Source organism: Phyllostomus hastatus, unplaced genomic scaffold (genome assembly GCF_019186645.2).
Source record: "Phyllostomus hastatus isolate PE091 unplaced genomic scaffold, TTU_PhHast_1.1 phas_contig_137, whole genome shotgun sequence".
In the NCBI taxonomy this organism is placed as follows: domain Eukaryota; kingdom Metazoa; phylum Chordata; class Mammalia; order Chiroptera; family Phyllostomidae; genus Phyllostomus; species Phyllostomus hastatus.
The window spans coordinates 10,235,167-10,342,922 of NW_025333583.1; the positions used below are offsets into that span (position 1 = coordinate 10,235,167).

Here is a 107,756-nt window from a genome sequence, read left to right on the forward strand (position 1 = left end):
GTCTATCTCCCCATTTAGTCTGTGAAGATAGAAAATATTCTTCGGTGAGCTTCCTATCCCTGATGCGTAACCTGGGACCAGACACATGGTGATTGCTCAGTGTCTGTTGAATGAATGGATGAATTGAAGTCAATTGCTCAGGAGCCACATGCTAATCAGTGATGCTGTGAGGGCTACAGCCCAGGGTTAGACATCCCCAAGAGGCCTTTAAATCTTCCAGTCCTGCTGTTCCAGCAGCAGTCATTTTTCTCCCATTCTTTTGGAGGTGAATGGAATTTCCTTTGTTGCCAAAAGGAGGTCAGAAGTGTGGGATGGAAACTCACTCCTTCTCACCCCAAAGAATCCCAGTGTGACACAGTGACTGCTAGCCAGGTCCCTACCTGGGAGGGGGTGAGGGCAGGAAGGGGGCACACCACCTGGAAGCCGTGAGGTGGGGACCACGCAGAAGCGTCGCAGCTGGGCGGCGATGGAGAGGCCCCAGCGACCCCCAGACAGAAACACCCTCGGTGTTGGAAGGCAGGGCAGCTGCGCCCAGATGCCAGCAGGCTCCCACTGGTCCTCCTTCTCCAAACATGGCCCTTGAACTCACGGGCTTGTCCCCTGCCTCCGCAGCTCCGGTGAAGTCTGGCAAGGAGACGCCGTGTCAGGGCAACTGCCCCCGGTTCCCTGTCAACACTCCCAGCCAACCGATGTCTCTCTGCGCGATCTCACACCACACTCCTTTCTCCCCCACCTCGCGGGTTTGCCCCAGCCTCTCCGTCCCAGGTGTAGCCAGCTCGCTTAGGGCTGCTCCTTCAGGAAGAAAAGAAGCAGTCTGCTGAAGTCTTCCACTCTGTTCGCGTGGGACACGTTTTATTCTAGCTCTTTCTGTGTGCCAGGCACTGTCTGGGTTCCTCTGTGAGTCACTGAGTTGAAGAGGACCTGGACCCCACCCTGACCATCGAGATGGGAAGACAGGACAAACACACACACTTTCCTCACCCCTTGCCAGGCCCTCACTCAGGGGACAGGTTCAGGTCTCACCTTCTCTTGCCCGAACAACGTCAACACTTTGATGTCTCTTCGCAGATGCTGCTTCGTGGGTGGTGCTGTGTTAGCGCTCACAGGGGCCTACGTGACGAACAGCACCTGAGCTCCAGTGGTGGCCTGCCTAGTCCAGTGCCGCGGAATCCCGGTCTCCCCACAAAGGCCCCCTGCCCAGGAATCTAGAAACAGCATCACCGTTCCCACCTCGCTCTCCTGCCCTGCCTCTGCAGTCTCTCCAGTTCCCTTGTCCCGCCTCTGACTCGCACTTGACCGTATGCCCAAGTTCTCACTCATCTGGAAGCCTCTGTGATGCCAGTGCAGGGGTGTTGCAGGTAAGAATGCTACTACCTCTCACCCACTCCCCCACGAAATCTCCAGGGATCGAGGGAACTGGTGAATCCCAGGACGCCGGGACACCAAACACCCTGTGGCCTGCTTAGCAGCGTTCTGTCCTCAGTCCACGGATGCTTGTGATTGTTTATTTGTTTGTTTGCTGAAATGCATTCACTGAAGACAAAAGGGAAGACACTGTACCTCAGGGGTAAGATGAAAACCTGGGCATGGAGCTGACATGATTCAGGGACACGAATTATTGCCCCCGGGCCCTGAGCTCTCTCTCTTCATCACTCAGCTGTGCTAGCTCGGACTGGCTCTGTCTGGGACCTGTCTCCCCTGAGCCGGCAAGCTGCCCGCAGCAGTCCAGGCTCCCCCCTCACCTGCATTCCGTTCCCAGCGGAAGTGCCAGGACCGGTCTCATCAGCTCAGCCTGCTCTGCATTAGGTCCTATGAGGACCCCTGAACCTGCTACTGTTACCAGGAAGATGTGACTGACTAGTGGCCAGACCCGAGCTTCCTGTTACTCCCTCTTGGGGATGGAGTCCCCTCCACCAGGACTGTACCGATGGGGAGGAAAACAGGAGCAGAGAGAATGAACGCTGATATCCAAAAATAGCACATGTCTATGACAACTAGCATTGTGTGAACTGTAAACAGTTTATGTGCATTACTCTATTTATGTCTATATTTAATGATAAGAATACCCACTCTTCCCCCAGACGGTGAAGAAGGGGTGACAACCCAGGTCTCCCTGATTTCAGAGCCATTCCCGTCCCATTTGACCTCTAAACCGCTCCACCCTGCAAACAGCTCAGCCGTGAAACAGCTTTCTTCCACCTCTCTTTGCCCCCCGGCCCCGCATCCCGTTGTCACCAGATCCAGAGTCCTGCCCCACCCTCGCCCACACACAGCCTTGGCTCCTTTTGTCCTTGCCCTGCCACCCCGCTGCCCCCGTCCTAGGTGGCCTCCATTCTTCTCTCCCAAACACAATCAGCAGCTGTCTGAGGGATCCTGGGGTCCTTTCCGCAGGACCCCGCACGGAGGGCCCCCGACCGGACACAGCTCACAGATCGGCTTCATTTCACATGGTGGGGGGGGGGGGGACGGGGGGAGCCAACATTTTAACATTGTTAGAGTCCTCCAACATGTTCTTATTCCCAGCGTCTCCTATAACATGGAAAGACCTGATGATGTTAAACTGGCACGCCCCCACGCTGATGGTGGATACAGCTGCAAGGCTGCTGCTGGCCTGGGGAAGGGCACCGCGCTTCGGCGGCCCCTGCTCCCGCCTCCCCCGGCTGTCTTTGCTTAAAGTGAAGTGGAAATATTGGAGGAAGTTCTGTGTCCCCACGTTGGAAAGAAAGTCAGAAGCTACAAAAGGGGATACAAGGAACAGTCTCCGGTCAATGCTGTCCCACAGCCAACCAGTTCCTCTCTCCAGTAGTCTTCCGAGGTGTTTGTGCAGGGACTACCAGAACACACACGCTCACACTCTTTCTTTTTCTTTTTCTTTTTCTTTTTTAATGAAAATGGTAACACACAAGGTAAAAAGCTTCCTGCTGTTTACCTTGCTGTTTTCTCTTAACTATGTGTCTTGGGCATTAGCTCCCATCTGTACAAAAAGGGCTTCCCTTGTTTTGTTTTGTTCTCTAACAGCTGGATAGAATTCCATTGTATGGCTCTACCATGGCGCATTTAATCAACACCCTCGTGATGGACTTCTGGGACACAGTAGTCCCCCCTTATCCGAGACCCCCAGGGGAGGCCTGGCACCTTAAGTAGTATCGAATCCTACACATACAATCCTATGTTTTTCCCTATGCATACATACCTATGAACGTTTAATTTATAAATTAGAAGTAGTAAGAGATTAACAGCAGCAACTAACAGTAAAGGAGGACAATTATAACAATACACTGTGATAAACGTCAGGTGAGTGTGGCATTACTAAGCGAAATAAGGGTTACCTGAACATAAGCACCGTGATGCCATGACAGTCAATCTGACAACTGAGCCAGTGCCCAAAGGACTGATGGGCTGGGAGCATGCACAGTGTGGACACACTGGACAAAGGGACGGTCCACATCCCAGAACAAGAGCTCAACGCACTATGCAGAATGGCATGCAATTTAACATGCATGGTGTTTATTTCTGGAAATACAGACTATGGTACCATATTTCTAATCACTTACTGTTATAAATATCACTATAACAAGTGATTGTATACAGGTGCTATTTCACACATAAATAAGAGAAAATTCTGGATGTAGAATTACAAGGTCAAAGAGTAGACACTAAAATAAAGCTTTTAATTACAAAGGAAAAAACACAGTAGCAGCAAGATTAAAAAGGACTCTTGTTACACTACCCCAACTGACCCATACTGATGTCTTGAATCTATCTCTTCCACCAGGAAATAAATTCCAGCAAGGCAAGAATGTGTCTTATTCATCACTGCACCCTTGGCATGTAGTACCATGCCTAGAACATAGTGTCGATAATTAGTTGCTAAAGGAAGGAAGGGTTAGTTTAAACAGAGGCCAGTGCTTGGGTACCCTGACCCCAGAGAGGTCCTGCTCACCCAGAGGCCCTGATTCTACAACTAAGAGAATAAAAAATCATCAGGCCCTCTAAAAAGTCTCCAAAGTACACCAGAGGAACAAAGAAGAGACCTCAACACCAAGGTCAGGCCATAGGAGAGCGAGCATGCTTCGTTCTAAGACAGAGAGCTGTGTTAGATGCTACTCTCCTAGCTGGTCTGCGTGAGAACACAACTGTGGACGCCAGCCTCTCTCTATTCGGGGAAGGAGAAGTTGAGCTGGAGACAGGAAGGTGATCCATCAGGGGAAGAGATCATCAACCCTCCAGCCTCGCGTTAGTTTTAACTAGATCCACATTTGCTCTCTAGCTTGGCAGCATGACGTCGACAAATGCATTTCCTTTTCCATCAGACATCCTCTGATGGCTTCAGGAGTCCCTCAACAGTATGTTTTGGCACAAATTCACCCACAGGAACTTCAAGAGGTCTTACCCTTAAGCAGATTCAATAAAACAGCTGTTTTTCTCCAAATCTAACACGGAGGCCTGGTGCACTTTTCAAAGATGGAAACCCCCTGCAGGCCCCCGGTAAAACTGGCTGGATCCACACATGCATGAAGACCAAGTGCTGGAGGTGTAGGGAGATCATACTAAGGGTTTCAGAACTTCTTCCCTCCCAACTCAATAAAACCAAGTCTGGGTGGAGGAAGAAGAACTAAGGGGAGAAAGGTAGGAGAGCGCTGCTCCTGACTGGAAAGAGGAGGGTAACCCTGGGCCGAGGTGGAAGCCTTCTACACTCTGGGCCAAAGACATACAGAGAGATGGGAGGGGAGGGGTGAGGAGAAGGGGGGAGGAGATGGGGGCAGGGAGGGGAGAGGGGAGGGGAACTGGGGACACCTGAAGACCTACAAGGCTCCTGGGGCATTTCCTCTCCAAATTGGGAAGGAGGGAAGTACCCCCGCCCAGTGTTTTCTCGGAAAAGGCAGGTCGTCCCAGAGGAAGCCCACGAGAGCCCAGGAGGCGCTGCCTCCCGGGAAGCTGTGGACACAGGGGCCGCAGGCAGGCCGGCTGGAGAGGCACTCCAGCCACGGTTCACCCTGGTATGCGAAACATGTCTCCTGCTTGGAGAGCTGGCAAACCTGTGGGAGGCAAAATGGAATTTATTAAGAGAAAATATTTGTCAGGGACTGTTGCCTCCCCTCTCCCTTGTGTGCTTTTCTTCCTTGTCTTTCTTCTCATTCTCTCTCTCTCTTTTTTTTTTTTTGTCTTCCTTTTCCCAGGGTGGAGGACTTCATCAGGCTCCTTTCATCTTCCTCTGTGGTTTGGATCTTCGGGCCTGGCTCGACAGGAGAGGGAGAGGGCTTTAGGGGAAACGCTCGGCCCTCTGCCCACAGGGTGGCTTTCTTCTCCACACGCAGGTGTCAGCTTTCTGTCCCGGGAAGAAGCCTGGACTGATGTGCAGTTGTCTTTCCTGGAGAATTCCTTCTGTTCGCCCTGGCATGGGCCTGGAGCCCCCACAGCCCTGGGTCTGAATCCATCATTACTGTAGGACTTTCATCTTTTTGAGCCTCTGTTTCCTTAGGAGTCACGTGAGGTGGGAATAGTACCTATCTCTTGCCAATGTTGTTCGGTGAAATAAAAAAAATTATATGTTAAGTGTCTAGTACAAAGTCTGGCCCAGAGTAAAGCCTCAGTGAGTGTCCGCTCTGCTTCTGCTGACACAGGATGGAGAGCCTGGTGGTGACCGGCTCACGGGGCTACTGAATCAAGGCTCAGTGTGGCGGCTTTGGGTATCGGCAGATAGAGGAGAGATAAGACCCAGCCTTCATGAAACCTTCACTTAACCAGAGACAGCAGGAACTCTCTTATGGAGAGTTTACTACGGACCAAGTGTTGTACACACTTTACTGCTGTCATTCAACCCACACAACCATCCTACTATTATTCCAAGGCTAATAGTCATAGAGGGGTTGAACCAGCATTTGAACCCAACCATCTGGTTTCCCAGGGTACTTTCTCAACCACGATACATGTTCCATCGCTGCGGCAGTGAAAGGGAAACACAGTCATATTTTAGAAATTGAATGGGCTTGAGGGCTCAGCTTTCCCAGGCTTCAGTTTGCAAAAGAGGAAAAGGAAGCCCAGAGAGGGGGAACTCTCGTTCAAGACCATGTAGCTGGTCCTGGTGCGGCCAGGACTACAGGCCAGGCTCCAGGAACTTTGGGTCAGCGTCTGGTCACCAGAAAAGAGAGGAATGCTCAGATCTGCTGGGGAAAGAACTTGCTGGTCAACCATACTGCCCTTGAGAACCACAGGACTTGATTTAAACTCACGAATGGGAATTTAAACCAACCCTCCCACCCCCAATCAAAATTGTATTGTAACCACCTTTGATTGGGTATTGGCCATGAGGAAGGCATCCAAGAGGGCATACGCCACGGGGGGTACTGAAGGCGGAGTACCCCTAACTTGTGGAAGTGGGGACAGGCTTTTGGTCATGTTAAGCTCGTCTCTGATGGGCTGGAGTGCGGCAACTACAGAGACTTGACTCCAGAAACCATTGGTAGGTGCCGCACGGAGATGCAAGGAAGAGGGACCCGTGGCGTGTCTCTTGAGGAGCCAGGGAAGACTCATTTGCAAGGACCCTGAGGACCCTGAGGACCCATGGCCAGGGCTTCATGTTCTCCCATCCACACAGGACCCGGCCATACCTGTACATGTGGGTACAGCCATACCAATTCTCAGACTGTTGAAAAACACCTGCACCGCTTGGTAAATAGCCACTACCCTGAGCCTCAGTCCTGCCCCTGGTGCCTTCAGGCCTCCCCCAGTCCAGCAACTACAGAGTTAACACATTCCCCAGCAGAGGGCCTTTGCAAGCCTGCTCTTGCCTTCTGAGTTGGCTATCTGTTCAGATTGGTCTAGGACTAAAGTCATTCTTACTGTTTTTAAATAGTTTGAATGTCACCCTCAGATGAAGCTATCCAAATGGAATGAGGCATCTAAACAGAACCACATGGGGTCCATCTGGGATGCCCCCCACCCTGGAGAAATCTCGCAAAGGAAATCTGAAGGAATAACAGATGCAATTTAGTGGCCGGGAGAGTGAGGGTTTGGACCAAAGCTCTGATTAAGGGGTAATCTCCTTGCAGCATGCTGGGTTTTAAACACAGGGCTCGGAGCCCCGTGCATCCTCCTGCCCTTGGCTGCCCTCGGGGTCCCTCCCCAGACAGACTCCGAGGGCAGGCCTCGCAGCCAGAGGCCTCATTATTAATACCCTTCACGGGCTCGACTCTCTGCGGCTTCTCTGCCAGCAGGCCCTCCCCCCCTCATTGTACACACTTGGGGCTTATGCTCCTAGACAACATGTGCTGGAAGAATGCAGGTCAGAGAAGCCACAGGAGGCTCCCCAGCAGCCCACGAAACCCTCTGCCCGCCGGGGTCCTCCGAAGGTCATCCAGGCAGGGCTGAGGGAAGGCAGCTTTCACCGGGATCCGGGCATTTGCAGGGAACGCGGTTCAGTAACTTCTGGGGGATAATGCCGTCTCTTATGACAGTTGGAAAAGGGACTTCCTTAGTCTCCATCTCAGTCCCTCCTGTTCAAAGGGAGAGGAAGCAAACTGGGGCAGGGAGGCAGTGTGTGTGTGTGTGGGGGGGGGAACAACGCCCACTCCCGTTCCCTGTATTGCTGTGCAGACGCTGGCCCAGAGGGCTGCTCATTTCACGGGCTCTGGAGCCGGGCTGTCCAGGGTCCCCTCCAGGCTCTGCTCCTTACCAGCTGCCTCACTCCGGAGAGGTAGCTGACCTCGCCAGCCCAGTTTCCCCGTCTACAAAGTAAGAATAACAATAGTTCTGGGTCCTTGTAAGGATTAAGCGAGGTCATGGATGGAAGGTTTCTACCTGTTGCTAGTTCCCTCTCTCCTTCATCATATTAAAAGTTGGGCAAGAAAACAAAAACTATCTCCCTAGCCATTCAAATACCCAGGGAGGAGTAAGTTGCTCCATTCTTTCTGCCACAGCTTCGCCTGGACTTTTCCTCCCTTGCTTTCCTCCTCCCAGGTCCTCCCCTGAGAGTGGAGGAGTGAGCGACACCAGGTCAGAGATGTTCCTGAAGCCAAGCGGACAGTTCGGAAGCGGTGGTTTCTGCGGCTTTGTGCTCCAGCAGAAGCCTCCCGAGTGTCCAGTGTTTAACCCGGCACTTTGGCTCCTAGGGATCAAAGTGAAAACATTCAAATATTCAAAGACTTATGTGCACGGATATGAGATATGTACACACACATACGTGTCTGACACATATTTGACAATTAGCTTATTTGACAATTAGCTTGTGATATATATAATGTGTCAAATAAATTATGATGAATTATACAAATAACTAAGCAAATTATTTATTCTAGAACACTATGAAGCCATTAAAAATTAGGTTTGGGGCAATATTGACAGAGACTCTTAAAATATAAAATACAGTGAAAAGTTAAGACAGACCATGTCTGTGGCATGATCTCAAATATCCACTAGGATGTGAATTCTGGTCCGTTCTGAGTGTTGGAATTGGAAGTGAGTTTTATTTTCTTCATTACAAAAGTAATCCATGTTCACTGTAAAAAATGTGAAAAATGCAGAATGGTGTAACCAGAAAAGGCTGATTTTAATTTTAAAATCTCTTAAAAGAAGAACGGTTGGTTTCCAATCAACTCACCAAAAACATCAGCAGTCAAAACCATCAGCTCTTCTCCTTACTGCCTGCTGCCCATGTCCAATATTTACAGCTCTATCCTCTGCACACACCCACACACACACTCACATGTGCATGCACATGAACATACATGCACACACACACGTGCACACAGAGCGCACCACCAGATTTCACCAGGCCGTGTGGTCAAGTCCCTGGAGGAGTCGCAGGAGGCTGAGATGAGAAGAAGGAGTGGGGGAGGGGCATTGTGAGGGAGATGTGAAGCGAGGAGGGGGAATGACTGGCCCTCTAGGAATAAAATTCCTACTAATTGTCATCTTCACTCAGAGAGATGAGCCGGGAGTCTTTTCAGAGGAAGGAAAGTCTTCAGGGTGGTTGGAGCTGCTGTTTTCAGAAAAGGCTAAGCTTTTCCAACAGGACTGGAGGGCCTTGGTCCCAGCAACGGTGGGGGAGGAGGGGGGGCAGGAATTGCCAGTTTTCTATTGTCCGATAACAAACAGCCTCAGAGTTCCGTCACTTAGAACAGCAACGAGCATGAATTTACTTGTGTTCCTGCACCCTGGGCGGGGCACGGTGCGGCAGGCCGTCTCCACTCCACATGCATCCGCCAGGGAGGCTGGACCGAGGGCAGATGGTGGGTTGCTCACAGGGCAGGCATGCTGGCGCTGGGTGCTCACCAGGGCCCCGGGACCAGCACGTCCATCCCTCTCCACGCGGGCTTCTGCTCCCCATGGACTGCTCTGGCTTCCTCTCGGAGCCGTGGCTGGGTTCCAACAGCGAGCATACCCAGAGACAAGAAGAGGAAGTGCCAGTTTGCGAGGGCCCCGGCCCAGGCATTGGCACAAAGATGCATCTACTGTGTTCATTTGTTAAACAGTCGCAAGGCAGCCAGTCACAAGTGGAGGGGAGACAGGTCCCACCTGTCAGGGGGTGAGGGTCAGAGAACTTGTGGGCCATGACTTAAAACTGCCACGGAGGGCTACAGACAACACCACTCCCCTGGGGCTCCTCCAGGCCAAGCTGGTCACGGCACCGAGGCACTCGTGCGGCTGGATGGGATGAGAACTCAGTCAGCGAGCATCACGCCCTCCCTGTCCAGCTCCGGTCTGGGACAGGACAGGCCACTTTCTCTCCCTGGTCCCCCTCCCCAGTCCCCAGAGCACGGGTCATCCTGTCTCTGGGCTCTCTCCTCCACCCTGTGCCCAGACATATCCCTGCAGGCAGCAGGGACCCTGTGTGCCCCATCCTTCTGCAGTGTCAAGCAGAACCCACTCTCCCCGTATTTCTGGTTTACAGTCATCTAACAAAACATATTTCTTGAATACAGACTGCAGCCAGCCCTCTGTATCCGTGGGTTCTGCACCCATGGATTCAACCAAACTCAGATTGAAAATATTCAAGGAAAGAACATTACGTGGTTGCTAGCATGTACCATGTGGTTAGGCCTGTGATGGTGACATCTGGACTGAACGTGTACAGACTTCTTTTCTTGTCATTATTCCACAAAAAACACATTGTAACAACTATTTACATAGCATTTACACCGTATCAGGTATAAGTAATCTGGCATGAGTAAAGAATGCAGGAGGACATGCATAGGTTATATGCAAACACAGCGCCGTTTTACAGAAAGGATTTGAGCCTCTGCAGACTTTGGTACCCACAGGGGGTCCTGGGACCGATCTTCTGCAGACACCAAGGGATAACTGTGCAGTAAGTGCCTGGAACTGTCCCAGACACTGGAAATAAAGCGGGAAATCAGGCAAATGAAACCCCTGTCCGTGGAGCTGATGATCCCCGGAGGAGACAGTGTCATGTCCGGGGTGGCGAGTGCTACACTGCCAAGGCCGGTAAGTGGAGGGGGGACGGAGCCTGGCCCGGAACGCTCTCGGAGGAGGTGATGTCCGAGCAGGGACCGGAATGGAGAAAGGAGCCACGAGGAGGCCTGGCGGCAGCAAGACAAGCCAAAGAGGCACCAAGCATCAGTGCCCGGAGCGGGAGGGTCTTGGTGTTTCAGTGAAAGGGCAGAGGTAGGAAATGGATCTGGAGATGTGAGGGGGGCTCCTTGCTCTCTCTGCACGGGGGCGGAACCTGAAAGGCGAGTCCGGCACTTGATTCGGGACAACCACGCATCTGTGTCAGGTGTCTGTCGCATCAATCCTCCAGACCACCCAGGGTTTACACAGTGGACTCAGAGAAGCTCCCGGCTCCACTGTTCATTCAGCAGCGAAACTGGGGCTGGAACCCAGGAACACGTGCTGTCACAGCCCGTTTTGTCTCCACTGCGGTGTGTTGCCCTCTGCAAAACAGACCCCCCCCACCCCCGCAGAGAACGAGGCGCTGTTCCGTCAGCAGTCACTGCGCGGGACGCACTGCACCGTGGTCTGAGCACCCTGAGAACCCTGGCGAGTGCCTGCCCTGGGGGCTTCAACCCTGACAAGTGCAGCAGCAGCTCCGCTCTCCCCCGGGAGTGAATGATCCCTGCTCGCCTCTGCCTGCTTCCCAAGGCTCGGCAAGGGCCGTGGTCTGTGTGCGTGTGCGATCCCCAGAGGCCAGGGCAGAGGGGAGCGGGGCTGCTCGACTGGTGCACAGCCTCACCCCGGCCAGGTCCCCGGGCCTCTCTGAGCCCTCTGGCTTGGAACCGAAGGAAGGCTGAGAGGGCAAATGGAGAGACGGATACGCAGCGGCAGAGCCAGAGGAGCAGAGAGCAGGTGTCGCTTTTAGAAGCGCAGAGAGCTCTGAGTTCATCCTGTGGTGATGCCCCAGAAAACTTTGTTTTGTTTTTTGTTTGTTTCTTAAATTTTTAAAAATACGTTTATTGATCTTAGAGAGAGAAAGACAAACATCGCCTGGTTGCCTGACATACGCACCCCGACCAGGGATGGACCCCACAACCTAGATGTGTGCCCGGATGGAGGAAGAATCAAATCTCCAGCCTTTTGGTCTACGGGAGGATGCTCCAACCAGGTGAGCCACACCGGCCAGGGTGTGTGTTTTTCTAGCGTGAGGGTCCTTGAGAGTCAAGGTTATGAAACCACCCAGTGACTGAGAGGAAATCTTCACCCGTATCCTCTCTCCTCCCCACCGTGGAAAGACCAAGGGACAGGCCAGACAGCACGGGGCCTGCCAGGTAGAGCCAGGCCATGACTCGTCCAGCCAGAAAGTTCCAGAGCGGGGGTCAGCAAGGACAGGTGGAAGCCAACCTGCTTTAACTCAGCCCAAATCTCAAGCCACCAGGCCTTGTCGTTGTGCTGTTGGGACATGAGGAGCGATTTGGGGAGGGTTGTCGTTTCAGACAAAACAGCTTCCTTTCCAGTTCCGAAGATTCAAGATGTATTTTTCCATCCATTTAACAGAGAAAACATTCTATAAGCTTCTACTTCACAGGGAAAACATTCTATAAGCTTCCTCTTCATTTTTCTCAATTCCTCTTTTTCTGTCTCATTTTCTGCCCAATCTGTGTTTGAGCTCTCACGCTCTCACATTCTCCCTGCCCCCCTCTCTTCTTCACAACCCCGTGCAAATGAATAGTATTCTTTGGGGCTCATGAGGGAATTTCTGGGTGCGGGAGCCTGGCTGAGGTGTATGTATCTGTAATACCTGAGCTCCATCTCAGGACTTTGCTTACCACCCTGTTCCTGTGATTCCCATCCAATCACATGTGAGGGCAGAAGTGCCTTCTGCTGTGGCACCAGCCGTGGGAGAGATGCTACCAGCTACCACAGCCTCCTCCCGGTCATTCAGCGGTGACATCTAACATCCTCGGGCCCAGGCAAAAATTTTAGAACCGTGCTTCCAGAAAAATCAATAGGACTTTTTAAATGGACCTCAGTCATAAAACTTGCTCATAGCTTCTTTGAAAAAAATATGAGTATCAAAGGGATTCGAGCTTTTAGGGTGGGACTAAAAGAAACACAGGAGTCCGATGCTAGCAATGACTCAATGCCCATCAGCTTCATGCGTCCACTTGCTTTTCTGATTCAGTGCATTTCTGAGCACCCACGCCCTACCTTGGAGTGGCATCAAGCAGTAAGAGGGGCTTTACTATCAAGCGACCCTGGTTTGGAATCCTGACTCAGCCACTTACCAGCTGTGGATGTAAAAACATTTCTCTGAGATTCAGTTTCCTCGTCTACAAAACAGAGACAAAAATATCCAGCTCTTAGGGTTGAAAGGACTTGAGATCATGCCTTAAATCCCCTGAGCAATGTTAGTTTTCCTATTTCCACATCGTTGCCTTGGGTGCAGCAGAGGGGTGATTCAAACAGGTATTACCACCCCCATCAGGAAGACTACAGCCTTGCTGAAAAGACACCACTCAGTAATACATAATACACTGCCAAATGAGGGCCAAGGTGGAAATAGTCAACACACAAATAGTAAGGACTTAAGCGGGGTGGCCTAGCTGGGTTTACTTCCCAGAGGAGATGGGCTTTGCAGGGCTGGTGGCTTGGACAGAGCGGAGGCTGGAGTTTCAGGTGCAGGTGTGGAAAGAGGGGTCAAACTGACACGCCTGTGGGACAGTCAGATGACAGGGTGGGACTGACAAGAGGAGAGAAACTGTGAAGGCAGCCCCCCAGAATGGCATGGTGGGGGGGGGGCGGGGGGCTGCAGGGGCTTGGTGCAGAGACAAAGGGAAGCTTGGGAGAAGCCGGTGGGCATGAGTTCATGGGAAATGAGGCTAATTGTAGGTTCTGATATCGTGCGATCAGAGTTCTATGGAAAGAAATGCAGGAGGAGTGGGCGGAGAGTCCGTGAAGAAGGGAATGAGGAGGTTCACCAATGACTTGGATGTGTGGGATCGAAGGGAGGAGAAATCAGGGGTGACCCCTGGTGTGCGTGGGGGGGGAGGGGAGTATATTGTCAGCATCGGAGACTGACAAGTCAGAGGGGGCGTTGCCCAAAGAAGAAGGCCGTCTGGTCAGTTCTGCACAAGTTTACATGAGATGGTGAACAGGAGCCCCCTGTGTAAATGTCTCCAGGGAGTGCACGCCTCTGGAGGGCAGGGCCCGGTTCTGCTTCTGTTTCATTCTACTCCTCCCCTCACATTGTTCCAGCCTCTTGTTCCCTGAAGCCTCCACTGAGGTAGCCAGGTCTGCCTGTAGGCAGGAAGCCATGCAGGTTGCGCAGCGGCCGCCAGAGGCAGGCTTCACACCTGTGTTTCCTAAGTCTTAGTTGGGTCCCTGAAATAGCTCATGGTCCCCCAAATATCATGCTCAGACTCCCTCACCTTTTTGCAAAAGAAATAGAAGAGTTTCTGGAAAGAATACGATTCCATATCAGGCAAAGTCTCATGCCATAGGGATGGTCAATGCCGTAGAGAATCTTAGAATCTCAAGGTCATTTGGGGATGTTCTTTCTGTGTCTCTTGAGAAATATCCTTCCTTGATTATGCATGTGCTGAATATCTCCTCCCAATTGGTAATTTGCCTTGTGTTTTTCTTTAAGGTACCGTCTGATGAATGCTCCGAGGCACTTGGGATGGATCCTCTTGCCTGTGCACTCTGCCTCCGGGGAGCCCACCCCTCCTTATCTGCGGCGGTCTACCACGGCTTCAGCTGGCAGGGCCCCGTGGGATTCCGGGCACCAGAACAGCCAGCAGGCCTGGAGGCAGCCAGCATCAGGAATTGAGGAAGGGAGTTCCAGTTGGAAGCAGCAGAGTGTGAAGATGCTTGACTGCAGGCCAGCCCTGGGGTGGGGGGAGAGGGGCGGGGGCGTGGAATGCCCTGAAAAGTTCCAGACCAGTGGAAAAAGGCTGCTGGGAAGGCTAAGGGCATCCGCACGCAGACCCAAAGGGACAGCTGATACTATCGGCACCTGTGTGAATAAGAGGTGGGGAATTACAGACTCCCCAGGATTGAAATTCCCTCACCCTAAAATTTCCCATGTCCACCCTTCAGCTTCCTGCCAAGATGAGCAAAGCAGCGTTTCTTAAACAGAGGGGGAAGTCTGTCACGGCTCTTACGGGTCATTTATTCAAGACCCCCTAACACCTCTATTGCCTTCATGCAATGTTGAGAACGTTAGGAAATCCAACTGCAGATTTTTCTAGGCATCTAGAAAGAAAAAGATGAATGCAGAGGCAATGATTTACATCAGAGAAGTGGATGGAAGTTAGAGAACAGAAAGAGCTCTGGAACCTGAGAGGATGTGAGATATGGACTGTACTCTCGAAAGTGAGACTCGGTGTCCTTGTGTGCAAAAGACAGCCACACTGGGCCTCAGGTTCCTCGTCTATAACATGGGGAAGCTATTCTCTGCCTTGCCTTATGGGGATCGCAGAGAGTGAAGTCCATATGAGACGCTGAAGACCTCGACATGTAAGAAGGACCTTCCTCCCCTAGGTCATCTTCCAGAACCACCTACCAGAGGCGTGAACGAGCCAGAGCCGCCTGCAGGGTGCGACCAGACCCCTTCGTCTGCACAAGCACCACCCCCTGACTTCCCTTCTCCACGCAAGTCAGCCTCCTCCGCAGTTTCTTCCTTCTCCTGGGTTACAGAGGGCAAGTGCTGCAGATTCTCCTGAAGGGGGAAGCTGGGCAGACATACTTGGGAACATTTGAAAAACTCAGTTGGAGAGGAAACAGCCAATATATTTAGCTGCCTATGGCACGCCAAGGCCTTATTGAGACAGAAATAAGCACAGTAGGAGGAATCTCAATGAAATATTTTTCTAAGCAGCCAGTTCTGGGCTCTGCCTGAACGCGGATACAGCGCTGGGTGAGGCATGGGACAGAGAGCCGCAACGACTCTGAGTGGGGTTTCTGACGCGTCTGGGGGCTCGGCTGCTTGCGACATCGAGCTGGTGACGCCAGGGCCAGGGGCTGGCCTACCTTCCATGGCCCAGAGTGCAGGACGCCCTCCCTCCTTTCAGGCACTTTCCAGGACCCCCTGCATTGGAGGGACCCGTCCACACCTAGTCTTAAGTGCCACCGTGTACCTGGAATGTTCTTCCCGTGAGCTTCACCCAAACATTTCCACTGGTCCACACTCCCTAAGAGTCCTGCCTCATGGAGAAAGTGTTCCTGGAACGACCCGAGGGGAAACAATGACATTTTGGGCGTGGAACTCTGCCAGTCATCCCGCTTATCTTTGTTAAAACACACAGCACTTCATTCAACCTGGAGGCAGTCGCTGAACTGACTGGGGTGTGTGGACGGGCTCTCGTGCAAGGCAGGGGAGGGCGACCGGGGCACCTGGGGGTGGCAGAGCCAGTCCGCCACGGGAGCCAGGCCTGCCTGCCAACGCACACACATGTGCATTATAACACAGATCTTTCTTTTTTCGTACTTGAAATTGTATCGTTCTGAGAACAGCTTTTCTCACTTAAAAAGGTATTATCAGCATTCTCTCATGTCATTGAGTATTCTCCTACAATGTGATTTTTAACATCTCTATAGCATGTTCTCCTTTAGAAGGCAGACTTTATTTATCCAGCCTCCAGCTGTTAAGCATTTGGATTGCTTCCTGTTATTATCACGCTAAAACGCACACCCTCCGGGTGCAGCCCTGTGCTCACTTCTAATCTCTTCAGCAGGCGCGGCGGCCCCACAGTCAAGAACAAGGTCAGGAGCACCTTGCAGCTGTTCTCACGAAATCTCAGTCCCAGTGTCATGACGTTTTAGTCATTAGATCTTGCTCAAGTGCTACAGCCTCTTCAGGCCTTATTTTATTTATGTGTAAAATAAAAATGTACTTGTAAACAGTATTAATAGTGCTGTCCTTACAGGGCTTTCCTGAGCGTTAAATAAATTATTAAGTATAAAGTGCTTTAAAAAATGCCGTCCTTGACGCCATCCTTGGCTGAGAAAGCGCTCAGCAAACTTTAGTTATTGTCTTTGGTGGGACTATATTCCTTGAAGAGAAATTTCTGGATTAGTAATTTATACATTTTTAAAGCCTTTGGAACACATTGCCCAGCTGACCTTCTGAAGGCTTATGCCCATGTAGGTTCCCAGGAGCAGTTTGTAAAGACGTTGGGGTGCCCACAGTCTCCCTGGTCTCTTCCTTAGAACACCTGAGATGCTTGCTTTCCCCGACCCAGCTTTCTCTGCAGCGGCCGCATCGAGCACTGTTGGCCCCTTTTCCTTGGACCCTCAAAGCCCGTGGCCTCTGCGCAGGGAGGAGATGCTCGTGAGCTTTTTTTGTCGGTGGCCTCCAAGTTCCTCCAAACAAGACTTTCAGAGTCCCCTCCTGTCCTGCTGTCTGCCCGATTGCAACACTGGCTCCCGGGCTGTCCATGTCCAGGGGGCTTGTCACCAGCACGGGCACCGTGTCAGCACAGTCACAGCACCTCTGGGTCTGTGGGGCCACTTCCTTTCCCTTCCTGTCACTTCCTTTCACGTCCATCCTGGCTCCTCCGAGGTTTCCCCCGCAATGCCCCCCTCCCCCACCCCAGCCCATGGTCCCCAGGCCTCTGTGGCCTCTCACTTTCCTGTCTCCTGCCAAAATTCCTGGCTCCCTGAGCCAGGTAGAAAAATGGTTTATTTCGACCCAATCTGGCACTTTTTCCGAACCTCCCCTGCCTCTGGCACATTTTTGTGTTTGGGCAAGACCCAGAGAGCTAGAGAATTCCTCTCCCTCCTTAGCGTGGGTCTCCGTGTTGGCATGCCAACAGCCCCAAATATTTAAAGCAATCATGAAAATGAGCTCAGAGCCTCATGCCAGAGCCTTGAAAGGAATTAGGCTAAAAGCAGGGCAAAGGAAGAGGTGAGGCTGAATGAAAAATGCCATGAAAGGCGCTGCCCGGCACCGCGGTCCAGAGCCCTCCTCAGGGCTTCATTCATTCGGAGCCAGGCCCGGGGCTGGGTGCCGGGGTGCACAGTCAGATGGCTCATCGTGCCTGCCTGCCCTCGAGGGGCTCCCAGTCTAGCTGGGAAAGCCACACAAAGAAACACAGTGCCGTGTGGTGAGTATGGAGAAGGTGCAAGGGAGCCACCAGGGAGGGGTCATCAGCTCAACCTGGGGAGGTCAGCAATGCACCGAGCAGGGTCCGTGCCCAGCCCTGACTTAGGACAGGCGCCCACCAGGGGGTAAGGCAGAGGACCTGCTTCCAGGCGGGGAGGAAACAGCAGACACAAAAGCATAGGAGCATCAGACAGGGTGGAGGAGAGGGGGAAGTGCTCATGCGTAACTGCTTTGTACGGCGTAAAGGCCCAGCCTCTCCTCTGGGCATGTTTATGCAGAAGTAACGCACAGGACAGAGAATGGAATTAGACCCAGGCTTACAATTTAACGTTTAAAAAAAAGTGCTGACAGAGATGGACACTTGGATGCATGTAGACAGAAAGTCTTGAGCAGAAAGCCTTTATCAGAAGGGGACTGTGAGTGTGAGCCAAGTGGTGTGTGTGCGGGGGAGGGTGGTGGGGCTGTGGGTCCACACGGCAGCACCTTTTCTGTGGTTACAACCCAGAGAGGGGAGATGGGGTTTCCCGTACCACTTGCATGATGGAAGAGAATCATCTTGGCAGGCTGGGAGAGCTGGCAGTCCCCCCAGGCACCCGGCACAGTGCAGGGGAAGGTGCCGAGGTCAAGAGCAGGTCCTGAGTGAGTGAGCTGTGGTTAAGGAGCCCTTAGGGCCTCCTTGGTTACCAGGAGGAGATAGAAGAGGTGGGGCGGGCTCAGCACCTCCTCCTGCCAGAGCACTTCCCATTCCCCACAGGAGGGGTGAAGACTAGTTTTGGCCCAAATCTTGGGTGGTGGGCAGCCACAGGGAAGCCTTTTTTAGAAAGAAATGAGCAAAATGAAAGTGACATGAGCAACAATGATCATCAGGTGCTATAAAAAAGGAACTCTGTTGTGATCAAGACATCTGCTAATAACTATGGTGTTATCATCATCATCTTTATCTATTCACATGGCTTTAACATTTACTAAGCATATCTACTGTGAGCAAGGCTCTCCTAAGCCTCCTAGGCACTTAATCATCACCACAACCTCAACAGATCCGCATCCTTACTGATCCCATTTTCCAGAGAAGGAAATGTCTTCCAAATGGAGGTCCAGGAGACCCTAAAACGGAGCATTGTAAAAAGTGGAAAGTGTCAGGAGCTGAACCGTGTCCTCCCAAGATTAGTATGTTGAAGTCCTAACCCCTAGTTTCTCAGAATGTGACTACTGGAGTTAGTCTTTAAAGAAGTGATTCAGTTAACACGAGGTCATTAGGGTGGCCCCAATCCAGTATGACTGATGTCCTGATAAGAAGAAAATCTGGACACTGACAGGTACAGGGGGAGGTCCATGTGAGGACGCAGGAAGCAGCCCAGGAGCGAGACCTCAGAAGGAACCAACCCTGTCAACACTTTGATCTTGGACTTCTGGGCTCCAAAACTGTGAGACGATCACTTTCTGTTGTTTGAGCCGCCCAGTCTATGGTCTGTAAAGGCAGCTCACACTGACTCAGACAGGGCGCAGGGGCCCAGGAGTGCCTTGGAGGAACCGGGAGATTCAAGTCTGCAGGGAGCACGGGGTGCCGGTGCAGGGGGAGCAGACCACCGTGTGCCTTCACCTTGGCCTTGGCTACAGGGACTCTGAGGGCACCATAGCATTCCCAGCTGAGCTCAGAGGATGACAAGTCCCCCCCTCTGCCCCACCCACACACACCGTAGAGCAGTGCAGCAACAGTGCAGTTGATGGTTTCACCCTTGATTGGACCAGGGCTTGAAATCAATGGGAGGGAAAAACTGGGGTTTAAGGAGATTAAAACCCAAGACCTAAAACAAAGCAAAGCCATCACACTCCTTCTACTCTACAGACCTTTATACAGCAGACCTCCATGAGAGCTGGGGTCCAAGGGGCAGGTCAGTGGACCCACCTGGCTTGAGAAGCGTGAGAATGTGTGAGTCCGCATTCACACATGCAGTGGACCGGAGCCCTGAGGGTGGCCCTCGTGAGAGACATCATTATGATGGGTCACTAACTAGGTCAGTAGCCACTCTGTCTGGGCTCTTGGATTCCTGGAAGCAAGTTCATTATTAAAGGCTAGAAGCAAAACAACAGTCTTAGGTTTGGTGAAACTAAAACTGGTCTAGTTGGAGTGGGGTGGGGAAGAGGGTTTCAGAAACCCCAGTCAGCCCCCAGTGGAGGAGCTGTGAAGACCCAAGAAGCCCTGGAATCTGCAATCAATGTGGAAATCACCGGAAGTGCAGAAGGAAGAAGGGTTTCAGGTTTACAGGATGGTGAGGCCTGGAAATGGGGGCAGATAGGTGGGGCATCCTGAAACTTTAAGAAAGCAGGATTTCTGCTGGCTGGCGTAGCTCAGTGGATTGAGTGCGGGCTGTGATCCAAAGTGTCGCAGGTTCAATTCCCAGTCAGGGCACATGCCTGGGTTGCAGGCCATGACCCCCAGCAACTGCACATTGATATTTCTCTCTATCTCCCTCCCTTCCCTCTCTAAAAATAAATAAAATAAAATCTTAAAAAAAAAAAAAGAAAGCAGGATCTCTGTTTGAGAGCAGACTTTAAAATAGGCACAGGCTACCAGGACAAAGAGAAGGCGAGCCAAAGGTCGGGATCTGAAACCAGGAGCACGTTCTGCAGGGGGTGCTCTGCCGGCCGGCCGGGCTCCAAAGGAGGAAGGAGATGGAGCTCTCAGAACAGAAGAAGATGCTTTTCTCCATGGAAAGTGTGAGGGAGAAACTCAAGAAGGTTCGGTGGACAGCAGGCAGGAAGTTGCCAATGAAGAGTTTACAGCCCGAACAGGAGCCTCGGGCAGCACCCGAGAGGGAGGTGTGTCTGTACGTGCACATGCGCGCAGGCCGAGGGACTGTGACGGGGAGAAAGGCCTGGTCAGACACCCCTGGGAGAAGTTGGCTAACAGAGCAGACTAACGACAGTGACAGCGAGACTTGGAGGGGGCTGGGGAGCGCAGCCGCTGCTTCAGCGGTGGAGGAGGAGCAGGGACAAAGGGTCTTGAAAGAGACCTGCTGGATTTTCAGTCACACCCATAGCGTCAGGATGCAGTTCCAGTGTCGTCCACATGTCTCGTGTTTCTATTTTATCGTTTCCACACTTACTTCCAGTGAGCAGAGCACACCATCTGCAATGTTGGGCCAACGAAATAAAAACCGAGAAGAAATTGCACTACGGAGCAACACAATTAGTTCGGTACGCCTGACGTACTAGCTGAGACACGTGCGTCCTCACTTATCCAAGTCATAACGTCCTGACTGTCCCAAAGCACGACGATCCCCCTCTGGTCTGGCTGACAGGCAGCCCCACGCGAACCACGGAGGGGCAGACTTCCATTCCCACCGAGCTGCTCTCACCGCACCTCAGTCACATGGCTCCCATCCCCTGCAACTGTTTCTCGTGTGCTGACAGGTTGGTTATACGGGTCAAGACAAGACGCCAGCAGGGGCCCGGGTTTGAACAAGAACAAAACAGTGCAGCAGGGGCATGATGCGAGATGGATGTTAAGTGACAAGGGTGGGAGGTGACCTTCCTGCTATTCCCAGCAGTTTCCCTTCTTGGGCCTGCTGGCCTGCCCTCCACTGCCTGTGAGGTCAGTGGCCCTTATCAGACAGGTCAGGTACACTCTTCAGACCTTAGTTTCATCCTATATGAAAAGCGGGCTTAGTAAAGCCTCCCTTGCAGGGCCGTGGGGCAGGAGGAGCTCTTGCACGGGAGAAGCTCCACTGCTACGCCTGGCACGCGGCATCCCCTCAAGAAGTGCTTTACGTGCTGATGCTAACAGTGAAAACTTTCATCGCGCTTTGCTCTGTGCCGCGGATGGTTTTAAGCACTTATTGTACGTGACCAGTTTCATCCTTCCAAACCCTGTCGGGCAAATTCCATTATTATCTGACTTTCCAGAGGAAAACACTAAGGCACAGGGAGGTTCTGACACTTGCCCACGGTCCCAGAGCTGGTAGATCTGGGATTTAAACTCAGGCGGTCTGGCCCCAAAGGACAGGTGTGAATAAATAATGAGCTGACTGACATGCTGACGTGTTTGGTGGGTAAATGGACAAAGGACGTGGACCCCCACGCACCTCAGGAAGGGGCGGGTTATCTAAGCAGCATGTTGACAACTGGAAGGCGGGAAGTTCTGATCCAGCCTCCAGGCTTCACCCCTCCCACCCCCCATCCCCGCCCCTCAATGATCTAAGGTTCTCCGCAGTGGCCTCACCTGCTCTGAGCTAGAGGCCAAGGCTGCCTCCTTATGGGAACAGGAACGGCACACCATCCTTCGAAGGTTAGAGCTGGAAAGGACCCAGAGTTCACCTAACCCCTAATTTCACGTGCGAGGGAACTGAAGCAGGAGAGGGGAAGCGGCCAGCCTGCTGAGACACCCCGCACCCGCACCCAGCCCTGTTTTCAGTGCGCCCCGTGGCCTCTTCTTCACACCAGGGAAGTCACACCTGCCAGTCGGGAGAAAAATTATGGACAGACAAAAAAGCAAGCTCTAAGAACGGAACACACTGCATGGCAGATTGTTTTACAATGAGCTCTTTCTTTGTTGCAAGGAAGTTCCTATTTATTTCAGGGCAGTGAGGTAATCAGGCCGTGCCTCTCCCCGTCCCTGCCTGAAGGCACAGGGAGATCCCGGAGGGGACAGGACATTTGTACAGAACGCACCTTCCCTGGGCCGAAGGGGCCAGTTGCTGTTCCCCAAACATGCCCAGAACATCCCACATCCCACCCACGGACATTTGCTCACGTCTCTCCCTCTGCCAGAATCCTCCCAACTTCTACTCCTGCTCCCCCATCGATGGCTGGAGAAACCCTCTCCAGCTTCAAGGGGGCAGCTCAAAAGCCACCCTCCCTGTGACATGTCCCCCACCATCACAGCTGAAAGGGACTTTCTAAACTCCAGAGCCACCTCAGATCAGCAGGTACAGCTTTGTCTCCCACGTGGGCCAGACGGGGCTGTGACTCTCCGTTCTCTGTTCACTCGGGTGTGACCAGTCTCTCTGTCTCCACTTCCCCACTTATTAAACGGGGATAATAATAAGCCTCGCTTTGTGGGTTTATGCATATGAGATTAACATATGAACACATAGCACGGGGCCTGGCGCTCGATGAACGGCAAACATGATTGCCTCCCTAGGAAGTCTTATTCCACATGCTGTTCTGATCTGTGGTTGTTGGATTCGTGTCTTCCCTCTCCTCCCAAGGAGACACCTGTCTTGTCAGGAACCAGGCCATGTGCTCCATCTCCCACTCCTTCCGCACCCCGAGCTCTGCACAGAGTCCGGGCTCCAGGCAAGCGTTCAGCTGACCCGGACACAGACGGGATGAGTTCACTGGAGCTGAGAGCAAGGGGTCATGACTTTTGTAAAAAGCCTACGGCGACTGCCTCTTCTAAACAGGCAGAGGTTCTGGGTAGACATGGAGAGTGGGACACTACTCTCAGCTCTCATTGCTGGTTTCCTTGTGGATGACAGAAGCAACAATAAAAACCTCCACCTAGTGAGGACTTCACACAGTTCCTGTCAGGCTCTTTGCCTGACCTCATTTGATGTTTACTACAGCCCTATGAGGTAGACATGATTACCCCTATTTACAGCTGGGGGATTGAGGATCAGAGGGGTTATGTCACCTGACAAAGGTCAGAAGCCAAACACACAGCTGAGCTGGGGTTTGAACCCAAGGCTGCCTGACTCCCAAGTGCATGATGCCAAGTCCAGGGATCTGAAAACTCCCTCCCACCATCTGTCCCTGTTCCTATGAGGCTGTCAAGTTAAGAAGGGTTTTAAATAGTTGGAGGGGAAAATCAAAAGGAGACTAATTGTTTTGTGACATGCAAAAATTATATGACAGTCAAGTTGCAGCGTCCATAAACAAAGTTTTATTCGAACACAGCTATGTCTGTTCATTGATGTATTGTCTGACTATTTTGTGCTATAAGAGAAGAGTGGGAATATTTGCAGGAGAGGCTGCATGGCCCAAAAGACCTAAGATATTTACTATCTGGCTCGTTACAGAAAAGGTTTGCCGACCACTGCTCAGTGCCATGCTGCCTCTTACAGATAAACTTCCCTTCAGAAAAGCTATGCTATAAAAGCGCATCCATCCCTGCAATGATCAATCCTGGTCTCAGACTCTGACTTTCCCTTTGCATGCTGTGCCAGCCCTGGGCAACCCGGCTGTCACCGGGCTCCCAGAGAGATTTGAAAGGCAGAGCTGTGGGCAGTCTCCAGACTCTGCCAGGCAGGGACAGGCCGGAGCAAGCCTGCAAGGAGAGGGAAAGGGATTTAGACCCAGAAGTCAGCCCAACTGCTTGAACAGCTTCACCCCTTGATTCATGGTTTCTTGCCACATCTTGTTCAGCCAAGGACGTGCCTGGGCCCCTAGCAGGGACAGGCAGGCTGGAACTGATGAAAGCACAGGGGCCTCAAACCCTTTATCCAGCCCCCACCCCAGCTGGCCTGCAGAGGCCTGGCTCCACAGAGCCCTCTCTTGGGGCTGCTTCAGGCAATTCCCTCCCCATCCAAGCCTCGGTCTTTTCAGGGGTGGTAAAATGAGAGGCTGGCCTGGCTGTTCCAGTCCCCACCTGCCCCACCCTCCTGCAGAAGGCAGGCCTTACCCTGCAGATTGCACACACACTCCATGTTCTACAATAGCCTTTGCCCTGACCGTGGGGTGAGTTCCAAAGAGCAGATTTTGCTCTCTGTGGCATTCCTTCGTTTAGAAAAAAATTTTGAGCACCAGCCATGTGTGCAGCTCTGTAGAGATACACAGGAAGTAAAAGCAACAGTGGGAGCTTTCAGTTTGCTTCAGGATACAAGGTGTACCAGATGGGAAGTTACAGAACAATCCAAGCAAATCCAGATCCCTAGGACAATGCCGGGTGCTGGCTGTCTACCTGGCATGCTCCCGGTGCGCTCACATCCATGCTTACGGAAGCCACAACACGTTCCTGTGGCCCGGGCACACTCAGACGTATCTACAGAAGGGGACACTGAGACTCTGAGAGGTTGTTTGAGATCAAAAGGCTCTTCAGAGATGAAGCTAGGCTTTCACTGCAGGTCTTACTATTTGTAACATCCGTGCATGTTGAAAAAATGACCGCCCTCCCCAAGTAGAGTGCAGTTGGCTGCCTGAGTAGGTGCAGGATGGGGGTGTTAACTTCTTAGAGAAGAAAAGTTTTAATTAAGCCCTTGCACAGCAGCAGAAAGAGCACTGGACTGGCAATCAAAAATTCTTCTAGATCCAGCTCTGCCTTTTATTAAGCCCTACAGCCCTGGGTGAGATTTTTCCTCCCTGGGTCCCAGCTTCCCCATCAGTAAAACTACGGTGAAGGAGCTGGACAGAGTGGTTGCAAAGCGCCACCCCACTCACTGTTTCTCTCTGTTCTTGCTTCAAGGGTGCTGCGTTTGGGCACAGGATTCATTGTCCAGCTCTGGCCCTGAATTGCAAAGTTTAACCGAGGTGCCTGTATCAGAACCTTAAAAGACAGAGAGGCACTAATAAAACTCTGTGTCGAGCCATGTGGGTTCAAAGCACAGAACCGGTAAAGTGGGCAGTTAGACAAGCATGAGCCTAGTAGGAACGACAGGCCAGGTACAAAAGGTTATCAGGGCAGGGGGCCTGGGTGCCTAGCAACAAGCAAAACCGGGAAAGCAAAGCATTGTAGGGTGAGACCTCACCCCCAGGGTGGCCTTTCCTCCCCTAGCATATCTCTGCTCCTGCAGTTTAGACCTTCCCTGACCTTCCCCCTCCTTGTCACTAGTCATGCGGTAGAGCCCCTAAGAGGAGAAGCAAGGGGGCCAGGGAAAAGTCTCAGAGGACTCCCATATAAGCCTTTGTACAACCACTTCCTTAAGCATTAAGCCCTCAAGACAATGAGGTTCTAACCTGCATCAAATAATCTTGGGAACAAAGCCTCAAGTCTGTTGACCACGGAGACACAGTTTTGGTCAAACTAGAGATAGCATCTAGGCCTCGGTTGTGTTTCACCTCCAGCCCAAGAAAAGCTGCAAAACCAGACAAAAAGATGCCACAGGTGACATCAGGACGGGCCACAGGACTAGTGATCCCCTGTCCTAGTGCCGACCAATCAGTGGAAACCAGGACCTTGAGGAGACACACCTGCAAAGCTGATGAATATTCTATTGAGATGCTCCCCTGAGATCTCTGATAAAAGTCTTTAAGCAGAAGGACCCAGCAGGGCCCTCTCTCTCTCTCTCATTCTCTCTCTCTCCCCCTCCCTCTCACACCCAGGTCTTTCTGTCCCCATTTCTGAAGGCATGTACCTTTGCTCTCTTTCTCGTAAGCTCGAAGGGCCCTTCTTTGGCCTCTGTAACTTGTTTCTTCTACCTCTGTGACTTTCTTAATAAACTGTTGCTTACATTTAAGTCCCTTGGCTCTGAATTCTTTTTTAGCAAACTCAAGGACTGAGGTCTAACATCTGATGCCATTTGCTGCTAACAAAACTATTTTTTTAATGGATACCAAAGCTATTATGTAAATGCAGTCTTCCCTTCCCAGTTCCATCCTGCTTGGCTTTTGTGGAATTCTCTTTCCAAGAGTAACCTGAGATTCTATTGAATTTGAGTTTTCAGAGCCTCCTGCGGTGTAGGAAACAAGAGACAGGGATGTTGAAAAGGAAGCCTGGGTGGCGAAGGTGTAGCAGAAGGAGGCCTGAGGCTTGAGGGATGGGAAGGATTTAGGCAAATGTGGTCCCAAAGGTCCTATGCAAGGGGCTGGTGCAGAGAAATACTGCCTAGTTCTTTCTACTGCCTTCCAGGGGAGCCTCTGTCTGCCTCCTACTAGTTGATTGATTGATTATTGAGTACACTTTAAATGTTCTTATGGGCTAAAAAGCAAAGTGGTAAAAAAAGAAAAACCAGTAATACTATCCACAGATTTTCAGATCTAGGAGAAACCGAGAGAGCCTTTAACTTGGTGTCTCCGCTGAGGAAAATGCTGGCGGGTGGGCGGGCAGGCGGGCGGATGGAGGTGCCCCTAGGACCGGGGGCTCCTTCTCTCGGAGGTTCTGCGTCCCATCAAGCAGGCCCCGACGCACCCACATCGAACAGATGTGGTCCGCGTAATCTCAGAAGTATATTTGTAATTTTGCTTTTGAGGTGGTTTGATTATCAGTAACTTATTAAATTTATGGTTGCTTAGGATTCCCTGGAATTTTAATGCCTGTGTTCCCTAGAATGCCTGCAAAATGCAAAAACCTCAACTAAAAGTTGTTTTCATAGGAAATTTTTATACGCTAAATTTAATAGTGAAGGTGACATAAGAACTTTTAATTAAACATATATTAATTTTAATCTCACATTTACCTTTTGATATCCTGTTTTTTGGGGGGACTTGTAAGTTTCTTAATGCCTGCAGAGCCCAGAAATACTAAGCACTGTGAGCTAGTGACAGCAGAGGTAGGAACTCACTCCCACGGTTTCTCAAACCAGTTCCCTCCCCGGAACACCAGTCCTAGAAGGGAAGAGAGATGTGGGCTCCCCATCCCCATTGCACTGTCAAACAGAGCAGGTCTCCTGCCCATTCTCAGCCTCCGCTGATGCTGCCAATGCACGGAGATGATGGAAGCCAGGGGTCTATCCCCCCTCCCCCAACACCATTTCTAAAATTACCTGCTGTACAAGGGGCTGCCCCTCCTTCTTTTTGTGCTTCACATCCAGCTTTCCAGAGACTCCATACATGACCAAGGCTCTGCACCAAACCCCTTCCAAGGTTTCCCAGAAAGAATCACTATTAAGTAAAACAAACGGGGGCTGTGGTGCTTCTTGAAGGCTGATCCAGGCAGAAGTGGAAAGAACCCCAGAGTCAGCTAGGGACTGCAAGAGATACCAGCTGCTCTCCTGCTACCTCATTTTCATTTCCACTTGAGTTGGGGGTGGGGTGGGGAAGGGAGAATACTTTGCAGGGGGCCTGGGGCAGGGGGAGCAGGCAGGTCGGTGCTGTGAATACACATGCTGATGAAGGGGAGTCAAGCCTGGAAGCAGCCAGATGGCCAGGATGAAAAGCTTCCCAGTCATAACAGAGTCACAGTTTCGACTTCTCTTTCCTTTTGGGGACCCAAGGGGAAACTGCTAGGCAAGACCAACAGTCTGTTATACAGTAGATGTGGCAGCAAAGGGACTGCTGTGTGACTGCCTTTGCTCCTACACCTCAAGAACACGCACAGGAGACAGCGCCACCCAATCAGATATGCCCTTACCTGTCCTTGGCATGTACAAGCGTCAATGCGTTATTCATTAATTGCATCCATTATCCACTTAACTCCTGTACTTGCTCAGCGCTTAGCCCGTCTCTCAGTCTCTCAGGGTGTTCAGTACAGGCCCCATGATCGACCAGAAAGCACTGACCTTTCAAATATAACAACAAAAATGACAACAGCTAACACTCAGGCTTCTTTCTGGTGCCAGGTATTGTGCCAAGTACTCCAATCTTGTCTCATCTGAGAGCAACTCACTGAGATACGGATTATTATTATCTCTATTTTACAGATGGGGAAACCGAGTTTTGGAGAGCTTAAATCTCTTCCAAGAGTCAGACAGCTAGGGAGAGCCAGAGTCAGAAAAACCCAGGTGGTAGGGCTCAAGCCCACCCTCTGAACCATTCCCCTTTGCTGCCTTATTGAATGACTCTGGGTTGCTCTTACAGGTTAGCTGGTGATCTGTGTTCACGCCCATCACAGGAGGAGACAAGAATCTTCCGCTGGTGGCCGGTCACTCAGGGACTCCCCATCTCCGTTCTAACTCTGCACCACTGCCCCGTGGCATCTTCATACCATGCAATTAGCACTAGCTTAGCTTCCTCTCCTTTGAGCATCGTAGCCACACTATGAGGTGGGCCGGGCAGGTCTTCTACCCCCACTCAGCACACGGGGAACAGAGTGAAGAGTCTTCTCAAAGGTCACTGCAAGCATTTGGTAGAGTTGGACTTGCAGTCCAGTTTTCTAAAGCCAAAGCCACCTCCTGTTGTTGGTGTTACTTCTCAAGGTCATGACAAGGAAGGGAAGGAGACTCACCAGAGATCTTGGTTCTGTGCTTGTCCTCCTCCCACCTGAAGTCAGAAAATAGCTCTCTGGGATTTTCCATAGTGACTGACAATGGCAATTCCTTCCCAGCCAACACTCTCCCTTAATCATCTCTTCCTTTGGGTTGTGCAGTTCTCAGAGCTGTCCTCATGCTTAAAGCGCAACCGTGCCCTTTCACCGTGAGAGAGCTCACAGTCCCTTTGGGACAAAAAGGAGACCACTGAGCTGAACGATAGGCAAGGGGACAGGGATGAGGGAGACACCGAGGGGCGGGGAGGGGAGGAGGACTGCAGGCCAAAGCAAATTTCACAGTTTTGCTAAAGGTGGTCCGGCGTGCTATATACGGCCTGCTGAGTTCAGGGCGCAGAAGGCGACCTTCCGCTTCCCTTTGACCTGATCTGCTTTCCCTCCCTCACACTCACCTGGAGCTCCTCATCCGTGTTCATCCAGCCGTGTTAAAGGACGCTAGGTTTCAGAAGGGGGCTCCAGTGGTCAGGGTGGGGTGCATGCAGCTTTCCTGAAGGAACGAGTTCTCCGTCAGAGGGGGTCTGGCTACTCATGAGACAAACTAACCACCCAGGATCCTTAGATGCTTGCTAATAAATGAGAAATATCAGAAAGACTGAATACTTGCTTCTCAGAGGACGTACATTTTGTCCTCAATACCATTTCACAACTTCAACCAATTGAATAATTCCCACCCCTCCTTAAGAATGAAATTCCAGCAACACCAGCTTTCCCATATGGATCTTCCAGACACAGCCGGGCTAGGTTAAGTGACCCTCCTCTGTGGTTCTACAGGTCCCAGACCAAACCAGCGCTTACTTTAAAGGAATAATCCCGAAGACTCAGTTCTCAAAGAAATTCCTGAGTTTTCAGCACAGCTAGCTTATGGACTACCTTATGTGACCTTGGGCAGACTGTTTATCCTCTCCAAACTCAGTGTCCTCAACTGTGAAATCGGGCCATTAGGAGACCTACCTTCACAGTATTGGCTGAGGATCAAATGAGGTACTAAGTTCTTTGTAAGTTCTGTGCCTATAGAGAGATGTCATTATTCCTCATTCACTAATCACTGTGCCCCTAATTGGCTGTTGCACCCAAAGTGGGTACCAGATTCTACCATTAAATTGTTTTATTGGAAGAGATAAAAGGCAACACAAATTTAAAAAAAATACTTGTTAGCATAAGAGAGTATGTTTGGAGAGATGGTCCTGAATGGAAGTCAACAGCAGCCTGGACAAAGAAATGCCAAGTTCTCTAACCTTTGCCCTGCACTTCAAAGGGCACTGGCCGCTGACTCACAGGTAACACAAATATTTTTTACTTCAATGTAGTTCTTTGTTCAGCACACTCATCTCATGTTCCCTGGGTCCTTTCCACACTTATCAGTATTACCGCTGCCTTTTAAGTAATAACCCCCTAGTTTTGAGTGTATCAAGATTATCATAGGCATTTGTTTAAAATGCTAGTTTCTGGGTTCCACACCTAGAGACTAGGGGGTGAGCCCCACAAGCCTGCACCTGTGGGTGACCCCAGACCCATTCTATCAGAACTCCTGCAGGTTAAGCCCCAAAGGACACAGATGTGTCATTTAACTGCCTGATACATAGCCAATGCTCAGTACTCACAAAAGATGCTTGCTAATGAGAAATAACATGAAGTCAGAACATTTCCTTCTTAAAGGACGTACATTTTGTCCTCAATATCATTTCACAACTTCAACCAATTGCAAAATTCCCACCCCTCCTTAGAAATGAAACGCCAGCAACACCAGCTTTCCCATATGAACTTTTCAGACACCGCCAGGCTGGGTCACATGACCCTCCTTTGTGTCTGCACAGCTCCCAGACCAACCCAGTACTTGCTTTATACTGTTCTATTTGCCGACTTTACTACTAGCTTCTCCCACTAGTAGGAGGCCTATCGCATTCCTGGAGAAGGTGTGTGCTCCCTTTTCCTTATGCCATTGTGGCCAGCGATCAGCTCTAAATTAGCAGTGGTTAATGGGGAGAACTACAAAGGGATCGGTGGTAAACACTTTAGGGTAAGGGAGGGCAGTGAACTCTCCGTGAGGTTCTGCAAGGAGCCTCTTGTCCTAGGGTGTGACTGTGTGGTTGTTTCTCAAGGAACAGAGACTTTGATCTGTCCATGGTTTGGGGGTTTGAAGAAATTATTTCAAGGAGTGGCCATCAATAGATGTTCCTATTAGTGCTGTGGAAGGGTCTCTTTGTTTTTCATACCATTTCTGATATCTTAGAGCAGGTTTCAATGGGCTCATGCCAGAGGATTAGTCACACTGTGATTATCTTTGCTTACATAGCAGATCAGCATAAATTGCATCACTTTCACCAATATCCGGTTACCTCTTGTAAAGGGACTGCTCGCCCACACTGTTGAACTCCCATATGCCCGTGTGGCTTGCTTTGGTCAAGAAACGTGGGCAGAAGTGATGAGAGAAGCTTCCAGACGGATGCTGTGGGACAGACTGGCTTTGAATGCCTGTGTCCCGGGAGAAGGACGATAATGACAGCAGCAGAGCCCCAGGCTGGCCCACAGAGAACGTGAGAGTGTGGACAGGAAGTGAGCATTTCTGCTGTGTGCTCTGGCATTTGGGAGTTGTTACAGCAACGTAGCCTGTCCTTTCCTGGCTCACGTCCAAGTGCCTGCATGTCCCATTTTTTAAATCAATGAAAATGTTCACACACAACCAGACTGCTTTTGTGATTTTAAGAAAATATGTTTCTTAAAAATACCTCTGTGAGCCTTCGATTCCATGCTCTTAAAGTGATGGAAAGAATGCTAACATAATACCAATATCAAATGTTAATTGAATGCTTATTATGTGTCAGGCTGAACACTTTACAAAAAGTATCTCATTTTATCTTTACGACGACCCTATCGGGTGAGTGTATTTCTATCCTCACTTTAGAAACGAGGGAACAGAGGCCTGGAGAAGGTAGGCGCGTTGCCTGAGGGAATCAAGATACTGAGAATAATCAAAGACGGGATGCAAATGGCACTAGTCTCTCGACCTCTTGCTACATCAGTGGGAGTCGTCTCTAAGATCCTGTCCTGCTGACCCGCTAAGATTCGGTGACGATGCCATATGGTAACAACTGCCCTAGCTCTTTGATTCCAGAACCAAGACCTCTTTTCCCCACTGCCCTGCTGTTACAGGGCCAAGGAAAGCACGTGCACTGGCTCCTGAGCACCCTGGGGGAAGGCCCTGGAGAAACGGAGTGGACGCCCTAGCCCACAGAGGAGGACAGGCCTCCCCCCAGGTTCAGGAGGTCCCTCTAGCTACTTCCCTCTGCAAAGTCGCTGTCGTGCTGTGTGAGAAACATGCCACCAAAGCAGAAAGTCTTCCTGCTCTTGCCAGATTTTTATATGTGGATGAAAGTCGCTTACAGAAGTGGAGCCCTGGGAGGGGAACCTTTCTTGGGGGAGGCCAGGCTGAGGGGGCGTGGCTTCTTCTGTGGCTCTGGACTCAGGTTTGCAGCCCCGGGCCCTAGGGAATTTTGATCATTTTATTCTACTAATCCTCACAACAGGCACTCCTCAGCCCCTAAGAAAGGAGCAAGACGTAGGAATTTTCCCGAGAAAGCAAGCCCTGCAGTTTTCACAGAACGGCAGTGGCACAACACACACACACACACACACACACACACACACACACACACACACAGACTCCCCTGCCTATGGCCAGTTAGAAGGACCCTGCAATGAACAACCCAGTCTGCATCCATTTTCCTCCTGTTAGGAAGAAACCCAAGGCTTTTTTGATAGAACATTTTCACTCTGTTTGGCCCTATCTCTTAATAACCTTACTCCTGAGAATGAAAAAAGCTCAGGAGACCAACTGACCTGAAAAGACACTGGATCTTTCAGAGGAACAGAAATGTCAAATCAAGAGCCTCTGGAGTTTCTCATCCCCTGGTCAGTAAGGAATCTTGCATCCCCAAACCTGCCCCAAAAGCAACCCTGAACTCCTCCGAGGCTGGTCGTGTATTTGATCCTCGGTTGTTGTAGAAAAAGTCCTGCATTCGGCTCTGGCTCCATAACCAGGTAGTTGTAGGACTGTGGGCGAGTGACGCCACTTCGCTGGCTCTGCACCTCCTTCTCTGTAAAATGACGGAGCTGGATGAGACAGCCTGTATGTATACCCCCCGCAGTGTGATTCCAGGGTGCCATGAGGCCTGTGGTTCTGGGGACAACACAGGCATAACTGTCTTGCTTGATGCTCAGCAAGAATAGTATCATTGGTTTACCTCTTCCCATCCACTTCCTTCTCCATTATTGGAAGGCTGACTTCTCTAAACTTCTGTCACTATACCCACCTGCCACCAAATGTCACCAGCCACTCCGTTTTGACTCTCAGAAGTTCTGGCAAAAGGATGGCTGAATTGTTGCTGGGGTGCCCCTGAGAATTTCACTCACCTGTCTTCTCATCTTCCACTAGTAGAGTTCATGGAGATTTGGTTCCACTTTGGCATCTCTTAAAGGAGTAGAGTTGAAGCTGAAGCACGGGGTGGGGGGCAGGGGGACAAGATTGGGATGTTTTTAGGGTCCTAGGCAATACGATGTGAGCAGCCCCTTGTGTTTGTCTACAGTACAGCGTTCCCCCAATAGCCAATGGTCAGTGAATCAACAGGTCAGCTCTGGCTCCTCTGACTACAACTCCCAGTGCCCTCCATTCAGATGCTCTTCATCTCCTCATGCTTTGGGCTACTGAACTCTTACTTCCTTCCCAGTGTCCTGCAGCACCAACCCCTAACCCCAGCCAATCTCGGCCCTGACTCACTGGTGCTGACTCAACAAAGCAAAGCAGACCCTCAGGCAGCCAAACGGTGGACCCGGGCCAGAGCCTGCAGGAGTGGACCGGAGGGCAGGCACAGGCGGGAACCCATCCATCAGCCTGTCACCAAGTCTTTGCTGAGCACCCCCTGAGGACTTGGTCCCACGCTGAGCTGCACGATGGGGTCCCAGGGCGGGAGAAAATGGCAGTCTTTATCTTGTAGCCGTGAAAGATGTGAAGTCAGAGCTCTTTGGTTTGGGGGTCCCCCAAGCGTGCTGACCCAGCATCACTGACAGGAGGGAGTTTGAGTACTGCCACTACCGGCTGCCACGGTGGAGTTTAGGGAAGGTGGGAAGGGAGCAGCCAGGGCAGAATCCTGAAGCTGTATTTGCAAAGCTTAGGGTATAAAATTAAGATAATGTCAGCTGCTTATAAGAAGCAGAGAGAGGAGGCAAACCGAAACCACGAGGGGATTTTAAAGCTCCAATCCACATCCTTGGTGCTGCCATGGCCATGAGCCCCCACTCTTCTTTCCTACTGGCCAGCTGTGGTGGGCACGGCCTTTGAGTTAAAGCATCATTTTTGAAATGCCCCTGATGAAAAGAACTGACTGTGCTACTCTTCACGTTTTTTTAACCCCATTTGCACCCCGGTTTGCATTTGCAGGGGAGGAATAAGTACAGGCCCATGAAAGATTCAGAGACACAGAGAAGTGACTTTGGGTTGAGGAGGTTGCCCTTGAGAATCCCACAGCCCTAAGAACTGGGATTCTGAATCAACTACTTGTCAGCTGGGTAGCTAAACGGGCTGTTCTTCGGTTCCTCTGAGGCGTGGATTTCTCATCTAGTGAAGAGGAGTCACGCAGCAACCTCACAGGGCCTTGTAAGAGGCACAGCTGCTAGCATGTCCTAGGCACTTCTTTAAGGAAATGATATCATTAATAAGACGGGTAAAGATGAGAATGGGAAGGAAAATTAAATTAGCTCATGGTTGGGGAGCACCAGGGAAAATGCCACTTTCTCAGTCTTCTGAGTCCAGACCTGGGGAGCAAAACTTGTCAAGGCCTCCCTCTGCTGGCCATCCCCTGCACTCGTCTATAAAGTCTGACGCGCCCAGATTCCTCAGTCTGAATGTGCACGAGCCCCAACTTAATTAGCTGGGTCCTGCCTGTACTTGTTAACATTATCCCTTGGAAAACATTGTTTCCTTTCCATTCTGTTGCTTCTCCTCTATTGTTTTGCCTTTGTTTCTTGCCTAGGTAGGCAGTCCCATCACCAAAGTCCTTCACTACATGCCACTCCAGAAAACCTTAGTCTCTTTATCTGTAAAAAGAGAATAACATTCTCTTAAGTTCAAGCCAGTAAATGCCAGAGCTGAAGCTGGATAACATAATTTCTGCCTCCAAAGCTCATCCTTTCCTCACAGTATTATCCCTCTCTGAAGTGTATGACCACAGCCGTAACATTTAACTTCTGTAAAATAGCAGGGGGTGGAAATCCTATCGATGCCATGAGTTTGGTGTGAGAAGAAGGGGAGAAACTGCCAGAGGAACAGAGAATTGGCAATAAAGAGCACAACCAATACTAGCTATGATCTTAAAAGAATGGTGCATTCGAGTAACCGAAAGTTCAGCCCAGTGGGTTCTTTAGAAGAAACAGGACATGTCAATAGATGAGGCTGGAAAGGTAAGCAGGAACAAAGTCATGAGGAGTCTTGTAAACCAGGGTCCCAGTTACCCAGTGCAGGGCTGGCACAAGGGTTAGATGAATGCACACAGGCCAAGCCCTTGGAATGCAGCCGGGCTCACAGCAGGGTGCCTGTGTTAGGTTTCCTACAGCAGGGAAATTTATGAGCAGGACAGCCTTAAACTGATGAGTTAAAGAATAGGTGCTTGGGGGAGAAAAAAAGATTAGATAAAAAGAACATTAGGAAAGAGAAGACCCATTTGTCACCCCTAATGATATTGGCCTTTGAATCTTAACAATCACACCATTCCGTGTGTGTGCATGTGTACGTGCATGCACACACACACACAGCTCCCTCCAGAGAAGCCCTCTCCTACTGGCTCCCTTGCAAGTCATACTTCCACTGGGCACCCGCTGGCTCTGCCCAGTGGTAGCACCACTAGGCCATCTCCCTGCACTAGTGTAACCTTTTGACCCACTTTTGGGGGCCAGCTCTCACTTAGCTTCCCTCATCGGTTCATGTTTTCATTGCTCTAGTTACCCAATTACAAAGCCCAGTGTTTCAATGGTGTATTCAATACTTCCCTCCTGTACTGACCTTTTTAAAGAGAAAAAGGTTCCTGAAGACTCTGAAAATATGGTCAGAAACCTGTAAACCCAATTTGAGAAGTGCTTGATAAGTGAAATCTTATTCAATGAAATGCATTTTAACGATGCATTATCACTGTAGAGTTGTTTTGTTTTTACTAGTAAAAATAATTATATTAACAAACTAATACAGAATCAAATTTTCTCTTCAAACTAACTGACCCTAGAAAATACACCCAAGTTCATCTTAATTGCATTTCAATAGGTTGTCTCAAAGACCTGTAATTAAGTCCTTGTGGCCTCCTTCTTTCCTTAGTCTGCTTGGTCACTTTATGACACTATGGAAATATAAGAGTAACTTGGTACTCACTACGCTGTAACTTTACACAAGCTCTTGACCATCCTGGCCTCAAGATGCACCTTCCAAACCTTATCCTTAATTGTCAGGCTATGTTCCTTTCTTCTAGTTATGCTGCATCGCCCCCTAGTGTTATATTTGATCCTTACAGCCAACACATGCAAATTTCTCTGCTTTGTTGAAGGAATGAATGGTAAGTACTTTCCTGATTTACAAATTTGACTCCCAAAGAATGTATGTAAATCCACTGAGTTCCAAGGCCAAAGTGCACTATTTAAACCTTCAAAAATATCAAGAGAACTAGTAACTATAATCTGACATCTCATGAAGGTTGTTTTCCAAAGTCAGCACAGAAAATCAAGTGACTATAGTGACACACACAAAGATTATTATTCTGTTTTCCCATTGATATTTCAGGGATGCATCCATGCTTAATGTCAACCCAGGAAACAAAACAGTTTGGCAGGCTTCAGTAAGAGAACAGACCACAGCAAAGAATGTGGCTGTACTTCAGCTTAAATGGTTAATTTTAAAAAATGATTAGCATTACTGTATCTTGAGCTATTAAAACATTTCTTGGTATTTTGAGTTTTTGCTTCATAGAAACATCTACTATTAGAACTTAATGAATTCACCTGTTCTCCAGCTCACCGTCCCAGCCCGCTGGGTCTCCTTGGATGCCTGCAGTGGCCGCACAGACAGCGGTTCTCCCAGATTTCCTCTAACCAGTGTTTCTCTGAGTTCTTCAATCTGCTCCTCAAGAGCATCTGCACAGCCAGCACTACCTACTTACTTGGTGTTTCAAATCTTCACCAATGACTCAGAAATGCTGAAAATCCATGTACACACTTTTTTGTTTTACAATATAAATGTCTCCAGCCGTGCTTTTCTGCCTCCAAGTTCACTTGGTCAAATGGTACTACAGCTCATTTCAGGGATTAGTGTTTGCAGGTTGTATCTTAACCTCTTACTTTAAACCTTTCTGTTTGTTTTTAATGTGTCTGTATCCTTGTATTTTATTAATATCTGATTCCTTATCTTCAAGTATTATCTTTCTTTAATCTTTATATGCTACATATGTAATCTAACTGGACTACCTTTACAACTGAAGCATCCATGTGTAAGATACATCTATATATATTTTATATACACATACACACACATGTATGTGCTTCATCTATCATGTTACTGTGCAGTATTTGTCTTACTAGTTCTTTACCCTCTAATCAAGTGCTTTTCATTTCTATTTCCATTCTATTACTTTGTTAAAATATTATTTTCTATTCCTTCAATGATTACCAGATATTACAATATACAGGGTCTGGCACAAATAATTCCTTTTTTATTACAAAATCATAAGCATGTAATTCCATAACATAACAGTATCACCCTCAAGCTCACCATATGACTTTTTAGGTGAAATGTTCAAATTGCTATCCACCTCATGTGTGACATTCACATACCCCACCAACCACACTCAAGTAAGCCTTACTTCTCCTGGACCCTGTATATTTGATTAGTAATTTTACCTATTTCTGTACAATGTAAGAACTCTAGGATATTTTAACACTATTTACCCTCTTTATTGGCATACTGGGGCAAAAGTAGGTTTACAGTTGTAAGACAAATCAATGTACATTAATAAATAATAATACAAGAATAAACTTTTGCATACTCACAACTGTAAACCTACTTTTGCCCCTCCTTGTATATGCTTTTGCTGTAATACATTTTAATATTACCCCAGCATTTACTGTTACCCCAGTATTTATACAATCTATATTCACTTGTATGTACTTACCTATTTCCCCTTTTGTTGACTTTCTTTCCTTCCCGCACCTTCATGTCTCCTCCTCTGGTTCTTTACTTTCTGTCCAGGGGGTGGGTGGATGTTGACAAATTTTTCTGTTTGAAACTTTTTACTTTACCTTCATTTTAGGAATAACAGCTGAGCCCTGACTGGTGTGGCTCGATTGGTTGGGTGTCGAACCACAAAGCAAAAGGTCACCAGTTTGATTCTCAGTCAGGGCACACGCGAGAGGCAACCAACTGATGTTTCTCTCTCACAATACTTCTCTCCCCTTCCTTCTCTCTCCCTTCCCCTCTATCTAGAAAGAAACAAATACAATCTTTAAAAACAAAACAAAAAAGAATGTTGCTGAGTGTAGAATTTGAAGAACTTTGACGATACAGTCTATTGTTAAGAAGTTGCCTTAGTACTGCTTTTTTTCTCCTGGCTACTTTTAAGATACTCCTTTTCTCTTTGGTGTTAATAATACTATGATACGCTTAGGTGTGATTTTTTTGTATTTATTGCACCTAAGGCTCACAGTGAATCTGCGGCGGGGTATTCTTTTATTGGTTTTGGAAAATTCTGAGTCATCATCATCCCTCCTCTCTGCCCCCTCTGGGAGAACTCTTCATTGTATGTCCTGTGTCTTTTACGCCTGCTCATTCCTTTCCATTGGTCTTTGTGCTCCTGGACTTTTCTCATTTATCTTTCTAGTCAATAATTCCCTCTTAATCTGCATCTTAGCAAGAACCAGGGCAACTTCAGGTTATCCTAGAGGCAGAAATTATCATCTCTTAGGTACTTCCACTAAGACTCAAGTCCAACTAGTTGCCTCTGAGTTAACTCTGCCCAAATTATAAATTCCTAGAAGAAATAACATTTAACCAGTTACAGCAACTTGTGCCATATGGCCATCCTTTTGTGGCCAAGGGAAAGCAGCACGTTACTGGTAACCCCACTGTAACCAAACGGAACAAAGGAGATATGTTGCCAGAAGGAAGAGGTTTGAGGAGACAAAAATGTCTTATTGCAGAAGAAGAGGAAGTAACAACATGACATACACTAGGAAAAAAGTTGCAGAATGACTTTCCCTCTAGAAATTTGAAAGCAGGTTACTGTGAAACATCTGATTTGTTCTGGTCCTGGCAGAAAACAGATGGATACTCAAATGCAGTAACTAAGGGAAGTTGAATAAAAGGACTACTGTTGACAGTGTGGTCAGGCTAAGGAAAAGCAACAATGGCCTTTGTCCTCCAGGACTAGTAACAGCGGGAAGCCATTACTGCCCTCAGCCTACAGGAGTAAGGGGAGGGAGTAGTGACGGAATCTCAGAGTAGCTATAGAACAGGAAAGAGCCTCCTAACAGAGGTGTAGCCTTGACCGAATAGTCTACCAGAAGCAACTCTGCAAGCAACAGCAGGGGAAATAAATAGCATAACTCCACTTTCTTCTCATCTGGTAAGTCTTCTGCTGGTGCCTTCCAATCACTGAACCTAACCAGCAGCCAGAGAACAAGCTACAGGCCACAGAGGGCAGGGAACCTCCTGGAACACAGAGCTGGGTGATGAAGGTTACGTGTCTGGAGACTCCCTGTTCTATTTGTTGGTTCAGTGGCATGAAGAGCCTGAAATGATCAGAGAACTGTCTCAAGGTTTCAATTTAAACAGAGCCAAGGTGGTATTCCCTGGAAGAAACATTGCTTTGCTAGGCAGTAAGACCTCCAAATTCACCAAACTCAAGGTCTCAAACAAGGCAAGCAAAAATGCCTTCAATAAGTGGCATAACTCTCAGTGGTACAAGACCCACTTCCACTTCTTGATTTCTTGACCCGTGCATCCTGGCTCTGAGGGAGAAGACACCACGGGGGAGGGAGCACCAAGCACTGGTAGGTTTAAGGTACATACTCATCACATAGGACAGTACCTCACCTCATAGTGGTTTAACAACTCCCATCTCTTCCAGGCTTCAGCAAATCACTAAGTCTACCAAGCAAGCTATCTGTAGATGACGGGGCACGTGGTAAAGATACTATAGGCAAGGATATTGTGTGGCAGAGATACTATAGGCAAGGAAGACAAATCCACAGCCGTAATACAACACGTGCCTAATAGCCCTAACAGCCCCTTAAGAGGACAAACTGCTGTCCTTTGCATGATGGAAGGTATTTAATGTAATCTCTTGGCTCAATGGTACTTCCAGGAAATAGCATTCTTTTAGAGCTCAGCACTGGCCTCTCATTGCAGCTGCCACTCTGCAGAGGCAACAGCCAGGTCGCCCGTGGCGAGGAGAGGCCCATCTTTATTACCTCACGCACAGCTCGAGCTCCGCTATCGTGACTGTTTCGTTCATGGGACTGTTTTGTTCAGTGGACGAGGAAAACAGCTTATTTATCTGGTCAGGGAGAGGAGTGCATGCTTTCTGGTGGACACGCACATGGTATATAAATATCAACTCTGAACTCATTCCAAGAGTTCTATCCACCCATTCCTGCAACAGCCTTGTCACAACCTTAGTAGATTCTTGTTCTTTCCAACTCTTTGACCAGCTGGCTAACCCATTAACCCCTGTCCATGAACCAGTTAAAAAAATATTGATACTTTAAGCCATGTCTCTTTGTGTATGCAAAGTGGATAATACCCTAAGTTCTGCACACTAGGATTCCCCTTCACTACTGTCTTTCAGGGTTACCTCTGTCCACGTTCAGCTAATGCCTGTACAGCATGCAGACCCGTCCATAAAGTACTTTTTCCTCTCCCATTAGCTGACATAGGGAACGCTCCAAAGAGGCCAACTGAATTAAAGGAAGGAACCAAGGCAGTAGGACCATATGCCTATAGATACTCAATCCAGTTATGTCATTAGTGTAACACATAAATACATGTGAGATATCAACATGACAAAGATCCTTCAGGATTATGACAAGAGAATGCATTGACAGCCCTCAAGTAAAACAGTTAAAGTATACTGCTGTTCCTCTAATTAATTTTCATTACTTTGTAGACAGAGATAAGAGGAAAAGAACACTTGGCTAACAGCATGTTAGGGTATGACACTGATGTACTCCACAGACAACTACATTCAGAATCACGGCTGAAGCTGGCTGTGATCACGAGACCATTGCTCATGACAACTTCAGTTGTTTGGTGGTACCATTCATCTATGATTCCGGAGATTCCTTTTCTTCTATCTTGGTGTGAGTTTGGGATTGGGGAGAGAGTACAGTTCTAGAGGTTTGTACTTGACCTTTCCCAATCTAGTAGCCCTCCCTCCACTGACCAGAAGACAAAGTTACTTCACCAGTTACTATGTCTAATCTCCTTCTACATGGTGGGAATGGGGTAGGAGGATGGGAGCCATTACTCCACATTACCCACTGATAACTCAATCCAAGACATCACCTATTTGGCTGAACTCCAGAAGCTCCTGCTCCGGCCACGGTCGATGCCCTCCGGTTTCCAGGACGAAGCTGGGAAACAATTCAGTGTACACTTCTGGCCATGCTGTGTTCTTACATGAGCTGCAATTTGCAAGGTCAGTTTGAGGAACAAAATACAAGAAGTGTTCCTTTTATACTAGATGGTTTATTTAAAAAGTAGTAAGAGTCCAATCCAAATAATTCAATTTTGATGTTAAGGACACTTGCCCTCCTAAAATTATAGCCAATCTCTGATTTCCTTTTAGAGATTTTTCCTTTCGTATGTAGTCTTGGTGAGACTGAGGTGCCAAGGGATGGAAATGTAACCTCAATTAGGCCAACTGGATGTTCAAGTTTTTGACTCCTGAACAGTGTAAAAATATAAAACAGATGTGATCCATCCTTAAGGAGACTTTCAGCTTTTACCACTGATAACCGTGAAGATGCCTGGGTTTCTTCCCCTTACAAACCTAGTCTTTTTCTTCTGTACTGTGAAGCCCTCCATGACCCTCCAATAAATACTTTGCTTTAATGAGCTTGAGTCAGTCTCCACTGCATGCAACCAAAAAACCAGCTGCAACAGGTAGGGACTGGGGCAGCGCTGTGATCGACAGCAGGAGTCCACAACTCTTCCTGAAGCTTAGTGCTCTGCCTGAGTAGTGTAAAACTCAGCTCCTACGTCATTTGATTCGAATTCTCTGAAGATAACTGATTGGTTCCATTTACTTTTCCCATAGTACTTGGGGTAATCCTTTTATGGTTTCTGTGTAGATGAAGCCAACCCACACTTATTTTCTCCACAGGTAAACTACCACTGGCAAAGTAATCTATAATCAGACTAAAATGCCTATATAAAACACCTGGAAAAGTTACTGCCTGAGCCTTAGCTAGAATTTAACCCATGACAGAGAGGCCATGTCTTCACACAGACAACACAAACAGCCCAGGAAGATCAGATGCATAAGAGCAAATCAACCTTGCTCTCACGAGGAATATCCCAACGGCCTGAGAAATTTAAACCACAGAAACAGCCCTCTACATTAAGGGTCGGTCATGTGGTCACACGTGTGCACATGCACACATATAGGGTATGTAGGGGTTTCCTACTACCAAAAATCTTGCTTTAGCTTCTTTACCCTTAGGCCAAAAACCCATCTTACAAAAGCTTTTACAACCAGAAGCTCACAGCTCACCTTCCTTCCCAAGTCATCAACCATCCTTTGCACAGGCAGTTTCCCTCCTGACCCCCGCTTTTGGCATAACACCCCAACTGAAGAACAGCACCAGTGACTGTCAGGTTAGTATACTTTCCTGGGTTCCTGGGTCCCACTGCTGAGTGTTTTCAAACCAAACTTACCTGATGTGTTGCTTAAAGGAAAAACTGTTATACCCATTTTATGCAGATGAGGAAACTAAAACTCAGAAAGGTAGTAAACTTGCCCGAAGTTTCTAGCTAACAAGAGACTGAAACTCCTACTTCTGACTCTAGAATCAATGTTCTTAACTATATAGACATTACTTTGCCGTTTCCAAATAAATTTTAGAAACATTTTGCAGAGTTCTGGGAAAAGGGAAACTATCATTTTCATAGAAATTGGCATTAATTACTTTTGAACACTTTTGCCATGGTTTTCTACACTGAGTTTAATGAGGTATGCTGCTTCAACTCCACTCGTGAGCTGAGTGGTCGCCACACCTGTATTTCAGGGCGGTCAGCAGATACTGGCCCAATGAACGGTCTCCACCCTCACCCTTTCACTAGCTGAACCCATAAAAATACATGTGGGTCTTCGGGATCCCCCATACCACGCACTCTGACATCATTCTCAAGGGCCCTGGCCTACAGGGGTGACTGTGGTGCAATACCAATGTGACCCTCAATTTAGTTTGACTAATAAATCCCAAACATAACCAAAATTTCCTTTCTTTACCATTGAATCTCGGCCTAGTGCTATCAACAACAAAATGGCTCTTGCCTTTCCAGAAGACAGTAAAAGCAACTTCCAACTCTGTAGACCTCTAGATTCTCATCTCAAAACTGCTGCTACAGATGTATTTTCCATCTTAGTTGGGTCCTCCCAAAATTCTTGACCAGCCCCAGAACCTGGTCTCTAATCCTCATTTCTCACCGATAATCCTCGAAAATGAGGCTCAAGTACCCCCACCCTGCATCTCCACACCAGACCCAAACCTGCACTTAGACGTGCTCCTGCTTTGGCTTTCTGGACGCCTACACGTTCATGAGAGCACCCAAACTGGTATCTAGGATACTGTGTGATATAATTTACAGTCTAGGGAGGAGCACCCACTCCAATCAGCTTTATGTCCTGATGCAGTCAGTTAAATGACTGAAAACCAAAGGCTCAGAAACCCACTGTGGAGTGGGCGAGGCTGCATTTAAAAGAGCAACATGAAGATGGGGACCTTTACGAAACAGATTAAGGAACATATGTGGACTAGGAGCCAAAAACCTAATTTTCAGACCCACCAGCTGCCTTTTGAAACCTCAAGAAAGTCATTATTTCCTTAACCACAAAAGTGTATTACTTCAATAGTCTTCTAACTGGTCTCTGTCCCTTATCCACTCCTCTTCAACTATCATAAAAAATGTTAAAATCAATAAAGTGTCCAGAATTATCAGCTCTGGAGCCAGGAATATAGGGGTTCAAACCCCAGCTGCATCACTGGCAAGTTGTGCAACTTTCTCATGTATGAATGGAATATTATCTACACTTCATTAACTTGTGGAATTAAATGACATTCAGCACTTAAGAGTACACAGGCTCAACAAAGGTTAAATATAAAATGACTGCTTACAAAATTCTACTGGTTCTGTGTTGCTTACAAAATCACATCCAAATTCCTAGGCAGTTACACGAAAGCTTTCAAGTAAGGCTCCTAATTGGTAACCCCAGCTGCCATTGTATACCCCTTTCTACTCTACCCAGACATTGTTCAGGAAGTTTACTTAGAGGTCAAGTAACTGAACCCAGACCACCCAACTACCCAGCCACCTGATTTATTCAACTCCCTATGCTGATGTGGAATCTTAGCCTTTCAACTGGGATTCCTGAAGACTTGTGTCAAACTCTTCTACAACCCTGACTTGTAAATTCTGGTCCCACTCTTAACGGTACTTAATGATGCCTGACAGGACCAAGTCAGTTAGCATTATTTTGTCACAAAACAGACCCACACACACACTCATCATTTTAGCCACAGCAAGCAGGGAATTATGCTAGGTACTGGGGATAAGACAGGGAACCAAACTGTCAGGGGAAACAATAACCCAAATTAAAATACCTGTAGATTACTGCTGGTATCAGTTTCCTAAGAGCTTGGCACACAGTGTTACTCTGAGAGTCTGAGCCAAGAGCCAGTGCAGAACTGAAGGGACATATCTGAGCAGAGGCCTGACAGAGCATTTAAGAGATGGGCTGAATAAATGTTACTCATAATCTCAACTATTCACAACTCTTAAATACCTACAAGGAATTTTGTTTTTTATTAGTGTGACTATCTACAGCAAACTGAATAAATCCTGGGAATCCTGTATGTAGACTGAAAAATGGAGACTGATATAGGTATTTGCTGAAGTTGTTCTGAAATTCTAATTGTTTTAGTTTTCTGAAGAGGATGGTAACAATAGACAAAATATCAAGAGGAAGGATTTGTCCACTCTATCTTTAGAAACATTAAAAATATATTAACTGTGATCTAAAAACAAGTTTGCACAATTTGAACCAATGTATCCCGAGACTGAATGGGCAGAAACCAGTATTAATATAATGGAAACCAGAACATCTACTTAATAAAGTCAACAAACCAAAGTAACTTTGTTAGATAAATTAACCCCTTTATTATAGGCTAGCAATGCGTCAAATTGTGGAGCTTCTACTGGTCTTTCAATTCCTTCAGTCTTCTGATGGCCGACTTTACTGTGACAGCAGAAGTGGTGCTGGAAAGAAAAACAAATTTGGTTCCAACATAATTAACTATGTCAACACGTGAAATGGCTAATGAGCAGATCTGCCTCGTTTTTACAGTCCAATCTAAATGATGACAGATAGCATCCTTTCCGTGTCACGTCTCTGGGCGCTCGCAGAATGAGACAGACCACCTCTTGCATCTGACTTCTCAAACAGAGCATGAACACATTAACATGGAAGAATGGTTGCAAGAGACTGACGTAAACTCATAAAAAGGGTAATGAACAAAACGCTAGAAGAAACTAATAAATTATAAAATGGTACAATCAATAAGAGGTACCAAGAAAACCATGTCCAAGGCGGTAGAACAGACTAAAGCACATTTTGGAAAGACAGCTATCAATTACTACAAGATTTAGGAACAGTACCTGAAAAACACATCCCCACCCCACCCCACCCCGGAGGTATCTGAATGCTAACTCGTTTTACTATCACAACCAAGAGAACTCCCTACTCCCCACCCTGCCTTCCGCCCTCCGAAAACCCCACAGGCACTTATACACATACCCGTTGTAATTATTTCAACATTTTCCAATTTTACAGTGCCTCAGTTTTAAAATTAAATTAAAATTCAATTCTTCAACCACACTAGCCAAACCATCTTATATAGAGATGGCTAGTAGACTGGACAGCACAAGACCAGACATTGGCCAGAGGAAGAACACCTCAGCCTTCAGGGTGGGCAATGAATTCCAAGATTAGACCCCTTCAGAGTCACGGAAGTATCCCAACTTCCAGAGCTGAGCCACCTTAAAGAGGCCACACAATCCAAAACCAGCACAGAGTTAATCTCAGCAGCATCACCTGGCCCTTGTCAGGCTCACAGAGGCCCAACCAATAATACTGTGAGTGGCAAATGCGTAGTGGTCCAGACGGCCTCAAGTCTCCACACGGTTAATAAGCTAAGCAACCCTCCGTTTCTAGAGCAGCAGCCTGCAGGTGCAAGTCAAAGTCCCCACTACCGCACCTGTACAGTGCTATGACCACGCTCGTGATATGACCCTAAGGACTTCAACGTGAATCAAGACTTAATTTGTTACTTCAGTAGTTTGCTTTCTCTGAATAACTCAAACCATAACTCAAAAGTCCTGGGGGGTGGGGACAACAAAAGCAGCCTTACTGTCTCAGTCTTGTTAAGAGAAAAAACCAGCCCACAGTGTCAAGCCTAGACTACAACTGGGCCACACACTTCCAAACACCACAAGGAAATGGACTCACTTGTAGGTCCAGGCACCGCCAGCGACCGTCTTCATGCAGGAGCCGCAGTGCCAGATCCCCACCGCTCGCCTCTTCATCTTGGTCTGCAAGAGACAACCCGTTTTCCCTGTGGGTCAAATGCACCCAGGAGTCTGACTTACACCAGAAAATGAAAGTTGGCATCCTCTTTAGTGAGGTTGTTTACAACACCCCTAAGTTTCTTCACGCACAATTTGAAGTCACGGTGATGATAATGCCCAAGATATGAAAGACCCCCTCCCACCCCGAACAACAAAAACAAGAACCGCTGTAACCAAGTCCTTGTAATACAGATATTACACGAAAACCTCTAGCAGCTCCAGCACACAGGACCGCCAGAATCGTTTCTGCAGTGCAGGGTTGGCTTAGGCTGGGGCTCCGTCATCATTCTTAACCCTTTAGTTCCCAAGTGGTTTGCTGAGAGTGAAAAACGTTTCACCAAATCCAAAGTATGCAACAATACTCCGTCACCTTATAACTAACTGATCGTCCGTGGTGCGCACGGCTCGAACTGCTGAACAGCTCGGCACCAGCGCTGTTTACAAACTTCGAGACGCCCGGAAGGACCCCTGCGCTCCCTCCCTCTCCCCCGACCCGAGCCGAGCCCGTTCTCACTTTGCCACAGAAGGAGCAAGTATACTTGGCGTGCTGGCTGATCTCAATTTTCTTCACCATCTTCCTGAGGGAGGCGCCATAACGGGTGCCGTATTTACCGACGATTCCGACTTTCTTGGTGCGTTTGGCCTGATAAGAACGAACCAGCGTTATCAGAACCCCGAAAAGACAGAGCTTGCCCCACTTCCCCAAGTCCCAGAGCCTCCGTAACTACTTCTCCACTCACCCAGCCCCTGCCTGTGCCCTAGCTGCCCCAACTCCACCCCGGAACAACCAGGGGCCAAAGCGACCCCCGGTGCTCCAAGAATTTCCTCCTAAACCGGCCCGAATGGCCCGGGCCCCGACCAGCCGCTCCACTCCGCTCCTCCGCTGCAGTGTGCGTCCAAGAGGAGCCACAAAGGCACGGAGGCCGAGGACACAGGGCAGGGCTAGCCTGCAGAGGTGAATTAGGGCGAAGAAACCAAAAGAAGGACAGATGCAGGTGGATAAACAACCCAGGCCTCAACGAGACAGACGATTACCATTTTGCCGCAAAGGAGGTCGGACCCCAAGAGGAAGCGGCGCACTGCGCAAGCGCGGCTTTAGGAAGACGAACGGAAGTGGTGCGTGTGAGGCCCAGCTAGGCTCTGAGCTCTGTGATCGGGCGGTTTCTTCAATCGCAAGGCCTGCTGGGTTGTGTGGCGGGGAGTTTCTCCGCCAGGTTTACTGCGATTGACAAATCATAGTAGCAGAGTATAGTGGAAGCCCCTTATGCATCCACGTTTTCTTACATCTCACAAATCCTGCAGTGTGGATACCGTTTCCTCCCTTTTTTGGACAAGGAAGAATTCAAATTTTAAGGGACTTGTTCACTGGCTCTTGGCTTCGAGAAGTGCTAAAATCTTGTGACTCCAACTAGTATTTTTTCTTTCCCTACATCGTATCTTTTAAAAGCAGCAGGCCCTGTGCAGGAGAACCGACACGGTGGTGACTAAAAACCAAGGTTCCACTCCAATGCGCCATATTACTATAAGATGTTAAGAGTCTATTTAAAAAGCACAACCACCCGAGGTCACTGCAAGTCAGTTCCATGAGGCAAGGCCTATGTGTCTGCCTCTGCATCCCAGGACTGTGCAGAGAGCCTGGCACGAGTCTGTGGTGACGGATACTTGTTGAAAGTGGAAATGGTATCTTGCGTTGTATGATGATGAGATGGGTTTGTAAAGGGTTTAGTTTGTCTGGGTCACTCTACTTCTGTTAGAACTAAGAAAGGCTCTACCTGAGGCATCCAGCCTTTTGGCATCTCTGGGTCACACTGAAAGAAGAGTTGTCTTGGGCTACACATTAAATACACAAACACTTCTAAAAACTGATGAGAATAAAAAAGGTTTTAAGTGAATTTACAATTCTGTGTTGGGCTGCATTCATAGCCATCACGGGTGGCATGCAGCTGTGCGGACCCCAGGATGGACACCTGTGTGAGACAATTAACCCATACTGGAAACTGAGACCCCCAGGGAGGTCAGATGACTTGCGCAAGATCGTGCAGCTAATAAATAACTTCCAGATAAGTGCTCTTTCTGCCATATCACACGATGCAAGCTGTTTTCTCAGCTGCAGAGTGAGGATTGCATTCCGTACCCTTTGTCAGGTTCTCGGGAGGATGAAATAACTTCGATGAAGTGCCTAGTGGGCATTTCTAAGTGATGGTTGTTATTGTTAAGATGATGAGAAGACCTGATTTCATTGTCTCCAGTGCCTTTTTAATGCTATTTCTTCTGCCACACCCAGGGGACTAAACAGATCTGCCTCCTGATTTCCCTTAAAAATATGCCCATCGTTTTTCTCCTTAGTCTCTTTACCTTGAACAAAATGAACCTATTACAGTCACAGCTGCTGCTACCTGAGGGTCCCCCAAGGGAGTGGGATGTGCTCAAGTTCTCTCAGTTGCATCACGGGCTCCATGGACCCTTTTCCACTTTAGGGTGAAGAATAGCAAAGGGCCCAAGGAGCAAGTCTCACCTTCCCCAGCAGGAGAATGCGGGGAAGGATACTTGGGGAATGATACTTGGAAAACTTTCCACCAAAATTATGCCCTGCTCCCAGAAAACTATTCATTAAAACAAAAATGTATATACATGGGTGCAAAAAGGGGCTAGTAGAAGCTGTGTTAAAACACAAGCACTCCAACGCTCCAGCCTGCACCCCCAAGCCAAGCAGTGGAGTTCACTCGCCCTGGTCAGTGGGGGATCCTAGCCAGCCTCACGCTAGGGCAGCCTAAGTGGAGGGGGACTCTCCTGGGCTGGCTCTAGAATTTAGTTCAGATCATCATTTAGAACATTTACCACCTTCCCACACCCATCCTCTGCAAGAGTAAGGATGCAATAGAGGGGCTGAAAATGTACTAGTTCATAATGGGAGGAAACTGTTCACGATCAGAGCGATTTTGTCAAAACTAAACAATTTTCTTTAAATAGCAACCTTGAGGGTGTACAAATAGCATGCTCATGAAATCATCTCCCAGTGGCTTCAGAGAATTGTGCCTCCCATAAAAATCTCCATTTGTCTCATCTGTGGTCCCATGATCTCCATCCCCATCTGAGGACCATCAGCTGTACAGATTGTTGACTGTAATGTGTATCCATAAAAGTGTCAGTAAAAATCACTGGTGAGTCACCCCTGGTCCTCAGGAGCACTCAAAATTCACTTTGCCTTTAGAAAAGTCGGTTAAAAGTTGCTTCCAGAGATCTTTTAGCTGTTGAGTCAACCAGTTCTCCTGGGGGCATATGGAACATTTTATCTTTCAGAGAAATCTGAGGGGCAACCATCACCCCTGATCCATCTCATGCTGGAGATGGGGCCTTATTCTGGAGACCCAGGCTCCATGTTGTTCCTTCGCTTAGCTTACTGCTGGAAGAACTTCTGTTGCATCGCCCTTCACTGAAGTGTCTGGTCACTACAGACAGCAGCAAAGTTTGCAGAGGGGTCACTAAGAACCTTGTGGTCCAAGCTCTGCAGGGGAGGGCTGACTCAGCAAGAGGGGGCCAAGGCTGAGCCCTGATGCCCAGAAAGAATCCAGCATGTGAAATGCATTCAGCACATGCGTTCTTTCCTTCCTCCCTTCTCTCCACAGATTTACTTCAAATGCATTCTAATCGCTGTTTCAATGGAGTTTTCACAGGGCATTGTTATAGGCACCATCCCCATCAGGAATGGAGCTACTCTGTGGCCCTTCATGCCATTGTTAGGGTCTGTGACTTTAAGTGGAATGACATGTAAGGAAACCAATTTTACCATAGGCTAATTGACATAAACAAGAGCTGAGGTCCTACAGCATCTCATCAATGTTATAACAAAAGAATATTGAATGAAACAGTGGTATTTGAGGATCTGTTGTATATTTCTACATAATTATATGCATTGGAAATATACTACAAATGCCTCCATCCCAAATTGCTTAAATTAGTTATTACCTCTATGAAGTAGGGCTAAGAGTCAAAGGAATGAGAATGTAGGTTGTCATTTTTTTACTTACACATTTTTGGGTTAATTTTTATATCCAATTTGTCACAGTGAAAAAGAAGTCACTGCAAAGCAGTGTGTAAAAGGAGTCTTTTCAATAAGTGGTGCTGACGTAACTGCATATTCATATGGAAAAAAAACTATCCTTGACCTTACCCTGCATAGCAAACTAAACTGCAGGTGGATTGTACACCTAAACATTAAAAGACAAAACAATAAAGCTTCCATAAGGTATTGTATTCATAGCCTTGGTGTAACAGGGTGCAGCCAAGAGTGGGGCCCCAAACAGGCATTTGGAATGGGGTCCAGAACTCAGAGTGTCCAGGAAACATTAGGATGTCCTCACCCCTTCCCCCACAGGTGTGAGTTGGGGGAAGGGGCACATGGAGCAGGAACATGCAGGGCTGTTTTGTTCAGCAACAACTTTGCAGCTAACCTCTAGCATGGTCATTTAACATGTCTATAACCATTAACTGGTTTCATAGATATGCTAAACAGCTGTGGCCATGCTTTGAGCCAGGGAGAAGGGAGTGACTTCCTCCCAAGATGTAACTGGGGTGCAGGTCCCCCTGATTATAGCACCTGCGTGAGAGCTTGGAAGTGATTGGCTCCACACCATGGGGGCATGCCTGCCCAGACTCACTATGGCAGCCCAGTAAAGCTGGAAGGATGTGGGAGTGCTGGCAAGTGTAGCTGACTGTGGGAGGAGTTGGAAATGGGGCTGCAGAGGAAGATTGGTATGGGGATTCAAACCCAGACTCAGCAATCATGTGGAGGGAGAGAACCATGCGGCTGCAGCAATAGAAAGGAAAATCACTTGGCTTAAGCCAGAGTGAGACCCCCTCACAGCTTTAGTAGGGAGAGAACCATGCGGCTTTGGCAGAGTGGAGACCCTCCCAGCTTTGCCAAGGAGAACCACACAGCTTGATCCTGGCCGACAACACAGCTGATGGTGTCGGGAGCCTGAATCTACTTCTTTTCCTGATATACAGTACCCCAAACTAGGGCAGGGGAAGAAGGAAGCATTGTGGGCATCTGTGGGTATCCAAAAGGACTTTGATATTTTAATGAAGACATGAGGTCACTAATTTAAGTCTATATAGCTTTAAATAAACATTTCCTTTCCTTTTCAGAAATCTCTGGCATTGAGAGTCTTTCCTCGGGCGGCGAACAAAGCAAACCTAGTAGGGGGTCCTTTCAGTAATAGGGTAATAGTATATTATACTCCCCCCTTGGCCCTTCGTCCCACTTTGCTTGTGTTCTGTAACATTGGGATGAAGAGTGTACAGGAGTTTATAGTATTTTGTTAAGCTGTAAGTTTGCTTTGTAAACTCTCTTGTGTATTATTTCGGGTTGGTTAAAAAGTCCCTATGTTTTTTTCCATAAAATAAAATACACATTTTTCATTTTCACCAATAACTTTATTGATATGTATACTTCGAGTATGTCGGCTCTCTCCCATGGGGTAGAACATTGATTGTTCTCAATTAATGTCTCGATTTGATCACTGTCAACTTCAACTGGTCTACCTGACCATGGAGCATCATCTAGCCAAGAAGTCTCTAGCACGAAACTTTGCAAACCACTTTTGACATGTTCGATCAGTGACAGCACCTTCTCTATACGCTGCACAAATCTATTTTTTGTGTTTCAGTTGCATTTTTACCTTTCTTGAAATGATAAAGCATAATATGTGGAAAATGTTGCATATTTTCTTCCATCTTCAATAATAAAATGGCTACACAAAAATTCACCAATTTGGTAAGTTGTTTTTTTTTAAATGCATGCCGACATGATAGCTGTCACAAGACAATCTAACAAAATTGTTCTGAGTGAAGTTAAAGGCAACTAAGCACTATTAGAGCCTTCTCACAGAAAAAAAAAACAACAATTTTTTGGCCAACTCAGTATTTTATCCCCCAAAAGGGGGATTAAAAACAGAGGAGGAGTACCTGGTACTCAATAAAATCTATTTAATGGACTGGAGCTGGGGTGGTGAGTGTGAGCAGGTGTTGCAAAATCATGTAACTGTCGGCCGTCATGACACCCAAAAGACTGTGACTCACAGACTCCTCAGTGCTTTCCTCTATGATCAGGAGTCCACTCCCTTCACTGAGCCCCCACAGGAAACGCAAGCACAAAGGAAACACATGTGTGAGACTGCTCCGGTGAAACCCCTTGAAGCTTCCCAGCCATTTGTTTTACCTTGTAATCCTGAACTCGGTAAGAAGTGAGAGGATGGGGTAGAAAATACAATTAGACTTTTTGCCCTCATTTCAGTTTAAGTTTAACCCAAAAAGAGCTTATTAAAGCATCAAGGTTCCAATAGACAAGAATGCAAAGACAAGGCAAAATCCAAAGCCAGAGGCGAGGGGATGGCACTTCCAGCTCTGACTCCCAGCTCAGTGTGTGACCTAGAACAAGGCTTGTGCAGAGCCCAGAAGGGAAAGACGTGATCTCTTCAGGCACAAGTGGATCAAGGCTAACAGGATCTTCCTGCTGCCCGGCCCTGGAGGCAGTTGTTAACCAGGGTCACTCAGGGAACAAGACCCTGGGGGGCACCTTTAGTAGACCCTTTAAGGGGACAGTTGATTGTCACCACAGAAGGGGGATGAGATGGGCCCACCGTTTCTTCATTCCAGCTGACATTTCTAGAAAACACAGTGGCTATTGGGGTGGGTGTGTCTGGGTTGAGCTGTGAAGCCCAAAAGAAAAAGGAGTTAGTGTAGAAATCCTTTCTTAAACCCAAAGGTGTTCAGTCTCTCTATAAATAAATGCAAGTGTCTTTTACAAAATCACAGAGCTGGATGGCTCTCAGGAAATTTCAGAGGTACATTTCTGGCGGGGTACCTGAAACTATGGAGGGCTACAAGGTATGAATAAAATTTGCTTTGGAGGACCTCAGGGACAAAATGACAGGAAGGCAGAGAAAGAAAATTTTAGTGGTTTTATGTGGAAATGACAATATTGGGTTAAATAAAATATTGATTTGACCCCTCTTTATTTTCTGAAATACTCTTAGAAAATGAAAATCACATTTGAGGCTTATGTTCTACTGGACGGTGCTGCTCTGAACCAGGGGTGGGTAAACTGTCTGCAGGCCAAACCCTGTGCACTGCCTGCTCTGCAGAGCCTGTGAGCTCTGTGCGGTTTTTACATTTTTAAGGGATTGAAAATAAACCAGGGCGGGGGAAAGTGGTGATGGGAAAATGGGGACAATTGTATTGGAACAATAAGAAATGATAAAAAAAAGAAATAAAAAAGAGTAATACTTTGTGACACATGAAAATTATAGGAAATTAAAATGTCAGGGCCCAGAGTTTTATTGGCAAAGAGCTGTAAGCATTTGTTTCTGGGGTGTCTCTGGTCATTCTGCACCACAGAGGCAGAGTGGAGTCGCCCCGACGGAGATGGCCTGGCCATGACGCCAAAAATATTCAATACTGGGCTACGTCCAGAAAAAGCTCATCGACCCTTGCTCTGAGACCTTCCCTCCTTACTTTTTCTTCCTAGGATGCATAACTATCGCCTCTCCCACGATATGACAATCTATGCAGAGGCACACGCTTTTTCTCCCGGTCGGCCAATTGCTGCCAGTGCCCGAACGGTGCCTGGCACATATTCGGTGCTCCATATTTGCTGGCTCAGTCAATGTTAAAAATTCACATTGGGGGGTTGTGTAGGAAGCATCTCATTATTTAAAGAATATAAATAACCATTACTACAACCTACTGCCTCTATGTCTCAACCAGGAAAGCGAAGGTTGATTGGGACCCAAACGAACCCACGCGTTGTAAGGTTGGGGAGGAAATGCTGACCCCTGGCCCAGGGAACTTGCTACGGTTACAGAGAGGCTGGCCCCCCTGTCATGGCAAGAAGAGCACAAGCTTTAAAAATAAAACATCAGCTTTATTTTAATGAATGCCATGATTTTTAAATACTTTTTTTGCCCCTCTATAGGGGAGAGGTAAAGCTGTCCCAGTCATCAAAAAATTCAAATCTCCTTTTCTTCACTGGGCTGTCTGCCAATGCGCTTTCGTCCAGCGAGTCTCCGAGGTCCTGGGGACCACTTCCGGATGCTCCCGAAGCACTTGCTGGGTCGAAGGCCTCTGCTGCCTCCAGGAGCTCCTTATCACTTCTGTCCTCCTCAAAGGACTTCTGGAAAAGGTCATAGATCTTCTGCTGCGTTGGGTCCTGCACCAGAGGAAGAAAAGGAAAGATAAAAGAACCCAGGCTCCAAAGCCCACTCTGGCCACTGTGGCTGGTGAGAGAACACGCAGGTGGGGGCCGCGTGTTTCCTGCTGGCGGGTGCTGCGTGACGGGGAGTGCAGGCCCGCCAGTAAGTTGCGTATCACCAAAGCAGCCTCTCTGCCTCAGTGTCTGACATCTCTTCTGCTCATTGGGTAAAGAGAAAAAAAAAAGGAGACATGGCTGTCCTTTTAAATGGGGCATGATATTGCCCTTCCTGGTGTGGTTCAGTGGATTGAGTGCTGGCTTGTAGACCAAGGGGATGCCGGTTCGATTCCCAGTCAGGGCACATGTCTGGGCCAAGGTCCCCAGTCGGGGGCATGTGAGAGGCAACCACACATTGATGTTTCTCTCCCTCACTTTCTCCCTCCCTTTCTCTCTCTCTTAAAATAAGTAAATAAAATATATTTTTTAAAATGTCCTTAAAAATATGGGACAGGATATTAAAGACCATTAAGGTCAGCCCCACGCTGTGCACATGTCCCCTGTGGGATCTCATCCCCCTACATCTGAACAACTGCAAGGCCGAGGAAAAGCCACACGCAAGGCAGCCCATTCTAGGTAGAAATACCTGTCAGTGTGCATTCAATTATGATGAGGGTAACGCTATGTGCTACTCAGAGCAGGCAGGGTCCAGATCAGGCTGGTGCTTCCCTTCCCTTCTTAGTGAGACACAACCTCTTTGCTTTTGTCTCCTGCACAGGAGGCAACATTTTGTTTGCTTAGTAGTGGGTGAAATTTTCAGCCCTATTTAAAAAAAAATTAACTGATAATTATTAATGAAAATAAATATTGATACGGATGACGCCTGTACTTTAGGCAGAGATTCTTAACTAATTCAGAGTAAATGAAGGCAAGGCCTGATGAATAAATGGGCTTATTTATAAATAAACTCATAAATAAACTTATTCTCAATGGTTGAGAATCCTTGAAAAATAAGGTTTTCTTTCACAGGGCATAGAATAGCAAAGGCTCCGTTACAATACTTACCATTCAACTGAATTACAGGGTTCTTTAAAAAGCTTAAAGATTAGGTGATTTTAAAACTGGTTTATTAACTGCTTATATCTAAAAGGGTAATTTATACTCTATTTAAAAATATGATCTCTGAGCTTACACATCCCATAAGTATACTTGGAGAAAGGATTTATGGTAGTTGCTAAGGAAACGAAGTAAAGATCAGGTCCTCAGACTCGTAAGTCGCAGGGTCGCCTACGAGAATCTGTTGCTACAACTCAGCTTCTGACGCTCAGCGGTTCCACAGGGAAAGGATGGCACCTCGGTTTCCTGACAAGGACTGTAAGGCTGCCTGCCTGCGTCAGGCTCAGACCTCTGTCTAGGTTCTCTCGTTAGAACAATTCTCTCAGGAATCGCTCGCTGTCCAGTAGGCAGCACCTCCCGAATCCTCACCTTCTGTGTCGCCACCGGAGCGAGTGGAGCGCTAGTCCCTGCGCCTGCTGCTCCCCTCCGTGGAGCTGCACTGGAACAGAGGAGGCGGCGGCCATGGCAGCCTTCCACCGGGAGTGCTAGGCCAGGTCAGGCTGGCTGGGCCCGGCCGTCCTCTCCAGGGGCCAACAGTGCCCTTGCAGCACCTGTGGCCAGGCCCGCCTGGCCATGGGAGGACGCTCCCTGGCCTCTTACTCTCCTAGATGACAAGGGGGCTGGAACAGAAGGAATGCTGGGCCACGCTGGGAGGCCGGCTGCCTTCGGCTGTCAGCACGAGGCTAGTGACTCTGGGCAAGACTCACTGTCCTGTGTGCCTCAGTTCACCCCCCTACAAAATGGGAGACACTGGGAATAAAAGGCAACGACTGAGGGGAAATAAGTTGTAAAAAGCAATACTTGATTTTGAGTACTCCTCATTCCACACTGGGGACGTTCAGGTGGTAGCCCTGCTATGTGGTATTACTACACACTTTTTGCAATGACTCAGCAGTTGCCATGGAGAGAATTCTGTGAGTTTCTAATGACCTGGGGGAAGGGGCAGCATTTGCAAGCTCTGCTGTTATGAGAATCTCTCTTTTTTTTTTAAGATTTAAAAAAATTTTTTTTAGAGAGGGAAGGGAGGGAAAGAGAGAGAAACATCAATGTGGGGTTGCTGGGGGTCATGGCCTGCAACCCAGGCATGTACCCTGACTGGGAATTGAACCTGCGACACTGAGAATCTCTTGAGAGAAGGTCAGAAGCAGGAGGAGTCGGTGCCATCACTTGTGCGTAAAGGATGCACGAGCGGCCTGAACTGAGAAGGGCTGCAGGCCATCGAGTTCAGCTCCCAGGCCGGGGTAGGTCCCAGGAGTGATTCATACCCTCCCACTCAGGACCCCACGGCTGGCTGACAGCTTGATGCCTCCTTCGGCCCCAGTGGCAAGGAGCCCTGTGCTGCTGTTAGTTACCTTGTAGATGTAATCGGTGGCTTCTGTTATTTCTGAAAAACTGGCCTCAGAAACCCCAGCTTCACCTAGAACTTTGATCTTCTCTTGGATCAGGGGCCTGTTGGGGAGAAATGAGCTTCAGTGGATCCGCCCTGCACAGAACTGCAGACGGATTAAAATGAGACCGCCCTTCTGGTTCTTAGGGGGGCAGTGACGTGCTTGCTATTTTACATCTTTGCATCTCTCAAGGCACAAATGCCCCCCTGAAATATCTGCCTTCTCTCAGTTGTGAAACCACCAATTCCGGGGTCATTATCATGAGGCTCAAAATTCTTTCTACTGGCAGACGTGTAGGAAGTAAGTGCTGCCTCACTGCAACAAAGTTTTGGACATGGTGTTGTTCTGAGCTGCTCAGTTAACCCGCTAAACCAAGAGAAGGAGGTAGGGATGACCCCCACACACTGCAGAGGTAAGACCCCTCAGTCACAAGGCTGGACACAGAGGAGCAGTGGACACCGAGCTGATCAAGAAACTTAGTACCAGGAAGGGGAAATAGGAGTGGGAACGAGCACTGGGGGATTTTTGGCTTAGGCCACAGACATGAACCCCCAGCTGGGTGGATGAAGCACCACGTGGCCCAGGGGGAGCAGCTCTGCCCCGGTGGTCCAGCAGCTGTAAGATGGGGCCTTACCGTCCCAAAGCACATCACAAAGGGCAGAAGCTTGGGGGCCTTCTACCGCTTGTAGAAGGGTACAAAGGGGGCTGCACCCTGTCTTGGCAAGTGCTTCTATGGCTGGAAACTGAATTTTTTTTTACAAATTCAATCTACATTTCATCACAATCAAGGTCTCTTCCTTTGTCTCAGGCCAGTGGTGAAGAACCCCCTTATTCCTGCTTGATTTCCCTTGTGCACCCCAGAGGCCCCACTGAATGCTGGGAAGGAGCCGGACGTGGTCCCGATGAAAGTGGGAGGAAGCCCTCAGCAAGAGCAGAAGCCCTTAGGCAGCAAAGGAAATACATCACCGGTGTCCACCCTTGCTCCACCCCAACTGCCGGGCCAGGACCAGCGTACCAAAGATAGTCGTCAGCTGTGCCTCTCGCCACCAGGTAGTGGATGCCCACGGAGCTCGCCTGCCCAATGCGGTGCACCCGGTCCTCGGCCTGCATCAGCACCTGCAAGGCCCGGGGGTCAGGGTGTACACAGGGCAAGGCCTGAAGCGGCTGGGCCCACCAGGCCGGCAGCCCCTGGCCCCCAAGCCCCCCAACTCTCCTTCCTCAAAGGACTTCACTGCTGTGTCTCTCGGTGGAGGGCCTGTGCACCTCAGCCTACAAATGACACGTCGTGTGACAAAAGGCAGACTCAGACGAAACGCTGGTTGGGGGACTGACTCTGCAGCTGCCTAGCTGTGTACGGCCTCTCGGTGCTGTGAACGGGGAGCGAGCTGCGGCTCCGCCATCAGGCTGTAAGGAAGGGACAACGAAGGAAACCTGGCACATTCCCTTCTTCTCTCCGTGAAGCAACCCCGGTCACCTCCTACTTAAATCAACACTTGCTCCAAAGGGAGACGCCACATGTGACAGGGGGCGGTGTGGCTTTTTTATAGGGTGGAAGCCCTTACGAGGAATAATGGAAACCGAGGGCGCTGTTTCCACTGTAGAATGCATCCCACCTTGAAGCCCATCGCCTACCCGTGGCCAGTGAGAGCCACACTACGGGAGAACAGGCCAGGGGAAAGCAGCTCTTTCTGGAGCCCAGGAGAAAAGTTTATGAGTGCGAACAAGTGTCTTCTCTCTGCTGCCACAGCCCTCAGCTGAGCGGATAAGGCCCGTGGGTACCGTGACCATGGCCAGGGAACACTCCAAGCGGTTGCCCTGCTGTGGCCCCAGCGGCTAAAGCAGCTCACAGTGATGGTGAGTCAGAGGGGCAGGGTGGACAGCCAGAGGCCTCAGTGGCGGCCTGGGGCTGCCAGGGCTCCTCTGTGGTGACAGCTATGCACTCACCGGTGCCCCAGCTTCCTCACAGAGAGATGACTTCTAAGATTCCTTCTAGCCTTCTAACACTTCAGCTTTCCCATTGATAAGACGGAGTCGATACTACTACATAGGAGGCTGCCGTGACAATCTAACTGCTAGCTAACAGATGTGTGAGTTCTCACTTCTTCTAGGCGAAGACTGACAAGCGGAAAGTAATCGTGCTTCTGAGGACGAGCGGAAACGGAGGAAGAGGCGACTGGCCCTAGGGGCACCTCACAGAAGCCCTGCCTTCCCGACCGACCCCAGCTCCTCCCTCCCCGCAGCCGTGGGCATGCCCCGGGGACCCCAAGTCTTCCACACCCCTTACCCCTGGGTTCCAGAACAGCTCGGCGAACACCACCAGGTCGGCCGAGGAGAAGGTGAGGCCCATGTTGGCAGCGGTGATGGACAGCACGGCCACGGCGTGCCCCGTGGCCAGCTGGAACTGCTGGCACAGGGTGTCTCGGTCTGCCGAGGAGGTGGAGCCGTCAATGCGGATGTGCTGCACCCGCTGCGGGGACAGGGACGGGGTGAGCGGGCCACTTCCCGCCTCTTCAAGGGTCCAGCGATCGCCACAAAGTTAAGAGCCACTGATCTACATCACTATTTTGTATGGCTGAGTGGACTGTTATCCATCAGTACACCTACTGACGAACATTTAGGTTTCCAATTATTCAGCATTATAAATAACAACAGGACCAGTATTCTTGTACATAAACCTTTCTAACTGGTCTGGTCATTTCCTTAGAGTAAATTCCTAGAAGAGGAGTTTGGCAAAATTACCTTAAGAAATTGCCAAAATGCCCTGCAAGGAAAAAATGTGTAAAAGAACCATGATTTAACCACTATGTATGTGTGTGACAGAATGGACCCATTTTCCAGACAATCTGAATCAGTTCTTTGCTTCGTAATTTGTTTTCCTGCTTAGAAAGGCATTCTGCCACCCGGTGGTCAGCCGTATGTTTGCCTCTGTTTACTTCTAATACTTCATGGTTTCAAAGAACTTCGATTCACCTGGATTTTCATATAGTAAATAGTGAAGTGAAGTTTCATTCAAGTCTCCCCACCCCGAGTTGCCCAAACTTTATGTGCTGAGTGAACTGGTCTGTAACTACTCCCTGATCACATATTTGATTTTAATTTATGCTAACGGGCCATCTCCTCCATTCCACACGTCTGGCCACCAGCCCTCGGCCAGAGTGACTGAGTTTTACACCAGATTTTAATATGTGGAGGGGCCGGTCTGTCAGCACTGCTCCCCTTTTAAAAAATTGTCTTAGACGGTATCTGTACTGCTTAGATTTTGAGACATTCTTTGAGATAATCGTATAAAGCTTCCTCAAACATCTAGCTGGAATTTTTGTAAAAACTGAATTACATCTATGAATTAACTTGGGAAGGACAGGCGTCTTTACACTTCTAGCCTCGCACAAGGAGTGTGGCGCACGTGTCTGCAATGATTCCTTAGTTTCTACATTTTTTTTTTGGTGAGACTAATATTAGGCACTTTATGGCTTTTGTCACTGCCTATCTTTTCCCCATTACATTAAATAATTAGATATAGCTGGTACAGTAAAAAAGAAACTCATTTTAGTATATTTATTTGGAATCCAGGCACCCTACTAAACTCATGCGTTCTAATAGTTTTCCATTGAACTGTCTTGGAGTTCTTGAAAATAGAAAGGGCTCTAATTTTTCCCAGGATTACAGCTTTTAATTCTGCTGGCTGGATTCCTGTATCACGTCAACAACATTTAAACTGGGTGGATTCATGATCCACCTCTAAAATTTTCAGAAAAATTTCGGAATGCCAAAGGCGCTGACCTTTTTCTCGAGCGCCGCGGTGACTGCATCCAGAACCACCTTGTGGTGTGCGAACACTAGGAACTTCTCTCGTCCGCTTTCCAGAAGGTCCAGGACGTATTCACTGCGTTTGACAACGACAAAGCAAATCAAACACGTGCTCATCCAGCTGAGGTTCATCACGGAAAAGTGACTGCACCTGCAGCAGACACCTTGGGGGTACCTGCCTGCCCAGCCCATTCTCTTCCTTCTCTGGGAGCGCACCTCACCCCCCTCCCTCATGCCAGGTCACTGGAATGGAAGCAAAACCAGGAGCTGTGGAAATAAGCCACCTTTTGCCATGTGCAGAAAGAGTGCTTCTGTACTTTTTAGACATCTCCCAGGTACAAACAAATTAAAGTATCCTTATGTTGTATGGATCTCTGATATGCTACTGAAACATTTTTATTACCTGGGATCATGAAGATAATTAACAGTTAGCACTTGGGCTGCTACCATCATTATAACATACTTTCCATACAAATTGAAGTGTCTGTAGATCTGAAAATGCCTTGGCAGGAGATTAAGGGACTCTTGACAGTAATCAAATTTCTGGGTGTGTAGTATTAAGACCTAAATGATAACACTGAAGGGCTGTCAGGGAAAGCGCTCCAAATCCCTCCCGCATAGTGTGGCCACCTGCAGGGCCAGCATGTAAGTCAGTGGTCAGAGAATTCTCTCCTGAGGCAAAGGAATACAAGGTGAAGAACGTTATTTGCTTGGCCTTTATTTTCCCTTTAACTTACTTCTCTATGTTTTTTCTCCACTTCCCACTCTTATCTAAAGATAAGTGCTTATCTAAAGGAAGTGCTAAAGCAGTGGCCTTACAGGAAGGCAGCTACCCCGAGAGAGTTCGGTAGGGAAGAGTCGCCCAGCTGACATACCCTGGAGGCATCCCCAGGACTAGTGCCCTGCAGAAGTGAGGGTTCACAGTCCCAGCACAGGCCACTGCTCCTGCAGAGCAGTGGGAACAGAAGGAGCCTTTGCTATGCCCAAGGCCATCCTCAGGCATAAATCTCAAAGGTTCCTGCTACAAGCAGGTGGTAGGAAGGTAAGTGGACCGTCCTCTGAACATCTAAGAGTCATTTTCAAACAACAGCATGGCGAGCTAGGGTGTAGATCTGAGTTCAATTTGTGAATCATTGGTACTAAAAATAATCTACTTTAATTAGTTGGAGAGAGATAAAATTTGCCATGATGTAAGCAAAAAATGTTTATCGGTACAGCACTAAAAAGCCACAAGGCCATAAAATCAACCTGGCCGGCTCATAATCACCGCCAGAGGCCCCAGCAGTCTCGATGCCCCTCTTCCCCCCTACATCTCAGACACGGCTTGCTTTACTGCTCCGCCCTTCCCCACGTCCCTAAGTTACCAGGCTGGAAATACTTGCCTACCACTATAACCTTGGCTTTTGTATTGAAAGATGCCCATTAAAAGGAAAACAGACAACAGGAAAAAATAAAAAGAAAGAAAGAAAGAAAAACAACTAGCAGAGAAAATTGGAGTTTTAAGATTAAAAAAATTTATCATATTAACCATTTCCCTCCCCCCTCTATCTATTGATTTTAGAGAGAGAGAGACAAGAGAGGAAGAGTGGTTTCTTCTTGTATTTGGTTGCTTCTGGTATGTGCCCTGACCGGGAATCAAACCTGCAACCTTGGAGTATCAGAATGATGCTCTGGACAACTGAGCTACCCAGCCAAGGCTGAGTTTTAAGAGTTATAATCCAATTTCTACTTATTAGCTAGGTGACTCTCAAGTCCAGAGACTTCCATGAAATTTACTCAGTTTCTGCATTTAAAAAATGAGGCCAATATGACTTATTCTAGTGATTTTACAGAGGCTGTAAATATGAAATGAGTTACCAGATATGAGAACTATTGGAAATGATAAAAGCACTCTATAAACTACAACGGAATTTTGAAAAAGTACGTATAAGGTATGCTAGGGACTGAAGGTTTGTTTTGTGTGCCCTCCCAGAATTCGTCAATGACCTGGTCCTGGAAGGCAGGGCCTACGGGGGGCCATGGAGTCAGGACTATTACAAGAGATCCCAGACAGCGCCCTTGACCTTCCCACCACGTGAGGACACAGGGCGGACAGGGCTGTCTGCAAGTCAGGCGGGAAACCCTCACCAGACTGTGAATCTGCGGGCACCTTGAACTTGGACTTCCCAGCCTCTGGAGCTATGAGAAGTATTTGTTGTTTAAGCCACCACAGTCCAGCAGACTGTGGTATTCTTGTTATGGCAGTCTGCACGGAGTAAGGCAAGGTATCTCCAAGTCTATGTATGAGGTGCCAAGATGACTAGATTTACAATCTCGAAGGAAAAAGCTTGGCTCTAGGCCCAGCCCTCTCAACAAACACTGAATTCTGGGGGTCATAAGCTGAGCGAGCGAGGCAGAGGGCTGACACCCTTGCCATCTGTTACTCAGCTGCAGACGAGAAACAGGGCGGTGGGGGCGATTCAGGTCTGTTTCTGAGAGAGAAGTTTCCAGGATATGAAAATGCATCTCAAGTTCACCAGCCTCGTCACAGAGTCACAGGGGAAAAGGGCTGTGCCTGCAGGGTGAAGCAGAGCTGGAGAGCTGGCCAGCGTGCAGTGGCCTTTGGGGAGACTCTGAGATTTGAACAAAGCAGTGAACTCTCGCCACCAGAAGGGTGTGGAGGGAGAGGCTGGTGCGGCCGGAGGGCTGGTGGCTGTGGAGAGGGTGGGGTAGGCTGTGCGTCTGACGTGCCCACAGATCTCGGTCCCCACAGCCCATCTGCCGCTGCTCAGCCCACGCCAGTTCATTCTCACTGGAATGTAAGCACTTGGACCACCATCCCGCCAGAGCCTCACGGGAACGTTAATAAAAAGTGAGGCAAACTGCACACCATTGGAACTGCCTCAGGGTTCGATCATAGTGATGCGTGAACATGAGTGGGTTTTCTCTCTTTAAAAAAGGCAGACAACTGAGTTTTTTTAAAAGTCAGTGAATAAATTTAAGAAGAGAAATGATTGCTTCAGATTTAGTGTCGACGGTGGAAGGAGAACTCAGTGTGACTGTGACGATGGTCACATGCCCTCTGAACAAACTCTGAGACTCTCCTCTTCACGTAGGTGAACAATGGCTGAAACTGCACGTCTTTGGAGAAGAGCACAGAGTCAGGAGGCAGCTTCTCGACCTGTCGTCACAGAGCCCCCCTTACTTTCCTCCAGGCGAGTGAGCACAGTCCTGCTAGTGGGAGGACACCTCCCCTTCAGTGTTGGCTTCCCCCCGCCCCTCCCGTAAGTGGCAGCAGCTGCAGCTCACTTGGGCTGGGGCAGGACCTTGCAGGGCCCCCAAGCCCGTCCTGGCAGTGCTCCGGACGCAAGCCTCCTCCTGCCCTGTGCGTGGCCGACGAGGCCGGGGGCCCTAAACCTCACACTGTAGGTGGCCGTAACGGGCATCTCCGATCACATCTCACAGGGCAGGGCAAGCCTTCTGGCAGACTGAGATAAGAGGTGCTCCTTCCGAAAGGCGAGCGAGAGAAGCCGACACCTGGCGACCACTTACATGACACACGGGACTTTGGCTTCGGCTGTCCTGTTGAAGTAGAGGATGAGCGCTGCCCTCTGCTGTCCCTTCTGTGGAAAGAGAAGTCGAGGGTTAACGTCTCCCTCTTGGAGGACTCTGAGCTAAGCTGACGTAATTATCGCCACCATGAGCTTGACGAATCCTAAAGCTTGAACACCAATCGCTGGAGCCAAGTGACCCTGACTTACCTTACCACTGGCTTTGGCCAAACCACAGGTACCACCTGAGCTCCGCTGACATGCAGCCTCGCTAAGCATGCCCGTGCACTACAGCCTGGGGACAACGTACACACGACATGTCATGGCCCGTGTCTCTCACCTCCCCCTTTTCTCCTGCCAGGCTGTGTCCACAGCCAGCTGACAAAGCTCACCTCCATCCAAGCCTTGCTGAATCAGTCCCAATAGACCACCACTCATTTATTCTAATACCATCTCAAAACTGTTACTTGTGTGCTTTGGGCCTGTCTCCGACATAAGGTAAGTGACTTCCAAAGAGAGGAAACCATGTTTTCTCTATAGTTTGCATCTAAACAAATGCTAATAAAGAATGCGAACAGAGGAGGCGCTCATCATAACAGAAGGGAACACTGGGTTTCACTTGGGGCTCCCGGAGACGAAGAGACGCTGGCCATCACCGGCAGGGCCGCCATCTCCTTCCACCCGTGAAAGCGCTGCCTGCTCAGAAGAGCAGCTTGCTGGGAACAGTGCCCTTCCTCTAGGGCCTGACGAGAAAGGAGAGGGATACCCGGGAACCACGGGCAGCTGTGGGGGCACCGCAGGGTAGTGGGCAGCGGAGGCCAGTTTTGTGGCAGCAGCCCAGGTCCCAGTCCCCTGGGACCTGCTGTCGAAGACGCCACTCCACGGCACTGTATCTGAACTTGTTCCTCAGGGCGACCTTCCGCAGGCCCCGTTTGCCTCTGATGAGGCTCTGCCCACACTCAACCTTTCGCCTGTGGCCAACAGGCTCCAAAACTCCGTGAGTCCATTCGTATGCCCTCAGGGGGTCCCCTGCAGCAGGCTAGGCCCTCTGACCCAATGTGGTCCCCAGCGGGGGGGACAGAGCCAGCTTCCTTACGATGACCTCACCCGCCCTCTGTCTTCAGACGGCACCCTAGCCGTGCTCAGTCTACGGCTGTACCCCTGCGTCCTTCGGGGACTGTCGTTACCCTGTCAGGGCCACCCGCCCACCCACACTTGCTAACACGAAAGGGAGAGGGCGAAACAAATGGAAGGAGAGATGGAGAAAGGTGCTTTCAGAGACTTTCCCTTAGGTCTGTCGTGCGGAGCGGAGGCGGGTGTGCGGAAACACACACTGTCACTGCGCAGGCTGGGGGGTGGCACACTGGCTGGCCTCAGGGACCGGCTGTCAGCATGTCCCAAAGCCTTCAGAGCAGGCCCAACCCCAGGGCCCAGCGACTTGCTCCTTCGAATGTATCCTCGAGACACATCAGCATCAATGTGCACACACAACAGGTAAGCTACTTCTTCAGTGCAGTGTTACTCAGACTAGGGAACGGTTGAATTAACTTAAAAATCCAACTAAAAACGCCTGGCAAAATTTTACTAAACCATCGGAGAAAACACTACACTGTGTTTAAATATATTTTAAAAGAACATTTAACAACATGGAAAAGCTTTCATGATACAGTTTTATAAATTTTGTTCTTCACTTGATATATGTTTATATGATTCAATTCTGCTTTAAAAAATATATGCTTATAAATTACATATATATAATTTATATTATATATGTTATATATTTATATATTTTTATATAAATATATATTTTAAAGCAAATATATGTACCTTAAAAAATCCAAATAATAAATGCAGAAATTAGGTGATATAAAAGATGAGTGAATCTTTTTACTGTAGTGGTAAAACCTATTTAATAAGTGTTAATTAGAAGTACTTTTCTTCATTTTTCAGGTTTTATACAATAGACACCTACTGAACTTTTAATGTGGGAGAAATTGATAGTTTAGCCTTTTAAAAAAAACTCCCCCAAACTGTGCAGGCAGACTACTAGTGCGTTAATGATCTCATTTCTTTTGCCAGCCACGGGTAAGGAAATTCTAAATCACCTGCACTTTCTGTTCCTGTCCCCTAGACTTTTGTTAAATTGGACCCACTGGGGTTCCCGATGTCTTTTTCTGCGCTGGACACTGGAACGGGCTGCCGAGCGGCAGAAGGGCGAGCTGGTCTTGTCACCAGGAATCTGCACAGACTCGCTCCACTTCTCTGCTCCTGCTCTCGTTGATCAAAAAGCGGCTTTAGACAAAAGATGATTAGAACCAGCTTTTCTCAGCCTGTGAAGAGGTATCTATTATTTCAGCTGAAAATGAGAAAAGGCTTTAATAGTTATACATCATATTTTATAAATTGGCTGCTTCCCCTTGGCTTCTGTGACTTAAAGCTTTTAAAAACTGTCTTCCTCCAGATGGGAAGGCATGAGGGAACCGAGACAAAAGTCACTTCTTGACAGGTCAGCAGTGCTTTGCTGGAGCCGTCATGCTGTCCAAAACTGTGGGGACGCCTGGGCCGGGACAGTAACTATACAATGGGGTGTTGGGAGGTGACTTTCTATAGATCCATAGGGTCTCCTTATTTGACTAAAAACCATAAAATCATGATTCCCCATTTTGACTCTTCTGGCTCAGGATTCCACAGCCGGTCCAGGCCTGGGAGGAATGTCAGCAGCCACCTCACTGCGCTCCCGGCTGACACTGGCCACCCTTCCCGAGCTGTCGGGGTGGAGCTCCACACTGGATCCACTTCACAGACGTGCCAAACGGTGGCTTTAGAGTGAGGAAGGTTCAGATGGTCCACACCCACCACAAAGCTCAACACTTGTTTCCTACATGGATTTTCCATTACCAAAATGAATTGACATTATAGACCACAAAGGAGAACCATATTTTCAAGGATTTAGCTTATTATCAGAAAGACTTCAGTATCTGGCTTCAGCAAGATGCTGAAGGTAGTCTGTATCAACTCAATTTCTCTCTTTTGGGGACAAACTCTTCATTTTCCTAGGACCCCACAGAAGCAGAGAGCAACTCTCAAGCACAGGGCGGGGAAGAGCTCTAGGCTCTTTCTCTGCAGGAGTTTTGAAGAATTATACTGCAATTGAGACTTCATTATCATAATCGGCAAAACACAGTAAGACTCTGGGACTCTGAAGGAGCAGAGATGATAATCACCCCACAGGTGGGATTCTGAGCAGTTGGTGTTCTCCTGATATATTTTTCCAGCAACAAGCCCACTGGAAGCCTGCATTCCAAAAGGAAGGAGGCCACGGCTTCCTTTTTTAGGTAAGAAGACATCAAAATATCCCCAATAGTTTAAGGGATTTGCACAGCTACCAGAGTTATAAAACACCAAACATCCCTGATTTCCATGGCTCAGTCCAGTCACTTTCACATTGCTGCCTGCAAACTCAGAAAACCACACTCCCAGGCTGCATCTGAAATCACTGAGAGAGCCCCTCACCTAACTTCAGGAACTGCGCGCTGGCAGGAGGTTTAAAACAATGCGTTCAAACCTCGCTGATCTGAGTACAGAATTCCCACACATCTCTTTCGTTTTCTTTTTGGCCACACAGCACAACTTACAGTAGCCTCTTGGCCAGTTAATGGGACTTTTCATCCTCATTTCAAATGCCCACCAATTGCTTTTTCAGACGTCTGCCGCGGCTGTTCTCAGGCTGGTTCAGGAGGTGGGCCAGGTGCAGACTGACTTCCGTCACACACACAAGGAACTAAAGCACAGCATTTAATAAGTATTCAGGTCCTCACATCTAAAATGATCACACATGTCAATTTTTCCATTAATATTATAGTTGCTGTACTTTTTCATTGGCTTTCTTATCTGGCAGAGCTCACGAATGGACAAAAGTTAGTATACCTTAAAGCACAGGTGGCAAACACAAGGCCCATGGGCTGAATCTGGCCCTCCACCTTGTTTTATCCGGCCCAGCACCTTGTTTCTACCTGGCAGCAGTGCCGAACTCTCACTTAACTGTTAAGGAGTAGTTACATTTATACAGCCCTAAAGTTACATTTGGCCCTTTGAAGGCAACCAGGAGGCTGACGTGGCCCCAGGTGGAAAATGAGTTTGATACCCAGGCCCTAAAGGTTTAAGAAAGTTATAAGAAAAAAGTTGAAATTGAGAAAAAAATTTCCATTTATTAAATTTTATCTCTAGAAATTGGAAAAAAACGCCAAGACTGATTTTAGCAATGGAACACTGGTTCTACTCATGGTTCCACTGAAGTCCAATTTCAGAACCACTGGTCCGCACACCCACACCACCACTGTGAACTTGGCTTGAAAACTCTTAAGGCGAAGGGATTATGCCTGTCATCTCCCCCAGGCTATCCAGATTTGTATATGTAATGCAGCATAAACGGAATACAGCTTGACAATTGACCCATGCACCCTCTCCCCTACCCTCTGCTTCTCAGAAGTCACCAGTTAGTCTGCTCGATCACGTGGTAAAGTAACATTTTTAAAAAATCACACATGCTGTCTCTTGTCATTCTTATTTATTTGCTAAGCTTCCAGAAGGCTGAGACCTCATCTAGATCTAAGTTTCTTTATACAGGGTAATATTAAGCCCAGATAATGCTTTATGATAATGTCAAAAAATGTTAATGATTATTATTTTCTTGGCAGGGAAAATTACAAGGCTTTGTCCCAAGAGGACAGAAACGGAGCTGGTGTAGGTGGTCTTGTAGTACTTACTATAGTAAGACACTAATGACAGATTAAATGAAGTTGTTTTGAAAAGATAAAACCACCATAGTGGAAAGAGGCCTAAAATTATAGCGGTGACAGGCTTGGATACAGCCTCAGCTCTGCCACGAGAGCTTATGCAAATCACAGTCTCTATGAGCCTCAGTTTCCTTGCCTGTTGCCTGTAAAATGGGAACCCTGCCAACTACTTGTCAACTATAGATGACTGCAATAAGGAGGCAAAGGATTAAGAAGGGTTGAAAACTCGACTTTGTTAAATAACCGTCGATTTGTTATCCTGACTAAAGCAAATGACTTGGGATGGTTACAGGGTGCATATGTATATCAAATACAGCCAGAACTAATTTCTAAGAACCATTCCTATGCTGAGGCATTCTCAAAATACACTATGCATAAATTCTAGCTTTCTCAGAGGGATTCAGAAGATATATCATCATGCGGCAGTTGCCCTGGAGTTTATTTTATGGCCATCCATCAACAGTGATCCACACAAGCATGAAACCACAAATGAATAGATTTTTGAAGTAGATTAGGTAGGCTGAGAAGTGAAACGGGCTCACTGTCCTTGCCCGGGGAGGTGGGAAGTGATGACTGGAAGGCAAGTTCAGAGAACTCTGGGTAATGCCCACAGAACCCCTTCTGGGAAGAAACACCTGTGAACACAACTTCCAAACCCCCGCCCCGTGTCCAGCCCCAGACTCACAGATTGGTCCTTGGTGGTCATTTCCTTGGCCGCGGCACTCAGGGACGCTCTGGCCTTGGCGCTGATCCGGCCCGGGGCCACCACCACCATCTTGCGCTGCTTGGCTGGGAGCTGGGAAAGGACGTCCGCTTTGAGGCGCCGCAGCATGACCGCTTCCTCCAGCAGCAGCTTCAGCTCTCCCAGGCTGGAGGAGCCCGAGTAGTCCCACCCCCAGGCGTGCTGTGGAGGGAGAACCGAGACACAGCCCGTTTAGATGCCCCCCGGGCCAAGGGAACAGGGCTGTCACCTCCAGGTGGGTTTCTCTTCTCACCGCTTTCTCTTCCCCAGCTTTGTTCCGTATGAGAAACGGGAAGGACAAGGGCAAAGCCAGTCAGGGTGAGGCAGACAAAAACCGCGTATCATGGCGTTCTACAACCTGGCATTAACTTGCTTTCTAGCGGCAAGTATGGGATGCCAACGGTTTGGTGTCCGTTACACTCAAAAGCCAACAAGACACTCGGCTTGTCGGACTATTCCTGTAAACTAAATACAGAAATAATCTTCCCTAGGGCTTATCCTAAAGCGTCCACCATACAACATCATAGCCAATGTCAGTAATGCATTTATTTGACGAGATTTATAGGAATTTAAAAACCTGTTGTTCCTCAGTATGGTCACACCAACACATCCAAGAGCTACCATCCAAGGTAGTAAACACAATTGCAGAGTGGGCGGTGGTGGGGCTGGGGGAAGAGGCCGGAACACAAGTTTTTGCCAGTCTGGCTGAAACCAGAGGTGGGTCTCAAAGGGCCGGGCAGTCCTTCACAAACCTGGCCCCTCATTTGGTAGCTCCGGGGAGGCAGTGGGCAAGAGTGCCTACTTCCTGCTTCACAGTTAAAGGTGTTTCCAGTTCACATAAAAATCCTACCTTTCACCAACCATCTTCCTGCAAACAGGACTGATTTCTACAGTCGTATAAAAAAATCAAGGACCCAGGGTGTCTGCTTCCTTACATTTTTAGCCACTCCTCTCCTCTCCGGCCTCACCCTCGCCTGGGCTGTGTACTACTGAGCCTCGTTCATTTTCCAGGGCCAGTGGGCCTCGTATAATTGTGGAGACACGGTAAGTGTCCTATAAACCTTTGCTAAATTGAAAATAAAAAGAGGAAGTCAAGGGTAGAGAGATAAAATAATCAAAAACCACATCTTTAAAAAAAACCTCTGAAATCAACAGGAAGTTCTCATCAAATGCCTTTAAGCGATGGGGTCAAAAATGAGCTCGACATGATGCACTCTCTCCAGTGGCCTCTACTCATGCAAGAAGCTGGTCACACACACAGAGAGCAGCCATGGCCTCCTGGCTTCTTTAAATAACAATCACACCGGGAACAAAATGGTATCATAATTAATTTGGATATTGTGCTCCTAAGTTCTAATATTGTCAGCTCTTAATCTTGCAGGTTAAAACCCAATACCAAAGATTTTAAATTGGACTTTGGAGTAATCACAACCCACACACTTTTATTGAAAACTTACCACACACCAGGCACTGGGTGAGGTGGAGGAAAGAATGCAAAGATGAGGAAGGCACCGTCTCTGACTGTGTTACTGGTGGTGGGGGGACAGTAAGAAGGCAGGAGAGGATGAATCTGAGGACAGCACAAGAAACTGGGGAGATGACAGAGGGAGACCAGGAGTGCAGGAAGGGACAGTTTGGGAGTGAAGGCAATGAAGAATTTCATCTTCAGCCCCTTCCGTCACTGTCTGGCCTTCATCCCATAGGCCTCAAGAGTCCAGGGAGAGTAGATCCTTTTCAGAAAGTGGATTATTTGCAAACAGAACAAAGGTACAAATCAGACATGAAGGGTTTTCAGGGACCAGGTACACATTATACAGTCTGGACTGACGCACAGGGAAAGTGGCTCACCAGTTCTGTTAAAGAAGTGTATTTAATGGCTGACAAATTTCCTGTCTCAATAACAAGCTAAAAGTGCTTTGCAATTAACTATGCAAAACACTACAATTTACATTATAAATACTTTGTTTGAATGTAAGTGGATATTTTTGAAGTACTTGAAAAGCTTTATTTTCTTTTTTAAAGAAGTATTTAAAAATAAGGCAGACAGTCCTATTTCCATCATGATCCTGCAGAGCAAAGCTCTCCACTCACAAATGGCATGGGCAGTGAGTAAGCTGCAGTCACTTCTCCAAAGTCACTGTCTTCGATGCAAACAGTGGCTCAGCATATCTGTGACGTGACCACAAAGCAGAAATCCTTAGGGCCTGAATTAATGAGGTTTTAATGCAGCTAGTCCTCTGCAGCAGGGAAACTGCCCACAAGAAAAAGGCCAGATTCAGAGTTTACAAAGTCACAGCAGAACCACTGGGGAAAAGGAGACACAATCTGCACTAGAGAGAGAGGCATCAAAGTTTGGAGTTCGAACGCAGGGCCAGGCGGAACCTCAGGGGAACAGCATTTAGGCGTTTGAGAAGCCTGACCTCACTACTAACGAGGGATGAATTCAGCACCTTGGCCGTTGAAAAGTAGCAATCACAAAGAGAAGTTAGTGAATCCTCCCTCTGGTTTTCAGATTATGGACATCCTGGAAACTGGATTAGAGAGAGCGACTGGGGAAGAAGATGGAAGCCAGCCCCACCCACACCCCACTGTCAGCAATGACCTTGACTACGACTTGTGCTTCCATCCGGCAAGGCAAACGAGATCCCGGCAGACCAGCAAACAGATGGGCTGTATCCCACTGGAGGGTCTGAGACAGTGAAGGCACCAAAGCCGACTGGGAGGAGAGGGCCCTAGACTATGTGTCTCAGCTGATTAAGGGGGAAAAATGATCACCCACACAAACATGAGGCTGATTCACTGGGTTGTTCTTTGTTAGGTTATGTTTGGAGACGGACACTAGAAATGTACACAGGCTTTGGCCAACCCGTCTACAGCTGCCTGACACTAGCAGACTTTCCAGCTCAGGCCACGAAACATGTTGGGTGCACCAAGAATTACAGAAGAGAGGCATTTGTGGGTGACAAGTCTCAGAGAAAGACCTCACAAGTGCTTGGGGCTACTCCAAGCCTCATTGGCTACAGCCCGTACTAGAGAACTGCAGCTGGGAAGGAACCACGCCCAGGCCCCAGCATGTGCAGCAGGCCCATTCTCTGTTTCTCTGCTCACCCAAGTCTCAGACTGCAGAGCTGAGTAGGGGACCAGCCAAGGCTTACGCCATGACGGGAGAGTCCCAGCACAGGGAATCTCTGCAAAATTCACCTGTGCAAAGACGGAGATCACGCACGACAGGCAGATCCAGTGATAAAAGGGAAAAACAGCCAACTTTCCCTCCCCTAAACCTCCTCCACGCCTTCCCTCTGGCTCACCAGAGAGGATGTTTGTAGTAGCTAGAATTTTTATGCCCCATATTCAAAAGTGAGGAACTGGGGGACCAAGAGGAAAACCAAGCAGCCAATGTATCTTCTGACAGTCGTCCTCCGACTGGCGAGGCCATCCTCGTGAAGCGGGCAGCCTCGGAAGAGACACAGAGGAACCTGTGAGGAGAACAGCGTCCTCCGCTCAGCAGGCTTCGTCGGATCGCTGAACACCAACGGAGTCGCTGGAGGAATTCAGGATTTGTGAGCAACGTGATGTAAACATGTTTTAAAATGCGATTTTCTCTGCTTATCCAAGGAATCATTTTGGTGTGCATTACCTTCCAGCATATATGAGAGAGGAGGAGAGGAGGAGGAAGGGGGACAGGAAGGAAGAAACAGAGGGAGGGAGGAAAAGTTTTGCATCCTATTTTTTTCTACTCTTGTATCTCCCCATGTCACTAAATACACATTTTTTTTCCACTTAAAAAAAAGGTTGGGGGGTTTTAGAAGTCGAGATTTTCATTGCCGTGGCCTAACTGTGTTTACAAAGCTCCCCCTGCCATTTCTGGAGAACAGAAGCTGCACAGACTGCAGCTCCTGAGGGACCTGCTGCCCTGGCGCTGTGCTCACGTAAAGGACGTGGAGGGCAGAGGCTCCGCTCGCTACAAGGAGTCAGGGCTCGCTGGAGAGCGCCCACCGAGGCAGCTTGAGATCACGCTCCCCACTCCACCTGCTCAGAGGCTTCCGCTGCCTTTGTTTTCACTTTTCCAGAGGATTTTTGCACATTCCTCCCATGCCGAGGGACCTTCACCCACCTCGCCGATAATCTTCCCTCTGCCTAGGGCCTTGGCCTCACCTCCGGCTCGCCCCAGTGCCACTCTCCCCGGCAGGGGCTGCTGGCTCTGCGAGTTCCACGCACCTACGCGTTAGCCACTGGTCCCTTTACTGGGAAACACTAACCTAGGATCCCCATAAGCATTAAAACTAGGAGGGGTTGTTCTCATCTTCCCCTGAGGACACTCCCAGGTCAGAGCAGAGCTAAAATCAGTTCAGCTGCTCAGTCAGCATTCCTCTGATCACACCACCGTCCAGGAGACAGGGACAGAAAGGTGGGTGTGAGAATCAGGGTGACAGGTGGGTGGGCCGGTGAGGAGAGCAACGACAAATACCTTCTTGGCGTCACAGTAGCGAAGTCCAAAGGCGTGGAACTGAGGGAAGAACGTGGGCTTGACAGCGATGATCTGCGTGTAAAGCTCTGCGGGCCGAGACATGGCTGGCGTGCCCGACAGCAGGATCGCGCGTTTGGCGACCTAGGAAGCAAACAGCCAGAGGTGCTAAGGACACAGAGGGGCACGCGGGGATCACCCCAAACACCCCAATGAGATGGGAGCCCCAGGGGTGGGAAAATCCCCCGGAAACCAGCACGAAGAGCTTGCACTCCCTGGGCACTCTGATTGCCGGCAGCTCTCGCGTTTAGTCATCCCAGAACCGGGGTGGATCTAGACCCCAGAGACATGAACAACCAGCCACGCTCTGGAGCAGGGGTCCCCATGCCCTGGGCTGTGGGTCAGTGCTGACAATGGTCTGTTAGGAGCCGGGCGGCACAGCAGGAGGGGAGGGAGGCTTTGCCTGCACTACTGCCTGAGTTCTGCCTCCTATCTGCCCCCTCACTGCCTCCTGGGGAAAAACCATCTTCCATGAAACCGGTCCCTGGTGCCAAAAAGGTTGGGGGCCGAGGTACTATGACAAAAAAGGAAGAACACGTGTGTTCTGAGAACCTCATGGCGTGACCCATGTGAGCAGCTGCACGTCACCACCCAAGCAGCCCCCGCAGCACCCTGGCACGTCTCTCCGTCGGTGCTTAGCACACGACGCTGAACTCTCTTTTCTGCCCCCTCAATAGACGGCAGGCTTCCTGACATCAAGGATTTGGCTATGCTCACCTTCACTTTCTGTAGCACAGTGCCTGGCACAAAGTAAGTAATTAATAATGTTCACCATATGCTAAAGAACATTCATGAGGAAGCTAATTAGTGTCCTGGGGACCACGGAGTAAACTCCAAGAATCCAGCACTGGAAGAGGAAGCGGAAGAGGGGGCGGCAGCAACAGGCTTGAACTTCCAGCATGGATTCTGGCACTCAAGTTGAACTTTGGAGCAGATGACACCTAGGACCAGCCCTAGCTCACTTCCAGGACAAACCGTATAAACTGTGGTTTGATTGTCTTTAGAGAGGGAAGAAAAAAAAGGCCATCACTAACTCAGCTGCACAATGCTTTGAGCCCAGAGAGCCCTGAGTGAAGCTCATTCTGAGCTAATAAGGGCTTTAAAGGTCGGGCCCGGACCCGTTTACCCTACACAGGCCAGGTCTGCAGCAGCACAGCGCTGGGCAGAGCGGAAATACAAGTTGGTTGATGCCAGCGACAAACTTCAGGTTTCTCACGACCCCGACACCAACCTGACCTAAGGGGATCAGACCCAAATATCCCACCTCTGTATTAGAACATGTAATTGTCCAAGATTACTGGAGATGAGATTCATTTCGGCTCTGGGAAGGGACCCCACTGCGGAGCTCGCTTGTCAAGAAATAGCTTGTTAACCACTGAAACCTTGAGTTAATGACAGTGGTATAAAGTGGCATAAGGAAACCACATGCAGTAAATCACCTAGGGGAGGAAATTAGGTTTCTAATGGATACACTTGCCTCATAAAAATAAATAAATAAAGGTGCAACAGAGAGAAGAGAAATGACTGCTTATAAATATACAGTATATACAATTCTCAAGATGCACTTTTGCCCTCTCCGCAGCCGCCAGTACCGACTTCCATTATGACAGCAGAGCTATGAATTTCTCCAGCTATAATTTCCCCAGTTCAATTACCCAGGCCCTCTAATTTCCTGCACGGTTTAATGCAGGCTCATTAAAATAACAATGAGCTTCTTGAATGACGCCTGTAGCATCGCTTGCCTTGGCTCAACACCATTTTAATGAAACAGGGAAAATGAAAAGTCTTATCAATAAGAGAAAATCAGCTCCTCACCCCAAACCTATTCCCCAGGTTGCTGCTATTGTTGCCTGGCGATGGAGATCAGGGGATGGAAATTCACTCCAGGGTCCTCGCTCAGACACTTACAGATCAGACTTCATACCGACTCGGCTCTCCCATACACCGCCCAGGCTCAGAGTGACAGAACCGTTGGTAATGGATGTTTGTGGGTGTCAGGAAGCAGAGGATGCATTATGGGAAAAGGCCAGCTTGGAAAAGGAACCAGAATGGAGTCTCGTACGTTATGAAATGACTTAGCTTGCTCCCGGCTCAGCCCCAACACATTTGTGTTGTCATCACTGTCACCCATAATGCCTTTATCGTGCCAGCGGCATGGCCTTTATATGTTACCCTGCACCTCTGAGAACTTCCACTCTAGGAAAAGTATCAATGCATAAATCTACATAAATCACTACTCGGAACACTTTGCAGTTAATTCCTCGGTAAGGCAAGAAAGCAGCACCCAAGAAATCCACGATGGAACAATGTGAAAAATAATCTCTACTTGGTCTGAGAGAAATGACGTGACTCACACGAGCAGACACTGTTGGGGGCAGACGACCTTCAAGGCCAGGGCTAGGGGGTGGGGCAGCCCTGCAGGCTGAGAGCAGGACACGCTGGAACGTGTCATTTGCCAAGGAGAATCCAATGAAGTAATTCCAAGTAGACAGCCTGCACACAGAGTTTAAAACACGAGCCAAGAGAACATTCTCCTGTAGGAAAAGAGCCGAAGCTGTTTTTAAGTCCATACAAAAAGCAGTCTGGGAATTCTCCATCACTTTCTGTAGGTACCTCTTTTTTCCCCCAACTGAACCAATAACCTGCTTTACTGGATTATTCTGATTGGCCGTAACATATTTCACCAAGACCCCAGGTTAGGAAAAGAGTCATGTTCCCCAAAGCTTAGTCCCATTCTTAGAGCCAACATCCTTCCCGGCGGTGTTCTCAGTAAAGGCTAGGCTACAGGTAAAGCCCCCTGTGATTTAGAAACAGAACATGAGAAGACAGGGGGTGCCAAAGAGGCCAAGCCCATCGCACCCGAGTGCCCCCACACTCGTTAGTCCTCAGGTGGCAGGGACACTGAGCTGTGTTTTAATTAGTTCAGAAGTCATTACAGCATCTTTGGAAAGAAGGAGAGTGGCAAGCACAGTTTAGGCACAAGGGACCCAAGCACACAGAGCAAGGACAAGTGCAGGCCCGTGGCCACTCTCCAAGGAGTAACAAAAGAGTCAGCATCTGTAGTTAAACTGAAAGCCTGAGCGCAAGAGGAAAGACTCGACGTTTAGGAGAAATCCAGGGGCGGTGGGCTGGGCAGAAGATGAGCTTCTGTTCTTCACCGCTCCTGACAATGTCGGTGCCCGTGACGGGCAAGACCTCACCTAGACAAATGCTGTCATTGTGACCACTGTTGACCAGAGGCCGCCCCGGGAGCAGCAGCGCGCCACCCACCACTCACTGACACCTGGTAAGGGGACTTCCCGAGTCTCTGGTTAGGCCGGCACATTTCACATAAAAACGGTTCCTTGTAGGTTCGAGCCTTTTTCCAAAAAAGAGACAAAGTCCCAGTCACAAGTCTGCACAGCACTGTCCTCACCAACCGATCTGCACGATGATAACCCTCGTGCTCTCACACTGGGTGAGTACCGCTGCTTTGATGTTAATGAAATCCTGCTGCCACATACAAGGCAACTGGTTCTGGGGTAAAAACGGACAGAATGAAGACTGCAACTATAGGCGTACTGCTTCAAAAACATGGAAATGTTATGAGCACGCATGAAATGGTACACAGGGTTGGGCAAAGATAGGGTTCTGGTTGTTTGTATGAAAAATACCACAACAGTGGAGAAACAGTAACAAGAGAGTGAACTCTGTGTTTCACGTACTACAACTGTAAACCTGCTCGTGCCTGCCCTGCCGTTCCAGCTGAGCAAAGTTACTGAAACACGTGTGTACAGTATTAGCACAGCACACATAAAGTAGGGGGTTGTCTGGGGAAAAAAATAGTCTATTTTAACTTACTATTAGTCCCATAATTTCACTTTAAGACTGATTCTGCGATGAAATTGAGAGAAGTTACCAGAACGGCCAGAGTGCAGGGACTCCTCCTATAGTCTGGTCACCCTGGGGCAGAGCGCCATGCCTTCCGGACGCAGAGAAACTGGGTTTCCCACTCCCCGCTTGCTAATCGTATGGAAAGATGGTCATTGCTGCACCGTATGCAGCAGCCAAAGCCCAGTTACAAATCCATCAAAGGGAACAGACAAAACATAGCGTGACAGATTTATTCTGGAAGATTCTATCTGTGAGGATGAAGTCAAGTCACATGGCATGAGGTGGGATGATTCCCAAGATACACTGTTATGAGAAGAAGAGCAAGTGCAAGACTGTGGCTGTAGGACACTCTGAGAAGGGAGAGAGGAAACACTGTGTGCTCATGTGGACCCAGGCTACATTTCAGAGGCAACCCTGAAAATGTGGTAAGCACGGCTGCCTCTGGGGAAAGCAATCAAGGCACTGGGGATCCTGAGGTGGGAGAAGGAGTTATTCTCACTCTATACCTTTTTGTACTATTTGCAAATAGTACTGTACTATTTGCTATCTGTTTAAACTGCTTTAATGAAAAAAGAAAAAGAAAAAGCACATACATGTTAGTTAGACCAGTATTCTCATCTCCTCTAGTCAATCAACAAATAAACATAGTAAAAAGGACTCTACTCACAGAAAAAAAGACAAACATGTATTAGGAAAGAATGGTGGGATTCTGGGGGCCTTTCTCCCTCTAAAGGAATGATTGGATTGGATTTTATTAACAATGTTATAATCCTGTTGCAACAATAAAAAGCACTGTAAGCAACACACACTAAAGAAAACCCACACACACCTCACTGCGCCCAAGGGAGCACAGCGCCCCCTGCACTGCTGGGTGCAGCAGAGAGCGCAGCCCGTGACCCGGGCTGAACGGGAGAGGGGCCGGGTGTGCCTGGCCAGCCTGAAATTCTCAGCCGTCTGCCAGAAGGTAAAAGTACGGCCCAGCAATTGTGAGTAGAGAAATTTGTCTTATGAGGGCAAAGTAAGAACACTACGAACATACAGATGATGTTGATTTGCAGAATTATTTATAATAGCAAAATAATGTCCAACTTGGGTTACATTACGAAATGTGTCCATGTAACACACACGCAACAACCATTAAAAGTGATGATCATGCCCTGGACTGACACACCAGAAAAATAACCAACTGTTAACAGTGGTTTTCACTGCTGGAGGGATTAAAGAAGACTAAAAATGTTCTTTATAGTTTTCTGTCTTGCCTAACACATTTATCTATGAAAATAGAGCCTTGTTTAGTCCAGGCAAACGGGGCTATGGAAAAAAGAGAGCCGCCACACTTCCCAGGGGACAACGACACCAGCTTCTTACAATCTAGGCAACATGTCCCCTACACTTCACTTATGAAACCCACATTTTCTGGGCGTGACCTTGCCCAGCTATCTCACAGATTGTATTATATAAATTAATTATCTCTTCATGCACATTTGCTGAAAAGTCTTGATATATTAAAAATCTTGATATATACTGAGAAATATATATCTTGATAAACATTAAAAATCTTGAAATGAGAATATAGTAGTTCTAAGAGATGCAGGGGTTAGAGGAACAATCAAGTGGTGTTAAATTACATCCTCATATGGCTTTTCTTTTTATTAATAAAACTTTTAGGTATACAACTTTATTATTTGACCTCTGAGCACAGTACAAAGTGACAATCCCCAAAAGTCCAGTTGCTACCCATCTCCCTTCAACTGACTCCCATTGCCCCTTTCTACAGGGATTTTTGAAGGCGTATTTCACTTCTTCTTAACTCTCCTCATCCCAGAAACACTTGGATTCATCTCCTTTGTGCATCTGGATCAGTGGCTCTCAGGAGAGATGAGACAAGTGATCTGCCCCTCAGGGGATGATCAGCAGCACCTGGGTGGGGGCAGTTTTGGTTGTCACTGCGCAGGAGTACAGCTGGCACCAGCAGTCAAGGCCAGGGAAGCTGCCACACAGCTCCGCACAGCAAGGGACTGTCCAGCCCGGAAAGTCGACAGTGCAGAGGCCGAGCAACTCCCATCTGGACGGAAGTACAGCAGAGAGACCACAGGTTCCGCTGACAGGATGACACAAAACGCCTCATCCCCACGCCCACTCGACCCTGACCACAGCCCGCCTCACGTGATGTCAGCGTCGTGGGAGGGAGTGGTGCGGTGGGAAGGCACCGTCACAAACGGCAGACTGCACTCCTGACTCCTGCTTTATTGGTGACTCGCCCGAGTTCTACAGCAGACGCAGAGGAGTATAGGGACGGTCAAAGAGATTTGTTTAATAAACGTGTCATCCTGAAATACGCCCATGACTTTCAAGATGTAAATGCCGCCTCAACAGCCTGGCTCAGTGGCACACATCCCGGAGCCTGGCGTGGGGTCCTGCGTGCCCGGCCGGCAAGCGCCGCATCAACAAGACGGTTGCTGAACAGCTTTCCTATTATACCTTTAATGATACAATCCATCCATTGTGCAGTTTCTTTTGTCTAAACATCAGGGGTACAGATTTAATTTTAGTTATAGCTGTAATATTGGAACCACAGTACCAAGGTCTGTTAACATTTTTCAAGAGTACATATTAAAGCCTCCCCAAAAGAAGGGTCAGCACTCTGGGAAAAACATTTCATTTAAAAGTGTCCATAAATGGCTCTCTGTTTATGGGCAATGTGAGCAGAGGACCAAGGTTTTTAAGTAAAGGACTTTTAAGTTAGGAGCACATGACATAATCCTCCTTTGGAAGATGCATGGTATTACTTGTTATTATCATGCAACTTGTTATTCCTAAAACAAAACTCGAAATGAGTAGGCACTTGTGTGTGTCTTGTAGGGAGGTAGAAAAATTAAGTTAATTTTCAAATGCTAATGAGTTGCACCAACATCTAACACGGTGGTTTTCCCTAGCTGAGGTAGAACTTAAAGCTTCTTCTAGACAATAAAAGCTGCAGCTTTAAAAAGCTGGTGCAACACACAGACATGAGATAATATGTAAATGAATAAAAACAGCACAAGGCGAACACGTACTTTTGTTTGCTCAGTGTACCCAAAGATTTCCCCAGCATCACCTCCGAGATCCTTGCTTGGTTATGGAAGAAAAAGCTACTTTTCCAATTTCACTACCCACCCCACCCCCCAGTATTAGGAAAAAGATCACTACAAACAGAAGGAAATACGGGGGGGCAGTTCCCTCTGTTGGGAAACAAAACATGGGTCTGCAAGTGCACACAGACGAGACAGGAGCTTACACTGCCGGGCAGAATAGAGTCCCTTCACACACAGATTAGCAGAAGCTATGCTGCAGCCCCTCTCCACACCCCACTCTGTAGCCAAAGCTTGGCCAGCCAAAGTGCTCGCTTGGGGGCATAAGCTCAGATTGCCCCAAAACCAGGTGGATGGCTGCCCCTCCTGTTAACAACACAGCTCAGGGTGGCTCCAGGAGAGGGCGTCAGCTTACAGGGCACATCTCAGCATCACTTGGTTCCAGAGCACCATAACGACCGTGCCCTGCAGCCACCTAGAGGACAGGCAGTTTCTGGGGGGCCTTCAGGACACACCGCTGGAGGCAGTCCCTCGGCCTTGTCCAGGAGGAGCCCCAGATGACCTGCAGTGCAGTCCTGACCTGGCCTGGGACTGTCCACAGGCCTTCACCTTGGAGAAGAAGGGACAACTGCACTGACCCTGCGCTCCCTGCCAGGACGGCAGGAGGAAAACGGAATCCGGCACCACGGCCCTGAGCAGAGATGCCCTAAGCTGACACTGAGTTGCATCCATGGCCCACAGTCTTGGACTTGCAACCCCTGCTTTCCTGAACCACCGGCCAACAGAGCTAACCATAGCGGATCTCAACGCCAAGTGGGCTCAGGTGCCAGGTCCACTCTCAGCAGGACTCACCTTGAGGAGGGGCATAGCTGCGCGACAGCGGGCAGTCTTAATGTTTTTGAGGAAGTGAGATTCGTCCTGCAAAGAAACAGTCACACAGGTGAACAAGGTCAAATCCCGCATGCATGGAAACAGAGCCCTTGGTAAGCTCGACCCTGGCATGGCATCCTGCCGAGGATCCTCCCTCAGCACCTTCTCATCCAAGGAGGCAGCTGTGGGCCTGGGTATGGGCTCAGGCTCTGGTGGGTTTCTCCACCACGTTCCGGGCAAGTCACTCCCTCCTTTAGCACAGTTTTCCATGTACAAAGTGAAGTTGGTGATTACCCTGCCCTGCCCTGCCCACCTCACAGGCGGCACTGAACACACTGCCGAGAGGTGGCCTCTGCTTTGTAAGACACACCTGATCCCTGCCCGGCACTAAAGCAAAGTGTGCTGAAGACCCAAGGTGTGCCCTGCCCTGGGGCCCAGCCCTCTCCCCAGGCACTCGCAGAGCAGGAAGGATTCAGTCACACTGAGAGCTGATCAGATGATGCTGTGAGTGCTGTCGCTGAAGCAGGTCTGACAGAGTACCGCGGGAACTTGGAGGAGGAAAGAAGGCAAGATTTCTGTTCTCAAGGGACTGACAACCATGCTTAGAACATGGAGTTTGATTATTTATAGCTCTGTATTCTGTGCATAAGCAAACTAGAAAATGTCGTATTTTCTAAAGCTCAGTGAGTACCTAATACATTCTTATTATTTTGGGGAAAAGTTTTTATTTTGGTACACATTCAAATTACTTGCTATGTGATTCTAAGCAACTACTTGACCTTTCTACAGTGCTAGTTTCTCCATCTGTAAAATGGGTATAATACCAGAACCTAACGCATCGGGTTGTCCTAAGTCTTAAATGGGCTGACACACGTAAAGCTCTTAGAACAGTCCTGCCACTTAATAACCAACCACTCAGTGGTATCAGTCGCCCTGGGACAGAAATACCAGGAATATCCTGGCTTATTGTTAAAGAAGATCTATAAGAACAACCCCTACCCCACACCCGGTTCTATTTTAACCAAGATGAACCCCCCCGCAAAAAAGGACCTCGAAAGCATAATGGAGGGGAATGTGAGACAAACCCCCAAATGTCACTGCATCTGTCCCCAGAAACCTGGGGTATAACTAACATTCGCTCCCTGTCTGATGATGAGCCCGCATGACAGCCAAGAAAAAGGGTCTTATGGAGAAAACAGCAAAGTCCAGAGGATATGGAAGGGAGTGGATTCTTTAACCAAAGGTAACAACATACCACTATTACAACTAACTGCAGGACTAGCTCCACATTCCAAACTGTGACAACTGAGGAGTGCGGCATCTTAGAACCGTCACTTTCTGCTGTCCTACAGCACTCCTCTGGAGCAGGAGGAGGACAGGGACCTTCCGTCACCGAGGAACAAGCCAGTGGCAGGGTCGGTGGTTTGCTACAAGTCGCACGGCAGGTTAAGTGTTGACTCGGAAACAGAAACACAGGAGCTCTGAAGCCCCGGGCAGTTGGGTTTTGATCAGCGGCTCTCCACCTCACCAGCGCTGTGCCTGCGGGCAGCTTACATAACCCCCTCACCGTCAGTTCTCCTCGGCTGTGAAATGGGGACAGCACCTGCCCAGGGGCCACGGGGAAGATCAGCGATTATACGTCGAGGACCTGGCACAGGAACACGCTGGAGAAATGAAGGCGTTACTCTTCCTACACATTGCAGCACCACTACCATCATCCGGGGGTACTTCTTTTAATGCACTCATTTTCACATGCACGCTGCTGACATTTTTCAAAGCTACACTTGAATTTGTGCCAAACCAGAAATGGCTCCCCCAAAGATGTGTTACCTTTCAGCTCTGAAAAAATATAAACATTTAAGTTTGCTTATGCTATGAACGCAGTATGAGTCTCATGTCCAAATCATAAAAATAGATCCTGCTCTGAGCTGCCACAACACTTAGTTCACAAGTCTACGACAACACCAAAACGTATTCCCAGGATCTGTGTGGGCGTCTGTCTGTCCCACTGACCGTCCTCCCTTCCTCCCTAGTGCGCCGCGCTGTGCAGGGCGCGGGGCTGGCACTCGGCTGCCAGTTGAACCAATGGATGAAGGCACCCCCTCCCCCACCCCCATCTCTCTCTCTCTCTCTCTGTGTCACACACACACACACACACACACACACACACACACACAGAGCAGGCAGCCCTGCGCGGGGAAACCCACAGCACGAAGTCTCTGCCACACGCCCTTGCTCACCTGCTCCACTGCGAGGCTCCACTGCTCTGGGCGCCCTGAACGCCCTTCCCTCCCTCTGCTTCTAGATCAGACAGGCCCTCCAACTATGGGCAAGGAATTCTCCACAGTCAGGAGAGAATCATATTTTTTAGAGAAGGAAAACACCACTGGCTTCTAAAATTCACACATTTGAATAAAGAACCTTTCATCTCAGCCCTGGCTGGTGTAGCTCAGTGGATTGAGCATGGGCCTACGAACCAAAGGGTTGCCAGTTCTATTCCCAGTCAGGGCACATGTCTGGGTTGTAGGCCAGGTCCCCAGTGGGGGACACGGGAGAGGCAACCACACATTGATGTTTCTCTCCCTCTCTCTCCTTCCCTTCCCCTCTTTCTAAAACTAAATAAATAAACTCTTAAAAAAAGAAAAAAGAGAAAAAGAAACTTTCATCTCATTTGGAGGCATTGGGTTTTTGTTTTGCTGAAAGGAAAACCACAGGTAACTTCCATTGGCAATTACCCACCCACAGGCTTTGCCCGTGGGTGCTTGTTCGTGGCTCCCTGAACTGGGGCTGGGAACTGCGCAGATGGGGCAGGGGTGGAGGGAACTGCACCCCTCTCAGAGGTTTTATCTGCGAGCCATGACAGACAGTGAGCGCTGCCAGAGGGGCTGGTGCGGTCTAGAGACCAAGATAGGGAAAGCAGGTGACTGAAGGGCGTGCCCTCACGGCTGGGGGCAGGGCTCAAGTAGAGCCGTCCTTTAAACATGACTAGAGTGAAAAGTACTTTCCTGGGAGAGGAGGGAGTGTCCTTGCACCTGCTGGAAGAAAACTCATTAACTGTCTGAACAGTACGTAAGAGGGCACCAGACGCAGGCTCACAGCCGCAGTTCCAGGAGCTCCCGGCCGGCCTGGGGTCCACCTGTGGCCTCCACGCAGGCCCTCACGTCGGGGAGACGGGCTAGAAACCCCCAGCACAGACCTAGTAAGCTGCATTTTCCAAAACATTCCCCTGGAAATTCTAATACTTAGCCAGGGCTGAGAACCAGTAATTGAGAGAAACGAAATGTCAGGTCCCCACAGACAAAGACGAGGATTTCTGTTCTCCCCGAGACTGCGTGGGGCTCTGTGAGAGTGCAGACACGACAGTTTGGGGTGTTTTAAGAAGGAAGTTCCCACCAAGATAGAGTGCTTGTGGGCCGTGCCAAGTCACTTACGATGATGACAACTTTAAAAGGGGTCTTGATCTGTTTTTCCAACTTGGTCAGGAGGTCAAAACTGACAATGTTGACCAAGCCAGCCGTCAGGCGGTCCTTGCCGGTCACCACGACATTGATGTGCTCTGGGTTCAGAGACGGCAGCCACCGGAGGAAGGCCTGGGGACGACAGCAGGGAACCAGCCCAAAATGAGGATCCGGCCCAGCAGCCACCGGCTGTGACCCCCGCCAGCCCGTCCACTCCGTCAGCTGCGCTCGCTCAGTGTGGGCCGTGTCAGCGCCTCCTGAGAACTCAGCTCAGTCTGTGTCCCTGCGTCTTCCCACGTCCGCCGCAGCCCCGTCGTCCCCACACACAGCAACCATCCCCACCTTCCTCTGGACCCGCCCACCCCCGCCTCGCCTCCCTCGAACAGAGCGCACTGCCTTCCTTCCCAGGCTAGTGCGACACAGCAGGCCCTTTGGGTGTCTATGGGTTTCATTTCTGGGACCTCTAACTAGACGGCAGGTCTCTGCAGAGAAAAAACATGACTCTTTTAAGAATTTTATAAAGGAATTTTTAGCAGAGCTTGATACGCTGAAGACACCAATGGTGGTATTTTCTACCAAGCACCTGCTCTCTCCAGAAGTGCTGCCACCTCTAGCCAAAGCCAGTGCCTAGGGTCAGCAGAAGGCCACCAGGCACCTCCCTGTCGGCGTCAGGTGCTCCCTGGCCGTGCCCGGGCCGATGCTACTCTAACACAGGGAGTGCTGGTTCTTTCTCCAGGCTCGGCTAACCATCTGACCCTTCCCGAGAATTTCTGAGGGTGCTGTGGGCATCTAACACACAAAATAAATATGTGTTGAATTATTCCTTACGACAGGTACTGGCAGGATTCAGGTCACAAGGACAGGAAAAGAACCTGGTACTGTTTCAAATGAACGGTTTAGAAGTTCTGTTTTCTCTTCAGTCGGGAGGGCACGTCTGGGCACCCGGCTGAGCGGCTGCGGGCAGAGCTGCCTCTTCCCCACCCACGGCTCACGGGGGCTTAGGAAGACGCCGAGGTGCAGGGAGGCCGCCGGCTGCCCCAGCAGCATAATAAGGCTGAGAAAGCTACAGATGATGAACTGGGGCTTCCTTCTTCATCAGGTTTGCTTATGCGGATTTTTATTCATTTCGCAGAACCACGCTGATCCTGGATTTATGGCAGACAGGGCTCAAGGCTGACTGATAATAAAGCTGAGTACACGTCAGATTCTTTAGCTATAAAGGTAGCTGGTAGGCAGTGAGCCTCCTGCCCTCACCACCTTCTACAGAGTGCAAAAACCCTGAGCCAGGAAGACAGCAGAGGCGACTTCAAGGCCCTGCACTGCTCCTCGCGAGCGAGAAGTGTGGCGCTTACCCTCTCTGAGATGCAGGTTTCTCGTCTGTCCACGGGGTCGACACCCAGCGTGCCTACTGCACTTGTCTATCACGGGACTATGGGAACTAAAGGAGGTAAACGTTCTGAAAATGAACTGCAGTACAGATGGAAGGTGCCATGAATGGGGCTGCAGGAGGCGCTCTGGAAGTGTCTGCTGACAGGAGGAGGGGAGTCTGGCTCTGTGACTCCTTGGATTTCTTCTCTGAACATGTGGAGCAGGGGCTACCGAGGAGACCCCTGGCCCATCTCGGGAGGCCATCTCTTCTCCACTCCTGCCCTCAGCTAAAACTATCTTTAAGGGTCTCAGGCCCTATACCCAGGTTACCATCTGAGTCCTCCAGCCCCGAGGAAAACCGTCCTTGTCAAAGCCGCAGCACAAGCAGCACTGACCTGCTCCCAGGTGAAGCGCACGGAGGACGGCACCACCACCAGGAGCGGCCACTCCTTCCGGTAGAAGGCCGCGATGCAGATGGCTTGGATGGTCTTCCCCAGGCCCATGTCATCCGCAAGGAGCAGGCGGCCTCCTTTCGCGATGGCAAAACTGAAAGCAGACAAGGTAAGGACAGTGACACAACACATTACCCGGGGGCATGAGCTTACCTGCCACGGGGCCACCATGGAAAGTAATGCGCATGGCGTAGCGTGGGCTGCTGCACCAGCCGGCATGGGCCCTGTTCGTAAGAAGAGACCCGCTCCCCAAAGAGGGAAAAGAGCAGGAGTCAGTTAGGGCGCACAATAATAATAATTTAAAAAGGAGTCAAAATTGGGAAAATGTGAAATGGTGGTCAAAAGGTAGGGAGAGGCTCTGCCTACCTTAGAAACCCAGGGAGGGAGTTTGTAGTAAGAGTCACCCTCAGCCCAATGTAAGCGAAAGGACAGTGGGAAACAGTCTCCAATGAGGGCCTGGGAGGCGGGCACTTGTTCACAGGAGAGGTCTGCCTTGCAGGGAGGAGAGAAGTTAGAGACGAAGATCAGAGGGGACGCTGTGTGCGCGAGGGCAGAGGGAAGGAGCCAGCAGAGGCAGGACCTGCGGCAGAGGAGGAGGGGGCAGCCAGAGGGAAGGACGGGGCGGGTATCTGTCCCTGAGGGAGCAGCGGCCCCCAGTGCAGCAGCGCTCACTAAAGTTTGTGAGCAAGGCTGCACCGCACTCTTTCGGAGCCCAATCGGCCTGAGTTGGAATCCCCATTCCACCACATGGAGGCAAGTTATCTAACCTCCATGTGCCTCAGCCATACATGGAAACAGCAACAGGATCTACCCCAGAGACAGTTCTGAGGGTTAATAAAGTTGGAAAGTAAAGCACTTAAAACAGTGCTTGACAGCACTGTAAGGACCAGGGGAATGTGCAAAGAGGAGAAAAGGAATCAAGACATCAACGGTAAGAATGGCTTGATCGAGTCACCTGACGACGACTCAGTGAAAAGCTAACAGGATCCCTAGTGCCACGTGTCTGGTCTCCTGCTCCGAACACCAGTTGTCCTTCATCTGATTCCTGAAACACCGACCATTTGCTCAGACACCTGATAATACGCCAGACAACTAGCTCTTTTTCTTTCCTCTCACACAGCAAAGACAGAATGAAACCTCTTGTAATTAGCAGCTGGTATGGCTGACAAGAATTCTAGGCTGCACGTGGCCTTTCTGAATTGCCTGGAAATAGCGTTTCTGTCCTTCAAAGGCCAGCGTTCGGTGCGGGTGAACAGAGCAGCAGATCTGCGGGTGGCAGGAGGCCAACGTCCTGGGCTCAGCAGCGCAGGGAGACAAGGGGCATCCCCTCGTGGCACTTCCTTGCCCTCCCAGCAGTCTCCAAGCCCACCCAGTGACAGGGAGTCTCCCTTCCCGTACCCCCCACGTGGTGGCCACCAGGTTCCTTCAGCGGAAAGGCAGGGGGCCCAGCGGCCTGCCGTGTCACCTCTCTGACCAGGCCCCGCGTCCTCCTGGCACATCTGCCTCGGTTCGATCTTCTGGACCATTTCCAGGGTCAACCCACCACCCAGACAGACAGAGGGAGGGCACGTGTGGGATTTATTTTTACCTCACTCTCTGATTTACAAAAGTGGTGGCCAGGGCACACAGGGAGCACTGAAGCAGCCAACCCACAGAGCCTTGTGTTGCAGCCTCCTTGGCGCAACCATTTACAATGTCCACATGGTCATTCTCAAAGCAGACGGGACCCCTGAACTTCAGTTTTTCCCTTTTCCCTGCACTGAGGTAGCTGAGCTATGGAACCAAGCAGCCAAAACTGAGAACGAAGCAAACATCTGGGCTGAAAGAGAGACAACCACACGGCCGGCACCATCCTCTGCAGAGCGGTTTGGCATAACAGAAAAAACGCTGCACTCATCATCAGGCAACACGCACATAAGCCCCGGGTCCGCTTGCACGAGCCCAGCAACTCGGCAGACAGCTAGCTGTCCTTCTGAGCCTCGACTCAAGCTGCAACCTCGGGAGACCACGTAGTCATTGGAGGAAGCTGACAGGCATCTAAGAAATTTTGCTCCCAAAGTTTAAGGGAGTTTTCAACTGAATTCTTACACACAAAAGCAAAACAAAACAAAAAAAAAACAAAACATGAAATTCACAGTCTTCTTCCCTCATCGCCAAACCCCTCCTCTTCAAAGAATGAAAGTTAAAATCTGGACTTAATTAGAAAGTGTTGAAGAGAGGCTGTAACTAGCATTAGCACCCTCAGAGCCCTAGAGAACAAGACAGAGCCATGAACCACGCTCTGTCCTGATGCACACAGCGCCCCCAGTGGTGAGGAGGTTAACTGGCAAGGCCCGCATGCACCACCTGGGCTCAAGGGCCTCTGCTGGAGCCATGCAGAACATGGTGCTGAGTGCAGAGTGGGCAACATTAATGAAGGAAACAGAGAAAGAACAGAGCAAAGGAAAAAAACCACCCCTGGCCCAGGTAAAACGAGGCCCAAACGACGTAACAACAGATGAGGGAATGAAATGGCAAAGTGTGCTACCTCTGAGGGACAGAGGTGAGGGAAAGGAAAACTCGGGGGCGGGCAGAGCTGGGGCCTCGGGACTGCAGTAAGGCGTGACTGTGCCGAAACCACACCCAGAGCAAAACCCTGTCTGAGACAGTAGCCCAGCTTTCACCAAAACACCACAGTGGTGGCGTGCAGACAGGCTGCCTTCATTTGTCAGTCCCACTGACCCTCCAGTTCCTCCCCTGGCACAGGACTCCTCCCCCAGCTAACAGATCTGGCTGCCACATTTCTGGATGAACCATCAAAGCCTTCTCCTCCCTCTCCTCGACCTTCTGTATTTTCTGTAGAAGTCAAGTTCAACTTTGATAACTGTCACTTTGCTTCTCCTGAGAAACTCTGGGAAAAAGGACAGGCCAGGCCACAGGTTTATCTTTATTCTTTCTATAATAAGTGCACCCTGGCTTTCTCTTGGGCAATTTCAACCTCCCAGTCTCAGTCTAAGTAATTCGTGTAGGGCAGGCCCTACCCTGTCATTCCAGGGGTGGGCCTCTCACCCGGCCTCGCCAACAAGAGTTCTAAGCTCCTTGGCCACAAGGACTGACTGGTTCCAGCATCAGCCCCAGATTCCATGCATTTCAGGGCAGGACCCCTAGGAAAGAGGTGCTTCCACTGGGTTGCAGAGCTGACGGATGTGAGCCGGAAGCCCCTGGCAGCCCCAGCAGCCACACGTGAGCGTCAAGCCAAAAATAAAGCAAACTAAGAGGAACACAGTGCTGAAAGCAGGACAGAATCCTCATGAGATCTTTTGAGGCCCTGGGTTTTCTATCACATGCACTTAGACATCTTCTCTTCAACTACTCTGAATGGGGTTTCTGCACACCTGCAATGCAGAGTCCGGATGGCTCACGGAATTTCAAATCAATGGTTACAATCAGGCTTTGGTAACAGCGCACCTGGCTGTGTAGTGCCTAAATGCTTGTGCATTTCTGTGGAAGATGAGCATTCACAAAAGGAGCATCTGAGCCCAGCTGGTGGTAAGTGAAGACATGTGAGCAAGAGAGAGCAGGAAGATCAAGGACCTACTTGACTCCAGCTCTCTGAAAGGGCAGCAGGTTAGACACGAGCTTGGGGTCCACTCCGGAGAGGTCTGCCTCAGGGATGTCTGCCGTGAGACCAAGAGACGTCTTCTCCATCTGAGAAGCGAAAGCCAGGGTCAGCGTCTTGGGCAGAGGACTCAGTTGAACTTGTGGAAGGCAGCGCACCCTTTCAACTAGAAAGAAGAAGAGAGGCATGTGAATTGGAGTGTTATGTCCAAGAGATCCAGGAAAAGAGAAGGGGCTTCAAAAAAGTAACTGGGTAAAAAATCGGAGGCTGACAGATGCATGCCAGGGAACAAATTCTCCCTCTCTATTCCCGCATTTCTGCCAATGAGAGGGCAATTGATGATGCAAAACTGATTTTCCACACTACACAAATACTGGAAAGAACTATAAAGTGATGTGTGATAGATCTTGTTTTAACCTAAAGTAACTAAAAAAATTATCTTAGTATTCCCACTCAAATAAATAAGGACTCATATTCTTAAAAAGAAATCAGCTGAGAAAAAGCAAGATTTAGAATGAAAACATCCTGTCTTGTTTCCAATCTTTGTATGTTTTATTTTAGTTTCAGTGTGTGAGAAGTCGGAGAACCCCAAGTCACCTGCTGTCAACAGGCAAGGAAGCCCTGTGCTCCGTGCAAGGAGCTGGGAGGTGTTTCCGAGAAAGACTACTAGGGTGGTAGCACTACTTACAAAGGACAACAAAGGGCACAGCCCAGGCAAAGGCCACCTACTGATAACAATGCATGTGGCCCTGCACACTTTTGACCTTTTCCACAGGAGAAAGATGATATTCCTTTGAGAGACGTGACTTTTACAGCAATGACCTTAGTGGTGAAGCAGCTGGAAAATCCATTAGTCTGAAGGTGACCTACTAGCTCCTTACCCAGCCTCTAGGGCAGATGTTGGCAAGTGAGGGCCTGTGGGCCAAATCAGCCTGTTTGTGCAAAGTTTTACTGGGCTCAGTCGTGCCAGTTTGCAGGCGAATTGTCCTGGCTGCTTTCATGCTACACAGCCGGTGGAGCTGCATAGTGAGAACAAACACCACGTGGCCCACGAAACCTAAAATATTTACCATCTGGCCCTTTACAGAAGAAGTTTACCAGCCCCTGACAAGTTCAGAGTCTCAACTATATTGCTAAAAGTGACCATGACTCTGACTCTTTCCATTGAAGCTTATCTTCAGGGGTTTCTACTTTTCTTCTAAGTGTGAGCTTCCAGACCTCCAGACAATGGATGGAGAAATCTCTTCTTCTAGTCAAAGCCATTAACACAAGTGAGAAAAATAAACTACCTGAGACCTACATGGAAATGAAGGCAAATTAATTTCACTGCCCTTGCTCTTTGGAAGAATCTAGGCCTCATCTGATTTTAAAATTAAGAGGGAACAGAACTTCAACAGAGAAACAGAAAAAGAATAAACCAGAGATATAAATAAAACATGCAATTTGGGGGGCAGGGGAAGACAGGTTAAGAAATCACAAAGTTCAAGAGGACACACCTAGAACTCGCTGGTGGCAGAACTACCATGAAACTACCAAGAGCAGCCTGCTGTCTCACGGCTGTAACTACCCACATGCTCTTCCCTTGAAGAACTGCCCTTGGAAAAGTCCCGCGAGAAGAGTGGCCGTGGGGCACAGACCCTCGGCGGCTCTTTGTCCTTCACCGGTTCAGGGGCGCCCTGGGAGAGGCGCTCACTGTCCTCAGGGACCCAGTAAAGGGAAACGGGGTACATTTCATTTCTGCCCAATGTGAATTGAAACTCCAAGGTTGTAAGTCCTCTATCCCACATGGTCATGTTTTTTCTTAATATCTTCAGAAGGTATAACAAAAGCTTTTTGCCATAACCACCAATTAGCTACCCTGCAAATACTGATGGGAACTTGGAAGATTGAGCCATCTACTGCTACCTTAAATTACTTTGTATTTTCAACACATTTAAATCCATTCCTGTCCTTCATTAAATATGTGTTACCAGTTATTTCTGGAGAGTCTGCAAGAGCAGAATCACCGGGATAAGAAATTAGGTAAGGCCGACTGCTTTAATATAAAAGAAACTGTCCACACTGATGCAAGTAATACATTTTATGCCTCCAAATTAAATCCGAGCATGCTGATTTCCGCACACTTCAGGGGACCGAGCACTCTATGTGCTCTCAGAAACCATTCTCATTTTAATCCTCGGGATCTTCAGAACCCAAATACCTGATGAAAATTAAGACACGGCTGATGATCCAGCTGGTGTGAAATGTGCTGCTTTGTAAGCATTCTGTTCCTTCAGCCACTCAAGAGGAAAACATCAGCCTCCACTCTGTTTCCCACTAAGTACTGTCTCCAAAGCCCTATGCTGCTAGTGCAGCCAACTGGGTGTGTTGAGTTGTAAGCCCACACCCACTGTCAACCACTGTAGCTCTCGTCCTTTCCCTGTGCTGGGAGATGACAGAAATGTGCTGTCTGGCTTCGTGAGTCATCTAGAAGTCATTGCTGCGAAACAGCTCTTTGGCAGGCCAGTACGGAGCCACCCAGTAGAGACATGAATGTTTTCAAATAGCAGCTGACAAGATGAGACCATTGCGGGGGAAGAGGAATCCTTCTGGACTGCGACAATCAGGAGAAACAAAAGGCATTACGCCAATTTCGCTGTCAGCAAAAGGCCTCATGTCACTTAGAGAAGAGAAAGGAAAACTCTTACATTCACCTAATCTGGAGAAGATAAATACCACCACGTCCTCGACGAGCACTTTTACACTCAGAAGGTCTTATTATCATTTTCAGTTAGTTTTACATGCACGTGTTCACCAGCTCAGGGTCAATAATCTAATTTCACACACAAGCAACCAGCCCCAGGGATGAGAAGAGGTGCACATTCCCCAGCGTACTGGCTGCTAACAGTGGAATCAGAGCTCAGCTGGGACCTGTGACCTTCTGCCATGCACCATCTCCTTGGCCTCCTAGCTCAGGGGTCTGGCTTCTAAGTTTCAAATGGGTCACGCTTCAAACTCAAGATGGCAACTTTAGTCTGAGTTGGAGTTTGTTATGACTCGCGTTGCTCCCAAAAAAGGAAAACAATGGTTTCCTTTCTCTGGGTCCAAGCTTTTCCCAGTCTATGAAATTGGCAGAATTGGTCTTAGTTTCCACAAGCCACTGTAATGACAAGATAGAATAAAAACAAACAAACAAAACCACCACCACCACCACCAACAATCTGAGCTCTGAATCTAGAATTCTTAACTCCAGATCCATGCGATCACTAATAAATGCAAATTTTACATGTGGCCATTAAGTGTGCATTTCTCTGGATGACGAATAGTTTTTATCAGATATTCCAAAGGGTCTACGGCCCACTAAAGATCTGGAGCCACTATGCTATGTGAGTTTCGAGTCACACTTTTCAGTGTTACATTCATGTGCTAATGCTGTACATATCCTGCTTTTTGTCATTCCATGGAAGTCAAGCCTTTATAGCTAACATACTTGTATGTGTTTCTGTGGTTGAAAGACAAAGGGGTGAGAGGAAAAACTCACTCTGATTGCTTATCAAAAATTCAGCTTTGTGCAGAGTCTGCTCTGAATTATAAGTCCCAAATAGCAGCAGCCATGGGTCCCAGATCCTTTCTGCTTTAGCTAGTGTTCCCTGATATTAAATATCTCATCATATCCAAACTTAACCTTGAGTTTACAACAAGTCTTTCTTTCCTCAAGGAGTCCAAAGCCCTTCCCTTATATTTAATTTCTGGCAGTAGGGTACATACAGATTAAAGACCCCCCACCTTTTTTTTACTAAAAGAATAAATGGGACTCAGAATGCTAAATTATCTACTTGATGTCCCATAGTAAGTCATGTAAGGAGGAGACAAAGGGAAGAAACCCAGCTTTTTCCACCTCTGCAAAGCCCTAGCCTGGTAGGCAAGATGGCCCATGTCTCAGAGCTCCCTGAGCCGGGTCATGTCTCTCCTGGCCGGACCAGTACAGACACTGGCTGGGAGGCCCAACGAGCCATCAGGGAGTCCAGCAGGAGAACAGTTATGCCAGCTGCATGCCCACTGCAGAACTGTGCCAGCTTGGGGGATGGATGACAGACTGCCATTCGGGGTAGGCTGAGATAAGACCATGTCCCCCTTTCTCGGACACAAGAAAAATGACGAGTCCCAATTGGCTTCTCCTTCTTACAGTTACATCTGTACACAGTTCTCTTCCCTTGGTCTGTCCCCACAGTGCTCATTAAACGCTTATGTGCCCTGGCCTAGGCCTCCACCTCCGGCAGAACTCCGCCCATTCTGAAGCCCAGGACTGCTGAGCCTCTCCAGCCTTCCCTGATCATCTGCTTCCAGAAGTACTCTGAGAGCCTGCTCTCAGAGGGAGCTAAAGTAGCTTCTGTCTAAGCTAAGCAATCCTAGCTCACCTCTGACCCCCATACTTCTCTGATGCGCAGAGGGTTTCCCAGCCTCAGGAATCTGACTAGCAGCACCCCACCCTCACAGAAAGAGAGACTCCATGTTTGTCCGGGTTGTTGTGAAGCTACCATCTCAGCAGATGGGAGGGGGGCTGCTGAGAACATCTCCAACCTCATTTGTCCTGTGCACAGCATGTGAAGTCACCATGGTGGGAGGGGGAGGTGAATTTTTTAAAATGCATTAAATTTAAGGTAGATAATTAAAGCCTAACAATAGCATGATATGAAACAAGTAAGGTGGGCATCTCACTGAGTTTGTTGTGCTCTTCCAAGAGAAAGTTCCACTTCCTGGTCTTGACATCTGCAACGAGAAGAAACATATAAGCAAACGTGACACCCTGCCTTCTGCTACATCCTCACACTTACTCATTCCCTGGTTTCATAAACCTCCAGTGAGCTCGGATGCGGTGGCTGGCGAGGTGCGTGGTACGGGAGACACAGAGAGTAAACTGAGGGTACCTGCCCGTGGGGCTTTTGCAAGTTAGGACAAGCAGGCACGGTGCCAACACTGGGTTGTAAGGCTACTGACAGACCGTGCTCTGGAGATGCGTGCCTGCGGTGGCCCAGCAGGTCTCAAATGCCCTGAATTTCCAAGACAGGGGATAGTAAGTGTAGCTCACACGTGTGCAACGCTCATTCTGAGCTGGCACGGTGCTGTGAGGCTCACACACGCCGCCTCCTCTGCCCTTCACTAAGCTCTGAGTTGGGCACTAGTTGTGGCTCCATTTTACACACGGGGGACAAGCTGTGGGTGGTCGGAGTGGTCACCCAGCCTGTGTTCAACGCCCAGTCCTGCCACTTCCCAGCGCTGTGACCTGGCTGTGTGGGCAAGTCACACAGCTTCCCTGTGCCTCAGTTCTCCCATTGGAAAGATGAGGACACTGCGGCCCCTGCCTCACAGGGTTCTTGTAAGGATTACCTTCCATTTAAATGTAAAATGCTTATGAAAGGATGCCTGGCAAACCATGAGCGCTCAAAGAAAAAAAGCAACTATAAATTATGATTATTGTTATTATTGTGCCATCCGATTAGCAACGTGTAGCATAAAATATACACAGCATGAACTAAGGGGGAGCATCTTACTGCCCCACACTGTCTGATTACTTAAGAGAGGTTTCCCTACCGATCTGCCTTATGAGAAAATCGAGAAAGCTGCGACTTGATAAATGCTCTCAGAACTTCTCCTCCGTGTGGCCACAGAGAAAGCAGGGTGTCTGGGGAAAAGCGACGTGGGCACAGTGGGTCAGAGGCAGGGGAAAGCCGAGGCAGCCTCGGGGCGATCTGACCCAGCCTCTGACCCAGCCGACAGCCAGCCGGGAACCCGTCCCGACGGTGGGGTGGCCGAGCAGCAAAGGGGAGAGTATGTAAACAAGAGCGGTGGCAAACACTCCAGCCATGGTTTTTGGATGGCTGGGTGCAGGTAGCGCTGGGTGTAGGTAGCACTGGGTGCCAGTATTCTAGCTGTTCATTTCTCGAAAACAGCAGGCTATGTGAGCAGTGTAATTTCAGAGGTTGCTCTTTTCAGAAGAAGACACAGGTCAACTGCATCTGACTATTAAGGGTGACCCCAGCTGAAGCCGAACATCTCAAGGGGGCAGGAGAGGCAAAGGGCCCTCACCCTCATGTGAGCAGCCCGTCCCACACCTCCGGCTGCGCCTAGCTGTCTCATCCGCACTCTGCTCACCACCGGCTCTCACTAGTGAAGACAGCCAGTGTCCCTCTCCTCCCCAAGGAGCCCCGGGCCCAATGAAAGCTCTCGGAGCAAGTGATTCCACAGGGGCTTCTTCCCTGACGCTGCCTGACCTTGACGTCTCAAAGGCAAGAGGTTTTAAGAGCTTGCTTCCTACTTGCCTAGGGAAAGGCTAAAACCATTTCAATGGGAATGTTAATCCATGAAAACCACACCCTTTGGAAAACAACACGGCCCATGCTAAGGATAAGACACAGGAGTTCAGAATTCTCAAGATAGCTTCTGCCTCTTGGTCTCACAGGGCAGCTTTAGAAGAACCTCACAAAAAATAAAGCAAAGCTGCTCAGTTTGGGCCGGTGGTTGTCAGTCCTGGCTGATTTTTAGACTCTTCTGGAGATTTTTAAAAGCACCAATGCCAGGCCCACCGCAAGCCAATGAATTCAGGGTCTCTGGGTGGGAAGGGGGTCCGGGCCTGAACTCTGGGGGCAGGGCCCGGAACCCTGTTTCTCCACGCCCTCCAGGTGGTGCTGGCGCTCACTAAGGTTTGAGAACTACTGTCTCAGCCTGCAGAAAGGCATTTATTTCTAGGGCAACCATTTGTTTTCCAAGCTCTGCTACGGACAAAATATAAACAAGTAGGTTTAAATGGCTGAAGCAGGGATTTTTCTGCTTCTACCAAGAAAGCACTGACCAGGTGACTGGGGAAAATTGTGGGGTCTTGTCTTTGGGGGGCCTTTGAGGACAAAGTAGGCCCACTATGTGTTTACTATCTGAACGGCTCAGGGGTCACCTTTCTGTATTGAGAGGAGCAGATCGGAAAGGCTCTACAAGAAAGTCACTTTTGAGGGTTCAAACAGAGAGAAAAATGCCCTATGCAGAGATCACAAACCACATGCATCCTGGGACTCAGAAAGAGGCTGATTACTTGCCATAATTTCTGGAATCCATCTGTTTAAACACTGCAATCAGCTCCTGTGAATAGCCGATGTCCACCTCGAAGCGGGCCCGGGAGATGAGCAGGCACCGCCCGGTGACAAATGTGAGCGAGGGAGCCGGAGGCAGGCCGGCGGGAGCCACGCTGCTGGCCCCCTCCAGAGGCTGCAGGGTGACCGTGGGGAGGTGCTGGACTGCTTTCACTGCCGAAGAGGAAGAGGAGAACAGATGTCACGAGGTGGATGACCTCAAGTGGTCCTGGGATGCTAGGGCGGGGCAGAGGTGCAGGGTGGGGGAAGGGTTGCGGGAACACCACGGGGAGGGCAGGCGAGAAGAGGCGCTGTTGGCTGGGGAGGCTCTGCACGGCGCTTTCGAGAAGCTCTGGGAGTGTCAGTGCTCACTGAACATAACTCTTCTGCTCCTTAAATTTTCAAATTAAAACACTCGGAAGATGGACATTAACAGGAAGATGAGGGGTCTCGCCAGAATAGCAAGTGTGTTCCATGGTTTCTGTTGCTGAAGGCAACACACCAGGAGTCTCCCACTGGACCCTGCTCTGCTCGGAGAGCAAGGGAGCGAGAGGAAGCCCCGCCAGGCCCAGCAGCAGTTCTGAGCCTCATTTATTTCCTATTGATGTACTTTACAGATGAATAGATTTGACTACGTAACACTAAACTGTCAAAAAACACAAACTAAGTCGAATGGCAGAACTATTGAGTAAAGATACTTGCAAGAAAGATAAACAGAGCTCACTCTCAAAAAATACCAAGACCACAAATGACAGAGATGCAATCAACTGAGTCTGGTGGGGGTGGATGACTAATAAAATGTATGACAAAATGTTCAATTTCACAAATAATCAGAGAAATAAAAAGCCATTTCTTTACTTATAAAACTTGCAAAATTAAAAAAAAAAGGTATCTGTATTGCCAGTTGGAAATAAAACCCTTTGAAAAACAAATAACTCAACTTCTAAGAATCTCTCCCAACTACAAAAATTTATGCAAAAGGTGTTTCTTAGAGCTTTAATACTGAAAAAAAAAAAAACGGGGAGCAAATTAAAACAGACAAAAAGTAAATCATTTAAGCAATTTATGACACATTCCTAAAATGGAACATCATATAGCCAACAATTGTGTTTTGGAAGAAATTGTGGAAAAGACAAACAAACCAAAGGAATACTAAGTTCAACAGCATAGTATCATTTTTGGGAAGTCAAAGGGGTCCAACGAAGGGCACCCACACTTCCATCACTCAGAATTAACGGTTAACGTGTGTGACCACTAAGTGAAAACAGCCAGATAAAAACTACATTACATATATAAACATTTGTGTGCTTTAATGCTGTAAAAATGCTGGAAGGAAAAAACCCAAAATGTTCACAGTGGTTAACTGAGTGCGGAGTTTCCGGAGATAGTGTTTCTTCTGTGCACACTGGTGTGCTTTCCATATGCCCTATGCTGAGTGTGTGCTTTCCATATGCCCTATGATGAGTGTGTGCTTTCCATATGCCCTATGATGAGTGTGTGGTCGAGTTTAAAAGGCAGAATCCAGAGGCAGACCCAAAGCAAAGTGACAGAAGGATGGACAGAGACAGCCTTTGTATGTTATAGCAACGAAAAGAGTAACCTGCTACGAAGACACAACAATCATAAACCAATCTCAAAATGTAAAAATAAGATTGCACAAATCCACAATCATTGCAAGAGTGTCAAAGATAGGTATATCTTGGCAGACAGCAGATCAAGTGTGCAAAACACTGGTAAGGACACAAAGGAGCTACACAACTCATAATCAGTGAAATTCATCTAAAAGCTACGTGCAGCCCTGACCAGTGTGGCCCAGATGGTTGGGTGTCGTCCTGGAAAGCGAAGGGTCACCAGTTCAGTTCCCAGTCAGGGCACATGCCTGGGCTGCAGGTTTGGTCAGGGCGCATATGAGAGGCAACTAATCGATGTTTCTCTCCCTCTTTCTCCCCCCTTTCCCTTCTCCCTAAAAATAAATAAATAAAATCTTTTAAAAAATTAAATACAACAAAAATAAAAGCTATGTACAGACTTCTGTTCCCATTAAATGGTTTTTAAAAATCTGTGGTGCATTACCAAAACCAAGCATACCACACAGAAAACCTAAGTGAATTTGCAAACACAGAAGTCATTCATGCACTGTGGTCAGAGAACGGGGTTAAAAAGACAATCAAACAAACAAAATCAGGACCGTGGGAGCCACTGGTTTAATCTGAGCAACCATGAGAACAGCACCAGGTGTCAAGACCTGCGATCTTAACTTAGGGCACTGGTTCTCCCCCTCCTAACACCTAACAAACAGATTAAAGTAATAGTACAAGTGAGACCCCCAAAAGGTCACCGCACCTACCAAAGAAAAGTGGGGAGGCCAAGGAGAGAAATAGGAACTTCTGTGGGGAGCAGTCCCATCACCCCCCAGAACCTGCACTGGAGGCACCAGAGAATTCTGCCCCATGCCCCACATCTGTGGAGGAGTGACCCCACCGTGCCTCTTCCTCTTTTCCCTTTTTGAACTGGGGGAAGGGAGAGGGCAGAGGGGATAGAAATGGCTGCTGGGGGATGCGAGGACACCCAGGGCAGAGGAGCAGACTTCAGGCACCGGGAGAAGGTGACAAAAACCTTGGGGTAGGGACAGTCAACAGAATCTCAGAAGTGGGGCATGCACCCCAGGGCCCCGACAACAACCTGACCTGGCCTCCCCAGACAGGGCCGTGGCTGGAGGAGCCTGCCTGGGCAATGCCACTTGCTGCACTCTCGAGTTACTATGAGGATTTGGGTTGTTTGCTGAACTGTAACCTTCCCAGGAGCAGGGGCCGGCACAGCTCCCTGCCATGGCTGCAGCCAGCAGTCCAGTGGGAACCTGCAGCCTGAAGTCAAACGGTCTGGGTTTGAATCCCAGTCACACAACGTCTTGGTTGTGTGACTCTATGTTAGGAATGTACCCTCGCTGGGCCTCAGCGGCCCCATCTGTAAGATGGATGTTATAAGGAGTAAGAGTTAGGATGTGTAAGGGGCTTAGTACAGCCTGGAACACAGCAGGCTCCATTTATGCTAGCTTTTGTTAAAATACCAGTGACTATCACCCAAGGAGCTGCCTCACTAGGTTGGCCCTGGTGAGCAGGAAGAAGAGCATTGGGATGGTGCCCTGAAAGCCGTCTGGACTACGAGCCAGACCAGAACTATAGCTCCAGAGAAACTTTCCAACACCAGTGTGTACAGCCTGAGGGGTGATGACACACCTACTTACTCAGGGCACTGTAGTCGGTCATGCTGAAGTTCCACATCTTGGTGTTAGGATCTGAAATGAAACACAGATACTTGGTCTGTCCACACACAGTGAGGCTGACGAATGTTATTATAATTTGTTCTTGGACATTCAATGAAAAGCTTGTTGAATGAATGAATGCATGCTAAATTCAAAACAGTTGGCTGAACAAGCCCCCGCTGACTTATAAAATCCTTGTAGAAGTCAAAGAGCAAACATAAATCAGGATAATGCTTTTTATTCTGTAGTGAGAAATGCAAGTCAGCCTCTGGGATGTTACGGGCCTCACCTCAGAGAGCTGAGGGCAGAGGTGGGACCCCATGTAGTCCTGCAAAGCTCGGGCACTGAGGCGTGTGCCCTGAGAGATGGCAGAGCTAGCCACACCCTGGCTCTGCCCTGCAGACAGACCAACCTGAGCATGCCCAGGTTGCCAAGCCAGTCCCATCGCCTATAAAATAACATCTAGCTATCTCAGAAAACTGTTGTTAGGCTTAAGTGCTACAGTGCATACAAAGCACCTGGCAGAGGAGCTGGCCTCTCGGTAAACATTCATCCATTCTCCATATGGCCACGCGGCAGCCCCCAATTTTGGCAGCTGTTTGGAGGAACGTCTATGACAAAAAGAAACATGAGCTAAAATAGAACAATTTTAACAACTGGATGGACAGAATGTGCCAATGCACCCTCTTCATATTTATGAGAAACTGCTAGATGAAAAGAGACCCTAAAATAGGGGGGAAAAAAAACATCTGAAGAGCTAGACTAAATGAAGACTCATTACCAAATCTTCTGCTGGGCAGACGCTTGAACACAGCAACGAGCTCCGCATTGTACCCAATCTTCACCTGGAAACGGTCTCCATCCCTTACACACGTTCCCTCTTGGGAGTGCCCTGCTTTGTGGGGTGAGGCCCCCGAGTTCTGCTGCAGTCTTCCTTCTATCCTGGGCATCATACTCCCTGGGCCACAAAGGACGTCAGAAACATTCTGCCCTGAGGTGGATGGTCTGGCTGTCTTGGCCTCTAATTCAGGATCCCTGGGAAGCTGTCCGGAGGAAGAAGCTGGAGTATCCTGGGAACTCTTTGCTTTGGCCAAAGGCTCATGAGTTGTGTTACCAAAGGGTGTTGATTTGGTCCCTTGTGAAACCTGAGGATGACCTTGACCTGACTCATAGCCCAAGAGCCGCTGGTTGGAAACCTCTGGAGGACTTTGTGCCAAAGGAGGGGAGAGCCCAGTGAGAGTCGTTTGACTTGGTGGGCTGTGGTGCAGGCAGGCTACGGGCATCTCTTCCTGCCTCTTCCATGTCCCCTTTGCCTGCTCAAAAGTGCTAAGCTGAAAACTGTGGGTATTGTGAGGTCTTTGGTCACCATGAGATGAATCACTGGTTTTCTGTTGCTTGAAAATGACACGATGGCTCGCCGGCTTAGAGGAGTCTCTGGGGAGATGGCACGAAGGCCCCTGCTTGCACTCAGAAGGACGGGCAGCAATGGAGGAGCCCAAGCCTACACTCTGGTGCTGTTCTGCTAATTTCTCAGCTCTACGGGCCAGAGCCTTTTGTCGATTCTCCTCAATCTTTTTCTTCTGCTCCTCTGTAAGAGGCAAGGACATTTTAACAGGAAAATGCTTATGCAGGAACGTCAATCTTTAATTAGAAACGTGGCAAAAGCTGAGAAATTAAAAAAAAATGGAAATAAACATGAAATACATTTATTTATCATGTGTCCACCTTGATTTTAACAAGCTTTTATCCCAGGAAATGCACAAGGAGCACAACAAAGGATGTGTGAAAGTTCCTTTTATAATTAAAAAGAAACACACACAGAGGAATAGCAGAGGCTAGAACAATGATTCTGACAAATGAGCAAAAAGCAAGATCAAGTCCAAAGCTGAAGAGGTACTTCAGCTGCAATATTTTTCTCTCTCTCATCTCCCAGCCAGCGTGAGTTGTCAGATCCCAAGGAAGTTATGCAGGGCAACCTAAATCTACCAGATAGCACTGGCTGGTATGACTCAGTGGATTGAGTGCTGGCCTGCAAGACCAGAGGGTTGACGGTTTGATCACCAGTCAAGACACATGCCTGGGTTGTGGGCCAGGTCCCCAGTGGGGGGCGCAGGAGAGGCAACCACACATTGATATTTCTCTCCCTCTCTTTCTTCCTCCCTTCCCCTCTCTCTAAAAATAAATAAATAAAATCTTTAAAATAAATAAATAAATCTACCAGAGAATGAGATGAACAATTCAGACTAGAAAGGGTAATGGATTAGACTGACAGACCAAAATGACCACATACCATGGTGTGATACTTGCTAACACAGACGCTTTCCAACCTGGAAGAAAGAAAAAAGCATTAGCCTCACATAGGCTGCACACTAAATCCACAACTCGAACTCAGTCCTTTAGGACTCTTGGCAAATCAATCTGCAGATGGCCAGATGCAAGCCACAGAGTAGATGGCCTCAGTGCCTGCCTTCCAAAATGCACCACCTCAGAGCAACCCAGCGACTCTCTTGGGAAAAACAAGGGGAAAAAAAGTAACTCATGCTCACGGTACAAATTCAGATGTCCATGAAGATGTAAAGAGTAAAATTAATCTGTAATTTCACCATCCATCAATAACTACTGTTCACAGTTAAGAGTACAGCGTGTAATTCTGATATTTTTCTACCCACAGCCATAGACACATGCCACATATGTGGGAGATATGTGTTTATCACAAAATACGGTCGTTATATACAGTACGTTTTGTACTCTGATTATTTTTTTAAAATTAATTTACTCAGGTCGTTTTTCTATGAGGTGAGCCACTTCCACAATATTCTGCGACCAGGCAGCTGGACACCAATTTCTCTGGTTTGGTTTCGTCTAAATAGCCCCCACCTAGTGTAATGGTATCTAATGCTTATAATGACACGGGAGCACCCTGGTGGCTCTGTTTAGGCCCGTGAGGGTTCAAAGGTTTCCTTCTTGCTGGGGTTCCCTTGGGCCAGAACCCCAAACAACATCCCCCCTCCCCCCCCAATAGGAAAGGGCTGGGCAAGGCTACGCTCGCGGACACAGCTGAAGCCCACAGCACCCCGGAGTAACTTGCCAACACTTCTGGCTAACTTTCCAGCTGGGGCTCTCGTGCACTACCGCATTTTCCTCGTCCAAGGCCCCGGGCGCCAACTTTCTCCGTGAGTAAGGGTTGGCAAGGCCACGGGGTTAAGTCCTACTCTCAGCCCCAAACCATAAAACCATCACACCGTATGGACACCCCTCTTCCTCTCCATGCAGAGACTTTCTAAAATTCTAATTTTGGGGGCGTGCCTCACTTCGGTCTGTTGGTAAAGAAGAATCACAACCCACTTCCACCCCTACTAACTCCACTTGGACTCACCCTTCCCCTTGGACCACTCCCTGCTCGAAGCTGGCACTTGGTCTCGTCCACCGACACCGCTTTTTTCCCAGTCTACCTGCTCAGCGAGTAAGGCCTAGCACGCGAGCTACATTCACCACAGACCCCGAGCCCAGACGGTCTCCAAAGTCCTTCCGCGCCAGATAACGCTTCTGAATAGGCGGTTAAGACCCGGCATTCGAGGGCTGCCAGTTCCCCCGTCTTGCAGCGCCAGGGCCTGAAAGGGGAAGGATGCTTAATACATTTCCCAGCGGGCAACAGGGGCACAGCTACGCTTTAAAAAGTCAAATGATGAGTCTCGTGACCCGAGCTTTGCTGCAAGGTTTTCCGGGATTTGTAGTTTGGGCCAAGAGCCTGGTGAGGATTAGGAGAGACGCGAAGTCCGGGGCGAGGCGGGGCTGGAGTGGTGCACCCTGGGAGTTGTAGTCCTCGGCTTCTCCAAAGGTGAAGCCAAGCACCGGATCGTAAAAACGTGGAATGTTGAGGTTTTCAAAGCAGGAGTCTCGCTGTCAGAACGGTCTCCAGAGGGCATCCCAGATGGAATTGTGTGGTAGCTCTTAATAAAAAGTAATCCCTTGGGGTAATCTTCCTGGTATTGATAACCTTGCAACTTAAGCCCCACCCACTATCCCATCTCGGACCGGAGGAGAATTAGCAGCAGCAGCAGCAGCAGCAGCAGCAGCAGCAGCATCATCACGGTCATCGTGGGGCATTGTGCTGAGATTTTAATGTGAATTAACTCATTTAATTCTCACCATAATCTTATGGAACACATAGTCGTGTCTCCATTTTACAGATGAGAAGACTGAGAGCTGTTCGGATTTGTGATTCGCATTCTGAAGCCCCGCCCTCTGCTCTTGAGAGAAAATTAATAAGCTGATGCTATCAGAGTCAGTGAACTCCATTTCTGAGCACCAGCACCCTTTCCCTTACACAGTCAACTCCACCTTACACCCTGGGGGTGAATATAATATTCTCCTCTCATCAGTATACACATGAATGTTGCTGTTCTGTTTTCAAACATCGCTCATCTTGAAGAGGAAGATCTTAAGAATTTTGGGAAATGTCCAAAACAAAAGCACAGCGATGTAAATAGTTTGATCCATTAAAATTTTCTCGTACCTGTAAATGCATGTAAAATCATAGGAAAAGGAAATTCAAAAACCCACCAAACTCTTCAGGACCAGGAGTAGGATGAGATACACTCATCTACTTTTTAATATATTTTTCTGAGTTCTTCGAATTTTCTTAAAATAATCATATAGATCTTGTGTGAGTTTTGAAACAGTAGTTCATTTTTTTAAAATGACAAAGACGTTAGCCAGTTCTACCAGTCTTGAGTGATGTTTAGTATTAGAAAGCGTTCAAATCTCAGCTATGTGGTTTTATTGGCCACATAAACACAGTCACTGTTATTGCATTTTCTCATCTGTAAAGTAAAATGGAAAACAATGCCATCTTGCTAAATCTCTTTGTTGTGGTGAGGATCAAAGCAAGATCCAATAATACGGGAGAAGTGCTTAGTGAACTGTGAAATCTCAGAACAGATGGGAGAGGGATGTTGCTATTATTTGAGGCGAATCGCAGGTCTTTTCATTTGTCTCCATCCGTCACCCACTTCCTGCTGTATAATGTGAACAGAAACGGATGAACACCTTTCCCTGCCCCTCCTGTCTCCCACAGAGTCAGTTAATTTGCAAAGAGAGCTGGGTGCTGTGTACTTCACACATGCCTGCCACCAATTCAAGACAATCACTTCGCTCGCTTTTGCTCAGTCATCTCACCTATTAAATGATACACCACCCTTCGGTACATGCTAAGAGGGCATATGGGCGAGTGGACCTTGCGTCTTAGAATTCCTATAGATTTGTGGATCTTATCCCTCAAATCCCAGTTGGGTAGATCTGAAATTGGACTTCTCAGAGATGTGATTATCCTTCCAGCAATAACATTCTAAAATTCTAAGAATGGGAAATTAAAGTAAGAATTCAGTTAACATCTTCGGAGAGTAAACTAGTTAGGTACCACTTAATATTCATCACTGCTTTGTCAATAGCATCCTTTATTGACGTCTTACCACATATAAACATTTTTTAAAAATTCCTGTACTTCCGAAGTTCTTGAGGCAACTTACAATGAAAGTTCATTTATTAAAATGTTTATGCCCTGGACGGGTAGATCAGTTGGTTAGAACATCTTCCCGATATGCCAAGGTTGTGGGTTCAATCACTAGTCAGGACACCTACAAGAAACAACCAATGAATGCATAAATAAGTGGAACAACAAATTGATGTCTTTCTCTCTCCCCCATGCTCTCTCTCTCTCTCAAAGACAATAAATAAAACATTTTTTAAACATTTAAAGGCCTGGAGGAAAGCACAGAAGCCAAGAAGTGCAGGGAGAGGAAAAGATAGTTGGAGCAAGTGAGCTCCAATTTAACTCCAAGCTTCCTGGTAGCTAAAGCAAAAAAGTAAAAACCTTGGGCAAGGCCTTCAAATAAGTACCACACAGCTGAACCTTTCAAACACAGGTCAGCTGGGCGGTGCCAAACTTGTTCAAAGCTTTGCCTGCTGGCCTCTGAAACACATAAACAAAGGGACAATGTGATGAGTATTTTGTAAATTTTTAAATGATTTATAAAGTTCATACAAATTAAAATTATATCATTATATACAATTATATAAAATGACTTGAGAATTCATCTCA

At 48.6% G+C, this 107,756-nt stretch overlaps 2 protein-coding genes across 3 annotated transcripts; both read right to left on the reverse strand.

Moving 5' to 3' along the window:
- Positions 1-45,021: 45,021 nt before the first annotated feature.
- Positions 45,022-47,620, reverse strand: RPL37A (ribosomal protein L37a). Its single transcript, XM_045854364.1, has 4 exons — positions 47,548-47,620; positions 47,027-47,155; positions 46,394-46,476; positions 45,022-45,144 (listed from the first exon to the last, which is right to left on the reverse strand). Exons 1-4 carry the CDS (start codon positions 47,548-47,550, stop codon positions 45,081-45,083), a joined length of 279 nt encoding a protein of 92 aa, XP_045710320.1. The 5' UTR covers positions 47,551-47,620; the 3' UTR covers positions 45,022-45,080.
- A 6,795-nt stretch (positions 47,621-54,415) lies between these two features.
- SMARCAL1 (SWI/SNF related, matrix associated, actin dependent regulator of chromatin, subfamily a like 1) lies at positions 54,416-105,293 on the reverse strand. Of its 2 annotated transcripts, none has more exons than XM_045855239.1 (18): positions 105,033-105,293; positions 103,947-103,983; positions 102,438-103,321; positions 101,639-101,689; positions 98,362-98,568; positions 95,993-96,043; positions 91,274-91,460; positions 87,640-87,790; positions 85,850-86,008; positions 82,401-82,466; positions 74,548-74,688; positions 70,023-70,241; positions 64,543-64,613; positions 60,985-61,087; positions 59,489-59,671; positions 58,220-58,320; positions 57,169-57,265; positions 54,416-54,721 (listed from the first exon to the last, which is right to left on the reverse strand). In XM_045855239.1, the coding sequence occupies exons 3-18, from the start codon at positions 103,261-103,263 to the stop codon at positions 54,482-54,484; spliced, it is 2,853 nt and encodes a 950-aa protein (XP_045711195.1). In that variant the 5' UTR covers positions 103,264-103,321; positions 103,947-103,983; positions 105,033-105,293; the 3' UTR covers positions 54,416-54,481. The 2 variants fall into 2 exon arrangements, with proteins under 2 accessions (XP_045711195.1, XP_045711205.1); XM_045855249.1 differs by having other exon boundaries at positions 105,156-105,291.
- Positions 105,294-107,756: the final 2,463 nt, after the last annotated feature.

Bases quoted from the DNA above. Each gene is read 5' to 3' on its own strand.
- RPL37A (XM_045854364.1), bottom strand. The intron at 46,477-47,026 runs GTGAGAACGGGC...TGTCTCTTGCAG, and splicing joins CTTGCTCCTTCTGTGGCAAA to ACCAAGATGAAGAGGCGAGC. The intron at 45,145-46,393 runs GTGAGTCCATTT...TTTTCTTTCCAG, and splicing joins GGCGGTGCCTGGACCTACAA to CACCACTTCTGCTGTCACAG.
- SMARCAL1 (XM_045855239.1), bottom strand. From the start codon at position 103,263: ATGTCCTTGCCTCTTACAGAGGAGCAGAAGAAAAAGATTGAGGAGAAT. The intron at 82,467-85,849 runs GTAAGTGACTTG...GTTTCTTTGCAG, and splicing joins CTTTTAAAGTTGTCATCATC to GACGAATCTCACTTCCTCAA. The intron at 57,266-58,219 runs GTACGCTGGTCC...TCTCCCCAACAG, and splicing joins ACAGCTGACGACTATCTTTG to GCCCCTGATCCAAGAGAAGA.